The 144,179-nt window shown below is 44.8% G+C and overlaps 1 protein-coding gene across 1 annotated transcript; it reads left to right on the top strand.

Moving 5' to 3' along the window:
* Window positions 1-65,851: 65,851 nt before the first annotated feature.
* On the top strand, window positions 65,852-119,983 carry SDR16C5 (short chain dehydrogenase/reductase family 16C member 5). The gene is made up of 7 exons (XM_077270520.1): window positions 65,852-65,967; window positions 90,710-91,069; window positions 100,815-100,946; window positions 103,462-103,561; window positions 117,734-117,878; window positions 119,497-119,622; window positions 119,786-119,983. The coding sequence occupies exons 2-7, from the start codon at window positions 90,749-90,751 to the stop codon at window positions 119,877-119,879; spliced, it is 918 nt and encodes a 305-aa protein (XP_077126635.1). The 5' UTR covers window positions 65,852-65,967; window positions 90,710-90,748; the 3' UTR covers window positions 119,880-119,983.
* The last annotated feature ends 24,196 nt before the right edge of the window (window positions 119,984-144,179 follow it).

The following is a 144,179-nucleotide window of genomic DNA, read 5'->3' as shown; positions in this document are numbered from 1 at the left end:
CCCCTGGAACTTTTCAGTTTTTGAATTTCCACAAAAATTTAAAATAACCAAAAAAGTTTGTTCACCTTCACAATTGTGTTCCACTTGTTGATTCTTCACCAAAAATTTACATTTGGTATCTTTATGTTTGAAGCATGATATGTGGGAAAAGGTTGAAAAGTTCCAGGGGGCCGAATACTTTCGCAAGGCACTGTATGATCTCCCTCACTGCCTCACAACATATTTTGTTTAATCACTTTCCTGCAGCTTCCATCACACCTACTGGAACAGGACATCATCAGGGAGAAGCGCTGCGGTTACTTACTATAGTTTATTTAATTGCCACTCTTTGAAGTTTTCCTGAATCTATGTAATTGATAAAAGCTGTGTGAGAGGTAAGGGCCGCACCATCACTCAGCTTCTGTACCCACCACCGCAGCTTCTCACTGTGAAAGAAGACAACATCATGGGTCAGTGATAGACGCAGGGTGAGGAACAGCAGCGCCACCCACTGATGACAATTAATTTGAGTAAAAAGATAGGAAGATATACCGTATATACTTGAGTATAAGCCGACCCGAGTATAAGCTGAGGCACCTACTTTTGCCATGGAAAACTGGGTAAGCTTATTGACTCGAGTATAAGCCGGGTATGCATTGTCCCCTTATCCCTGTCTACATGCCTCCCCCTTCCCTGTCCTGGTATGAATGCCTCACCGTCCCTGCCCCTGTCTCCATGCCTCCCCAATTCCTTCCCTGTATGCATGCCTCCCCCATTCAGTCCCTGTATGCATGCCTCCCCCGTTCGTACACTGTATGCATGCCTCCCCCTTCACTGTCCTGGTATGAATGCCTCCCCCAGTTCCGTCCCTGTATGCATGCCTCCTTATTCCCTATCCCTGTATGCATGCCTCCCCTGTCCCTGTCATGGTATGCATGCCTCCCCATTACTGTATGCATGCCTACCCGTTTCCTGTCCTGGCATGAATGCCTCCCGGTCCCTGCCCCTGTATACATGCCTCCCCCGTTCCGTCCCTGTTTGAATGCCTCCCCCGTTCCGTCCCTGTCTGCATGCTTCCCCTGTTCCACCCCTGTATACATGCCTCCCCCGTTCAGTCCCTGTATGAATACCTCCCCCATTCGGTCCTTGTATGCATGCCTCCCCCTTCACTGTCCTGGTATGAATACCTCCCCCAGTTCCATCCCTGTATGCATGCCTCCTTATTCCCTATCCCTGTATACATGCCTCTCCTGTCCCTGTCATTGTATGCATGCCTCCCCATTACTGTATGCATGCCTACCCGTTCCCTGTCCTGGCATGAATGCCTCCCGGTCCCTGCCCCTGTATGCATGCCTCCCCGTTCTGTCCCTGTATGAATGCCTCCCCCGTTCCGTCCCTGTCTGCATGCTTCCCCTGTTCCATCCCTGTATGCATTCCACCCCTGTATGCATGCCTCCCAGTTCCGTCCCTGTATGTGCAGCGCCCCAGAGTCCTGGTCGTTGCAGTAATGTCGCTCTTCCACCAGGGGGAGTGATATTACGTCTGATAGCACTAAAGGAGTTCACCTTACCAGGTATCACAGTCACACACTACACTTCACACTCCAGTCCACCAGGGGGAGCAAAGGTTCTATTTACTAGGCCACTCCTCACACACGGGTAAAACTGGTGGGTTGGATAGGAAGTCAGTCAGAAGCTACCTGGGTTTGACCCAGAGAGGACCTGTCAGGCAGACAGGGGGAGAAGGAGGAACATCTGAGCTGCAGACAGAGGGTCCCTGTCGTCAGGGGTGGGATCCTGACAGAGACATAGCACGAGATAGAACGTTACGGAGCTGCGCCTGCACCCATTGCGGCAGCATCCTAAGAAAGGACACGAAGCGAATTGTATTGTGGAGAGTGAGAAACGAAGTCACAGCACAAGGAGATAATACCGGGAGGAGTTCTGCCCCAAGATCGGCAGCCTCCTTCTGAGGCGCTTAGCCGGTTGCTGGAACACCGAGAGAGTAATAGGCTCTACGCATTACTTCAGAGACGGGCAGGACAGTCAATTCCAAGTTGGTTGCCCGACCTTAATACCTATGAAGACACGGAGGCAAATTGTGGGAGAGGGGCGTCTCCAGGGTCCCTATAAATAAGCTCCAGGCCTACCCCGTCATACGAGTTGTCCTATCCACACCATCTGGGGGACAGAGAGAGAGAGAACATCAGAAACATCCACAAAAGTTGTGAGGACTATCCCGTGGTGCCCAGCAGGGAGGTACTACAACACACAGGCGCTAGTAGGAAGGCTACTGATTTCCACCTGCACAAGGGGACTCTGGAACTGCCTTCGAACCGGCCGGACTCTGCCAGCCGTGTGGTCTGTGCTCTGGACTGTGGACGCTGAAGTCTTCAGTAAAAGGTAAAGAGACTGCAATCTTGTGTCCTCATTATTCATTGCGCCTTACATCGTCCACCATCACCACCTACACATCTGGGAAGCCCTGGGGATACACTTCACCTGTGGGAAGGTATACCATCTAGCTGCCATTCCATCACCCCAGCGGACCCCTAGCAGCGTCGGTCGCCCTGACCGAATACCACAGGTAGCGTCACAAACACCGTACAAACTTCACCTTTAATTGGACGCCCCTCAGCAGGAAAAAACACCATTGGAGGAAAACCTCCACTAAACTCAAAAAAAACACCAGAACACAGGCATGCTTACCTGTTCAAGGCCTCCAACAATTGCACTACCCAGGGTGCACCAGGCCCAAGTAAAGATAGCAAACAACACAGGTGCAAATAATACCGATGCAGCCAACCTACAATCAGGAATTGGCTGCTTGGAGCACCCATGCAAAAAAATAGTCTGTATGTGGCATGTTCACACAGGACTGCAAAGTATATGGTGAAAAGCCTATTAATGACGCCATATGTATAGCGGGCTAACCATGATGCATCCTGTGTGAACAGAGGCCACAGTGTACAGAGCCATCTAGGGCCCAGGCGCACCCTGGAAAAATGTACAGTGCACCAAAAACATAACAATGTATGCAAGGTATTGGTTGATATTATGGCCACAATATTGAAGCTGCCAACCCACGTCAAGGGTCCTTGTATCTTGGCAGTCCTAATCTAAAAAAACACCATTGGAGGAAAACCTCCACTAAACTCAAAAAAAACACCAGAACACAGGCATGCTTACCTGTTCAAGGCCTCCAACAATTGCACTACCCAGGGTGCACCAGGCCCAAGTAAAGATAGCAAACAACACAGGTGCAAATAATACCGATGCAGCCAACCTACAATCAGGAATTGGCTGCTTGGAGCACCCATGCAAAAAAATAGTCTGTATGTGGCATGTTCACACAGGACTGCAAAGTATATGTTTTTTTTTGAGTTTAGTGGAGGTTTTCCTCCAATGGTGTTTTTTTAGATTAGGACTGCCAAGATACAAGGGCCTCTGTTCACACAGGATGCATCATGGTTAGCCCGCTATACATATGGCGTCATTAATAGGCTTTTCACCATATACTTTGCAGTCCTGTGTGAACATGCCACATACAGACTATTTTTTTGCATGGGTGCTCCAGGCAGCCAATTCCTGATTGTAGGTTGGCTGCATCGGTATTATTTGCACCTGTGTTGTTTGCTATCTTTACTTGGGCCTGGTGCACCCTGGGTAGTGCAATTGTTGGAGGCCTTGAACAGGTAAGCATGCCTGTGTTCTGGTGTTTTTTTTGAGTTTAGTGGAGGTTTTCCTCCAATGGTGTTTTTTTAGATTAGGACTGCCAAGATACAAGGACCCTTGACGTGGGTTGGCAGCTTCAATATTGTGGCCATAATATCAACCAATACCTTGCATACATTGTTATGTTTTTGGTGCACTGTACATTTTTCCAGGGTGCGCCTGGGCCCTAGATGGCTCTGTACACTGTGGCCTCTGTTCACACAGGATGCATCATGGTATGCCCCTCAGCAGGGCCACGGACCGGGTCGGGCCACCGTGACATCCCCAGAGCTGAGAGGGACCCGGTACTGAGTACCCCACTGCCCTTAACGTGGGGGCGCTACATATGCATGCCTCCCCCGTTCCATCCCTGTATGCATGCCTCCTTATCCCCTATCCCTGTGTGCATGTTTCCTATTGAAAAAAAAAACAATATCATACTCACCTACCTGCGCGCCCTGGGTGCTGGCACTGCATCTCGTTCACCGGTGCCTGCCTGCAGCTCTTCCTGTGCTCAGCGGTCACGTGGTACCGCTCATTAAAGAGATGAATATGCGCTCCACGCCTATGTCATAAAGTTACCGTATAGATAGTACTTTTTGTAAACAATCTAAAAAAACATAAAAATGAACTAGAAATGATACATGAAAAGTTTGAAAAGCCAGAGTTATACTTGCTATTCAAAGAACAAAAGCTTGACTTCTACACTTTTAAGGTCAGAATGAAAGCCTCCTGGAATAAAAGTGACGGCCCAAACACATTACCTTAATTACCTGGCCATTCAAATGATCGACTCCATGTAGTGTAGTTCAGCAGAGGTGAAAGTCACTAGATGCAACGGAAGGCATTTTCAATTGTCACTCAGGAGAGTTTTATTAGCTGTACAATGCGATATATCTCTGTGCTGGATGTACTTCAAACGTGGAGAACACACGGGTTCAGGGTATGATTAGGAGGAATATAATTGGAAAGAAAGCTGAAGTGTGCAGTCTGGAAATGAGAAATGGATAATAGCAGAAAAAAACAGGAATGAAAGCAAGAACAGGAGGATTTTTTCCTGTGTCAATCAGCACTTGTACACAGCAGTTGGACGCAATCAGCATACACTAACACTCAGTAATGAACTATGATAGCAGATACGAGTTTAACATAGAGAAAAAAGGATTTACCTAAAGTATTTACTTGTGGACAATGGCCAACCCAGAGCTTAGGAATAGAATAGCCCCCAGTGAGTTTAGAAGAGGCTTGTCAATGTTGAAATAAGGCTCTTTTTCTTAAAGGGAAGGTGCCACCAGTTTTCTTGTAGTTTGTTTTTTTGTGAAATTAAGCTTAAAATAGTAAATAAAATGTACTAATGCAATGTTTGCACTGTTTGCAAACATTTCTATATAAAAAATATTATATATTTTCTTACAAATATATATATTGACCACTAGGGGGAGCATTTTCCGTTTTAGACCTCAAGCAGCTATAGTGAGACTTACCAGCTTTACTGTTAGCTGGAAAATCTGGGCAGTACCTGCTGACATCAGCATTTCCCTCCCCTTTTGGGTGGTCTAATATCCCTAGGGCAGAATGAAGAGCAGCATCACAGGGCAGAGCCATTTTGTGTGACTGCCCTGTGATCTGCTATCACCAGCAGTTACTGCATCAGAAGCACAGTTAGTTTATGTGGTGTGTATGGAGCAGCATTGTCTGTGCAGAGCTGTCTGTGACTCATCCCTCAGTAATAAGAAGGAGCTCCAGGTCTGCAGTGAATGGCCAGGCATTGTGGAGGGAGGAGAGAGATACATTGTATGGCTGAGAGAGGTGTCAGGTGTCACCTCTCTCTGCAGGCTGGGAATGCAGCTTAATGGAGTGAATGGAGCTCCTGTGATAGAGAGTAAGTGGAGCTGGGCAGAGAGCACTGGGCTATAATAAAATGGCTGCTAGTCACACCTACAGCAGTGAGTTGTGCAGCCCACAGAGGCGTGCCCAGCTCACTGCTAACACCTCTCCAATGTTAAAGATAGGGTCAGCGCCGGTCTATTATCTCCTATGTCCATGGGGTGCTGTAAAATGACACTGTTAGTGTCGTGAACTGCTATGAAACCAAGATGTCAGCCCCCAGTTCCTTCTTTAAACAAATATAACACACGAAATCTGTTTCACATGCATTTAAAACTTGGTTATAGCAGCATGTTATGCTACATTACAGTGATTTATTAATGATCTACAAACGCGGTACCTTACCTTTAAAGTGATGCTCAAACTATATATATATATATATATATATATATATATATATATATATATATATATATATATATATATATTACACACACACACACACAGGACAGAAAGACCATAAAAAGAATTAGATCAGTCTCTTCTGGTCATGATGAACTTTAAGTACTCTCGTAATGCTACAGGAAAGAAAGAGAAGAAAAATTAGGCTGGAGCAATCACCTCAGGGAATAGTTTAAAGATTTATTGCTTTGTTCTTAGCTGCTTATAACACATAGCTAGGAATGGCACCTAGTAACAGATAACATCAGCAGTAACAGATAATATCAGATAGAAAAGACTTTCACTGTGCAACATGCCTGGGCTGGCTGGCAAATTTTAGCCTGGGGCAAGCACATAGCACTGGCCAATGAGTTGGGTCGGACCATCTTAAACCTGCTTACCTGAGGCTGTTGCATAAAACAGCAGAGGTATCAAGGCTTTAAAAAATGGTGGTTGGTGCTGTTTTCATTCATATTTGGGTCATACACTACCTGCCTGTTAGTACTTAGGCCCAAAATAGGAAAATATTCCTGGATACCCTCTTTAACCTGCTCCACAAACTTCTCATTCGCTCAGAGACAGTCCACAAAGCTTTCCACCAAAGTCGTAGCTGGGGTGGGGGACAAATGTTGGGTTGAACAATTAATAAAATGTTCAATTCTCTAGTTGCCTACTCCTGGCCTAATGGATATTGATCAGGTGCGCACCAAAAGAAGTACACCACACAGTTGGATGTCAACTCTCCTTGATCAATCTGTGGCTCAGCTCCAAGAAGGACTTTATTTGGCTTAAAACACAAGCTTATATAGTTCCTGTAAGGGGGCTCGGTTAGCTCTAAAATGGGAGTGATCGGATGTATTCCATTGGTTAGTGGGTTGGGCAATGAGCAAGTCCATGGGCGGATCCATGAGGTCATCAGGGTGGGTTGGTCCATGAGGTCATCAGGGTGGGCGTCACTGTGGGTGGATCCATGAGGTCATCAGGGTGGGCATCATCTTGGATACTAGCACATGGTCTGTTCTTGCAGGAAATGGCAGCCATCTTTAGGGTCTCACTTTGATCTGAGGAAACTTATGTAAGGTTAAACAATACACGTTATGGGTTGCTTCTCTCAATCTCTTATGTCTCATGTCTTGAGGTTAATTAAGTATTTGATCTTATGGCTCTCCTCAACACAAACATATGAGTAGGCCCCAAACCAGGTAACCCTGATTACAGCTGTAAATGACTATAGGGGAACCTCAGCAAATGATCGCTCCATTAATGAAAATACATTTCTATACAAAGGCAAACACTGGTATTACAGCCGTGGAGACCATATAGTGGTAGATACCAGTCCTGCAGAATGTATAAGTGATTACAGTACAGTTATAGATAGTGACTTACGACTGACATTCTTTATGATGGAGTCGTTCACCTTTCCTATCTTTTTCATCTTGCCAAGACCGACATGGCAACTTCTCCATCCACAACTCATTTGCAGACATTACAAGAGACACATATGACTTCACATATTTCCAGCAACCCCCCATCTATCCACAACCTGCACAAAGTCCTTATACTACTACTGTAAAACCCCAATACTGAACCACTGCTGCCATATACACCTGCTGTGTGGTACAATAGCAATACTGCCCCATATTATAATGCCCACCTGTGCCCTTTACATAGAAATAATGCCCTCTGCATGGTAAAATTGCCCTCTAGAAAATAGTATTGCCCCGTGGAAGTATCCTAGAAACCAGTGTCCACATTTTGCCCCTAGCATGTAATAATGCCTTATGTGCACGTTTGACAGTCATATGATGGGCCCACATCTCCCCTATTCAGAGTATAATACCCCCACAGTTCCCCTATATACAATATAATGCTCCTACCGCTTCCTTATACACAGTATAGTTCCCCCATAGCTTCAGTATATGCAGTATAATGCCTCCATAGCTTTACTATACACAGTATAATGCCCCCCATAGCTTCACTATATGCAGTATAATGCCCCCATAGCTCACCTATACACAGTATAATGAGCCCACAGCTCCCCTGTACACAGTATAATGAGCCCACAGCTCCCCTGTACACAGTATGATGGGCTCACAGCTCCCATGTACACAGTATGATGGGCTCACAGCTCCCATGTACACAGTATAATGAGCCCACAGCACCCTTGTACACAGTATGATGGGCTCACAGCTCCCATGTACACAGTATGATGGGCCCACAGCTTCCCTATACAAAGTATGATGGGCTCACAGCTCCTCTATACAAAGTATGATGTTTTTACTGCTCCCCTATGCACAGTAAGATGTCCTCACTGCTACCCCAAAACAGAGTATAATGCCCCAAAGTAGTCCTCGCACTGTATAATGGCCACCAACCTATATAATGGCCCTCATGCCGTATGGTGGCCCCCTATGTAGTCCCAATTTTTTATGGTCCTCACAGTAGTCCCCACTTTATGGGTCTCACATTAGCTCCCATACTGTATGAGGGCCCCCATACTAGTCCCCAAACTGTATATTGGCCCCCATACCGTATGACGGCTCCCACATTATATGATGGCCCCCCTAAATTAGTACCCAAACTGTATATTGGCTTCCTCATTTGCTCCCATACTGTATGAAGGCACCAATATTGGCTCCCATGCTGTATGATGGCCTCCATACTTTGAGGGGCCCCGACAATAGCCCCTAAAATGTACGAGAGCCCCCCTCTCAACTGTATGAGGGTCTGCCACACACTATGATGCCCCCACAGCCACACAAAAAGTTTTAAATAAAATAAAAACATCATATACTCACCTAATCCAGGATTCCAGTGCATTGATGTCCCTGCACGATGTCCCTGATACAATCTCCGTTCACTACCGCTCTCAGCCATGGCAGGATGATGCAATGGCCAAGATGTTCTGACCTTCCCGTGCAGGCGCTGGTCCCTCGACCATTGCATCATCCTGCTGTGGTTGAGAGTGGTAGTGAACGGAGATTGTATCTCCCTGCTCTGCCATAGAGCTATACTGTATTGGCACACTATGCAGACTGATACAGTTAAGGGTAGCATAGCTGTGAGTGGGCCCCTCAGAGCTCAGAGCCCGGGGCAACTGCCCCCTCTGTCCTCCTGGTAGCTACACTACTGCTCCCCACACACAGTATACACTGTAACACCCCTAGTCCATTAAAGTTCACAGCAGCTCAGGGTGTACAACAATGAAATTAATTGATCCCCCATGTGCCTCAAAGTATAACATCCACCAGACCAGAAGTATTCAGTGCCACACGCAGTACACAAGGTACTAACAATAAACAGTGCAACCCCCCATATGCACACACAGAGTATAAAGTGTAGCAGACCTCCAGCCCCTCATAACTAATTTGGTAGCAGACCACCAGTCTCACATAATATACATTGAAGCAGACCCCCAGCAACCCTCATAATACACATTGCCATGCCTCACAACTTTTGAAAATGGGAAAGAGGGACAAACTAGTCACACCCATATCCACATCCCAACCACACCCATTTAGCACTGCTGATCACACTGTTTCATATACAATAATTATAAACAAAAAAATATGGCCACACAGTGCTCCATACTGTATAATGGCCCCACATGATGCTCCATACTGTATAATGACCCCACATGATGCTCCATACTGTATAATGACTGCACATGATGCTCCATACTGTATAATGACCCCACATGATGCTCAATACTGTATAAGGCCTCTTTCACACGTCAGTGTCTCCGGTACGTGTACTGATAGTTTTCTCACGTACCGGAGACACTGACACACGTAGACCCATTCAAATGAATGGGTCTATGCACATGTCTCCGTGTTTTCACGGACCGTGTGTCGGTGTGCAAAACACGGAGACATGTCCGTTTTTCTCCGGCAGCACGTACAGCAATACGTCCTGCACACGTGCACACGGAGAACAGTGTGCACTCTCCTCCGTGCGCATATTCATCACAGTAATGAGCGGTCCCACGTGACCGCTCACACAGGACAGGCTGCTGGCGCTGAGAGGAGAGTTGAGACATCGCGGGAGCTGGGTGAGTATTTCTATGCAAGGGGCCGGGCGGCACACTGGGGATGGGAGGCGGGAGTTCACCTGCAAACTTTATTTTTCACAAAAAATAACAAAAACTTGATCTTTCATCTCTTCTCTCCTGCGGGGGAGAAGAGATGAATGCCGGCTTCAGCACCACACAGGGGGACTGCACTTACTGTAGCGCTGTCTCTCCTGCACGGTCCGTGTGGTTCTCAGGCGGCACACGGGCGGCACACGGATGCCGCACGTGTGTCACACTGATGTGCCACGTGAGCACACGGACACATGGAAACGGATAACTCCGGTACTGATTTCTCCGGTACCGGAATTATCTGGACATGTGAAAGAGGCCTAATGACTGCACATGATGCTCCATACTGTATAATGGCCCCACATGATGCTCCATACTGTATAATGACCACACATGATGCTCCATACTGTATAATGACCGCACATGATGCTCCATACTGTATAATGACTGCACATGATGCTCCATACTGTATATTGGCTGCACATGATGCTCCATACTGTATAATGACTGCACATGATGCTCCATACTGTATAATGACTGCACATGATGCTCCATACTGTATAATGACTGCACATGATGCTCCATACTGTAATGACAACACATGATGCTCCATACTGTATAATGACCACACATGATGCTCCATACTGTATAATGGCCACACATGATGCTCCATACTGTATAATGGCCACACATGATGCTCCATAGTGTATAATGACCACACATGATGCTCCATACTGCATAATGACTGCACATGATGCTCCATACTGTATAATGACTGCACATGATGCTCCATACTGTATATAGGCTGCACATGATGCTCCATACTGTATAATGGTCCCACATGATGCTCCATACTGTATAATGACCCCACATGATGCTCCATACTGTATAATGACCACACATGATGCTCCATACTGTATAATGATCCACATGATGCTCAATACTGTATAATGACTGCACATGATGCTCCATACTGTATAATGGCCCCACATGATGCTCCATTCTGTATAATGACCACACATGATGCTCCATACTGTATAATGACCGCACATGATGCTCCATACTGTATATTGGCCGCACATGATACTTCCACCGTATAATGGCCACACATAGCTACTCCTACACATGCGGCTGAGCTCCGTACACTTTGCACACATGGCTCCGCTCCGTACACCTCGTACACACGCGGCTCCGCTCCGTACACCTCGTACACACGTGGCTCCGCTCCGTACACCTCATACACATTTAGCTCCACTCTGCACACCTCATACACACACGGCTCCGCTCCATACACCTCATACACACACGGCTCTGCTCCATACACCTCGTACACATTCAGCTCCGCTCCATACACCTCGTACACATTCAGCTCCGCTCCATACACCTTGTACACATTTAGCTCCGCTCCATACACCTCGTACACATTTAGCTCTGCTCCGTACACCTCATACACACACGGCTCCGCTCCATACACCTCATACACACACGGCTCCACTCCTTACACCTCATACACAGACGGCTCCACTCCGTACACCTCATACACACACGGCTCTGCTCCGTACACCTCATACACACATGGCTCTGCTCCGTACACCTCGTACACATTTAGCTCCGCTCCATACACCTCATACACACACGGCTCCGTTCCATAGATCTCATACACACACACGGCTCTGCTCCGTACACCTCGTACACATTCAGGTTTGCTCTGTACACCTCATACACAATCAGCTCCGCTCCATAAACCTCGTACACATTTAGCTCCGCTCCATACACCTCATACACACATGGCTCCGCTCCATACACCTCATACACACACGGCTTCACTCCGTACACCTCATACACACACGGCTCCGCTCCATACACCTCATACACACACGGCTCCACTCCTTACACCTCATACACACACGGCTCTGCTCCGTACACCTCGTACACATTCAGCTCCGCTCCGTACACCTCGTACACATTTAGCTCCGCTCCATACACCTCATACACACATGGCTCCGCTCCATACACCTCATACACACACGGCTCCACTCCGTACACCTCATACACACACGGCTCCGCTCCATACACCTCATACACACACGGCTCCACTCCTTACACCTCATACACACACGGCTCTGCTCCGTACACCTCATACACACATGGCTCTGCTCCGTACACCTCGTACACATTTAGCTCCGCTCCATACACCTCATACACACATGGCTCCGCTCCATACACCTCATACACACACGGCTCCACTCCGTACACCTCATACACACACGGCTCCGCTCCATACACCTCATACACACACGGCTCCACTCCTTACACCTCATACACACACGGCTCTGCTCCGTACACCTCGTACACATTCAGCTCCGCTCCGTACACCTCGTACACATTTAGCTCCGCTCCATACACCTCATACACACATGGCTCCGCTCCATACACCTCATACACACACGGCTCCACTCCGTACACCTCATACACACACGGCTCCGCTCCATACACCTCATACACACACGGCTCCACTCCTTACACCTCATACACACACGGCTCTGCTCCGTACACCTCATACACACATGGCTCTGCTCCGTACACCTCGTACACATTTAGCTCCGCTCCATACACCTCATACACACATGGCTCCGTTCCATAGATCTCATACACACACACGGCTCTGCTCCGTACACCTCGTACACATTCAGGTTTGCTCTGTACACCTCATACACAATCAGCTCCGCTCCATAAACCTCGTACACATTTAGCTCCGCTCCATACACCTCATACACACACGGCTCCGTTCCATAGATCTCATACACACACACGGCTCTGCTCCGTACACCTCGTACACATTCAGGTTTGCTCTGTACACCTCATACACAATCAGCTCCGCTCCATAAACCTCGTACACATTTAGCTCCGCTCCATACACCTCATACACACATGGCTCCGCTCCATACACCTCATACACACACGGCTTCACTCCGTACACCTCATACACACACGGCTCCGCTCCATACACCTCATACACACACGGCTCCACTCCTTACACCTCATACACACACGGCTCTGCTCCGTACACCTCGTACACATTCAGCTCCGCTCCGTACACCTCGTACACATTTAGCTCCGCTCCATACACCTCATACACACATGGCTCCGCTCCATACACCTCATACACACACGGCTCCACTCCGTACACCTCATACACACACGGCTCCGCTCCATACACCTCATACACACACGGCTCCACTCCTTACACCTCATACACACACGGCTCTGCTCCGTACACCTCATACACACATGGCTCTGCTCCGTACACCTCGTACACATTTAGCTCCGCTCCATACACCTCATACACACATGGCTCCGCTCCATACACCTCATACACACACGGCTCCACTCCGTACACCTCATACACACACGGCTCCGCTCCATACACCTCATACACACACGGCTCCACTCCTTACACCTCATACACACACGGCTCTGCTCCGTACACCTCGTACACATTCAGCTCCGCTCCGTACACCTCGTACACATTTAGCTCCGCTCCATACACCTCATACACACATGGCTCCGCTCCATACACCTCATACACACACGGCTCCACTCCGTACACCTCATACACACACGGCTCCGCTCCATACACCTCATACACACACGGCTCCACTCCTTACACCTCATACACACACGGCTCTGCTCCGTACACCTCATACACACATGGCTCTGCTCCGTACACCTCGTACACATTTAGCTCCGCTCCATACACCTCATACACACATGGCTCCGTTCCATAGATCTCATACACACACACGGCTCTGCTCCGTACACCTCGTACACATTCAGGTTTGCTCTGTACACCTCATACACAATCAGCTCCGCTCCATAAACCTCGTACACATTTAGCTCCGCTCCATACACCTCATACACACACGGCTCCGCTCCATACACCTCATATACACACGGTTCTGCTCCGTACACCTCATACACACACGGCTCTGCTCCATACACCTCGTACACAATTAGCTCCGCTCGGTACACCTCGTACACATTCAGCTCCACTCCATACACCTCATACACACACGGCTCCGCTCCGTACATCTCATACACACACGGCTCTGCTCTGTACACCTCGTACACATTCAGCTCAGCTCCGTACACCTCGTACACATTCAGTGACACTCCATACACCTCATACACACACGGCTCCGCTCCATACACCTCATACACACACGGCTCCGCTCCGTACACCTCATACACACACGGCTTCACTCCATACACCTCATACACACACGGCTCCGCTCCATACACCTCGTACACACATGGCTCTGCTACATCCACACTATAAACACCTCCTGACCCCACACACAAGGCAGCTTACTTACCTTATCCAGCAGCACCATGGCAAGTTAGCAACCAGCACAGCCGAGTCCTGCAATCCACGGAAGTCCCGATCATGTGACCCCTGACTCCTCCCCTCCTGTGACCTCATCACAGGTCCTGTGCGCACAAAGCAGGCAGCCAATATGTGGTGTAAGGCTCTGTGGCTGATAGGTACTGCACTGTATACGGAAGGGTAAGGGGCATGGCTTAACACAAGGGGGCGTGTCGGTTGCTTCTCCTGCTGTCTGCGGGAAGCAGAGTGTCCCGTGCTGGACAGCGGGGCAAAGCATCAAAACCGGGACAGTGCCGCACAATGAGGGATGGTTGGGAGCTATGCATTGCTGCAGATCTCCCAAGCCCATCATGAGATACATTGCTACAGGCCCCCCACAATATACATTGTTGCCGCCCCCACAATAATATACATTTCTGCAGACCCTCATAATATTAGCCCTCCATCCAGCCCACCACAGTGCACAGTACATATCCTGACACAACACATCCATTTTACCATTAATTTGCTGTCCAGGAGCTCCTTTGCAGCAGGAGTGAAGCTCTGAAACATACAGTAGTTCCCTCTTGTTATATACAGCAACGTCCCTTACATATCGGATTCTCGTTATTTTTGTTATTTATACCTCCCTGTTCTTTATTACATATCGTCCTCTCTTGCTAGATATAAACTGAAATGAAGGCTAATGGAGCATGGGATAGTTTCTTTTGTGATTGATGCAGCTGACGGACTGGTCTTCTGGTCAGATGCTGCTCCATCAGCTGTCTTTTTATATTTAACAAGAGAGGACTATGTAATAAAGAGAAGGCACCTTGAATAACAAAAATAATGAGAATACTGGATCCATGTGAAGTGTCAGTGTGCTGCCTGATTCTTTTTCTTGGACAGCACACAGACCCATTGAGAATGTCTTATTCTGATCTTCAAAATCAGACCAAAAAAGGACATGCCCTGCGTTTCGAAGATCTCATGACATTGGTATAGTCGATCATAGAAGGGTGACTATGCTTTGCCCAACCTCCCCCTGGACCCGAAGGTCCCCTTTCTGGACCCAGAAGCGACACCAAAGCCAATGCTAGATAAATTTGGCCACAGCAGCCTTTATTTAAACAAACAATATTAAACATTACATAAATAACCATAAATAAAATCGGGAATGGGTCCTTGAAGCTTGAAATCTGGTGATTAAACAAACCGTAAAAGCAGTGAACGAACCAACTATAACTTACTCTCAGCCGTTACCCCCTGGCTCCGGAGCACCAAATCACCCCGAAGGGTGCCATCGTCCACTGAACCCCTGAGGATCAGGCCAACGCTGGGCAAAATCCCCCCACAATCACCAGACCAAATAACCACCACATAATACTAACTGAGGAATCCATATACCCACGGACCCCCAAGCGCAATTTAGCGCCAACTTCAAGGACCCCTCCCAACCGCTAGCCACTATGACCCGAAATAAACTAAAACCCCACACCAAGAAAACAAATACCAGGGCGGGCGGGCGGGCGGGACTACTCGCTGCACTCTGAGCGGGAAAGTGCCAGCTCCACCCCAACTAGCCCTATAAACCTCCCTCATCTAAATAGACCCACCCCTTAAATGTGACTCACCCCCCTTCTCCAAACCCCTGCCAGGGCGGCCTTCGCTTAGCGCCGCATGGGGGAGGGGCGCTTGCTACAGCCTGTGCTTTCTTGGATAAGTGATTTTCATGGATGTGTGAATGGATCTGTGAAACTTTAAATCTGTGTGCTGTGCAATAAAAAAATCTGACAGCACACAGACATTTCACACAAATGTGAGAATGTGGCCTAAGGGAGAATGTTTTACAAATAACAGAATTACTCCACGTTTCACAGTATAAAGAATAAATAATTACATCCAGTGACCGCTGACGTCTCGTCTGATCAGAGACATTTTCTGTTGTTTCTTCTCCATCTGGTCAGACCTTCATGTCGACATCTTCCAGCCACAACCCATCTTGTCACACTAATCACCGCAACCCTGAAAATAACAAGGTCTCATATATTGTATACATACATTTGTATCCCCCATACTGCGCACCTGAATACAGATATGTACTATACCATAAATTTACAGTATATTAGCCACGCACCAATCAAAATATAAAGTGATTAGCCAACCCTGTGCCCCCCATTTACTATAATCTCCGGTACCCAAAAAACATAAATTAATCAGTCACTCTTAGGCCGGCGTCACACTTAGCGTATGTAAATACGATCCGTTTATTACGGCCGTAATACGCAGAAATGTTCCCAAAATAGTGATCCGTATGTCATCCGTAGGCAGGGTATGGCAGCGTATTTTGCGCATGGCGTCCTCCGTGTGTAATCCGTATGGCATCCGTACTGCGATATTTTCTCACAGACTTGCAAAACCGACATCTAATGGATTTATGTGCTCAAATGTTCGGTAAAACATATATACAGAATGTATATATATATATATATATATATATATATATATATATATATATATGTCATTGAGACACACACACATATATATATATATATATATATATATATATATATATATATATATATATATATATATATATATACTGTATTTATATTTAATTCAGCGCGACATATGTGAAAAGCCGGTAATTCAATTGCCGGCTTTTCATTTCTCCTTCCCAAACCCGACAGGATATGAGACATGGTTTACATACAGTAAACCATCTCATATCCCTTTTTTTTTTTTTTGCATATTCCACACTACTAATGTTAGTAGCGTGTATGTGCAAAATTTGGGCGCTGTAGCTTGTAAATTAAAGGGTTAAATGGCGGAAAAAATTGGGGTGGGCACCCGCGCAATTTTCTCCGCCAGAGTGGTAAAGCCAGTGACTGAGGGCAGATATTAATAGCCTAGAGAGGGTCCATGGTTATTGGCCCCCCCTGGCTACAAACATCTGCCCCCAGCCACCCCAGAAAAGGCACATCTGGAAGATGCGCCCATTCTGGCACTTGGCCACTCTCTTCCCACTCCCGTGTAGCGGTGGGATATGGGGTAATGAAGGGTTAATGTCACCTTGCTATTGTAAGGTGACATTAAGCCAGATTAATAATGGGGAGGCGTCAATTATGACACCTATCCATTATTAATCCAATAGTACGAAGTGGTTAATAAAACACACACACACATTATTTAAAAGTATTTCAATGAAATAAAGACACAGGTTGTTGTAATATTTTATTATACTGGTAATCCACCTGAAGACCCTCGTTCTGTAACAAAGGAAAAATAAAAAAACAACAATATCTCATACCTTCCGTCGCTCAGGTCAATCCCACGAAGTAAATCCATCTGAAGGGGTTAAATCATTTTACAGCCAGGAGCTGTGCTAAAGCAGTGCTCGTGCCTGTAAAACCCCCGGGGAATGAATGGAAAGCGGGGTGACCTGTAGTTACCTTGAGTCACGGTGAGGCGCCCTCTGCTGGATGTCCTCATATGAACTCGAGCATGGGAACTTTTCCAAGGCTCCAGTTCATGAGGACATCAAGCAGAGGGCGCATCACCGCAACTCAAGGTAACTACAGGTCATTCCCCTGCAATCCATTCATTCCCGGGGGTTTTAGAGGCACGAGCACTGCCTTTTCTGGGGTGGCTGGGGGCAGATGTTTGTAGCCAGGGGGGGGCAATAACCATGGACCCTCTCTAGGCTATTAATATCTGCCCTCAGTTACTGGCTTTACCACTCTGGCAGAGAAAATTGCGCGGGAGCCCACGATAATTTTTTCCGCAATTTAACCCTTTATTTTACAAGCTACAGCGCCCAAATTTTGCACATACACACTACTAACATTAGTAGTGTGGAATATGCAAAAAAAAAAGGGATATGAGATGGTTTACTGTATGTATTTACTGTATTTACTGTCATACTGCAGGTCCGTGTGTAATCCGTTTTTTTCTCGCCCCCATAGACTTTCATTGGCGATTTTTTTGCGCAATACGGTGACAAACGCAGCATGCTGCGATTTTCTACGGCCGTAGAAGACCGTATAATACGGATCAGTAAAATACGGCAGATAGGAGCTGTGCCATAGAGAATCATTGGGCCGTGTGTTATGCGTATTTTACGGGTGTATTTTCTACGCTCATACGTCCGTAAAACTCGCCAGTGTGACGCCGGCCTTACTCTCCCCCCATTCATTTGAAGACTATGTGCAGATGCTGCGTTTTTGTTGCTTTTTCCCTCACAGATTTGTGGAAAATATGCAGCGTATTACAGTATAAACAAAGTGAATGAGATTTCTGAAGGCACATGTTGCTTATGGCTGGGGTCACACTGGCATATTGCATCCGATGCGAGATCATTGGATGCGATATGCTAATGACCCTCAGCTCCTGCTCTGCTGCGAATAGGAGCCGAGTGTCATGGGTCTGTGCTCCGATCGTCTCACACAGAGCGGATCGGAGCACAGCTGCGGAGGAGGCAGAGAAACTAATGTCTCTATCTCCTCCATTGCTGGGGTCCGCTTATAACACACAGCACTCGGATGATATTCGAGTGATGTGCGCTGTCTCGCACCCATAGGCTCATATGGGTGCAAGTGAGCTGAGAGTCGGCTGAGTGTTCGTGACAATCGCAGCATGCTGTGATTGTCTCGGACCGAGGAAAACGGCCGACAAAAAGTCGGCTGCTGGGAGCTGCCCCATAGTGTAACATTGGTCCGAGTGCAATGCGATTTTTAATCGCATTGCACTCGTCCGTTTAAGTCGTCAGTGTGACCCCAGCCTATTTTTCCTTGCAGATTTACAGCAGATTAAAATCTGCATAATAGAAGTTCCTGGCAGAGTATTTCACCCTTAGCAATGAGTGAGGAAAAATATGCAACAAAAACGCATTCAAAAAAATTGGTAAAAACACGTATTTTATGCAGCATTTTTCCTGTCAACGCATCAGGATTTACAGCAGAATTTTACTGCTACAAATCCTGAATATGTGCACATAGGCCTGAGTCACACTACAGCGAGATGCGGCCGAGTCTCGCAGGTTAAAACCAAGCTCTGGCACCGGCACTCCGGAGCGGAGCGTGGAGCTCCATGTATTTGCAGCGCCCCAGAGACCTGGTCGTTGCAGTAACGTCGCTCTGCCGCTAAGGGGAGTGATGGTACGTCTGATTGCACTAAAAGAGTTCACCTGACCAGGTATCACACATTACACTTCACACTCTGGCCACCAGGGGGAGCAAAAGGTTCTATGTATTAGGCCACTCCTCACACTCTGGTAAAACTGGGGGTTGGATAGGAAGTTAGGGAGAAGCTGACTGGGTTTTGCCCAGGTAACATCTAGTGAGAGGAGAGCGTTACTTGGGAAGATTCAAGGGGGTCCCTGTCAGGGGTGGGATCCTGACAGTGGCCTAGCACAGGACAGATCGTTACGGAGCCGTGCCTGCACTTCATTGCGGCGGCATCTTAAGAGAGGACACGAAGCGAAGTATATTGTGGAGAAGTGAGAAACGAGATCACAGCACAAAGGAGGTAGAACCAGAAGGAGTCGTGCCCCGAGATCGGCAACATCCTTCTGAGGCGCGTAGCCGGTGGCCGGAACGCCGAGGAAGTAATAGACTCTACGCATTACTTTGAACTACGGCAGGGCAGTTAACTCTAGGTTGGCTGTCTCACCTTTTCACCTAATGAAGACAACGGAGGCAATTGTGGGAGAGGGGCGTCTCTAGGGTCCCTATAAACTCCAGGCCTACCCCGTCATATGGGTGCGTCCTATTCATATCATCTGGGGGACGGAGAGAAAGAACAAAAACATACACGACAGTTGTGAGGACTATCCCTTGGTGCTCAGCAGGGAAGTACTACAACACCCAGGCGCTAGTAGGTAGGCTACTGATTTCCACCTGCAAAGGGAACTCTGGATGTGCTTTCGGACCGGCCGGTCTCAGCCAGCCCTGTTAGCAGTGCTCTGGATTGTGGATGCCGGAGCCTTCAGTAAAAAGGTAAAGAGACAGCAACCCTGTGTCCTCGTCATTTACTGTGACCTACACCGTCACCTACATCTTTAATTGGGCGCCCCTTAGCAGGGCCACGGACCGGGTCAGGCCACTGTGACATCCCCAGAACCGAGAGACCCGGTACTGAGTACCCCGCTTCCCTGCGCTTGGGGGCCTCTCCAAACTTGGCGTCACGAACAGGATCTACTTAAGCCTGAGAATCAGGTCATGTGTGCCTTGGAACTGTGACTGAATTGTGCTTGAATCGTGATTTATTGGAAAGACTGTGTATTGCTATTTGCCGCCAAAAATTCCCGCCAAAACCGCCGCCATTACAGCGCAGCGTGGAGCGCAGAGAAAGAAGAAGGGCGTGCCATGGGAGGAGACTATCAAAGTGGCGCCAAAAGTGGCGACCGCCCCCTCCGACTATTGCTGCAAGATGACGACCTGCCCCGAAGCAGAGGAGAACAGCCCCCTGATTTGCAACGGCAGGAACCAAGACCAGAAGGAGCTCCACCTTCGGAAAATGGCAGAACCATGTGTGTATGCAGCTGCAGACTGCGAAACAACGAGGGTGACCAGCGAGTACCGGAACGACGGCGAAGTGATCCCGGGGTCTCCCCACCAACCGGAGGCAGATCCGAACCCACCGCAGCTGGAGGGTCCGAACCTCTTGGAGCCGCAGGCGGAGGAGCCGAGTCAACCTATCCCGGGCACGGAGACAGCCGATGTGAAGCAATGGAAGTCGGAGCTGTCCCAGGGGGTCGCATCGGAAGAACCGCGGTCCGAGCCGCTGCCGACTTCAGTGTCCTTGTCAATGGGACGGACCGGCATCGGTGGAACCACCTCAGACGCAGGTACGGAAAGCGCCCCTGCTCTCCCGACCGATCCTGCTCCTGTGACCACTCCCCGTCCCGACAGTGACCGATTCCCCGCCGCTGAGCTGGTGGTGGTAACCCCCGGCACCATGGCGAAGCTGGTGCCTCCGTTACCGACAACTATGGGAGAACCACTAGATGTGAGCTCAGAGGGGGTGATCTTCCAATGGGATACCTCAAGGATTGGGCGAGACGGAGCCAGGCAGGAGGGCCTCAGCATCGCTGTGCTCACCTGGGAACAATATAAACAATGCTTAATTCTACACTGGAAAAACCGAAAAGAGACAGAACAAAGTGACCCACCGAAAGTACAGGAACTAAAGACTGAATGCGGTAAGAAGAACTTGGTAAAACAGGGGACTGTACTAGCCTTTCACCCGAAATGGGGTTGGGGCTCTATACAGGAACCGGGACTGCCGACTGAAGTCTTCTTTACCAGTTACAATGTGAAGACCCCGTTCCGCAACAGATGTGACAACCAACTTCTATGTAAAGGGGACCAGGTGTCCTACTTTCGCCATCGGAGTGCGCAAAGGTGGTGCGCTCGGAACGTCCAACGATGCGAGCCTGCAGTGGCGCCACCTGCTGCCCTGACTATGACTAACTCTGACTTGACAAATTCTACTACTATCACCACTGTGTGCATTATTGCTGCTACTGAACTTGCAACCAAAGCTGACATTCGAATCCAGACACCGGGTGACTTGACCACACCTGAGAGACGAACCACTGATATTGACACCGCATCAGATGAGGACAAGGAATCGAAGCTTTCCCGGTCAGGAAGCGTCCGCTACCGAATGATGCCTTGCAACTTACTATGAGAATGAACCTCGGAACCACAAGTATGTAAATAGTTAACTGTGTGTTTTCCTGCTGTTTTGCTGCTTTGAACCCGACCAGGGTTAGTTCTTAAAGGGATCCCTTTGTTGACCTGGGATCCCTATTGTTTTATGTTTGTTTTTGAACAAGTTCATCAGTGTTCTAAAAGATTGCCGATTCATGGACTGTGAATGATTCACAAACTGTCGCTGTATATAGTTTGCACCTTCTTAAAGGTGCCCCCCACTGGTTTTACAAAGAAAAGAGCTTTTTGAAGAGACTGTTCCTGGATACAGTGCAGAAGTTCTTGTTTACCGCAGACTTGCAAATTGATAGTTTGCACTACCTCAAAGAGACTTGAGATGTCCCTCTTAAAGGGAATGTTCATTGTTGCACTTAGCCAAAATATAACGTTGCCTTAAGAAAGTTAAATGGTAATAATGTTTACATAGGAATAGTATGTAGTTAGTTAGTAATAGGAAAATGTTTAATGACGTACTTTAGAGATTGAGGACAAAGGAAAGTTGAAAACTGAGTTTCAATAAAGTGAACCCGTAGGGGTTATTGAGTCCTCCGGAAAGCCATAAGAAGATGGTTGGTGAATCTGTACTTAGGAAGATAAAGAAAAGTTAATTTGTACTATAGTGTTTTATAGTATGCCTTTAGTGGGTACCTGCCCTTACACCCTTAAAGGAAGAGTTAAATTATTGTTCCGAATTTGCACTTAGTAGATAGTAGATAGTATGCCCGGCTGGGTAATGATAGTTATTTATGGTCAGTTATTTAATAAGTGTTATTTAAAATCTTAAGCACAATGTAAATATGTTTTGTTTGTAACGTTCAAGTGTCCTCACCTCCCATAAAGGGAAGCACTGTTAAAATTTACTTGTTTACAGAATTTCAAAATGTTGTATGTCTTTTGCTAACATGTATTGTTGTTCTTCTTTCCCAGTCTGGGAGTACTGGATTTAACGGGGGGGAGTGTAGCGCCCCAGAGTCCTGGTCGTTGCAGTAACATCGCTCTGCCGCTAAGGGGAGTGATGGTACGTCTGATTGCACTAAAAGAGTTCATCTGACCAGGTATCACAGTCACACATTACACTTCACACTCTGGCCACCAGGGGGAGCAAAAGGTTCTATGTATTAGGCCACTCCTCACACTCTGGTAAAACTGGGGGTTGGATAGGAAGTTAGAGAGAAGCTGGGTTTTGCCCAGGTAACATCTAGTGAGAGGAGAGCGTTACTTGGGAAGATTCAGGGGGGTCCCTGTCAGGGGTGGGATCCTGGCAGAGGCCTAGCAAAGGACAGATTGTTATGGAGCCATGCCTGCACCTCATTGCGGTGGCATCTTAAGAAAGGACACGAAACGAAGTATATTGTGGAGAAGTGAGAAACGAGATCACAGCACAAAGGCGATAGAACCAGAAGGAGTCGTGCCCCGAGATCGGCAACATCCTTCTGAGGTGTGTAGCCGGCGGCCGGAACGCTGAGGAAGTAATAGACTCTACGCATTACTTTGAACTACGGCAGGGCAGTTAACTCTAGGTTGGCTGTCTCACCTTTTCACCTAATGAAGACAACGGAGGCAATTGTGGGAGAGGGGCGTCTCTAGGGTCCTATAAAATAACTCCAGGCCTACCCCGTCATACGGGTGCGTCCTATCCATATCATCTGGGGGACAGAAAGAAAGAACAGAAACATACACGACAGTTGTGAGGACTATCCCGTGGTGCTCAGCAGGGAAGTACTACAACACCCAGGCGCTAGTAGGTAGGCTACTGATTTCCACCTGCAAAGGGAACTCTGGATGTGCCTTCGGACCGGCCGGTCTCAGCCAGCCCTGTTAGCAGTGCTCTGGTTTGTGGATGCCGAAGCCTTCAGTAAAGAGGTAAAGAGACTGCAACCCTGTGTCCTCGTCATTTACTGCGACCTACACCGTCACCTACATCTTTAATTGGGCGCCCCTTAGCAGGGCCACGGACCGGGTCAGGCCACCGTGACATCCCCAGAACCGAGAGACCCGGTACCGAGTACCCCGCTGCCCTGCGCTTGGGGGCCACTCCATATTGCTATGCGGCTGCACTCTCCGCTCTGGAGTGCCGGTGCCAGAGCTTGGTTTTAACCTGCGAGACTCGGCCGTATCTCGCTGTGTGTGATCCCGGCCATAGACTTAGTCCCTTTCCTGGGTCCTACCCCCCTTCCCCACACACAGATTCATTATAAGTCCCTGATAGCGACATACAGTGGGTACAGAAAGTATTCAGACCCCTTTACTTTTTCACTCTTTGTTTCATTGCAGCCATTTGATAAATTCAAAAAAGTTCATTTTTTTCTCATTAATGTACACTCTGCACCATATCTTGACTGAAAAAAAAAAGATATAGAAATTTGTGAAAATTTATTAAAAGAGAAAAACTGAAGTATCACATGTCATAAGTATTCAGACCCTTTGCTCAGACACTCATATTTAAGTCACATGCTGTCCATTTCCTTGTGATCTTCCATGAGATGGTTCTACTCCTTCATTGGCATCCAGCTGTGTTTAATTAAACTGATAAGACTTGATTTGGAAAGGCACACACCTGTCTATATAAGACCTCACAGCTCACAGTGCATGTCGGACCAAATGAGAATCATGAGGTCAAAGGAACTGGCCAAGGCCTCCCTCTTTGCTTCTGATCACTGGGCCCCATACACTAGTAGGGGCACTAATGCCCTGATGACAGCCCTGGCTGCTCCTGCGACTCTCCTCACTCTGATGCTGATGTCTATCTAAAATGCCAGAAGGAAGATGTGGTCACATGAGACAGATAAAGTCTTGTGCAAGCTTTTATCTATCTCAAGTGATCACGCCTTCCTTATAGCACTCCCTCTTTGTAAAGTGTTGGGAGAGGAGGCAGAGATGAGGTAGACAATAGCATCAAAGCAACGAGAATTGTGGGAGCAGCCAAGGACTAAAGATAAATATTGCTGTAACTCCTCATTCAAACGAACATGAGTCATACACGTGTTATAACTATGATTTTCACGGACAGATGACATACCTATTAAAATCTATGCAGGTGTTCAGTCGCCCGTGTTTTTTGCGTCCCATGTATGCACCAAAAATCATAGACACATGTCCGTTGTTGATCTTAGTCATGGAACAGAATAAGTAAATTCAGTCTAACTGTGGGTAATTTATCTTCAGTATAATTGTAGCTGTTATGTAATCACTTCAGAAGTTTGTCTGAGAACATTAGGAAACAAACAGCGTCTTGAAAACCAAGGACAGGTCAGGGATAAAGTTATGGAAAAGAGCAAAGGGGGGTTAAGTTATAAAAAAAATAGCCCAAGCTCTGAATATCTCATGGAGCAATGTTCAATTTATCATTGAAAAATGGAAGGAGTATGGCACAACTGCAAATCGACCAAAACATGGCCGTCCACCTAAACTGACATTCCAAACAAGGAGAGCACTCATTAGAGAAGCAGACAAGAGGCCCTTGGTCACTCTGGAGGCAGTGTAGAGATTCCCAGCTCAGGTGTGAGAATCTGTCCATAGGACAACTATTAGTTGTATATGCCACAAATCGGGCCTTTATGGAAGAGTGGCAAGAAGAAAAGTATAAGAAGTCCTGTTCGAAGTTTGCAAAAAGTCATTTAGGGGACACAGCTATCATGTGTAAAAAGGTGCTGTTGTCAGATGAGACCAAAATAAAACTTTTGAGGCTAAATGCTAAATGCTATATGTGATGGAAAACTAACACTGCACAGTGTCAGGATTCCACAACTCACAGTGTGCTAAGAACACAGAACACAGTGTGCTAAGAACACAGTGAGTGACAACTCAACCACCCTATAGGATCAGGGGCTTGCTGAGCTGTCAAGATTGTGAGTGACAGCTCAGCCAACCAATCTGAGGCAGAGGCATGCTCAGCTGTCAGTATGGGGAATGACAGTGCAGTTGTCCAATCTCACCGGGCCTATGGGGTTTCCTCCAGGTGTCATCCATTCTGGGTGATGACCTGGCTTTTAATTTGGCTGGCACTTATTTGAACATTGCCAGTTGTAGCTTTGCTCTGTGCTCTGAGTTCTTATATTCTAGTCTTTGTTGACCGACCTAGGATTTACTTTTGACCATCAGTTTGCCTAGCTCCTTTGTCTGAATCCACTACCTTTTTGGAATTCTGACCCCGGACTGCAAACTGACTATGCCTTTGTGTCACCCCTCTGCTTATGATGCACCCACCTGGCTTTTGACCTCGGACTACTTCACTTTCCCGACTCACTGCTTGTCCATGAGAAATGAAGCAGTGTCACATAAAACACCATCCACACTGTCAAACATGGTTGCAGCATCATGCTGTGGGGATGCTTTCCTTCAACAGGGACAGACAAGATGGTCAGAGTTAATGGGAAGATGGATTGAGCTAAATACAGGGCAATCCGGGAGGAAAACCTGTTATAGGCTGCAAAAGACACTAGACTGGGGCATAGGTTCACCTTCCAGCAGGACAACGACACTAAACATACTGCCAGAGCCACAATAGATCAAAGCATATTCATGTGTGTGACTGACCCAGTCACAGTCCAGGCCTAAATCCCATTGAGAATCTGTGGCAAGACTTGAAAATTGATGTTCAAAGATGTTCTCATCTAATCTCACTGAGCTAGAGCTAGCTTGCAAATAATAGGGCTACATCCCCACGGTCATTAATCGGCAGTGCTTTGGACGCAGCACATGTCAGCTCTGTCCAAAGCGCTGCCGGCTTTTGAACGCAGGTGATTCCGTATGTGTTCACTACGAAGAGTATGAGAAGAAGAGCGAGAGGAAGTCAACTCACCACAATGACAGGATACAGCCAGGAATCTCCCAGCGAGATGAAAACGTGGTATCATCCAAAAAGTTTTATTAGTTTGAAAACATTAAAATAACATAGTGGTAGAATAACCTGCAGCATACTGACCAACGCGTTTCAGCTTAAAAAGCCTTATTCATGGTTGCAGGTAACATACACAGTCAAGGTTATGTATGTTAAAATATACATCACGTGATCATGGGTGTCCAATGGACAAAAAAAACAAATGTATTATACACTTGAGACAAATTAAATTATTTAAAGAAACCACAGAATACGGAATGTAAAAGAAATCTAAGTAGAAATGAAAAACAGAGGGAGAAAAATTGTAAAGGTGGGAATAAAAATAAAAATGCGGTACAAGGAAAAACAAAACTATAAAACCTGTATTAATTATACTGTAGGATTTCTAGTATTGAGTGTAAAGATCCAAAAGGATTCTCTGTTGAGGATTTTCCTTCTGTGATCACCACCTCTATTTGGTTTATTAACTTTTTAGATGCCTCCGAATAAGAAGTTTGACAAATCACCTGCATGTACGGTACCTGCGAGAAGTGCTGTGAGACCACAGAAATGTTAAGGACTGTTGTACTCTGTACATCAGACATACTGTATGCCATCTGATGCGTTTCTTAAGAGGTCCGATAATGCATCCAACATATTGGACATGACAAGATGTGCAGTCAATAAGGTAAATAACTCCTGTAGTATTAGGCTATGTGCAGAAGAGGCAGAATTGCCGCAGAAATTTCAGCGGAAAATTCTGCAACTCCCTGCCGCGGGAAAAACGCATGCGGAATTGGCCTGCATATTCCCGCTAAACACTAGGGTTTTTCAAGCGTAATTAGCTTGCAGAACGCTAGCATTTTCCAAGCAATCTGTAGCATTGCTTCTAAAACTGATTGACAGGGTGGTCACACTTGTCAAACATAGTGTTGGACAAGTGTGACCAACTTTTTACTATTGATGCTGCCTATGCAGCATCAATAGTAAAAAGATATAATGTTAAAAATAATAAAAAAAAATAAAAATCGTGATATTCTCACCTTCCGACAGCCCTTGCAGCCTTCCCGCTCCTCGCGATGCTTCCGGCAGCTCCTGCTCCCAGTAATGCCTCACGGCAATTATCTCAGATGACGCAGCATCACGTGAGACCGCTACGTCATCACGGGTCATTGCCGCGAGGCATTACTAGGAACGGGAGCATCGCGAGGAGCGGGAAGGCTGCGGGGGCCGCCAGAAGGTGAGAATATCACTATTTTTTATTTTAATTCTTTTTTTTTTTTAACCGGTATATAGTTCCCAGTCCGTGGAGGAGAGTCTCCTCTCCTCCACCCTGGGTACCAACAGCACATGATCCGCTTACTTCCCGCATGGTGGGCATAGACCCTTGCGGGAAGTAAGCAGATCAATGCATTCCTATGTGTGCGAATCGCCACGATTCCGCACAAAGAATGAACATGATGCGATTCCGCAGCGGAAAAAAACGCAGTATGTGAACAAAAAATGAGGAATACATTAAAAATGATGGGATGCTTATGTAAGCGGGGTTTTTTTGTGTTTTTTCGGGAGCAAAAACGCTGAAAAAACGCTAAAAATCCTGAACGTGTGCACATAGCCTTACAGTTTATAAAATTGTACATTTTGAATGTTCGACCAGTGGAAAATGATGTGAAATTTTTAGTTTTTGTGCATGATCACAGGAAAGACATTTGTTGCTGCCACATGTTGCTGCCACATGTTGCTGCCACATTTAAAGAAACCTTGTAAGGTAAGTCATGTGTCTGTAGTTATATCAGGAAAGAGTTTAAAAACACTGGGGGACAATATGGATCCGAGAGTTGGAGCTTTTCTAGCAACAAATCAAACATTCGTGTCGTGATTCTCCTGTATGCAATTATGATTTCAAAGATCAGACCTGTTAACATTAGAAACATCTTTAGAGACTTTATGAAGAATATTTTGTTTATAACCGTGATTACTCAGTCTCTGTAACACTTTATTAGACTCATGAATAAAGTGGTCTGCTCTGGAACAATTCCTTTTAGTGTGTATAAGTCACCTTTGGGAATATTTCTAATGATGTGTGTGGGGTGGCATGACTCACCTTGCCAAATAGAATTGCAATCAGTAGGTTTCCTGTAAGGAGAAATTATGATTCTGTTGTTAAATGTATCTCCGCTTAGATTAACATCCATAAAATTAGTTTGTTTAACATCATTAACAGAGGTAAATTTTAAATTAAATGGATTAATATTGATGTATGACATGAAAGAAATGGCTCCCTCATGTGTGCCTGCTCAGATAAACAGCAGGTTGTCAATATAACGACAAAATACATTTTGCCCTTATATATGTTTTTTCACTGAAAATAAATTATTCCTCCCACACTGCCATATCAACGTTAGCAAGGGAGGCAGAGAATTTCCCTCCCATGCAACCTCTCTGTTTTTGTAAGAAAAAAGAATTGTAAAAGGAAGAAAAATATGTTTCAATAAAAAAGTAACTGCCATTACCAAAAAATCCTGAATGGGGATAGTATAGGTGCTATATTTTTTTAAGAAATAAGTCAATCAGTTGCTACAGTGTGTGGTATGGAGTGATAGAGACCCACAACGTCACATGAAAACCATTGAAAATGTATTTTGTGTCTCTAATGTATCCTGGGATATTGATAACAAGGGATTGCAAGTAATGATGCACTCATGCACCAAGATGTTCATTCATGGAGCCTATGCCAGATATCATCAGTCCAAGTGGAGGAAAAATGTTTTTATGTGCTTTTGGTAAAGCATGATGAATGTGATGGGAATAGTCACATAAAGATGTTCCATAAGTTTACTGTCAATGGCTCCTTTATGTAGACCTTCAGACAGCTGACACCCTGCAATATCGGACCCAACCGGTTTTGCTCGATCGGGGCCAATTATCCCCTTAAATACCACTGTCAATCACGACAGCGGTATTTAAGTTGTTACAAGGGGGTCACAAGACCCCTTTAGCAACCATCAGACCCCCACGATGTGAATTGCGGGTCCCGATGGTTACCATGGTACCCTGAGGTCATGTGATGACTCCAAGGTATGGTGGCCTGTGAGATCCAGCAATAAGCTGGGTCTCACAGGCTGAGTCAGTGAGTGTCAGTGAGACACTGACTGCTCTCATGCTGTGTGAAAACGCCAAACCGACCCGCAAAAAACAAGCACTAATATGGCTCATTCATCAAAAAAATAAAAAAGTTAAAGCTGTCAGAATAGGACGATGCAAAAACAAATTCATTTTGCTAAAATGTTGTTTTTAGTGTGTAAAAATAGAAATCATAAAAAAAACTATATAACTCAGGTATTGCTGTAATTGTACCGACCCAACGAACAAATCGGTCTTATCACTTTTACGGCCTGGTGAACAGCGTAAAAATAAATAAAATAAAAACAATAACTGAATTGATGGTGTTTGCTTATTCTGTGTCTGAAAATTTTTAATAAAAAGCGATCAAAAAATATTATGTACCCCAAACTGGTACCAAAAAAATCTGCAACTCGTTCCGCTCATACAGCTCTGTTCGCCAAAAAATAAAAATGTTACAGCTCTCAGAATATGGCAACCAAAAAAAAACACCACTTTTTATACAAAAGCATTTTTTTTGTACGATTGTAGCAAAACCTAAAAAAAAACTATAAATCTGGTATCGCTGTAATCGCACAATTCTACCTCTCAAAAATCGGAATAAGGTTATGTCATGGTCCAGTCCTGAGTTTGTCTTCAGCTGTCTTGTCTCTGGACTGGTCATGCGGGAGTTAATCCCCTCTGCCTCGCTATGGATCTGGCTGAGCTATTTCAGTCCTCTGCAGCCTGTGGGCCAGTGTCAGCTATAGTTCAAGCGTCCCGGCTGGAGCCCCTGACCTGTATTCCTATTAGTGATCCTTGTTCCTCTGACTGCCTGCACCCATGTATGACCCGATCTGATTTCTGGACTTCGCCCCTTGTTTTCCGTCTTTGATACCACGCTTCCCGACTGGTTTCGACTCTGGCTTGTATCCCGACTTCTTCTTACGTCTCACGTTTTGGTTACCACGTTTCCGGTAGGCTCTGACTTCTAGTTTGTCCCCGACTATTCCTCTGACTCCCCCTGTGTACTGTGCTGACCTCTCTGTGTATGACCTTGGCTTGTCTGACTTCTCTTTCATTACCTGTGGCACCTGTGTTGTTGTTCAGTGTTGCTGCTCTGTATGTACAACCTCTTTTCCCTCACCAGCACCCCCTCATGGAGTTTGCACTATACAGCAATGCAGCAGCACATTACAGGTTTGGCTCACATTTATCCTGCATTCTCTGCTGAGCGCTTACGCGAGGTTTCCATGCAAATTCCCCAAAACCGCTATTCAAACAAAATCCTGATGAAACTACTCACCATGATGCAGATGGAGTCACTTTGGACTGGTTTGTGTTCCAACAGTGTCCTATTGTTTTAGGCATCTTTTTAGCGCACAAGTGTGGGCACCCACGAGGTGGTGGATACCCTCAGTGCTCCCTCTCTCCTTCATGCTGGTCCCGTGCACTTTATTCAGTACCCGGATGGTGTACCTGGATGTTAACATGTTAATGTTTCGCTGTTGTTCAATAATGGTATGCACCACTTATGCCTTAATGTTATACACAGTCAAATGTGCTGTGTCTGCCATGTATGATTGTTGTGCTGTGTTTGTTATGCAGTTATGCACATGCTAGAGGCAGGGACAGAAGGGGTTAATTTAGGGGGCTGGACTTGCAGCCTCAAGGCAGCAGGAAGCTTCTGCTTCCTGGTCAGAGCCCAGGCATGGCCTGAGGCAGGGTGTGTTCCTGTCTGGGGCACAGGTGTGTCCCCGCTTGGGACAGAAGGAGCCCCCGTCTGGGGCATAACTGTGATCCTGTCTGGAACAGTGATATATGGATCCCTGTCTGGGACAGAAGGAATCCCCGACTGGGGACTTTAAGCTGCCAAGGACTGCCAGGCAGTGTAACAGGGCACAATTTTGGGGTACATTTTCTACTGTTACCCTTGTGAAAATAAAAGAATTTGGGCTAAAAGTACAAATTTTGTTGCTAGAATGAGATTTTTTTTATTTTCACAGGGCTACGTTATAAACTTCTGTGAAGTACCTGGGGCTTTCAGGTGCTCATGACACATCTAGATAAGTTGCCTAAGGGGTCTAGTTTACAAAATGGAGTCACTTGTGGGGGTTTCCAATGTTTAGGCACATCAGGGGCTCTCTAAATGCAACATGACGTTTGTTCTCAATTTCAGCCAATTTTGCGTTCAAAAATTGCTCCTTTCCTGACGTGCGCCCAAGCAGTGGATTTCCCCACATTTGGGGTATCGGCATGCTCAGAGGAAATTGCACAACAAATTTTAGAGATAATTTTCCCCTGTTGCCCTTGTGAAAATAACAAATTTGAAGCTAGAGCAAAAATTTGGTGAAAAAAGTAAAATGTTCTTTTTTTCCTTCCACAATGCTTTAGCTCCTGTTAAGCACTGGAAGCGTTAATAAACCTATTGAATGTGCTTTTGAGTACCTTGGGGGTGCAGTTTTTAGAATGGTATCATTTTAGGATATTTTCTTTCATATAGGCCCCCCTAAGTCACTTTAAGTGTGAGGTGGTCCCTAAAAAAATGGTTTTGTAAACTTTGTTGTAAAAACGAGAAATTGCTGGTCGACTTTTAACTTCCTAACAAAATAAAATTACGGTATGTTTCAAAATGTGTGCTGATGTAAAGTAGACATGTGGGAAATGTTATTTGTTAATTAGATTGTGTGACATAGCTCTGTGATTTAAGGGCATAAGGGCATAAGAGTTAAAAGTTTAAAAATGACACTGGTCACAATTTAAAAATTTGGCATAGTATTTAAGGTCAAAATTGGCTCGGTCACTAATGGATTAAAACGTTTCTTTAACCCCTTTACCCCCAAGGGTGGTTTGCACGTTAATTACCGGGCCAATTTTTACAATTCTGACCACTGTCCCTTTATGAGGTTATAACTCTGGAATGCTTCAACGGATCCCAGTGATTCTGCTATTGTTTTCTCGGGACATATTGTACTTCATGATAGTGGTAAAATTTATTTGATATTACCTGCGTTTATTTGTGAAAAAAACAGAAATTTGGCGAAAATATTGAAAATTTCGCAATTTTCCAACTTTGAATTTGTATGCCCTTAAATCACAGAGATATATCACACAAAATACTTAATAAATAAAATTTCTCACATGTCTAATTTACATCAGCACCATTTTTTTTTTTGTTAGGGAGTTATAAGGGTTAAAAGTTGACCAGCAATTTCTCATTTTTACAACACCATTTTTTTTAGGGACCACATCACATTTGAAGTCACTTTGAGGGGTCTGTATGATAGAAAATACCCAAGTGTGACATCATTCTAAAAACTGCACATCTCAAGGTGCTCAAACCACATTCAAGAAGTTTATTAACCCTTCAGGTGTTTCACAGGAATTTTTGGAATGTTTAACAAAAATTAACATTTAACTTTTCTTTACAAAAAATTTACTTCAGCTCCACTTTGTTTTATTTTCCCAAGGGGTAACAGGAGAAATTGGATGCCAAAAGTTGTTGTGCAATTTGTCCTGAGTATGCTCATACCCCATATGTGGGGGTAAACCACTGTTTGGGCACATGGCAGAGCTCGGAAGGGATGGAGCGCCATTTGACTTTTCAAAGCAAAATTGACTGGAATTGGAATAGGACGCTATGTCGCTTTTGGAGAGACCCTGATGTGCCTAAACATTGAAACCCTGCGCAAGTGACACAATTTTGGAAAGTAGACCCCCTAAGGAACTTACCTAGATGTGTGGTTAGCACTTTGACCCACCAAGTGCTTCACAGGTGTTTATAATGTAAAGCCGTAAAAATAGAAAATCATATTTTTTCACAAAAATTATCTTTTTGCCCCCAATTTTTTATTTTCCCAAGGGTAACAGAAGAATTTGAACACTAAATGTTGTTGTGCAATTTGTGCTGAGTACGCTGATACCCCATATGTGGGGGTAAACCACTATTTGGGTGCATGGCAGAGTTCTGAAGGGAAGGAGCGCCGTTTGACTTTTCAATGCAAAATTGGCTGGAATTGAGATCGGACGCCATGTCGCGTTTGGAGAGCCCCTGATGTTCCCAAACAGTTGAAACCCCCAATTCTAACTGAAACTCTAACCCAGACACACCCCTAACCCTAATCCCAACCCTAACTATAACTCTAACCACACCCCTAACCCGAACATGCCCCTAACCCTAATCCCAACCATACCCCTAACCCCAACACACCCCTAACCCTAATGCCAACCCTAACCACACCCCTAACTCCAACACAACCCTAACCCTAATCCCAACCATAACCCTAACCACACCCCTTACCCTAATCCCAATTCCAAACCCTATCCTTAACTTTAGCCCCATCCCTAACTTTAGCCCCATCCCTAACTTTAGCCCCAACCCTAACCCTAACTTTCGCCCCAACCCTAACCCTAACTTTAGCTCTAACCCTAACTGTAGCCCCAACTCTAACCCTAACTTTAGCCCCAACCCTAACCCTAACTTTAGCCCCAACCCTAACCTTAACCCTAACGGGAAAATGGAAATAAATAAAAAATATTTATTTTATTATTTTTCCCTAAGAGGGTGATGAAGGGGGGTTTGATTTACTATTTATAGCAGTTTTTTAGCGGATTTTTATGATTGGCAGCTGTCACACACTAAAAGACGCTTTTTATTGCAAAAAATTGTTTTTGCATCTCCACATTTTGAGAGCTATAATTTTTCCATATTTTGGCCCACAGAGTCATGTGAGGTCTTGTTTTTTGCGGGACGAGTTGACGTTTTTATTGGTACCATTTTCGGGCACGTGACTTTTTTTATCACTTTTTATTCTGATTTTTGTGAGGCAGAATGACCAAAAACCAGCTATTCATTAATTTCTTTTGGGTGAGACGTTTATACCGTTCCACGTTTGGTGAAATTGATAAGGCAGTTATATTCGTCGGGTCAGTACGATTACAGCGATACCTTCATTTATCATTTTTTTATGTTTTGGCGCTTTCAGGGTATGTGCACACATCGGAAAAGAGGTGCAGAATTTTCTGCACAAAATCCTCATCTCCTGGCAGAATCCGCAGCCGCGGATTTGCCGCAGTTTTATGCGGATTTTGTGCGGTTTTTATGTGGAATTGATGCGGATTTTGTGCGGATTTTCAGCGGTTTTTGGCCACTGCGAATTTTTAACATGGAGGGGTGCAGAAACGCTGCAGATCCGCACGTAAGAAGTGACATGCACTTCTTTGAAATCCGCAGTAATTCCGTACTGATTTTTCTGCACCATCTGCACAGCTTTTTTTTTGGCCATAGAATAACATTATACTGTACATCACAGTGCAGATCTGCAGCATTTCTGCGTGGTAAAATCCGCTGCGGATCCTCAGCAAATCCACGTCATGTGCACATAGCTTCATATGATTAAAACTACTTTATATAAAAAATAATTATTTTTGCATCGCTTTATTCTGAGGACTATAACTTTTTTATTTTTTCGCTGATGATGCTGTATGGCAGCTTGTTTTTTGTAGGTCAAGATGATGTTTTCAGCGATACCATGTTTTTTTATATCCCTCTTTTTGATCGCGTGTTATTCCACATTTTGTTTGGTGGTATGATAATAAAGCATTGTTTTTTGCCTCGTTTTTTTTTTTTTTTTACGGTGTTCACTGAAGAAGTTAACTAGTGGGACAGTTTTATAGGTCGGGTCGTTATGGACGCGGCGATACTAAATATGTGTACTTTTATTGTTTTTTTTTATTTAGATAAAGAAATGTATTTATTGGAACAATATTTTTTTTTCTTTATTTAGGATTTTTTTTTTTCACTTTATAACATTGCCCCAGGGGGGGACATGACTATGTAGTGTCAGATCGCTGATCTGACACTTTGCAGTGCACTGTGTCAGATCAGCGATCTGACAGGCACTGAAGGGAGGCTTGCTGGCACCTGCTCTGAGTAGGACCTTGAAAGCCATCTCCCTGCAGGACCCGGAAGGAGCCCCGCGGCCATTTTGGATCCGGGACCTGCAGGGAGGATCACATCGCGTTGCTCCGAGGGTCTCAGGGAAGCACGCAGGGAGGGGGCTCCCTATGCCGCCGAAATGCTGCGATCATGTTTGATTGCAGTGTTCCGGGGGTTAATATATATATATATTAGCTGTACTACCCAGCTTCGCCTGGGTTAATAACTGCTGTTAGCAAACTAGAATGTGTTAACAAAAATTTATTCTGCACACAAAAACTACAAAACAAATAGATAGAAATGTAATTATTAAAAGGCAAAAACTAAGCTAATAGAAGCATTTCACAACATATATTTCAACACCAGAGATATTCCACACAGATTTAACTAAATTGACCAAATAATGTGAATTAACCTTCTACTACTTATTCGAGAGCCTTTTGATAAACGACATTCTTAGTTTTTCCTTCAGGTGCAATGACGAACAGATTTTTGTCTGTTCCAACTCTTGAACAGGCCACATAAAGTTGACCATGAGAAAAGCATCTCCAGTGGCAAATCCTGACAAAATGGTTGCCTCAATTACATGTGGAAACAGGTTCTTAATCAAGAGTCTTGTTCCATTACACAGCTTTGGTGGATCCAAATTTCTCAATAGCAGAATAGGTGCTCCAGGTTTTAGAAAGAGGTTGTGAGGAGGAAGTCCTTGCGGCTCCAAGGAATTGAGGAACTCAGTTGGATATGGCTCTTGAGGAAGCAGCTGCTGTTCTCATGTGTGTCAGCCTTGTTTCTCGGTCTTCACATTTTTCATTGGCCCCTAATGCAGCTTTTCTTTTTGCATCAGCTGACATTCGTGCCATGGAATTCCTTTTCTTATGAGGCATAATTGTGGTAAAAATAGTCTGTAACTGGCAATTTCTATATCTTCTCACATAGAGGTAATGTGACTGACATCAGCCTTTCCACCAATACACCCTGACATGCTATTACCTCACACAAGCTTTGTTATACTGAGAATGTCCTTTGTTGCCTATATTAACCAATCAGAGCTCAGATTAATTAACTGTAGCAAAATAGAAGCTGAGCTGTTATTGGCTGCTATTGGCAGCCTGATAAATCCCCAGCCAACAGGAAGGCCTCCCCCTTGGCAGTATATATTAGTTCACACATACACATAATAGACAGGTCATGTGACAGCTGCCGTATTTCCTATATGGTACATTTGTTGCTCTTGTAGTTTGTCTGCTTATTAATCAGATTTTTATTTTTGAAGGATAATACCAGACTTGTGTGTGTTTTGGGGCGAGTTTCATGTGTCAAGTTGTGTGTGTTGAGTTGCGTGTGGCGACATGCATGTAGCGACTTTTGTGAGATGAGTTTTGTGTGGCGACATGCGTGTAGCAACTTTTTGTGTGTCGAGTTGCATGTGACAGGTTAGTGTAGCAAGTTGTGTGCAGCAAGTTTTGCGCATGGCGAGTTTTGCACATGATGAGTTTTATGTGTGGTGCGTTTTGAGTATGTGCAAGTTTTGTGTGAGGCAACTTTTGCATGTGTTGCAACTTTTCAGCATGTGGCAATTTTTCCGTGTGGGCAAGTTTTGCGTGTGGCGAGTTTCCCATGACGTGAGTTTTGCACGTGTGGCGAGTTTTGCGTGAGTCTAGTTTTGCATGAGGCGACTTTTGCATGTGGCGAGATTTGCGTGTGGCGAGTTTTGAGCGGTGAATTTTGTGTTTCGACTTTTATGTGGCGAGTTTGGTGTATGTGTGGTGAAATGTGTGCTGAGGGTGGTATATGTGTTCAAGCACGTGGTAGTTTGTGGCGCATTGTGTGTGTGTTCATATCCCTGTGTGTGGTGAGTATCCCATGTCGGGGCCCCACCTTAGCAACCAACTGTACGGTATATACTCTTTGGCACCATCACTCTCATTCTTTATGTCCCCCTTGTTCACATCTAAATATCTGTGGTTAGTTATAGCACCTCACTTCTCTTATTTTCCCATCACGCCTCTCATTTTCCCCCTCACATCTCTCATTTTCTCCCTTATACCTCTCATTTTCCCCCTCACTCCTTTTATTTTCACCCTCACTCCTCTCATTCCGCCCTCACTCCTCTCATTCCCCCCTAACACTTGTCATTTCGACCTCACATCTGTCATTTTCCAATCACTCCACTATTTTCCCTCACTCCTCTCATTTTGCACTCACACCTTTTCATTTTCACCTCACATCCCTCATTTTCACCTCACACCTCTCATTTTCCCTGTTGTGAATTCCATTCTGGAGCTCCCTCCTGTGGTTGCTAATGGTTTTTTTCTGCCCTTGGGCTCCCTCTGGTGGTTTCGAGTGGAACTGCTGCTCCTTTAGGTAGCTGTAGCAGCTGCCATCACTGATCGCCTTGCCTGGGTTTGTTATTTAAACCTGCTCTGGGCTTTAGTTCATGCCAGCTGTCAATGTGTTAGGTTGGATTTGGTTCTCTCCTTGGATTTCTCATATGGCCTGTCCTTGTCAGCAAAAGATAAGTTCTGCTAGTTCTTGTTTGTCCATTTGCTTTGGACATTATTGCTTTGCAAATATGTCTCTTTTTGTCCAGCTTGTCACTATGTCATATTCAGGCTAGCTGGAAGCTCTGGAAAGCAGATTTGCCCCTCCACACCGTGAGTCGGTGTGGAGTTCATTTTTGTAAACTCTGCGTGGATTTTTGTAGTTTTTAATACTGACCGCACAGTATCCTTTTCTCTCTGTCTATCAAGTTTAGTATTGGCCTCCTTTGCTGAAAACTGATTTCATTTCTGTGTATGTCATTTCCCTCTCCACTCACAGTCAATATTCGTGGGGGGCTATCTTTCCTTTTGGGGTTTTCTCTGAGGCAAGATAGCTTTCTATTTCCTTCTTTAGGGGTAGTTAATTCTTAGGCTGTGAAGAGGTGTCTAGGGAGAGTCAGGAACATCCCACGGCTATTACTAGTGTTGTTGTTAGGATTAGGGACTGCGGTCAGTAGAGATACCACCTCCTCAGAGCTCGTCCCATGTTGCGTTTTAGCCACCAGGTCATATCGGTGTGGCCTCTTAACCACCAGGTCATAACAGTACAGCTGGCCAACAATTTGTTAAATGCATCTCAAAAGAGGGAAAAGAAAGTTCTGAGTCATTTTTTTTTCCTTTGTAGCTTGTTTTGTCTTTTTTTTCCCCTTAATCTCTGGGTGGTTCAGGATTTTGGTGCTGATATGGAGGTTCAGGGTCTGTCCTTGCGCGTGGATCAACTCGCTGCAAGGGTACAGAGTATCCAAGATTATGGTGTCCAGACTCCGGTATTAGAGCCTAGAATTCCTATTCCTGATTTGTTTTCTGGGGATAGATCGAAATTTTTGAACTTTAAAAATAATTGCAGATTGTTTTTTGCTCTGAGACCCCGTTCCTCTGGTGACCCCATTCAGCAGGTGAAGATTGTTATTTCTTTGCTGCGTGGCGACCCGCAGGACTGGGCATTCTCCCTTGAGCCAGGAAATCCTGCATTGCTCAATATTGACGCATTTTTTCAAGCGCTCGGATTGCTGTATGACGAGCCTAATTCTGTGGATCAGGCAGAAAAAACTTTGCTGGCTCTGTGTCAGGGCCAGGAAGCAGCAGAAGTATACTGCCAGAAATTTAGAAAGTGGTCTGTGCTCACAAAATGGAATGAGTATGCCCTGGCAGCGATTTTCAGAAAGGGTCTTTCTGAAGCCCTTAAAGATGTTATGGTGGGGTTTCCCACGCCTGCTGGTCTGAATGAGTCAATGTCTTTGGCCATTCAGATTGATCGGCGCCTGCGCGAGCGCAAGGTGGTGCACCATATGGCAGTGTCCTCTGAGCAGAGTCCTGAGCCTATGCAATGTGATAGGATTTTGACTAGAGCAGAAAGGCAGAAATTCAGACGTCAGAATGGCCTGTGTTTTTACTGTGGTGATTCTGCTCATGCTATTTCTGATTGCCCTAAGCGTACTAAGAGGGTCCCTAGGTCTGTTGCCATTAGTACTGTACAGCCTAAATTTCTTTTGTCTGTTACCCTGATTCGCTCATTGTCGTCCTTTTCTGTTATGGCATTTGTGGATTCTGGCGCTGCCCTGAACTTAATGGACTTAGAATTTGCCAAGCGCTGTGGTTTTTCCTTGGAGCCTTTGCGGAGTCCTATTCCCTTAAGGGGGATTGATGCTACGCCATTGGCCAAGAATAAACCCCAGTACTGGACACAGTTGACCATGTACATGGCTCCAGCACATCAGGAAAATATTCGCTTTTTGGTGTTGCATAATTTGCATGATGTTGTTGTGCTGGGTTTTCCATGGTTACAGGTACATAATCCAGTGCTGGATTGGAGATCTATGTCTGTAACTGGTTGGGGTTGTCAGGGGATACATAGTGATATTCCTTTGATGTCCATTTCCTCGTCCCCTTCTTCTGATGTTCCTGAGTTTTTGTCGGATTTCCAGGATATATTTGATGAGCCCAAGTCCAGTTCCCTGCCTCCTCATAGGGACTGCGATTGTGCCATTAATTTGATTCCTGGCTGTAAGTTCCCTAAGGGCCGACTTTTCAATCTGTCTGTGCCAGAGCATGCCGCTATGCGGAGTTATGTTAAGGAGTCCTTGGAGAAGGGGCATATTCGCCCGTCTTCGTCACCATTGGGAGCGGGATTTTTTTTTGTTGCCAAGAAGGATGGTTCCTTGAGACCCTGTATAGATTATCGCCTTCTCAATAAGATCACGGTCAAATTCCAGTACCCTTTACCTTTGCTTTCTGATTTGTTTGCTTGGATTAAGGGTGCCAGTTGGTTTACTAAAATCAACCTTCGAGGGGCGTATAATCTCGTGCGTATTAAACAAGGTGATGAATGGAAAACAGCATTTAATACGCCCGAAGGCCATTTTGAATATCTTGTGATGCCATTCGGGCTCTCTAACGCTCCATCGGTATTTCAGTCCTTTATGCATGATATCTTCCGGAATTATCTGGATAAATTCATGATTGTGTATTTGGATGATATTTTGGTTTTTTTCTGATGATTGGGAGTCTCATGTGAAGCAGGTTAGGATGGTATTTCAGGTCCTTCGTGCTAATGCGTTGTTTGTGAAAGGGTCTAAGTGCCTCTTTGGAGTTCAGAAAGTTTCTTTTTTGGGCTTCATTTTTTCTCCCTCGGCTATTGAAATGGACCCTGTTAAAGTCCAGGCCATTCATGATTGGACTCAACCCACATCTGTAAAGAGCCTTCAAAAATGTTTGGGCTTTGCTAATTTTTATCGCCGCTTTATTGCTAATTTTTCTAGTGTGGTGAAGCCTCTGACCGATTTGACGAAGAAAGGCGCTGATGTGATGAATTGGTCCTCTGCAGCTGTTGAGGCCTTTCAGGAGCTTAAACGTCATTTTACTTCTGCCCCTGTGTTGCGTCAGCCAGATGTTTCTCTCCCTTTTCAGGTTGAGGTTGATGCTTCTGAGATTGGGGCAGGGGCCGTTTTGTCTCAGAGAAATTCTGATGGCTCTTTGATGAAACCATGTGCTTTCTTCTCCAGAAAGTTTTCGCCTGCTGAGCGTAATTATGATGTCGGCAATCAGGAGTTGTTGGCCATGAAGTGGGCATTTGAGGAGTGGCGACATTGGCTTGAGGGACCCAAGCATCGCGTGGTGATCTTGACTGATCATAAAAATTTGATTTACCTCGAGTCTGCTAAGCGGTTGAATCCTAGACAAGCTCGGTGGTCTCTGTTTTTCTCCCGTTTTGATTTTGTGGTCTCGTATATTCCGGGATCTAAGAATGTGAAGGCTGATGCCCTTTCTAGGAGTTTTTTGCCGGATTCTCCGGGAGTTCTTGAGCCGGCTGGGATTCTCAAGGAGGGGGTGATTCTTTCTGCCATCTCCCCTGATTTGCAGCGGGTACTTCAGGAGTTTCAGGCTGATAAACCTGACCGCTGTCCAGTGGGGAAACTGTTTGTTCCTGATAGATGGACTAGCAGGGTAATTTCTGAGGTTCATTGTTCGGTGTTGGCTGGTCACCCTGGGATTTTCGGTACCAGAGATTTGGTGGCTAGGTCCTTTTGGTGGCCTTCCTTGTCGCGGGATGTGCGTTCGTTTGTGCAGTCCTGTGGGACCTGTGGTCGGGCTAAGCCTTGCTGTTCCCGTGCCAGTGGGTTGCTTTTGCCTATTCCTGAGAGGCCCTGGACGCATATTTCCATGGATTTTATTTCTGATCTTCCTGTTTCTCAGAAGATGTCTGTCATCTGGGTGGTTTGTGACCGGTTTTCTAAGATGGTCCATTTGGTACCGTTGCCTAAGTTGCCTTCCTCCTCTGATTTGGTTCCATTATTTTTTCAGCATGTGGTTCGTTTGCATGGTATTCCGGAGAATATTGTGTCTGACAGAGGTTCCCAGTTCGTTTCTAGGTTTTGGCGGTCCTTTTGTGCTAGAATGGGCATTGATTTGTCTTTTTCTTCAGCATTCCATCCTCAGACAAATGGCCAAACAGAGCGAACCAATCAGACCTTGGAAACCTATTTGAGATGCTTCGTGTCTGCTGATCAGGATGATTGGGTGACCTTTTTGCCGTTGGCCGAGTTTGCCCTTAACCCCTTCCTGACATCCGACGTACTATCCCGTCGAGGTGGGGTGGGCCCGTATGACCGCCGACGGGATAGTACGTCCAGCGCGATCGGCGGTGCTCACGGGGGGAGCGCGGCCGATCGCGGCCGGGTGTCAGCTGCCTATCGCAGCTGACATCCGGCACTATGTGCCAGGAGCGGTCACGGACCGCTCCCGGCACATTAACCCCCGGCACACCGCGATCAAACATGATCGCGATGTGCCGGCGGTGTAGGGAAGCATCGCGCAGGGAGGGGGCTCCCTGCGGGCTTCCCTGAGCCCCCCGCAGCAACGCGATGTGATCGCGTTGCTGCGAGGGTCTTACCTCCCTCCCTGCCTGCTCCAGACCCGGATCCAAGATGGCCGCGGATCCGGGTCCTGCAGGGAGGGAGGTGGCTTCACAGAAGCCTGCTCAGAGCAGGCACTGTGAAGCAGCCTGCACTTCTCGCAGATCGGTGATCTGTCAGAGTGCTATGCAAACTGGCAGATCACCGATCTGTATTGTCCCCCCCTGGGGCAAAGTAAAAAAGTAAAAAAAAATTTTTCCAAATGTGTAAAAAAAAATAAAAAAAAAATAAATTCCAAAATAATGAAAAAAAAAAAAAAATATTCCCATAAATACATTTCTTTATCTAAATAAAAAAAAAAACAATAAAAGTACACATATTTAGTATTGCCGCGTCCGTAACGACCCGACCTATAAAACTGGCCCACTAGTTAACCCCTTCAGTAAACACCGTAAGAAAAAAAAAAACGAGGCAAAAAACAACGCTTTATTATCATACCGCCGAACAAAAAGTGGAATAACACGTGATCAATAAGACAGATATAAATAACCATGGTACCGCTGAAAGCGTCATCTTGTCCCGCAAATAACGAGCCGCCATACAGCATGATCAGCAAAAAAATAAAAAAGTTATAGTCCTGAGAATAAAGCGATGCAAAAATATTTTTTTTTTCCATAAAATAGTTTTTATCGTATAAAAGCGCCAAAACATAAAAAAATAATATAAATGAGGTATCGCTGTAATCGTACTGACCCGAAGAATAAAACTGCTTTATCAATTTTACCAAACGCGGAACAGTATAAACGCCTCTCCCAAAAGAAATTCATGAATAGCTGGTTTTTGGTCATTCTGCCTCACAAAAATCGGAATAAAAAGCGATCAAAAAATGTGACATGCCCAAAAAGTTACCAATAAAAACGTCAACTCGTCCCACAAAAAACAAGACCTCACATGACTCTGTGGACCAAAATATGGAAAATTTATAGCTCTCAAAATGTGGTAACGCAAAAAATATTTTTTGCAATAAAAAGCGTCTTTCAGTGTGTGACGGCTGCCAATCATAAAAATCCGCTAAAAAACTTGCTATAAAAGTAAATCAAACCCCCCTTCATCACCCCCTTAGTTAGGGAAAAATAAAAAAAATGTATTTATTTCCATTTTCCCATTAGGGTTAGGGTTAGGGCTAGGGTTGGGGCTAGGGTTAAGGCTACAGTTAGGGTTGGGGCTAAAGTTAGGGTTAGGGTTGGGGCTAAAGTTACGGTTAGGGTTTAGATTACATTTACGGTTGGGAATAGGGTTGGGATTAGGGTTAGGGGTGTGTCAGGGTTAGAGGTGTGGTTAGGGTTACTGTTGGGATTAGGGTTAGGGGTGTGTTTGGATTAGGGTTTCAGTTATAATTGGGGGGTTTCCACTGTTTCGGCACATCAGGGGCTCTCCAAACGCGACATGGCGTCCGATCTCAATTCCAGCCAATTCTGCGTTTAAAAAGTAAAACAGTGCTCCTTCCCTTCAGAGCTCTCCCGTGTGCCCAAACAGGGGTTTACCCCAACATATGGGGTATCAGCGTACTCAGGACAAATAGGACAACAACCTTTGGGGTCCAATTTCTCCTGTTACCCCTGGGAAAATACAAAACTGGGGGCTAAAAAATAATTTTTGTGGGAAAAAAAAGGATTTTTTATTTTCACGGCTCTGCGTTATAAACTGTAGTGAAACACTTGGGGGTTCAAAGTTCTTACAACACATCTAGATAAGTTCCTTGGGGGGTCTAGTTTCCAAAATGGGGTCACTTGTGCGGGGCTTCTACTGTTTAGGTACATTAGGGGCTCTGCAAACGCAATGTGACGCCTGCAGACCATTCCATCTAAGTCTGCATTCCAAATGGCGCTCCTTCCCTTCCGAGCCCTCCCATGCATCCAAACGGTGGTTCCCCCCACATATGGGGTATCAGCGCACTCAGGACAAATTGGACAACAACTTTTGGGGTCCAATTTCTCCTGTTACCCTCGGGAAAATACAAAACTGGGGGTTGAAAAATAATTTTTGTGGGAAAAAAGTTTTGTTTTATTTTTACGGCTCTGCATTATAAACTTCTGTGAAGCCCTTGGTGGGTCAAAGCACTCACCATACATCTAGATAAGTTCCTTAGGGGGTCTACTTTCCAACATGGTGTCACTTGTGGGGGGTTTCTACTGTTTAGGTACATTAGGGGCTCTGCAAACGCAATGTGACGCCTGCAGACCATTCCATCTAAGTCTGCATTCCAAATGGCGCTCCTTCACTTCCGAGCCCTTCCATGCGTCCAAACGGTGGTTCCCCCCCACATATGGGGTATCAGCGCACTCAGGACAAATTGGACAACAAAGTTTGGGGTCCAATTTCTCCTGTTACCCTCGGGAAAATACAAAACTGGGGGCTGAAAAATAATTTTTGTGGGAAAAAATGTTTGTTTTATTTTTACGGCTCTGCATTATTAACTTCTGTGAAGCCCTTGGTGGGTCAAAGCACTCACCACACATCTAGATAAGTTCCTTAGGGGGTCTACTTTCCAACATGGTGTCACTTGTGGGGGGTTTCTACTGTTTAGGTACATTAGGGGCTCTGCAAACGCAATGTGACGCCTGCAGACCATTCCATCTAAGTCTGCATTCCAAATGGCGCTCCTTCACTTCCGAGCCCTCCCATGCATCCAAACGGTAGTTCCCCCCACATATGGGGTATCAGCGCACTCAGGACAAATTGGACAACAAATTTTGGGGTCCAATTTCTCCTGTTACCCTCGGGAAAATACAAAACTGGGGGCTGAAAAATAATTTTTGTGGGAAAAAATTTTTGTTTTATTTTTACGGCTCTGCATTATTAACTTCTGTGAAGCACTTGGTGGGTCAAAGTGCTCACCACACCTCTAGATAAGTTCCTTAGGGGGTCTACTTTCCAAAATGGTGTCACTTGTGGGGGGTTTCAATGTTTACGCACATCAGGGGCTCTACAAACGCAACATGACGTCCCATCTCAATTCCTGTCAATTTTGCATTGAAAAGTCAAACGGCGCTCCTTCCCTTCCGAGCTCTCCCATGCGCCCAAACAGTGGTTTACCCCCACATATGGGGTATCAGCGTACTCAGGACAAATTGTACAACAACTTTTGCTGTCCAATTTCTTCTCTTACCCTTGGGAAAATATAAAATTGGGGGTGAAAAGATAATTTTTGTGAAAAAATATGATTTTTTATTTTTACGGTTCTGCATTATAAACTTCTGTGAAGCACTTGGTGGGTCAAAGTGCTCACCACACCTCGAGATAAGTTCCTTAGGGGGTCTACTTTCCAAAATGGTGTCACTTGTGGGGGGTTTCAATGTTTACGCACATCAGGGGCTCTACAAACGCAACATGACGTCCCATCTCAATTCCTGTCAATTTTGCATTGAAAAGTCAAACGGCGCTCCTTCCCTTCCGAGCTCTCCCATGCGCCCAAACAGTGGTTTACCCCCACATATGGGGTATCAGCGTACTCAGGACAAATTGTTCAACAACTTTTGGTGTCCATTTTCTCCTGTTACCCTTGGTAAAATAAAACAAATTGGAGCTGAAGTAAATTTTTTGTGAAAAAAAGTTAAATGTTCATTTTTATTTAAACATTCCAAAAATTCCTGTGAAGCACGAGAAGGGTTAATAAACTTCTTGAATGTGGTTTTGAGCACCTTGAGGGGTGCAGTTTTTAGAATGGTGTCACACTTGGGTATTTTCTATCATATAGACCCCTCAAAATGACTTCAAATGAGATGTGGTCCCTAAAAAAAAATGGTGTTGTAAAAATAAGAAATTGCTGGTCAACTTTTAACCCTTATAACTCCCTAACAAAAAAAAATGTTGGTTCCAAAATTGTGCTGATGTAAAGTAGACATGTGGGAAATGTTACTTATTAAGTATTTTGTGTGACATATCTCTGTGATTTAAGGGCATAAAAATTCAAAGTTGGAAAATTGCAAAATTTTCAAAATTTTCGCCAAATTTCCATTTTTTTTGCAAATAAACGCAGGTAATATCAAATAAATTTTACCACTATCATGAAGTACAATATGTCACGAGAAAACAATGTCAGAATCGCCAAGATCCGTTGAAGCGTTCCAGAGTTATAACCTCATAAAGGGACAGTGGTCAGAATTGTAAAAATTGGCCCGGTCATTAATGTGCAAACCACCCTTGGGGGTGAAGGGGTTAATAATCGGGCTAGTTCTGCTACCTTGGTTTCGCCTTTCTTTTGTAACTTTGGCTTTCATCCTCGTTTTTCTTCAGGGCAGCTTGAGCCTTCTGACTGTCCTGGTGTGGATTCTGTGGTGGACAGGTTGCAGCAAATTTGGACTCATGTGGTGGACAATTTGACGTTGTCTGTTATGACCCCAGTGGACAGGGTCTCAGAGGAACGTGTAAGTCTGCAAGATACAAAAATCCAGCTCATAGGGCTGTGGTAACTGGGTTGACCAAATAGCTACTCCTAACGCCAACACTAGAAGTAGCCGGGGATCATGCCTACGGTGATCGCTAGATGACTCGCGCCAGCCGGAGAATCTAACTACCCCTAGGAGAAGAAAACAAAGACCTCTCTTGCCTCCAGAGAAAGGGACCCCAAAGCAAGATACAAGCCCCCCACAAATAATAACGGTGAGGTAAGAGGAAATGACAAACACAGAAATGAACCAGGTTCAGCAAAGAGAGGCCAGCTTACTAATAGCAGAATATAGCAAGATAACTTATCTGGTCAACAAAAACCCTATAAAAATCCACGCTGGAGATTCAAGAACCCCCGAACCGTCTAACGGTCCGGGGGAAGAACACCAGCCCCCTAGAGCTTCCAGCAAAGGTCAGGATACAGATAGGAACAAGCTGGACAAAAATACCAAACAAAACAAAAGCAAAAAGCAAAGAAGCAGACTTAGCTTGAAAAACAGGAACCAGGATCAGAGGACAAGAGCACAACAGATTAGCTCTGAATTCAACGATGCCAGGCATTGAACTGAAGGTCCAGGGAGCTTATATAGCAACGCCCCTGAACTAACGGCCCAGGTGAGGATATAGGAAAAGACAGACGCTCCAGAGTCAAATCACTAATGACCACTAGAGGGAGCAAAAAGCAAAATCACAACAGTACCCCCCCCTTAGTGAGGGGTCACCGAACCCTCACCACGACCACCAGGGCGATCAGGATGAGCGGCATGAAAGGCACGAACTAAATCGGCCGCATGAACATCAGAGGCGACCACCCAGGTATTATCTTCCTGACCATAGCCCTTCCACTTGACCAGGTACTGAAGCCTCCGCCTGGAGAGACGAGAATCCAAGATCTTCTCCACCACGTACTCCAACTCGCCCTCAACCAACACCGGAGCAGGAGGCTCAGCAGAAGGAACCACAGGCACAACGTACCGCCGCAACAAGGACCTATGAAACACGTTGTGGATAGCAAACGACACAGGTAGATCCAGGCGAAAGGATACATGATTAAGAATTTCCAATATCTTGTAAGGACCAATAAAACGAGGTTTAAATTTGGGAGAGGAAACCTTCATAGGAACAAAGCGGGAAGAAAGCCACACCAAATCCCCAACACGTAGTCGGGGACCCACACCGCGGCGGCGGTTGGCAAAGCGCTGAGCCCTCTCCTGTGACAACTTCAAGTTGTCCACCACAAAATTCCAGATCCGCTGCAACCTATCCACCACAGAATCCACCCCAGGGCAGTCAGAAGGTTCCACATGACCCGAAGAAAAACGAGGGTGGAAACCAGAGTTGCAGAAAAACGGCGAAACCAAGGTGGCGGAACTAGCCCGATTATTAAGGGCAAACTCAGCTAACGGCAAGAAGGTCACCCAATCGTCCTGATCAGCAGAGACAAAACACCTCAAATAAGCCTCCAAAGTCTGATTAGTTCGCTCCGTCTGTCCATTAGTCTGAGGATGGAAAGCAGACGAAAACGACAAGTCAATGCCCATCCTACTACAAAAGGATCGCCAGAATCTGGAAACGAACTGGGATCCTCTGTCTGACACAATATTCTCAGGGATGCCGTGCAAACGAACCACGTTCTGGAAAAACACAGGAACCAGATCGGAAGAGGAAGGCAGTTTAGGCAAAGGAACCAAATGGACCATCTTGGAGAAGCGATCACATATCACCCAGATAACAGACATGCCCTGAGACACCGGAAGATCAGAAATGAAATCCATGGAGATATGTGTCCAAGGTCTCTTAGGGACAGGCAAGGGCAAGAGCAACCCGCTGGCACGAGAACAGCAAGGCTTAGCTCGAGCACAAGTCCCACAGGACTGTACAAATGACCGCACATCCCTAGACAAGGAAGGCCACCAAAAGGATCTGGCCACCAGATCTCTGGTGCCAAAAATTCCTGGGTGACCTGCCAACACCGAGGAATGAACCTCGGAAATGACTCTGCTGGTCCACTTATCAGGCACAAACAGTCTGTCAGGTGGACAAGAATCAGGCCTATCAGCCTGAAATCTCTGCAACACACGTCGCAGATCAGGAGAAATAGCTGACAAGATAATACCATCCTTAAGAATACCAACAGGTTCAGCGACTCCAGGAGCATCAGGCACAAAGCTCCTGGAAAGAGCATCGGCCTTCACATTCTTTGAACCTGGTAAATACGAGACAACAAAGTCAAAACGGGAGAAAAACAATGACCAGCGGGCCTGTCTAGGATTCAGGCGTTTAGCAGACTCGAGATACATCAGATTTTTGTGATCAGTCAAGACCACCACACGATGCTTAGCACCCTCGAGCCAATGACGCCACTCCTCAAATGCCCATTTCATGGCCAACAACTCCCGATTGCCCACATCATAATTTTGCTCCGCAGGCGAAAACTTCCTAGAGAAAAAGGCGCAAGGTCTCATAACAGAGCAACCAGGGCCTCTCTGCGACAAAACGGACCCTGCTCCAATCTCTGAAGCATCCACCTCAACTTGAAAGGGAAGCGAGACATCAGGCTGGCACAAAACAGGCGCCGAAGTAAACCGACGTTTCAACTCCTGGAAAGCCTCCACGGCAGCAGGAGCCCAATTAACCACATCGGAGCCCTTCTTGGTCATATCCGTCAAAGGTTTCACAATGCTAGAAAAGTTAGCGATAAAACGACGGTAGAAGTTAGCGAAACCCAAGAACTTCTGAAGACTCTTAACTGACGAGGGCTGAGTCCAATCAAGAATAGCTCGGACCTTGACTGGGTCCATCTCCACAGCAGAAGGGGAAAAAATGAACCCCAAAAAGGGAACCTTCTGTACACCAAAAAGACACTTTGAGCCCTTGACAAACAAAGAATTTTCACGCAAAATTTTAAAGACCATCCTGACCTGCTCCACATGCGAGTCCCAATTATCAGAAAAAAACAGAATATCATCCAGATAAACGATCAGAAATTTATCCAGATAGTTACGGAAAATGTCATGCATAAAGGACTGAAAAACTGAAGGGGCATTAGAGAGCCCAAAAGGCATCACCAAGTACTCACAATGACCTTCGGGCGTATTGAATGCGGTTTTCCATTCATCCCCTTGCTTAATGCGCACAAGGTTGTACGCACCACGAAGGTCTATCTTGGTAAACCACTTGGCACCTTTAATCCGGGCAAACAAGTCAGACAACAGCGGCAAAGGATACTGAAATTTGACAGTGATCTTATTTAAAAGCCGATAGTCAATACAAGGCCTCAAAGATCCGTCCTTTTTAGCCACAAAAAAGAATCCCGCACCAAGAGGGGAAGAAGACGGACGGATGTGTCCTTTCTCCAGAGACTCCTTGATATATGAACGCATAGCGGTATGTTCAGGTATCGACAGATTAAACAGTCTTCCCTTAGGAAATTTACTGCCTGGAATCAAATCTATTGCACAGTCACATTCCCTATGAGGAGGCAATGCACTGGACCTGGACTCGCTAAAGACATCCTGATACTCAGACAAGTACTCCGGAACTTCCGAAGGCGTAGAAGAAGCAATAGACACAGGCAGGGAATCCTCATGAATACCACGACAGCCCCAACTAGACACTGACATAGCCTTCCAGTCAAGGACTGGATTATGGGTCTGTAACCATGGCAGCCCCAAAACAACCAAATCATGCATTTTATGTAGAACGAGAAAACGTATCACCTCGCGGTGTTCAGGAGTCATGCACATGGTAACCTGTGTCCAATACTGCGGCTTATTTTCTGCCAATGGCGTAGCATCAATACCCCTAAGAGGGATAGGATTTTCTAATGGTTCAAGAATAAAACCACAGCGCTTAGCAAATGAGAGATCCATAAGACTCAGGGCAGCACCTGAATCTACAAACGCCATGACAGGATAAGATGACAGTGAGCAAATCAAAGTTACAGACAGAATAAACTTAGGATGCAAATTACCAACGGTGACAGGACTAACAACCTTAGATATACGTTTAGAGCATGCTGAGATAACATGTGTAGAATCACCACAGTAGTAGCACAAGCCATTCCGGCGTCTATGAATTTTCCTCTCATTTCTAGTCAGGATTCTATCACATTGCATCAAATCAGGTGTCCGTTCAGACAACACCATGAGGGAATTTGCGGTTTTTCTATCACATTGCATCACATCAGGTGTCTGTTCAGACAACAACATGAGGGAATTTGCGGTTTTGCGCTCCCGCAACCGCCGGTCAATTTGAATAGCCAGGGACATGGTATCATTCAGACCTGTGGGAATGGGAAAACCCACCATAACATTCTTAACCCTGCTGTTCTGTTAGGTCAAAAATGACCGTTTTTGAAATTCTATAATGTTATAAAAATTCAGCGTGTGATTCTGAGACTTGAGGCTCCCTGACTTTTCGTCATTAGGGGGGTACTCTCTGTGGGAATTTTTTTTTTTTTTAATTTTTGTTTACTTTATTTGGTACAATTTTTTTTACACTTGTACTGTTCGGTCAAAAATGACCGATAGGCCTTTATTCAGCTCTCCAGACAATTTTTGACAAAAATAAAGGTGCTATCACCTCATTTTGAACTATATATTGCATCTACTACTATTTATCAATGTATCTGACTACTTTTGGTCAGAACAGATTTACACATACCAACATTTTCAAGTTGCGATACAGCCGACGGATTCGCTTCCAGTATAGCTATGCGCAATTTATTTCACTGGTTTTTATTTACCCTGCTGTTCATATAGATCTAGTTCCATTCAGTTGTCAACATTTCATATTGTAAGTCATGATTTTCTGATTTTCCATGTGTTTGCTGGTTGTACAGTATTACACTGTACATAAATGTTAATTTATTTGATTCAAAAAATAAAAGTTTTTGATTTAATTTTTCATCTGATTATTGAAAACCATGTTCACATACAGTAAAACAATGCAACAGGTAATCAAATAACACTTGAATTAGGTACAAATCACAACTTTGTTAGGTCCGGTCAAAAATGACCGGGAACAGTACAAGTGTATAAAAAACAACGTTTTTTGCCATTTTATAGAGAAAAAAGCTTTTTTTTTTTTTTTTTTGCCTTTGAAAAAAGTATATCTACATAATGTTTGATATTATTACTTATAGTTAACATTTAGATCAAGATTTTTTTTTTTATCTGCAAAAATAATCAATTTTTACAAAAATCGAAAAAATACCATGTTCCCTTTTGGATATAAAAAAAATATAAAACAAGCTTGGCGAGTGTGTTGCAACTTTTGTGCATGTGGCAATTTGTCCGCGTGTGCGAGTTTTGCGTGAGCCTAGTTTTGCATGTGGCGAGTTTTGCGCGTGGCGAGTTTTGAGCGGCGACTTTTGTGTTTCGACTTTTATGTGGCGAGGTTGGTGTATGTGTGGTGAAATGTGTGCTGAGGGTGATATATCTGTTCAAGCACGTGGTAGTGTGTGGCGCATTTTGTGTGTGTGTTCATATCCCGTGTGTGGTGAGTATCCCATGTTGGGGCCCCACCTTAGCAACTGTACGGTATATACACTTTGGTGCCATCGCTCTCACTCTTTAAGTCCCCCTTGTTCACATCTGGCAGCTGTCAATTTGCCTCCAACACTTTTCCTTTCACTTTTTCCCCATTATGTAGATAGGGGCAAAATTGTTTTGTGAATTGGAACGCGCGGGGTTAAAATTTCGCCTCACAACATAGCCTATGACGCTCTCAGGGTCCAGACGTGTGAATGTGCAAAATTTTGTGGCTGTAGCTGCGACGGTGCAGATGCCAATCCCGGACATACACACACACATACACACACACATTCAGCTTTATATCTTATATATACAGTATATAACCATAACTGTGTATGTTACTTGCAACCATGAATAAGGCTTCTTAAGCTGAAACGTGTTGGTCAGTGTGCTGCAGGTTATTCTACCACTATGTTTTTTTTATGTTTTCTAATAAAACTAATCTTGCTGGAATCTCTCCTTCCTTCTTCCTACGAAGAGTATGTGTCACTAAAATGACACAATATGTGATCGTCTGTGCTGTATGACCTCTCAGTCTTGTTTGTTTCAGTTCCTTCCGGTAATGCTCCATGTTGTGATCAGGAAGACAATGGTTGCTGTCAGGGAGGGACTGAGACTGAAATTCAGCCCTGGCATTTGAAAGCCCATGCTGTCCCTGTGTCTGAGCCTCAGATGGAATTATCTGTTACTAACAGGGGTGGATTAAGGGTAGCCAGGGCCCCGGGCTGTTCAGACACTGTGGGCCCCCCCCGGTCATGTGATGGGGGTCATGTGACGGGGGTCATGTGACGGGGGTCATGTGACGGGGGTCATGTGATACCCGAACCAGATTATTCCGGAAAAATGGCCCTACTCTACTGTAACCTATTAAATATTTGTTGAAATCTGCAATACAATTTAGGTATATTTTGACCAATAATATCACATACAAGGAACAAATACCACCGCGCCATGACCAGACCACAAATTACAAACACAGTGATCGAATAATATCACATACAAGGAACAAATACCACTGCACCATGTCAAGACCACATATTACCACCACTTGGTAACCAAATAGCACATTCAAGGGACAAATACCACAACACCATTTCCAGACCACATATTACCACCACATAGTGACTGAATACTACAACACTGATTAGTAATTAAAAAAAAACAAAAAAACACAATACTATCACCATAAGTGCCAGTATTCACAGGAGATCTGTACTTAGTATGCAGTGTCTGTGTACAGGTAATACAGTGATCACTGGTGACATTGTACACAGGACCTCTGTATATAGTATACAGTGTATAGTGTCAGTGTATAGGTAACACTGACTCACCAGTGACGTCTCTGGGTGAAGTCCTCCATCTTTCATCCAGCACAGACCGCCATCATTTCTTCCAGCCAGGACTCATTTCTGCAGGAAATAACATAGTTATCTAGAGCTCTGCTCGCAGAACACATTACTTAATTTTTCACAACTTCTACATTACACCACATGGAGAAAAAAAGGCGACATAGTGTCACTCTGCACAGTAACAGGACCGCCCCCCCCCCCCATTTAAAACAGTATACTCAATAAATAAAATAAATACATCACTGCAGTAATAATATCCCTTAATTAGCCCCTATGGTAATAATATTCCCCACCCTGGCCCCGTGTGTCTCATTCCTGGCTCCAGCCATATGTTCTCCCATCCTGCCCTCATGAGTATCCATTCTACCCCATGTGATCTCCCCATCCTGCCCCATCTGTCTCCATCGTATCCATCCTGCCCCATGATCCAATCCTGCCCCATGTCTTTCATTCTGCCCCGTGTCTCCAATCATGCCGCGTGTCTACATTCTGCCCATGCCTCCAGTCCTGCCCCCAGTGTGTCCAGCAATCTGCCCCAGTGTGTCCAGCATATTACCCCCAGTGTGTCCAGCATATTACCCCCACTGTGTCCAGCAATCTGCCCCAGTGTGTCCAGCATATTACCACCAGTGTGTCCAGCAATCTGCCCCAGTGTGTCCAATTGTCCAGCATTGCCCACAGTGTGTCCAGCATTGCCCCAGTGTCTCCACACATTGCCCCAGTGTCTCCAGCATTGCCCCCAGACAGTGTGTTCAACAATATGCCCCAGTATGTCCAGCATATTGCCCCAGAGTATCCAGCATTGCCCCCAGTGTCTCCAGCAATCTGCCCCAGTGTCTCCAGCAATCTGCCCCAGTGTCTCCAGCAATCTGCCCCAGTGTCTCCAGGATTGCCCCAGTGTCTCCAGCAATCTGCCCCAGTGTCTCCAGCAATCTGCCCCAGTGTCTCCAGCATTGCCCCAGTGTCTCCAGCATTGCCCCAGTGTCTCCAGCAATCTGCCCCCAGTGTCTCCAGCAATGTGCCCCCAGTGTCTCCAGCAATCTGCCCCCAGTGTCTCCAGCAATCTGCCCCCAGTGTCTCCAGCATTGCCCCAGTGTCCAGCAATCTGCCCCAGTGTCTCCAGCATTGCCCCAGTGTCTCCAGCAATCTGCCCCCAGTGTCTCCAGCATTGCCCCAGTGTCTCCAGCAATCTGCCCGTGTCTCCAGGATTGCCCCAGTGTCCAGCAATCTGCCCCAGTGTCTCCAGCATTGCCCCAGTGTCTCCAGCAATCTGCCCCAGTGTCTCCAGCATTGCCCCCAGTGTCCAGCAATCTGCCCCAGTGTCTCCAGCATTGCCCCAGTGTCTCCAGCATTGCCCCCAGTGTCTCCAGCATTGCCCCCAGTGTCCAGCAATCTGCCCCAGTGTCTCCAGCATTGCCCCCAGTGTCTCCAGCATTGCCCCCAGTGCCTCAAGCAATCTGCCCCAGTGTCTCCAGCATTGCCCCCAGTGTCTCCAGCATTGCCCCCAGTGTCTCCAGCAATCTGCCCCAGTGTCTCCAGCATTACCCCCAGTGTCCAGCAATCTGCCCCAGTGTCTCCAGCATTACCCCCAGTGTCCAGCAATCTGCCCCAGTGTCTCCAGCATTGCCCCCAGTGTCCAGCAATCTGCCCCAGTGTCTCCAGCATTGACCCAGTGCCTCCAGCATTGCCCCCAGCATTGCCCCCAGTGTCTTCAGCATTGCCGTTCGCAAAAAAAAAAAAAAAAGTTCTCCTCACCTGATCAGCGCTCCAGCGGCGAGCAGCTCCCTCCAGCAGCGCACACTCGCCGGCGACTGACAATGACGTCAGACGCCGGCGACGTGTGCGCTGCGGCCGACTTCAGCTGCCAGCCTCCAATTGGCTGGCGGCTGTTGTTAACCGCCGCAGCGCCGGAAGGGGCCTGGTGAGCAGATGAGAAGGGGCCCGATGCCGGCCCCCTCTCTCTGCCCACCGGGTCTGGGGGCACATAAATGCAGGCGGCGGCGGGCATTCACAGTACTTGGGCGGTCAATCTGTGCGGTAGCCCAGGGCCCCCCCACACCACTGGGCCCTGGGCTACCGCCCATATTGACCCTCTTATAATCCGCCCCTGGTTACTAATATTACCCTGCCTGGAGGTAATCAAGACTTACTACAATATTTACTGCCAATATTTCTACTAATACCGCTATATAAGATTGAATAATAATAATACCGCAATAATAATGTAGCAATATAACAAATACCAACAAGTGATAACTAAATATTACCAGCATATACAATAGTGATAAAAAAACCGTTCCACCTCATCTTATATGGTATGATGGTCCACCTAACAGCCCCCTTTATACTGTGATGATCCCGAAAAACAGCCTCCTATATATTTTGATGGTCAATACCACAACCACCTATATAATATGATGGTCCACCCGAAGCTACCTTATTATAGTATAATGGTGCACCTCATATAGTATGATGGTCCACCTCAAAGCCCCTTGTATAGTATGATGGCCCACCTCAAAGCCCCTTATATAGTATGATGGTCCACATCAAAGCCCCTTATATAGTATGATGGTCCACCTCAAAGCCCCTTATACAGTATGATGGTCCACCTCAAAGCTCCTTATATAGTATGATGGTCCACCTCAAAGCCCCTTATATAGAATGATGGTCCACCTCAAAGCCCTTTATATAGTACTAGATGGTGGCCCGATTCTAACGCATCGAGTATTCTAGAATATGTATGTAGATTATTTACGAAGATTTCAGAATAATGCAATGAATACACAGGATTTGGCCGGGCGCGACCAATTAGCAAAGCGTGGTTCAAATCCCACGCCAATTCGCGGGCGGACTGCGTCTGTTGCTGATTGCTCGTGGCCGGCGGGGCGCAACCAATCAATGAAGCCAGGGCCAGCTGCAGGTTTTTGAGGGCCTCGGGCGAAAGAGTCTCACAGCCCATGTAGCACATAAAACAGCCCATGTAGTATATAGCACAGCCACGTAGTATATAGCACAGCCACGTGGTATATAACACAGCCACGTAGTACCTAGCACAGCCACGTAGTGTATTGCACAGCCACGTAGTATATTACACAGCCACGTAGTATATAGCACAGCCCACACAGTATATAAAACAGCCCACGCAGTATATAACACAGCCCACATAGAAAATAGCACAGCCCACGCAGTACATAACACAGCTCACGTAGTATATAACACAGCCCACGCAGTATAACACAGCCCACGTAGTATATTGCACAGCCAACATAGTATATAGCACAGCCACGTAGTATATAGCAGCCACATAGTATGTAGCAGCCACATAGTACATAGCAGCCACATAGTATATAGCACAGCCACGTGGTATTTAGCAGCCACGTAGTATATAGCAGCCACGTAGTATATTGCAGCCACGTAGTATATAACACAGCCCACGCAGTAAATAGTACAGCCACGTAGTATATAGCACAGCCACGTGGTATAACACAGCCACGTAGTACATAGCACAGCCACGTAGTATATTGCACAGCCACGTAGTATATTACACAGCCACGTAGTATATAGCACAGCCCATGCAGTATATAACACAGTCCACGTAGTATATAGCACAGCCCATGTAGTATATAACACAGCCCACGCAGTATATAACACAGCCCACGTAGTATATTGCACAGCCCACGTAGTATATAGCACAACCCACGCAGTATGTAACACAGCCCATGTAGTATATAACACTGCTACATAGTATATTGCACAGCCACGTAGTATATTGCACAGCCACGTAGTATATAGCACAGCCTACATAGTATATGGCACAGCTCACACAGTATATAACACAGCCCACACAGTATATAACACAGCCCACGTAGTATATAGCACAGCCCACGTAGTATATAGCACAGTCCACGCAGTATACTGTATAACACAGCCCACGTAGTATATAGCACAGCCACGTAGTATATTGCACAGCCACGTAGTATATTGCACAGCCACATAGTATATAGCACAGCCCACGTAGTGTATAGCACAGCCACGTAATATATAACACAGCCCACGTAGTATATAACACAGCCCACCCAGTATATAATACAGGCCACATAGTATATAACACAGCCCACGTAGTATATAGCAATGTGGGCACCATATCCCTGTTAAAAAAAAGAATTAAAATAAAAAATAGCTATATACTCATCTTCCGGCGGCCCCCGGATCCAGCCCAGGCCTTTAGCGATGCTCTTTGCGACGCTCCGTTCCCAGTAATGCCTTGCGGCACTAACCCATGATGATGTAGCGGTCTCGCGAGACCGCTACGTCATCCTGGGTCATTGCCGCAATGCATTCTTGGGACCGGAGCGTCGCGAGGAGCGGGAAAGGCTGCCGCGGACGCCGGAAGGTGAGAATATAATGATTTTTTTTATTATTACTATTTTTAACATTATATGTTTTTACTATTGATGCTGCATAGTAGTGATGAGCGAATATACTCATGCTCAGGGGTCCTCTGAGTATTTTTTAGTGCTCGGAGATTTAGTTTTTCTTGCCGCAGCTGAATGATTTACATCTGTTAGCCAGCATAAGTACATGTGGGGGTTGCCTGGTTGCTAGGGAATCCCCACATGTACTTATGTTGGCTAACAGATGTAAATCATTCAGCTGCGGCAAGAAAAACTAAATCGTCGAGCACTAAAAAATACTCGGAGGACCCCTGAGCATGCTCGAGAAATCTCGAGTAACGAGTATATTCGCTCATCACTACTGCATAGGCAGCATCAATAGTAAAAAGTTGGTCACTCTTACAGGGTTAATGGCAGCGTTAACGGACTGCGTTACACCGCGTTATGCCGCGGTGTAACGCAGTCCGTTTAATGGACTGCTAAAACGCTATGTGGGTGCTCACTGGAGGGGAGTATGGAGGGGGCACTGACTGGAGGGGAGTAGGGAGGGGCCAATTCACGGCCAGACTTTGCCTGTCGCTGATTGGTTGCGCCCGGCTGGCCGATCAGCGAAGCGTGGTTCAAATCTGGCGCCAATACGCATCCGGCCGCGACCAATCAGTGACGCGGGATTTCCGTGACAGACAGACAAACAGACGGAAGTGGACCTTAGACAATTATATATATATAGACTAGATGGTGGCCCGATTTTAACGCATCGGGTATTCTAGAATATGTATGTATGTATGTACGTCGCGCTGTGAGTGAGGGTTAAATTCCGCGCCAATATCGCTGATTGGTTGCGCCCGGCTGGTCGATCAGCGAAGCGTGGTTCAAATCTGGCGCCAATTCGCGGCCAGACTGCACCTGTAGCTGATTGGTCGCGGCCGGCCGGGTACGACCAATGACCGAAGCGTGATTTAAATCCCGCATCAATTCGCGGCTGGTCTGTGTCTTTTGCTGATTAGTCACAGGGTGTCGGGGGTTCGGGGCGCTGGATGTCGGGAGTTCGGGGTGCAGGATATAGTACAGCCACATAGTATATAACACAGCCACGTAGTATATAGCACAGCCACATAGTATGTAGTATATAGCACAGCCACGTAGTATATAGCACAGCCACGTAGTATATAGCAGCCACGTAGTATATAGCACAGCCCATAGTATATTGCACAGCCACGTAGTATATAGCAGCCACGTAGTATATAGCACAGCTACGTAGTATAACACAGCCCACGTACTATATAACACAGCCACGTAGTATATAGCAGAGCCACGTAGTATATAGCACAGCCACGTAGTATATAGCACAGCCACGTAGTATATAGCAGCTACATAGTATGTAGTAGCCACATAGTATATAGCAGCCACATAGTATATAGCACAGCCACGTGGTATTTAGCAGCCACGTAGTAAATAGCAGCCATGTAGTATATAGCAGCCACATAGTATATAACACAGCCAACGCAGTAAATAACACAGCCCACGCAGTATATAACACTGCCCACATAGTATATATCAGTCACGCGGTATATAACACTGCCCACGTAGTATACAGCAGTGTGGGCACCATATCTCTGTTAAAAAAAAGAATTAAAATAAAAAATAGTTATATACTCACCCTCCGGCGTCCACCGAAGTTGTCCCGATGCGTGCGAGGCTGCCGCCAGCTTCGAGGAACGGCGGAAGGTGAAAATAGCACCATTTTTTTTTTTAATTTTATTATTTTTAACATATTTTACTATTGACGCTGCTAAAACGCTATGTGGGCAGCGGGCGCTGACTGGGGGGGGGAGTATGGAGGGGGCACTGACTGCAGGGGAGTAGGGAGCGGCTATTTCGCGGCCGCACTGTGCCCGTCGCTGATTGGTCGCGGCCAGCCAGCGACTTGGGATTTCCGTGACAGACAAACAGACGGAAGTGCCCCTTAGACAATTATATATATATAGATGATGATCCACCTCAAAGCCCCTTATATGGTGTGATGGTCCACCTCAAAGCCCCTTATATAGTGTGATGGTCCACCTCAAAGCCCTTTATATAGTATGATGGTCCACTTCACAGTCCCCTATATAGTATGATTGTCCACCTCAAAGCCCTTCATATAGTATAATGGTCCACCTCAAGCCCTTTATACTGTATACTATGATGGTCCACCTCAAAGCCCCTTATATAGTATGATGGTCCACTTCAAAGCCCCTTATATAATATGATGCTCCACCTCAAAGCCCCTTATATAGTATGATGGTCCACCTCAAAGCCCCTTATATAGTATGATGGTCCACTTCAAAGCCCCTTATATAATATGATGCTCCACCTCAAAGCCCCTTATATAGTATGATGGTCCACCTCAAAGCCCCTTATATAGTGTGATGGTCCACCTCAAAGCCCCTTATATAGTATGATGGTCCACTTCAAAGCCCCTTATATAATATGATGCTCCACCTCAAAGCCCCTTATATAGTATGATGGTCCACCTCAAAGCCCCTTATATAGTATGATGGTCCACTTCAAAGCCCCTTATATAATATGATGCTCCACCTCAAAGCCCCTTATATAGTATGATGGTCCACCTCAAAGCCCCTTATATAGTGTGATGGTCCACTTCACAGTCCCCTATATAGTATGATTGTTGCCTCAACAATCCAATATATAGTTTGAATGTCCACCTGACAGCTCTCCATCTTAATATATACTTACCTTGTAATGTCTTCATATCCTGTTCCATCCAGATGTGCCCGGATCCCACAATTCCAAGCGGCGGACGTTCGCCGACCTCCATATTGGGACACTCAAGTGATGGATGTCTCAATATGGAAACTGCTGATGGTACCATCCTCTTGCGCGGTTCCACCAGCGGAACACCATTGCACCACATACACACACACTGTATACGCCGCCGTACGCACCACACACAAACACACACTGTATATGCCGTACGTACGACACACACACACACACTGTATACGCCATACGCACCACAAACACACTGTATACGCCTTATGCACCACACACACACACACACACACACACACTGTATATGCCGTACGCAGCCTCTTGCGCGGTACCACCAGCGGAATACAGTCACGAACACGCCACCGCCAGGATCAGCCGGTTGATTCACTGACCGCTGCTATCTTTGTACAGGAGAAGCGCTAGTGCAGTTTTAATGTGACCGCCGCTATCTGTCTACACAAGGATGGTCTGATTTTCTGTGCCTGAGCGAACTCCGCACAGGTGCAGTTAATCATTCGGCTGATCCCGGCGGCAGATGCGCAATGTATCTACAAGCAGAGGAAGCCGGTCACCTTAAAGGGGTTTTCCCATGAACGAAAGTTCATTTTAAACATTGACTGTGTCTGACCATGTACTGAACATACCACATCTCCTGGGCAGGAGAGGAAGCAAAAGACAATACTGACATTACAGCAGGGGATCACAGAGGATTTCTTTTGTCAGGCAAAGTATTTCACTGATATTTCACATCACGAAATGTATTCTCTGCGATCAAAGAGCACAGGGGTGAGACAGCTCAAACAGGACAGCACACGAGGGGAGAACACAACACAGGAAGGAGAGAGACAGCAGACAAGGGGGATAGCACATGGGGTACACAGGTCAAAGAAGAGAGCACAGACGGGAGACGTCAGCACATGGGGAAAAGCCTGCAAAGCCTGCCCCCCATCGTGACATTACTGCCCTCCCGATGTGATAGTATCGGGTCTCCATCAAGTATAGTATAATGGTGCAACCAACAGCCCCTTATATAGCACTAGATGGTAGCCCGATTCTAACGCATCGGGTATTCTAGAATATGTATGTAGTTTATTTATGAAGATTTTAGAATAATACATTGAATACACAGGATTCGGCCGGCCGTGACCAATTAGCGAAGCGTGGTTCAAATCCCGCGCTAATTCGCAGCCGGACTGCGCCTGTCGCTGATTGTTCGCGGCCGGCCATGTAGTATATAACAGCCCACGTAGTAAATAGCAAAGCCACGTAGTATATTGCACAGCCACGTAGTATATAGCACAGCCACGTAGTATATAGCACAGCCACGTAGTATATAGCACAGCCCACGGAGTATATAGCACAGTCACATAGTATATAACACAGCCCACGGAGTATATAGCACAGCCCTGGGAGTGTATAACAGCCCACATAGCATATAACACAGCCACGTAGTTTATAACAGCCCACGTAGCATGTAACACAGCTCACGTAGTATATAACAGCCCACGCACGCAGTATATAACACAGCCCACGTAGTGTATAACACAGCCCACGTAGTGTATAACACAGGCCACGTAGTGTATAACACAGGCCACGTAGTGTATAGCACAGCCCACACAGTATATTGCACAGCCAGCCCACGTAGTACATTGCACAGTCCACGAAGTACATTGCACAGCCTGCGTAGTATATTACACAGCCCACGTAGTATATTGCACAACCCACATAGTACACTGCACAGCCCACGTAGTATATTGCACAGCCCACGTAGTATATTGCACAGCCCACGTAGTATATTGCACAGCCCATGCAGTATATTGCACAGCCCACGTAGTACATTGCACAGCCCACGTAGTATATTGCACAGCCCACTTAGTATATTGCACAGCCCACATAGTATATTGCACAACCCACGTAGTATATAGCACAGCCCACGTAGTATATTGCACAGCCACATAGTATATTGCGCAGCCCACGTAGTATATTGCAGTCACGTAATATATTGCACAGCCCACGTAGTACACTGCACAGCCCACATAGTATATTGCACAGCCCACGTAGTATGTTGCACAGCCCACGTATATATTGCACAGCCCACGTATATATTGCACAGCCCACGTCGTACATTGCACAGCCCACGTAGTATATTGCACAGCCCACGTAGTATATTGCACAGCCCACGTAGTATATTGCACAGCCACGTAGTATATTGCACAGCCCACGTAGTATATTGCACAGCTATGTAATATATTGCCCAGCCCACGTAGAATATTGCACAGCCACGCAGTATATAGCACAGCCCACGCAGTATATAGCAATGTGGGCATCAAATCCCTGTTAAAAAAAAAGAATTAAAATAAAAAATAATTATATACTCACCTTCCGTTGGCCCCAGATGCAGGCGAAGCGGTTACTGACGCTCCTCGCGCGCTCTGATCCCAAGAGTGCATTGCGGTCTCAAGAGATGATGACGTAGCGGTCTCGCGAGACCGCTACGTCATCATCTCACGAGACCGCAATGCATGGAGTGGTCACCGGGGCGTCGCGAGGAGCGAGAAAGGCCGGTTTTGGATGCGGGGGCAGACGGACGGTGAGTATATAACTATTTTTAAAATTATTTTTAACATTAGATCTTTTACTATTGATGCCGCATAGGCAGCATCAATAGTAAAAAGTTGGTCACACAGGGTTAATAGCAGCGGTAACGGAGTGCGTTACCCGCGGCATAACGCGGTCTGTTACCGCTGCCATTAAACCTGTGTGAGCGCCGACTGGAGGGGAGTATGGAGCGGGCACTGACTGCGGGGAGGAAGGAGCGGCCATTTTGCCGCAGGACTGTGCCTGTCGCTGATTGGTCGTGGCCGTTTTGCCGCGACCAATCAGCGACTTGGATTTCCATGACAGATGCCGCGACCAATGAATATCCGTGACAGACAGAAGGACAGAAAACAGACGGAAGTGACCCTTAGACAATTATATAGTAGATGATGGAGCACCCAATAGCTCCCTATCTAAGATAATAGTCCCCCACAGCCCCATAAAATAAAAATCCCTTTACTCACCTAATACAAACTCCTTGTTCTCCATCTTGTCTTCTATCCGATTTCTCAGTGGAAGCTGATGGTGCTATGATGTCATTACGCGGTTGACGGCAGGTCACGGTCAGAAAGGAGCTTGCAGTCTGCTGGGGGAAGTGATGGAGCACAGAGCTGGTGGCTCTGTGCTCCATCTCAACTGTTAAAGGGAACCTGTCACCCCCCCAGGCGTTTTTAAGTAAAAGAGCCACCTTGTGCAGCACTAGCCCGGCGCGCAGAGGCCCTGAGTGACGGCTGTGGTGCGTCTGTGTTAGGGGGGAAAGACCTGTCCCCAGGTCTAATTCGAGGTATGAGGGGGCACATTATGAAAGCCATTATTGCAGCGTTGGCAGAGACTCGAACTAAACGAGCCACCTTGTCAGAATGCAGCATTAGTGCTGCACAAGGTGGCTCTTTTAGTTAAAAACGCCTGGGGGGGTGACAGGTTCCCTTTAACAGCATAGCAGAAAATGCAGCCCATGCGGAACCACCCCATCTGGCATTAGCCATAATTGCCAGTCCAGCCCTGGCTGCTTTATGTCCAAAGTAAAATAGTTCTTTCCAAGCAAGACCTCATCATTCTTCTGAAATCTGCAACAGAGGGCAGCACCAAGTATTTGTATGGAATTGTCGGAATGATTATTGCATATGTATCTGACTGCTCCAGCACAAAAAGCCAGCTCCCTTTTGTGATTCATGAGCCACCGCCCTAGTGAGAGTTGCTGGCAGTTTCTGAATGGTTCTCACAGGGGTAAATGATGATGTTCAGTGTATGATGCAACTAAAACCCTGCCCAGCCAGCATCGGCCTGCGGTGACTGAACCACAAAGTTGTGTCTGCCACAGTGTGATTTTAATATTAAATTAATGAAAAAATGGGCACATTTTCAAAACGTCTTGATTTATTCAGTATCAAGTATTAAGCACCACACGCAGAAATCCCCGTCCTTACAGCCTCGGCTGCTATCAATCAGGTTATTTAATGGTCGTCTGAATTATTTTCTGCCCCGCTGGAGGCACTTGGGCAAAACAAGATCCGCTGCTGGCAGCTCCCTCTGCTGCCGCCCACCAATGACATGCCAGATGTGCTCCATGGGAGACAAGTCCGGAGAGGATGCAGGCTATGGCAGCAGGTGTAGGAAACAGGCGCATACAGTAGCAGGAGCAACATATGGCCTGGGGTATTGAATAACGACTTTGGGGACAATGTGGAGAAATGGCCGTGTAGTTATATTTAGTCTTCAGACAATAAGTCCACCATCAGCCCTGCTCCAGTGTGGTCTCCTGTGTGTCCTGTTGTGTGTGCTCGCCCTCCATCATCTCCGGCTCTCGGTCACGTTCCCTTCTGTGTAAGCCCCGCCCACTTCTCTTCCAGTCTCGCACTTCCCGCACAGCTGGGATAAGGAAGTGGCGCCTCACGTGCGCCTGCGCAGTGTGGACAGTTTCCTGTATTATTGACATAAGAGAGTTTCCCTGTGCCTGGAGCTGTGTGCGTCTTCTAATCTGTGCGCTGCTTGGTAAGTCTGCTGCTCGGGGACATGACGGGTACACATTACTTTATCCAGGGCAGCGGCATTAATAAGAGTTTACTCTGTGCTGTCTGCATAGGCTGATAATGTACTGGATGTATGTGCATTCATCACACTGCTCACCTCATACACCCATGTGCATTCATCACACTGCTCACCTCATACACCCATGTGCATTCATCACACTGCTCACCTCATACACCCATGTGCATTCATCACACTGCTCACCTCATACACCCATGTGCATTCATCACACTGCTCACCTCATACACCCATGTGCATTCATCACACTGCTCACCTCATACACCCATGTGCATTCATCACACTGCTCACCTCATACACCCATGTGCATTCATCACACTGCTCCTCTTATAGATGTATTTGCGCTTGTCATGATATGTGGCTGCGTGCGCTTGTCGTGCTGCTGGTGATGCTTGGCTGCGTGCGCTTGTGCTGCTGGTGATGCGTGGCTGCGTGCGCTTGTTGTGATGCGTGGCTGTGTGCGCTTGTCGCGCTGCTGGTGATGCGTGGCTGCATGCGCTTGTGCTGCGTGCGCTTGTCGTGCTGCTGGTGATGCATGGCTGTGTGCGCTTGTCGCGCTGCTGGTGATGCGTGGCTGCGTGTGCTTGTGCTGCGTGCGCTTGTTGTGCTGCTGGTGATGCATGGCTGTGTGCGCTTGTCGCGCTGCTGGTGCTGCGTGCGCTTGTCGTGCTGCTGGTGATGCTTGGCTGCGTGCGCTTGTGCTGCTGGTGATGCGTGGCTGCGTGCGCTTGTTGTGATGCGTGGCTGTGTGCGCTTGTCGCGCTGCTGGTGATGCGTGGCTGCATGCGCTTGTGCTGCGTGCGCTTGTCGTGCTGCTGGTGATGCATGGCTGTGTGCGCTTGTCGCGCTGCTGGTGATGCGTGGCTGCGTGTGCTTGTGCTGCGTGCGCTTGTCGTGCTGCTGGTGATGCATGGCTGTGTGCGCTTGTCGCGCTGCTGGTGCTGCGTGCGCTTGTCGTGCTGCTGGTGATGCTTGGCTGCGTGCGCTTGTGCTGCTGGTGATGCGTGGCTGCGTGCGCTTGTTGTGATGCGTGGCTGTGTGCGCTTGTCGCGCTGCTGGTGATGCGTGGCTGCATGCGCTTGTGCTGCGTGCGCTTGTCGTGCTGCTGGTGATGCATGGCTGTGTGCGCTTGTCGCGCTGCTGGTGATGCGTGGCTGCGTGTGCTTGTGCTGCGTGCGCTTGTCGTGCTGCTGGTGATGCATGGCTGTGTGCGCTTGTCGCGCTGCTGGTGATGCGTGGCTGCGTGTGCTTGTGCTGCGTGCGCTTGTCGTGCTGCTGGTGATGCATGGCTGTGTGCGCTTGTCGCGCTGCTGGTGCTGCGTGCGCTTGTCATGCTGCTGGTGATGCGTGGCTGTGTGCGCTTCTCGCGTTGCTGGTGCTGCGTGCGCTTGTCATGCTGCTGGTGATGCGTGGCTGTGTGCGCTTGTCGCGCTGCTGGTGATGCGTGGCTGCGTGCACTTGTCATGCTGCTGGTGATGCTTGGCGGCGTGCTGGTGATACGTGGCTGTGTAGGCTTGCCACAATCACAAGATGACTTAGGAAATCAGCGTGGTGTTGTAGCTGTGTTATTACCCCGGCTTCACTAGACATCTTACCTTTAGCCTTTGACCTCGGCTACGTGCGAAGTGAAGATGACAATGTGATATGATCTGTAATGATTGTCAGTGTGGTCTTGTTAAAACCTGCGATACAGTGAAAAAACGCACGCCGGCTGGATTTTTGGTCGCAAATCACACAACTTTGACAGGTTATACTATTGTGTAAGTCTCCCGCGACTACATGATTCCACTATTCTTTTTTTTCTTTCTAATCACAGACATGCATCTAAATTCGCTTTGTATCTATATACCAGTTATTTGCCGCTCGTTTACCGGCCTCGTTAAACCGACTTGTTAATGCGATTGCTCTGTCCCGATACAGTACATGGTATTGGCAGTGTGTCCCATTGGCACAACCTGTGTGGCTGCACAGCCCCACGGAGTAAGAGGGCCACTTTCACCTGCAAAGGGCCCATATACACATGGCTGTTTGCCGGAAACCAGCCATCTCTGCCATCCCTCACATTCACAGGAGGTAGCTTTTTAGGCCTCTTTCACACTTGCGTCGCTCTGTGAACATCGCAATGCGTTGTTCTGTGGAAAAAAAAAACGCATCCTGCAAAGTTGCCCGCAGGATGCGTTTTTTTCACATAGACTTGTATTACCGACGCATCGCGACATATGGACACACGTTCCATACGTCGTGCACTGGATGCGTCGGCAATTGGCGGACCGTCGTCACAAAAAAACATTCAATGTAACTTTTTTTGTGCGACAGGTCCGCCATTTTCGACCGTGCATGCGTGGCCGAAACTCCGCCCCCTCCTCCCCGGACTGCAGAATGGGTAGCGGATGCGTCCATCCGCTGCCCACGTCGCGCAAAGAATTCACAACGTCCGTCGGTACGTTAGCCCGACGCATTGCGATGGCCCCGTACCGACGGAAGTGTGAAAGTGGCCTTACCTGCGTTCTCCATATGGGAGCCATCACCAGACATCTCTACCGGGAGAGCAGAGTGATTGTCAGTGTGAAGTCAGACATGCCCGATTGACCTGTTTCCCAGCGCTCCATTTGCTGGTGCCCGCGTACACACTAGTGTCGGCCAAATCTGACATTAGTCTGTGTATGATGCTTACAGGCTAGTCACGCCGTGCTTTGCAGATTTACATGACTTGCCTTGTCCATTTAACCTCATGGTCCTTTGCCTATTATCTCCTACACACTGTTGTAGTTATCATACTGTAGGTAATGTCGGGAGTTGTTCATCAGCCGGGCACGCCAGTCCTTGTTATTACATCCAGTATGATCTGCCGTATGTATAAGTGCGCTTGTTCTAAAGATATGTGTCAATGGAGTATTTTGTCTGTATTTCATCATGCACTTTCCTCAGTCTGTTACTTGGAGGATGTAGAAAGTTGTTACCCAATCAGACAGATTACAACATATTATATCTCCAGGATAAAACGTGGGGGAACATAGCTATTTACTTGACTACAGATATCAGCGAGCAGCAGCTGGGCCCACAGATAAGATGAACAAACCATAATCCGATATGATGAAGCAATTTAAATGTGCTGTCCAGTACTTGGTGAAGACCTATCCTAAAGGCCCCCATACCCCATCATCTGGCTGAGGGCTGTCCCTCCTGACTGACGTGTACTCAGGAGCGGTCAGCATGGCTCAGTGCTCCTGGGTCCTGTGTGATAAAGCCACTGCCGGACTCCTCTGGCAGCAGCTTATGTCAAGGGGGAACAAAAAGACCAGCCGCTGGAATTCAGGCAAGATCCTGATTTCTGTGATGTAATATGTCAGGCCCACCCCCATACACGTTAGCCTGTTGGCCAAGCTTTCCCACATCGACTGACTTTAGTGTAATTAGTATGGGGTCTCTTGGCACAGGTCATTGATATCAGATCAGCCAGGGTCTTCTGCCTCCAGAAAGTCCAGTGTAGAGCACCATACACGGTGCACTGGCAGTTCTTGGGCATTGTAGCTCCGGTCATGGGAGCTGATCTGCAACATGCAAGAAATACAGCTCCACCAATATACAACGCTGCGGTGTTCTGGCTCTGTACACTGGTTACCTCCCGGAAGCTCCAGGAGCAGCAATCAGTAAAAGCTGGGGGTGCCGAGTGTCTGACTCCGACTGACCTGATGCTAATCAATATTTAAGCACTCAACGACCCTTTTAAGATCTAGATTATAACATTTTTATGACAAATTTGTTTGTTTTTCCTTTTGCACTTTGACCAGTAACAGATATTTTGTGTGACAGCTTACCCTTTGGCCTACATGATGGCATGTATTTCATTGCTGTCAGTGATGTCACATAGCAACTATAGCACGACTAACATATGTCACTTTATAAAGATACATCAATGTTTTTTTTCACAGATGTAAAGTAGTCCTTCCCAAGCAAAGCACACAGATGTATGATCATTTTGTACAGTGCCGCTGTGTAGCCCTAACTTTAAGGCTACGTGCCCACGATCAGGAATAGTAGCGCTTTGGATGCAGCGTTGTAATTACCGCACTTGTTTGTCAGTACATGTGGATTTACCGCATGTAATGTCATAATCTGCAGGGGAGACTGGTGTCTCTGCTACTGAAATTAGGATGCTGCGGCTCGTAAACCCGCAGCGCAGGTGAGTTTACGCAGCGTTACATAGAAGTACAGTGGGCACAAGGTCTCTATAAATCCCATCCACTGAGCTTACAATGTAGAACGCAGCGGAAATGCTGCTATTCCTGATTGTGGGCACATAGACTAAAGGACTTGCCTGGCATTAAAAATGTTTTTATTTATTTTTTTCTTAGGCATGGGGCATTGTAAAATAACAAATAGAGATTTTCTCGCTTGCTGTCATCTCCCGTGAGTGGTTTCACACAGGATTGTTGGAACTTGAGATTGTCACAGCGTGATATCAGATCTTTTTTCTGATCACCAGACGGGCGTATGATGGATCCACGTGGGTGACCGCAGGCGACTGGCTCCGTGTGGGTTTTATTTTTTAGCCACTGGTTGCTATATAATAAGCATTACAACACTGGACAACTTGTATTCCGTATATTAGTGAATGGATTAACTAATCTCAATGTAAAGAAAAGCACCCTAAATTGAGCTCGCTACGGTTTAAAAAAAAAAAGAAAAAATGAGTTGGTGGGATGGCGCCAGCATAGCCTAACAAAGATGCCAGAAATATAAAGAGCACACTTTTAAGGTGAATATACACATTGCTGATCGGCGGACATTTTATATCCTGTTTACACAGGCAGACTGCACGTTATCTGCCATTGTCGTCAGCAGCACAGGTACTGTTTACAGCGGACAATGCACTGCCAGGTGATTATCTTTTGTGTAGCTCAAAAGATTATTTCATCTGATATTTTGTTCATTCATTGGGTGATCGACAGGATTATGTGAGGGAATCCTCATTCACTATAAACTTGCAATGTAAATGTACCTTAATGCAGCTGAATGTTCTATTCCCTATAGTTTTATAGGTCTCTCAGATCAAGATTTAAGCAGCACAATCCCACTTTGAATTTTCAGACAAAGGACCCGATTCCTCAAGATTGCCATTGTTCAGGCTCATTTTGATGCGGAGATGTCTGTACACCTCTGTGCACATCTCTACAAATCCTACTACAGTCCCTGCTGGAGTGGGAGTTGTGGTGTAGCAAACGCTGCCACTTGTCATGATGAATTTGACCCACTGGTCACCACACCCCGTCCTGCCCCAGCTTCGGCCACTTTATCATAGCCAACTGACAATGGCGTAAGAATGCCAAAAGTTGCATAATTTTAGCACCGCCTCTATTTGAGCCAAAATTATGCAACTTATAAAAAGCTCTTACAACAGAATACTGGCGTAATAGCTTTGAATCGGGCCCAAAATGTTTTAAAATTAGTTCCATTTTTTTATTTATCACCAGGCGATACTGATTTAGATGACTGTTTTTAGTGTCCAGCATTAAGGAGACTGCAGGATTTAAGATTCATTATTGAGGCTTAGGAGTAATACGATTTCAAGCTGCTTATTTCGTGGACTTTGAAATAGTAGAACTTTTATCTTGATAGCTTGGACCTAACACAGGGACAGTATTTTCTTGTAGTTCACATGGCTCAGAATATTTACCTAAAGTATAGATTGCACTAAGGTTTCTAAAGCTTTGTTCACATCTGCGCTGACCATTTACGTTTTTTTGCTCCATTTTAAGCCCTCTGTACACAATAGACAGCCATCAGGTAAACCATAATTAGGCTGACTGGTATCTATTATATACAGGGGGCTTAAGATGGGGCAGAACAACAGAAGATTGTCTTCCCACTACTCTACATTGTAGCACACAGCTCAGCTGGTAGATCCCATTGACTATTATAGACCACTGTCTAATATGTGTTTTTATGCTGTAGCAGCAGAAGTTAACTGGGATAAACTGAAAAGTCGCTGACTGCAGTAAATTACATAAAATTACATCCACTCTTTCTTGATTAACCCTGTTGCACATAGTGGATTCACACAGCCCTATGGAGCATGTGAAACACGGACACGTAGAATACAACTAAAAGTTTAAAGTCCTGAAAACCACAGAAAAGCAGGCAGGGTGGTGAAAATCGCAGGCAGGTGGGGGAACAGCCAAGAAACCACAGACAAGCAGGTGGAATGCTGGAAACCACTTGCAGGTTGAAGATATCCAGGAAACCACTGGCAGGCAATGAACATTCAGGAGACCACAGGAAAACAATTGACGAAGACCTCAGGCAGATAGGAGGAGAACAAGAAAGCCTAATGCTGTGGAAGGCCTCACACAGCCAGGAATACGTCCTGGAAACCGCAGGTAGATACGTGGATGATGTCCTAACAGACCCGGGACAGGTAGCGGACCGAACTCTGGAGAAACTAGAAAGTCTGAATACCTTGTAAGTCGCAGCCAGGAAGAGGTCTTGGAAACCGCAGGCATGTTGCAATACTGAAAACCGCAGTCAGGTAGGGGAGCAAGGTTACTGGAAACCACAGGCAAATAGATGAGGTCCTCTATTGACGGGTAGTAAGGTTACTGGAAACTGCAGACAAGCAACTTATGGATGGGGAACCACAGACAACCAGGAGATGTCCTGATGACTGGGGACTGGAATCTTGCACAAACAACGAAGAATTTTTGACAAGTCTTAGAGCAAAACCTAGTCTTGGGACACCGTAAATAGGACCAGGAAATGCAACACGTGGGAGCACACAGGCTACTTACCAAGCCCAACGGGGAACACAAGAAAATCTAACGGACCAGGGCATGTGCATAACAAACCTCATGTCACTCTGCTCCTTCAGGTATTCAGTAGGTAAATAGTGGTTGTTTTTTTGGCTTTCACTGCTTTTAGACAAGGGGATATTTGGGATTAACTAAAATCTTGATTACGGTACCTCTGTTTCGACAAACAGGACTCTGAATGGAAAGAGCACCATTTAAATTTGGGAACACAAATTTGGCTGCAATAGGTAATGACTCGAGCGCCATATCTCCTTTGCAGGGACTCTAATGTGCCTAAAAAGCAGAAGCTATTACCCACTTTTTCATAAGCGCAGCGATACACCACAATTGGTAAAAATAAAAAAATTCTGTTTGCATACACAGCAGGGCTCGGGAAGGGAAGAAGCAACATTTAGTATTTGCAATGTAAATTTGGCTGGCATAGATTGCTGACAGAATGTCTCATTTGTAGAGCCTCTAAATAAGGTACCAAACCAGCAGAAACCCCAACAAGTGACCCCATTTAGGATATGTGTTGAGCATATTGAACAAATAGGTACTTCATAGAACTTTTTAAAAATGTAGATGTGAAAACAAAAATTACAGGGTTTTTTTTCGCTAAAGTGCCGGTTTGCCACAAATTTGTCATTTTGACAATGGATAATAGGAGAAAACAGACCCCACAACTTTTTACGCAGTTTCTCCTGAACGCGATACTACACCATATGTGGTCAAATACTGCGGTTTGGGCACATGGCAGGGCTCAGAAAGGCAAGAGCACGACTTGATTTTTGTTGCATGTATTTGTCTGGAGTATATTGTGTGCCATGTTGCATGCCAAAACAGCGGAAATGCCCCAAAAATGATCCAGATGATTCATGAAACTTTGTAACATTTAGATGTGAAAGCGGAAAAATTTATACTCTGCCTCCCCCCCCCCCCCCCCCCTTGATTGATTGTAGCCCCCACCCCCCACACATTGTGCCCAGCCTATGCTTCTGGCAACTGCACATGCCCAGAAGTGTGTCTCACTTCTGGACATGGACAGTGCGCCTCTGAAGCCAGGAAGTGTACACCTAACTTCAGATGGGCAATAATGTGGGGCATGGAGGACCTGTCAGGTTACCTTTTTTAAATCCACCTCTGTCTCATTAATGGTCTGAATTCCCATCCCCCTCCCTGCAGCTCTGCCTCATTCAAAAGTCAGTACGCAGAAAGCCGATGGCTATAATCATTCTGGCCTTATAATGTACAGACTGATAAACTGCCAGGCGAATACAATAATCGAGTCATTTCTGCATATAAACTGGGGCAAGTCTGTCTTAAGCTGGTGTAAAGTTTTACTCCGCTGCGGTTTGAGGTAGGCACAGGAGGCGGTTTTCGTTCAAAATGTCCAATCATGTTTATTAGCTCCATAATCCTGCTTAAGCATAAGCAAACAAAAGATGACCTTCTCAGGCACAAAGTGAATACAAGCAGAAAATAAACAGTCCATATAGCACTGCGGGTCCGCCTGCTCAGGTCAGTCGAACAAAGACACTAGTCTCCATTTTATCTGCCAAACCACGCCCCTGAGGTGAGGATATGAAAGCAGTCATTCCCACCCATCTCTTTTGACTGCTCAGACGCTATTGAAGTCATAGGCACATATGACAGGAGAATCAAATCTTTAGAATCCTCAACAAACATTGGGGCATTCTTAGAGCTGACAACAATCTGGCGGACATTATTTCAAGAAACCCCAATGTCACATTCAGAAAGGGTCGCTCACTTTGAGATCGTTTAGTGCATAGCCACTACAATAGACCTAAACAAGAAGTTCCTGGCTAGATAGAAGGCTATGCGGTACCTTCAAGTGTGGAGGTTGTTCCTTCTGTAATTGGATTCTACCATGCAGGGATTTTGTGAGCAAATTGACTGGAAAAAGATTCTTCATTAAGGATTTTGCCAACTGCAAGACCTCTGGGATTGTTTATGTGGCCACCTGTACCTGTGCCTTTAACTATATAGGAAAGACGAGGAAGAGAGAACTTGAGAAAACATATTGATGAGCACCTGGAGGATATAAGACACAAAACGCACACCCCAATATCCCATGCTGGAGTTTTGTACTTTTGAGTCTTAAGGTACCGTCACATTAAGCGACGCTGCAGCGATATCGCTAACGATGCCGATCGCTGCAGCGTCGCTGTGTGGTCGCTGGAGAGCTGTCACACAGACAGCTCTCCAGCGACCAACGATGCCGAAGTCCCCGGGTAAACATCGGGTTACTAAGCGCAGGGCCGCGCTTACTAACCCGATGTTTACCCTGGTTACCATTGTAAATGTAAAAAAAAAACAGTACATACTCACCTTCTGATGTCCGTCAGGTCCCTGGCCGTCTGCTTCCCGCACTGACTGTGAGCTCCGGCCGGCCGTAAAGTAAAAGCAGAGCACAGCGGTGACGTCACCGCTATGCTGTGCTTTACGGCCAGCCGCCGCTCACAGTCAGTGCGGGAAGCAGACGGCCAGGGACCTGACGGACATCAGAAGGTGAGTATGTACTGTTTTTTTTTTTTTTACATTTACACTGGTAACCAGGGTAAACATCGGGTTACTAAGCGCGGCCCTGCGCTTAGCAACCCGATGTTTACCCTGGTTACCCGGGGACTTCGGCATCATTGGTCGCTGGAGAGCTGTCTGTGTGACAGCTCTCCAGCGACCACACAGCGACGTTGCAGCGATCGGCATCGTTGTCGATATCACTGCAGCGTCGCTTAATGTGACGGTAACTTTAGGACAGGCTGAGCCTGCAGACAGAGACAGTTTATCTTTTAGAATGGAGTCTATCTGCACATGTTGCGGATTTGCTTTGTAAAAATCTGCGCAGATTCTTTCTCTTGGCAGAAAACGCAGTTGAAAATCTGCACGTTTTTGAGGCAGATTTTCATGCGTTTTTTTCTTACTTTGTGTAAAATGCAATATGTTTATATATTTTTTCCCGTCTCCCATGACAGCACACCTGAGAGAGGGATCCGCCCAGTCAGGACAGGAAACCTACTGAAATAAAAGGGCGGTACCTCTCCCTCGCTTCAGTTGGGTTTCCTGTCCTGATGGGAACCCCTTGTGCTGAAGAACGGCGGTTCGATTTTATTGACAGAAGATCTTCTTACCCGCTCCTGTCCCGGCACTGGAAGCACAGGCAGGGCGCCTGTATGTCGGCCTTCAGGAGCGGTAGCGCCGTTCGCAGATCCCATAGGGCTCTTGCGCACGTGCGGGCGTCGGTCCGGCACAGTCCGGACTCCTGGGGCCGGTCTCTGTCCGCCACGCCGCTCTCTCCCCCTTAGCTGGGCCACTTCCGGGTGCGCGGCTGACGTTGCGCGCAAGGTACGCTGGGAGTGGGCGTGCCCGCGTGACGTCAGACCGGCGCGCCGGATCCAAAATGGCGGCGCCCATGCAGAGAACGCCGGTAACGCCACAGGCTACCCGGCGGTATCCAGGGGGAAGGAAAAAGAGCGCAACGGTCACCGGAAGAGGTGGAGAGCACGAGTACCCTTTATTAAGGGAGAAATAACGCTGGAACAACGCTCATTTCCATACAGCTATTCCAGACATGGAGGATCGTATGGAACTCCAGCAGCAGCAGCAGCCTTTACAGCAGCAGCAGCAGCGTGAGCCCCTGTCAAGTGATACGCCTGCTCACCAGCGTACCAAAAAAGATAGCCGCTCGAGCGCAAGGAGTGGCAAACGCCCTGGTCGGTCGTCTCAGGATTCTACCCCCAGAAGAATCGTTCCACGTGCTCCTAGTCCGCCTCAGATTCCGGTACCGTTTGTGGTCAGCGGGTGGTGAGTGATCTACGTGAATGTCACCCTGGTGGTAATAGGCTACATTTTCTGTTTACTTGGCAGGCGCCGAGGAAGGCTAGCTCCAAGACCAGGAATAAGGAATGTGCCCTCTGTAGAGCTCCGTTGGCAGTCCAGTGGCAGAAAAGTCTTTGCTTAGATTGTATTCAAAAAACCATCCAGGAAGAAACCCCTGACTTTGCCTCTACTCTAAGGGCAATAATTAGAGCAGAAGTAGAAGGCTCTGTTAAAGCGGCCCTTAAGAAAAAGGGTAGTAGAGACCCAGAACCAGTTTCCGCGTCGGAGGTTTCTCATTCTGAAGAGGAATATCAGGAGGATCCATTGTCTCCCTGCTCCTCCGCCTCTAAGTCCCCTGGCTCCTCTTCAGATAGTGATATTGGGGGGCGTCCATGCTTTCTTACCGAAAACATGGACAAACTGGTTAAAGCCGTTAGAGCTTCTATGGGCCTAAAAGATGAGAAGACAGCCAAATCCCTGGAGGACATTATGTTCGGGGGGTTGGAGGAAAAAAGAAAACGTACGTTTCCCGTTAACTCCAAAATAAAAGCCCTTATTGAAAAAGAATGGAAAAATCGGGTAATCTGCCCTCGGCTTCTAAAAGACGTTACCCCTTTGAGGAAAAAGATTCAGAGACTTGGGATAGAGTGCCTAAGATTGATGGCGCAGTAGCAAAATCTTCTAAAAAGCTATCCCTTCCCTTAGAGGACTCTGGGGTATTAAGGGACCCCTTAGATAAAAAGGCGGACGGTTTCTTAAGACACACCTGGGAAGCAACCGCAGGCGCTCTGAAACCTGCAATTGCAGGAACCTGTGTGTCTCGTTCCCTTATTGTTTGGCTACAGCAAATAGAGGAGCAGTTGACATCTAAAGCTCCAAGGGACGAAATTTTATCTAATGTGACTATGGCTAAAGGGGCAGCCGCCTTTATAGCAGACTCATCAGCAGATTCCGTAAGGTTGGCGGCCAGAGCTGCAGGTTTATCCAATGCAGCTAGGCGTGCTCTCTGGTTAAAGGGGTGCCCGGGAGACCTGCCCTCAAAAAACAGACTCTGTTCTATACCTTGTGATGGCCATTTCCTCTTCGGTAAAAAGTTGGAGGACATTCTGGAAAAAGCCGGTGACAGGAAAAAGGGTTTTCCTCGCTTTCCAGTGGACTTTAGAAGGCCTTATTTTCGGAGGGGCAAATTTAGTAGAGGCCGCCCCCCGGGAGACAGAAGGGGCTGGGACTCCAGAGACAAAAGGGGATCTGGATATATGTTTAAAGGTCCCTCAACTTCAACTAAAAAGCCCTCCCAATGACGCCAGGCCAGTAGGGGGGAGCCTTTCATCTTTTTTCCCAGCCTGGGTAAACATCTCCCCCTCTCATTGGGCTCTGATGGTGGTCAAAGACGGCCTAAAAATAGATTTTGTTTATCCACCGCGACGGACTTTTATTTCAACACCCCAAAGAAAAACCCCGGAAGAGCAGCTAGCCTTGGAAACAGAGGTACTAGAGCTGGTTTCAAAACGTGTTTTGATAGAAGTCCCGTGCAAGGAACAGGGAAAAGGTTTTTATTCCCCTCTTTTTTTGATAAAAAAACCAGACGGGTCACTAAGAACTATCGTCAATCTAAAACGCCTCAATCAATCGGTAGTAAACTGTTCCTTCAAAATGGAGTCTGTAAATACAGCGATAAAACTCTTGTTCCCACAGTGCTTCATGGCAGCTATCGATTTAAAAGACGCCTATTATCACGTCCCAATTCATCAAGATTTTCAAAAATTCCTAAGGGTAGCGGTTTATGTCCAAGGTTGTCTCAGGCACTATCAGTACACTGCCCTCCCGTTCGGCCTGTCAATAGCGCCAAGAATTTTTACCAAGCTGATGTCAGAGGTCATGTCCTTCCTCCGCTCACGGGACGTGGTAATTGTTCCATATCTGGACGACTTCCTGATAATAGGGAACTCAGCGGCGCACTGCCTGTCACAAATAGAAGAGGTTATGACGACACTAGAATTGCTGGGGTGGAAAATAAATCTTGCCAAATCAAGGTTGACGCCGGAGCCGGTTCAGTCCTTTCTAGGCCTGGTTCTGGACTCCGGGCGTCAGCTTTGTCTTCTACCAGAAAACAAGCTGGTCAAAATCCAAAATCTTGTGGAAACAGCAATTCAACACCCTGTAATGACTTTGAGAAAAGCAATGTCCTTGCTGGGCTCTCTGACGTCCTGTATACCCGCAGTAAGATGGGCTCAATTCCACCTAAGATTATTACAGTGGGAGGTCCTGTCGGCGCAAAAACTGTTAAAAGGGCGTTTAGAGGGCAAGCTGTGTCTTTCATTGGGGGTAACGGATTCGCTAAAATGGTGGACCATAAGAAATCATTTAACATCTGGGGTCCAGTGGGTAACTCCGATAGAACAGGTCATCACCACAGACGCAAGCGGTACAGGATGGGGAGCTCATTTAGGGACTCTCTCTGTTCAGGGATCGTGGTCCCATCTAGAGTCACAACAAGCGTCAAATTTAAGGGAATTATGGGCCGTAGAAAGAGCTGTGAAACACTTCCTTCCCATCATTCAGGGCCACCATACCAGGGTCATGTCGGACAATCGCGCAGTGGTGGCATATATCAACCACCAAGGGGGGACGAGATCCCCTTCCCTAATGAAGTCAGCGTCTGTCCTCCTACAAATAGCAGAACACCACCTGCTATCCCTCTCTGCTCTTCACATAAGGGGAATCGAGAATTCGAGAGCAGACTACCTAAGTCGCAAGGCACTGAGGCAGGGGGAGTGGTCTTTAAATCCCCGGGTCTTTCAAGAAATAGTGCAGGCCTGGGGCTTACCTGTGATAGATTTGTTTGCCACTCTAAACAACAGGAAGGTAGACAGGTTCTGTTCACTAGACCCGAGGGAGAATCCCTTCGCAGTAGATGCCCTGCAGATTCAATGGGATTTCAGTCTCGCGTATGTGTTTCCACCAATAGCAATGATGCCAGCAGTAGTGAGGAAAATCAGAATGGAGCAAGCGAGAGTAATATTGATTGCTCCATTTTGGCCGAAAAGACCTTGGTTCTCCCTCCTGAGACAAATGTCTATAACCGATCCGTGGATCCTACCAGAGATTCCGGACCTACTAACCCAGGGCCCAATATGCCACTCTCAGGTGAAGGGCTTCCATCTTGCAGCCTGGAATTTGAGAGGGCATTACTAAGTAGGCGGGGGTTTTCGCCGGGGTTAGTTTCCACCTTATTAAAAAGTAGAAAACCAGTAACATCTAGAATTTATGGTAGAACGTGGAAAAAGTTTCTGGATTTTTCGGGGCAACCTTTGGGGGACAAGGCTCCTGTGGGTACCATCTTAGAATTTTCACAAGCGGGTTTACAACTGGGGTTGGCAACCAATACACTCAAGGTCCAGGTGTCGGCATTAGGTGCCTTATATAATTGCAATCTTGCCTCCAATAGATGGGTGTCCCGCTTTATTAAATCCTGTAGTAGGTCTAGACCGATAAAAATTCAGAGACTTCCCCCGTGGGATTTAAATCTGGTATTAAATGCTCTAACCAATAGTCCATTTGAACCCCTGCAGGAATCATCATTAAAGATACTCACTCTTAAAACGGTACTCCTGGTTGCGTTAACATCAGCCCGTAGGGTGAGTGATTTACAGGCCCTGTCCGTCTCCCCTCCTTACACGCAAATTTTTGATGACAGGGTAGTACTCAGACCAGATCCGGCATACCTTCCAAAGGTTGTACTTAAATTTCATAGAAGTCAAGAGATTGTGTTGCCCTCCTTTTGTAATAATCCTAGGAACCCAGGGGAGGAAAAATTTCATACACTGGATGTGAGGAGGGCTATTGTGCAGTACATATCCTTGACTAATCAGTGGAGAAAAGATCAATCCCTTTTCGTAGCCTTCCAGGGTAGTAGGAAAGGATATGGGGTATCCAAGTGTACTATTGCCAGGTGGATTAGGGAGGCTATTTCCTTATCCTATGCTTCCTGTGGCGCCCCGATCCCTGATGGCATCAAGGCTCACTCCACCAGGGCCGTGTCTACTTCCTGGGCTGAAAAAGCAGAGGTATCGATAGATCAAATTTGTAAAGCCGCTACCTGGTCCTCTCCGTCTACCTTCTTTAGACACTACCGGCTAGATCTATCCTCCTCGTCTGACCTTACCTTTGGTAGAAGGGTGCTACAAGCGGTGGTCCCTCCCTAAGGTGTTCTTTCTCCAAAAATCTCTCAGGTGTGCTGTCATGGGAGACGGGAAAACACCAAGGTTACTTACCGGTAGCCGGTTTTTCCGGAGCCCATGACAGCACCTGTATATTCCCTCCCTTCTTTTTTCACCCTTTGGTGTGCACTTTTTAGCTGGGTGTATTTTGTTATATTTATAATGTGGTGATGGATTACCATGTACTAACCAAAAGGGCCTCTCATGCTCTGGAAAACCAACTGAAGCGAGGGAGAGGTACCGCCCTTTTATTTCAGTAGGTTTCCTGTCCTGACTGGGCGGATCCCTCTCTCAGGTGTGCTGTCATGGGCTCCGGAAAAACCGGCTACCGGTAAGTAACCTTGGTGTTTTTTTTAAAGAAATTGTGCGGGCTCCCTCTTAATTTACATAAACAGCAGAGGGAAAGCTGAGGGCTGATGTTAATATTCTGTAAAGGAGTCAATAGCCATAAAGGTTCCCAGGCTATTAATATCAGCTCACAGATGTTTGCTTAGCCTTTACGGGCTAGTTTACAGGGGAACCCCAGAAAAAAATTGACATGGGGTCCCTCTATAAAATCTAACCAGCAAAGTCTACGCAGACAGCTGCGGGCTGATATTAATAGCCTGGGAAGGGGCCATGTATATTGGCACCCCCCAGGCTAAAAACATCAGCTCTCAGCTGCCTCAGAAATGGTGCATCTTATAGATACGCCAATTCTGGCACTTAGCCTCGCTCTTCCCACTTGCCTTGTAGCGGTGGCAAGTGGGGTAATATTTGTGGGGTTGATGTCATCTGTGTATTGTCCGGTGGCATCGAGCCCATGGCTTGGTAATGGAGAGGTGTCAATAAGACACCTATCCATTACTAATCCTATAGTTATATGGTAAATAAAGACATGGCCAGAATAAAGTCCTTTAGTAATCTTAATTAACCATACTTACTGCATCACCTAATTCCCAAATCCCTCGATTTCCTGCAACAAAAATAAAATAATAAACCAACACAAATACTACCTGTCCGATGTAGTCCATTTATCGACTATCCCACGACTGTAGAATAGTCACAGCGGGAGATGTGACTGCTCATGAGAAAATTCTCACACAGCGGTAGTGCTGTAAGTGACAGCACGAACTCCGTTGACCTCTGATGGCGTCGCAGTGATACACTGCGGGAGGATACATCCTGTCACTGTGTCACCGGGAGTCAGGTAGAGCGGTCACATTTCCATTTTTATTCTACTCGTGAGATCGTCGTGGGACACTTGATATTAAATGGACTATGGCGGAAATGTAAATATATGGTGGTTTATTATTTTTTTATTGCAGGAGATCGAGGGCATCAGGGAATTAGGTGTTTCGTCAGCATGAATGTGTTTTTTAATTGAACACAGTCGCCGGATGATGGGACTACTACTGCCCCATCATCGGCTCATGTTGTCACTGTTATATGTGACACCAGACATAGCCGGATAGGAGTAGAAGTCCCATCAGACAATGTCTGGCTACACACACGCACATACATGCACACACACGCAGACCCGCACATATTCTCTGCTCACACACACATTCTCCTCCCACACACTCTCCCTCCTTCCTTTCTGCAGCGTTTTTGGCACGCTAATCCGCAGACCTTTTTACACCTTCGGTTTAGCTGTGGATTTGACTGACTCAATGTAAGTCAATGAGTGCAGAAACATTGCAGATCCGCAAAAAGAATTGACATGCTGCAGAAAATAAAACACTGCGAATCAGTGTGGAATTTCCCGCAACATGTGCACACCAATTCTGGATTCCCATTGGTTAACATTGCCCGAGCACTCTTTGCGTATTGGGTACGAATCTGCACCGAAAAAAATGCAGAACCGCAACGTGGGCACATAGCCTAGAGGTCTAAATGAGATACTCACTCTTGGTGCTTTCATCTGTTTTTTTTCATTTTGGTAATTATTCCCTTTGTTATATTAGGATATCTTAAAAAAAAAAAAAAAAAAAGAAACCTGTTTGCTTTACAGCCCTATGAGATCTACTGTTTGTAGAAATAGTCTATCATTTGTATTTTTCTCATCATAGGGGCAATTATCTGCTTTAAGCATCAGTTGTACACTACTTTGGTTTTAAGAGTTGGTATTGTTTATCTATAAAACCCTATTCACAAGAAATATAGCCAAAATCAGTAAATAATTATAAAACTTTATTACAAAATGCAAGAAGATGTAAAAAGATTTTTTTACACAATAAGGCGACAAGACGCAGTAGGAGATGACTGTGTAAACAGTAGTATATCAGGTAAGTACAAGGGCATGTGTATATAAGGGGATAAATATCCATATAATTAACGGTAAAATAGTCATCAACAATCCCATGCACAGGAGCGCTCCTGAGAAAGCTGCCGACTGACGCCTTGGCCTGTGGCTTATCTCTGAGAACAGTACAATATAGTCCATTGGACATGTGTGATCGACATCTCTCGTGACCATCAGCCAGTAGTTGTTCCCATACACGTTTAGACTGTCGGCCAAATCCATCAGTATCGGTGGGTTCAGCCATCTTTAGTCTAATCTGTATGGGGGGCCTTTGATAAGGAGGGGTCTGCAGATTTAATTGTGCAGAATTACTTCTGCTCATAAAGTGTTACACATTTGCAATTTTTCTAAAATACAGTTGCAATTATGACCCAAATCAACTAAACGGTTCCTTTTACTATAATGTATAAACTGATTACAGGAATGGGTGGAGTGAGGGATGGACGGACGGCAGGCTTGGTTTCCTCATTTCTATTTTTTTTTTTTTTTTTTATCTAAAGCAAGAATGTTTGGCACTATTCTCCACTAATCCGGAAAAACCATAGTTGTATGCCAGGAGACTACGATACTGGCTAGGAGATGGATATAATTGCCCTTTAGTTTTGTTTTTCTAGTTCTTTCATTTTGACTCTATTCTATCTTCTACTAAATGTGAAACCCAGAAGTGGAAGTAAATGTAAAAAAAAAATGGAGAAGCTGTACTGACTAATCTAAACTTACACCGAAAAGGTTCAACCTCCGCTGCAAATACTGGATCCCTTATATAATTTGCATTTGTCGGATAATAAACTGTCCTCACAATTAAGAGGGACTGGAAAAAAATTAGATTTTCATCTTTAGTGTTTCGGCTGACTTTCTTTCTTTTGCTTACAACAACCATAAACTAAGGTATTACTACGTAGGTTTGGTATCTACCACCACTAGCTGATCCTATACACTGATCTTCCTCTTATCACCGTATGTATTGTAAATTGAAGTGCTTAATACATTTATAGGTTTCACAATGTACAGAACTATGAAAGATAATGGTGCGTCTAACTATTACTGGTACAGTACTGGGGTCTGAACTGAGCTCCGCCATAACGTTGTTGAAGATGTACCAGTGTGAGGCCTCCTTCATGTATACATGTAGCATCCGGGTTTTTTTTTTTTTCACCAATGCCAAACGTGTATAGCATAACATTATAGCATAACATTATAGCCTATGTCTCTGTCTGTGCACATGGCTGTATTTTTACACAAACCGTGTGTCTGTGTAAACCACTGGGAGACTGTTTGGTTTTTTTTTTTGTTTGGTTTTTTTTTCAACATTATGGATGACAAGGGTCAATACAAGTCTATAGTGCCGTGTAAACACATACCGATGTGCTGTATATGTTATAACATTGAAGGAGGCCTAAGGCAGTGTTTAGTTTTGTGGTATTACCATGGATTTCTAGTGTATGGCCGGTAACCCTTTGTAGTACAGTACATGTGGATTTGGTTTCCACTCATAGGCGAAGGGAAACCAGCCATTCCATTTCTTTGGCCCAAATGGCAAACTTTCACAGCGGATTTCATGGCCTCATAGAACCCATTCATACAATAAAAACACAAAACGCTTTAATTGTGGATAAAAATGGCCGTGTAGTTTATTTAGGGTTACATAAATTAATTAATCACCAATAAATAAACTCCATAAATTATAAAACCAAAGTACCAAACTTTTCCAATAAACCAATCCACCCAGACATGGGTGATTTTCCCACAATTAAACTACACGACAGTAAAATTACAAGAATTCAGGGGAGGGAGGGTGGGGTCTTCTTTATCTTCTTCCGCTGACAGAATGACCAGATACCACAAAACAGGTGTTTATATATTCAAAAAAAAAAAGCGGCAAAGCTGCTAACAGCCAATAGAAAACCGTTACAATAGCTGCCAAACATACCAGAAAAAACTGGATAAAACCAGTGTCACACTTTCAGAGATGACTGACCTGACCTTTATTTGACCTTTCTTCTGACAGAAAGTCATATTAAATGACAGGGTCCATGAGGCCATGAGACCCCCGCTATATTTCTTTCAGGTTTATGCGGGGGGGCTAACATGGCCTCATAGAACCCATTCATACAATAAAAACACAAAACGCTTTAATTGTGGATAAAAATGGCCGTGTAGTTTATTTAGGGTTACATAAATTAATTAATCACCAATAAATAAACTCCATAAATTATAAAACCAAAGTACCAAACTTTTCCAATAAACCAATCCACCCAGACATGGGTGATTTTCCCACAAGGCCATGACTCAGCGAGACATGGCCCCCCCAAACCACACAGCCATTTTTCAATGATAGTTTGTAGGTCCAAATTAAAAATATCAAGGCCAATATCAGATAAATGAACCAAATCAGGCCTATAAAGGCCCGGTAAAAAACCCTCCAAATCCAAATGCCGGAATGAAAACCCTGAAATTAAAAGAAAATTTTTTTCCATGGATTTATTGACCCTTCTCCGGATTTTATCTAAAAAAGAAAATTGATTGTCGTGCCACAAAAGTCTGGGAATAATCTTGAAAAAACAAAGTTTGAATCAGGCAGAATTTGCTTAAGATAAATAATATCGGATCGAATGGCCGATAATAAGTCAAGAGTCCTGATTTTTCCGAGATCATTCCCAGCTACATGAAATATAATTAAATCAGGGGAAGGAAATTTAATTAGCCATTTCTTCACTTCAGCAACCAGGCAATGCCATTTCAAGCCGCGAACTCCATGCCACCAAACCTGAATATCAGAAGGATTAAAGGATAAATTTTCAGCATAAGATCGTTGGCTGGCCCTCTTCCTGGCCCAGAAGATAAAAGAATGTCCGACTATCCAAATGACTAGCGGACCTGAAAGAAAACCAATAATTAATAGTCATACAGATCATGTCGTACATATAATTTGAACCTTTTGGAGTTCCATCTTCCCAATTCCTTTATCCCTGAATCGGAAAGCCCGGCCCTAGAGGCCTCCGTAGCTGCTCCGATTCTAAACGAATGAGATGTGATTTTAAGGTGTTTTTTACCCAAAAAGTAAACATTTCTTTAGGACAAAATTAAATTGAAAGACAGTAACAGGAGAAAAATCTCTATGAATGAATAATGGGCCCTGTCCCATAGGTCTGACCTTAATCCAATTTGCCGTGTTATCAACAGGGCAAATGATAGAGACATGGATCGCGTTAATTTTCAACCTAGATCCCCTGCCTAATTGATCTGTCTTTAATTTTCTTATAAATAAAATTAAAAAAAAAAAAAAAAAAAAAAAATACTCATGAATCTGGACATCCGAAATCATGAGTCCCGAATGCTCCGATTTCTTTACAGAAACCACCTCACCAACGCGAAGTGCTCCAAAAAAGGACAGAGAAAAAAATAGAGCTAAATAATAAGGCTTCCTTAAAATTTACACAAACGTGGATGAGACAGGAGCACAATTCTTTCAATAAAGACAGGGAAATAGGTCGTCTCGAGTCAGGTATAAAATTGGTTTTCCTAAAGCCTTTTAAAAACTGGTTTACTGGAAAAAGATTAGTTAAAGCAATACTGCCAGAAAGTTTAAGGAAAAATGAAACTCCTGCTAGGCATTTCGCTATTGCATAGTAAGACAAACCGTTTTGTACTATAGATTCAGCAAACTTTAGTGCTGCTACCGGATTAGAAACTGTTGGGTCAAAATAATGTAGGTTGCAAAAATTGTTCCAATTCAGCCATGCAGCCGAATAGTCAGCCCATGACCTATTAGATAACGATTTTTTTTTTTTTTTTTTATAAAATACTGTATCAGAGTGCAATCATGTCCCAAATTGAAAGGGGTAAGAGGGTCCTTCTGAATCCACGTTGGGAACCTGCAGGAAAAAATTCGACCACTGACTATTTTGTAAAGAGTCAGTTATGAAAAGAAATTTGCTCTTTCCCAACTTTGCTTTCAGGCATTGTAAAACCAATTGTCTCAAAATTCTGGCAGCAAAAGTATTTTTAGAAGATAACGTGTTGATAGAAAAAAAATAAATAAATAAAAATAAATAAAAACAACTACTGCCTGGTTAGTGGAAAGGAGTAAAATCCTGGAATTCTGCATTAGTGATCTCCAAATTAATATTCCTGCAAAAATAGAAAAAAGTTCCAACACCATTACGTTTGAAGTTACTTTCTTAGACACCCAACTTATTGGCCACAGGATGGACATCCAATGGGAGTCAAATAAAATACTGAAGCCACGCTGGCTATCCGCTGTGAAAAGAAAGGGAAAAGAATCGCCAGAGACAAAAAATGACTGCCACAAAGATCTGCCGTTATGCTCTGACAAAAAGGAGAGCCAAATTCTAGCGTCTTCCTTTAGGTCAGAACGGATACTAACATGCGAATGAGGTGAAGATACACCTTAAGTGGCATCCTATAAACTTCTGCAAAAAGCCCGACCTATAGGAATGACGCAAACCGCAAAATGCAATAGACCTAACAATGAATGAATTTCCTTAAGAGTGACCTTGTTTTTGGCTAAAAAATTTGATAACGCAATGCGCAGTTTAAAAATTTTCTCATCAGGAAGTCAGATTCCATTTTTTGATAATCAAGAGTGATTCCCAGAAATTCGATAGATCTAGATGGACCAACTGTTTTTCTGTGAGCAATAGGAACACCGAAGTGCTCACACATTTGGATAAAAAAAAAAAAAAAAAAACAGTCACCAAAATAAAAACCTAAAGAATTAAAACCGCACGGGTGAACAGGAAGGAGTCTAAAAGCAGACTTAATATCTGACTTGGACATTAAAGCATTAAAACCAAATTTCTTGAGGATTTCTAATGCAGAATCAAAAGATGAATAGGACACGGAGCATAAAGCCTTGTCCACTTCATCGTTCATGGATGAACCCAGCGGATATGATAAGTGGTGAATTAGCCGGAAAGAGCCCTCATCATTTTTTTTTTTTTTTTTTTTGGTACAATACCCAATGGTGATATATGGAAATTAACAAACTGCGGGGTTAAAAAAGGGCCTGAAACTCTGCCTAGCTGAATTTCATTAATAATTTTATCCCTAGCTGCCTCAGGGTGAGCCTTTAAAAAGGGTAAATTAGGAACAACAGAACAGCCCGCCCCTTTAAATTGTGGGATAAAAAAAATCATTCTGAAAAACCATTAAAAAGCAGCTCACTGGTCCCCTGGTCGGGATATTTGCTTAGGCATACTGACATGTTTGCCAGAATCACTGGCGTCTGTGCTTTTTGAATTAGGCTCCTTACCTGAGGACTGATGACCTGCTTGTTACTTAAAACATTTAGACATAGGGTGTGAGTTACCACAGAACGAGCACTCATGGCGGAATCTACAGTTGTTGTTCCACTTACAAAAGGAATCGTTGAAAGCGAAACAAACACCGCGTTTACTTGAACTAGAAGGGGGCTGAAATAACTTGTTGCAGAGATGGGGAGATTTTTCACCCAAAACTGCAGCAAAAATAGAAAAAGCTTGCACCCAGTTGTTGAAAGATTTAAAGTTGGTGCGTTTAAATTCATCTGAATCAGCTTTCTCATCATTCTTTTCGGATTTTGAAAGCTGGTCCTTTCTAGGCAGTAAAGAAAAAATATCAACATAATGATTATTCCAAATAAGCTCTTTAACAGAAGGGCTTAAATGGAATCCTAAGGGAGACAGCTCGCATGTCAGAGCTTCTTTAAAAGAGTTAACAGGGGCGGTGTTAGCTGATGAAATGTCAGAAATTGCAGCACTGTGTACAGCTGATGTGACAGCTGATGTGACAGCTGATGTGACAGCAATGGGGGGGGAATAGCTTCTCTTAAAGTTTCAGCTAACACTTTTCTTTATGATGTCTTTTAAATGTGAGTGTGGGACAGACAAAGGAACATTGAAAGTCTCACCCCTCGATGAATGCTGGTCGTTTCTCTGCTCCCTACAGCAGCTGGAGCTCGAGCCCTCCATGTTGGGCAAGCTCATATGGGAAGCTGCTGTAAGCGGCGTTTCTTCATCCTCTTCTGAGTGTGACGACAGGGGGTCCTCCCGAACCGGTGGTCTGGACCGCAGCTGCAGAAGCCACCGCTGTTGTAGAATCCAATGACACCGCAGCGCTTTTACGGCTGCGGTGTGTTGAAGACATCCCGGCCACTTGAGATGAGGCGGTCGGCGCTCTGTCATGACGCTGGCGGTGGAAGTCTCGCGCTGGGCTGCGAGACTTCTGAGGAGGGCGGCGCCGTGACTTCCTTCTTGGACACTGCGGCTGGAAGCAGGCGGCGACAGCGACTTCGGAGAGTATGGGGTCCTTTGCCTCCTGCGCCTCCCTGAAGCGGTGGGTGTTGCAGGACCGGAGAGGCTTGACACGGCGACCGAAGGGTATCTTCTGGAGGATGAGGGACAGCATCGGCAGGCGCTAAGATAGGTTTCATAGCCAGGCACTGCCTCAGCCAGTCCGCTCCATCCTCGCCGTCGGCTCTAGTCAGGAGCTGTTGCAGGAGATTCTCCATCCTGGGGTACGTGTCTTCTTTATCTTCTTCCGCTGACGGAATGACCAGATACCACAAAACAGGTGTTTATATATTCAAAAAAAGAGCGGCAAAGCTGCTAACAGCCAATAGAAAACCGTTACAATAGCTGCCAAACATACCAGAAAAAACTGGATAAAACCAGTGTCACACTTTCAGAGATGACTGACCTGACCTTTATTTGACCTTTCTTCTGACAAAGTCATATTAAATGACAGGGTCCATGAGGCCATGAGACCCCCGCTATATTTCTTTCAGGTTTATGCGGGGGGGCTAACATTCTACTGCAGATTTATGATGAAAAAATATCTACAAAGGCTCTGTTCACATCACTGTTGATAATCATTGAGGTATGCACCAGGAGTGTTTGACTTATGACTTGCTCCCCACAAGATCACTGTATGCCAAGTGTGTCCTGTTCTAGTAGGAAGTAGAATCACTGCACTCGTACAATTGGGAATACTTGTAGTGGAGCGATAGTATTCCAAATTGTACAAGTGCAGTGATTCTACTTCCTACTATTGATGGGACCATTGGCTCCATTCACTAGCACCGTCACGTTCACACCAGTCGAGTGCTAGCCTTCTGTTCTCTAAATGTGTCCTCTTGGCGTGCCCCAAGGTTGTATGCATTGACATAATTTTTTCTACTGGATAGAAAAGATTGGTCTTCCACATTGGGGCATCAAATATCATTGTATTATGTTTTTAATGGCAGTTAATGGACAACAGATGCCATACAATGAAATATGTAACTGGCATATATTGTGGAATACCCAGAGAACACCCCCAACCTTCCTGAAGAATGAGAACAAAGCCTAACCATGGTGGACTTTATGTTCTTCTAACCGTTAGTCTGGCTTCGCACACCCTCGTGCTTATGAGGCTCTTCACAGATCAGGAGAGCCGGCCATCAGGCTGGGTATTGTGACCCATGCATAGTCCAAGCTTCAGACATTTGGAGTCTTCCTAAACTTGTACTAATGTTTGTTTTGTCCTCTGTGTTAATTGTCACTTTTCTTCTGCAGATTTTCCCATCATAAAACGCCTACAAACCACCTTCCATCATGAACTTTTTCTTAGAGACTCTGAAAGTTTTGCTTCTTACAATTTATTTGCTGTTCGAGTCTATCATCTTATGGTTCATCCCATCTAGAAGAAAGAATGTTGCTGGTGAACTGGTTCTTATTACTGGAGCTGGAAGTGGCATAGGACGTCTTATGGCGCTGCAGTTTGCTCGTCTTGGTGCTACCCTTGTGTTGTGGGATATCAATGAGGAGGGCAATAGGGAAACAAGCAGATTGGCTAAGAAAAATGGCTCTGTGCGGGTGCATACATATACATGTGACTGCAGCAAGAGGGAAGACGTTTACAGAGCTGCCGATCAGGTACATTATATTTTTATTTTTTTTATTAAATTAACAAACTCTTATTCCAAAAAAGCATTTAAAACATGTATTCTCTTCTGTCAAGCTGGTTTATGTTTATCAGATATATTTCTGGGTAAAGCCGTACAGTTCGCACTGTTACCAGTTGGCGGGTGCTGGACGCAGCTCTCATCATTGTCGCCTGGTTTCCTTGAGATCAGTGCTACTAGGTGACAATCATGGGAGTTGCATTCAGCATCCACTGTTTACATTGTGTATTAACCCCCTTAACAGCGGCAATTAAGGGTACCGTCACATCCAAACATTAATCAGGTCTGAACAGGTGCTTACCTAGATCTGATTTATGTTTGGATGTGACGGTCAGGTTTTATTATATTTGTAGGTGTTTCTAATTGCAGCATGATTCTACCCCTCCACAGAGATATAGACTTTAGTCCAAGAGAGGATTCACATTAGGTTCCCAGACAAAATTAGACTGTCGAAGAGAGGATTGGCATTAGGTCCTCGCAACGAGAATTGCCTTAACATGGCTGCCAGGTACACATGAATTGGCCAATTTATGCACCAAGTATTCTCAATTTTTTATATTTCTAGTGCAGTAATGCAATTCAATGTTCATATTTTACGTTTGCATGCTGTAGCACTGCAGAGCCTTATGTTTCATTGTATATGAGTTGGCAACTCTAGGTAAGCACCTGTTTAGACCTGATTTATGTTTGGATGTGACGGTCAGTTTTTTGATACATATAACAGTGACCGCATGAGCCGATGATGGGTGAGTAGTCCCATCATCCGGCGACTGTGTTCAATTGTAAAAAAAAAATAAAAAAAATAAAAAATTGACATAATTATATACACAATACATACTCGCCAAACACCTAGTCCCCGACGCCCTTGTCTCCTGCAAAAAAATAAAATAATAATCCAACATATACTCCCTGTTCACCGTAGTCCATTTAAAGGGAATCTGTCACCCCCAAAATCGAAATGAGCTGCGGCCACCGGCATCAAGGGCTTATCTACAGCAATCTGTAATGCTGTAGATAAGCCCCCGATGTAACCTGAAAGATGAGAAATAAAGGTTATATTAGGGTACCGTCACACAGTGCCATTTTCATCGCTACGACGGCACGATTCGTGACGTTCTAGCGATATCGTTACGATATCGTTGTGTCTGACACGCTACTGCGATCCGGATCCCCGCTGAGAATCGTACGTCGTAGCAGATCGTTTGAAACTTTCTTTCGTCGTCTAGTGTCCCGCTGTGGCGGCATGATTGCATCGTGTGACACAGGTTGTATACAATGTGCGCACAGTAACCAACGGCTTCTACATCGCAAATACGTCATGAAATTATCGCTCCAGCGCCGTGTATTGCAACGTGTGACCGCAGTATACGACGCTGGAGCGATAATCATACGACGCTGCAACGTCACGAATCGTGCCGTCGTAGCGATGAAAATGGCACTGTGTGACGGTACCCTAATACTCACCCAGGGGCGGTCCGGGTCCGATGGGCATCATGGTCCGGTCCAGCACCTCCTATCTTCATACGATGACGTCCTCTTCTTGTCTTCATGCTCCGGCGCAGGCGTACTTTGTCTGCCCTGTTGAGGGCAGAGCAAAGTACTGCAGTGCTCAGGTACCGGGCCTCTCTGACCTTTTCCCGGCGCCTGCGCACTGCAGTACTTTACTCTGCCCTCAACAGGAAAGACAAAGTACGCCTGCGCAGGAGCCGCGGCAAGAAGACAAGAAGAGGATGTTATCGTATGAAGATGGGAGGCCCCGGACCGCGACACCCATCGGACCCGGACCTCAGCGGGACCACCCCTGGGTGAGTATAATATAACCTTTATTTCTCATCTTTCAGGTTACATCGGGGGCTTATCTACAGCTACAGCATTACAGAATGCTGTAGATAAGCCCCTGATGCCAGTTGCCGCATCAATTTTGGGGGTGACAGACTCCCTTTAATACAGAGTTCTCTCACGCGAGCGCAGTATGCTTTGCTCAACTGTGGGCAAAGCCAGAAAGAAGTAGTGTGCATGCGCCCTACTTATTTCCAGCTATGCCCGCAGTTGGGCAAAGTATACTGCACACGCGCGAGAGAACATTGCAATTCGCACGCGTGAAATATGGACGAACTACGAAATTTATGAGAAATAATGCGTACAGCAGCCAAGGAGGGGTGGAGTGAAGGACCAAAGACAACGCCCATCGGACCGGACCTAACTCATTAACATACAACGCTGGTGAAATAAAAAAGGTATTTATGGGTGATACATAGGGAGTCAGGGAGTTTCAAAAGTAGTTGGGAAATGCAAACCTGACACTCAATCCAATAATATTTTTAGCTGATGATAAGCCTAAAATGTGGTGACAGATTCCCTTTAATGATTGAAAAGAGAGGGGGATGAACGTGATCCCAAGCGCCCCTTTTACTGATCTATTGTCTGGGGCTCGCATTCTCGGTTAGATAAAATGATACTCTTTATTGATACATGAATAATTCACAAGATCTTTATTTCAAACTATATAACATTTACCTTTCGGTCGCCTTACATTATCGGGTCTTTTCATTTTTTTAGAAGTTTTAAAAATTGGACATCTACTCAATTTAGAAATGACTTGGGGGGACTGGTATCTAGCAAAAAAAAAACAACGAAAGTGATAACCTTTATTTAAAGGGAACCTGTCACCCCCCCCCAGTTGTTTCAAACTAAAAGAGCCACCTTGTGCAGCAGTAATGCTGCATTCTGACAAGGTGGCTCTTTTAGTTCTGGGTGCTGTAACTTGAGAAATAATCAGTTTTATGATTTGTCCGAAATACCTGGTCCTCAGTCAAGTAGGCCGGCGTTTCCCCCCTGCTTCAGACAGCACACAGCCGTCACTCACATCTTCTTGGCGCCGGGCGCCGCCTCCTCCTCACCGCTGTTTTCAAAATAGCCGGCGCTCTTTTCCCCTGCCTGGTGCAGGCGCAGTGAGCGCTGCCCGTCTTTCCTCATATGCAGCCCAGCTGACTGCGCCTGCGCGGCCGCCCTGCTTGTGATTCCCAGCCCCGCAATGTGAATAAATCATAAGTCACTGCGGGGCTGGGAATCACAAGCAGGGCGGCCACACAGGCGCAGTCAGCTGGGCTGCATATATCCCAAACTGGTTTCTTGTGTTTGTGGCTGCGGTCAGCAGTTCAAGGATTTTTCTTTTTCCCATCTCGGAGCAGCAACTTTGGCTTCACTGCCCCTAAACCCTCATACTACAATATAGAGGGGTTTTCCACTTTCAAAAAAGACCAGAGCTCCAATTATTTGCATACTTGTAAAATAAGAAATACAGAGTTCTCGCCCTCCCCAGGTCCAGTGCTGGCTCTCTACCACTGCTCAGGTGTCTATGTATTGGCTGCAGCAGTGAAGTCACAACTACAGCATTCAGCGTGGTTGCCGTCAATCAGAGATCGGCAGCTAATGTCGCCCACATCAGCACAGCACCGCTGCAGCCAATACAAGAGGGAATAGATAGACGGCCCTTCACCGCGGTAGGGTGAGTTTGTTGTTTGCAATCATTGGGGCATACGTTTTTGTTTTGTTTTTTAAAGATGGGAAATACTTTAATATATTGGCAAAAAATATAACAAGAAAAAAAAACCCATAATATATTGTTGGCAGCTCCCATCAAATCAGCAGTAGCCAAAAGAACTTGCATTTCACCACTTGGTCGCCCTTTTATTATAGGCATCAATAAAACTAAAAAAAAAGATTAAGAACAAAAAAATGTTAAGGTTATGTTCATATGCAGCGTTTTTGAGAGATTCTATGAGATTTCAGAAAGCTCATGCAAACGCTTGTTTCCTTGTGTTTTTTTTGGGGGGGGGCAGTTGTTTGTTTGTGACTGAATTTTTGTAATTTGCAGCACATCCATTCTTTCAGCTTTGTTTTACCCATAAAAATCAATGAGAACACAGTGGGTTTTTCTCTGCATTATTAGTGAATAATATTATCTTTATGCATATTTAATAGACAAGTCACATATGTACCCATAAAAGCTAAAAAAAACAGATGTTTTTATTTCAAAGAGAACAGGTTTTGGTTGCAGGAAAAAAAAATGCTGCAAAAACGTGTGTGAACTTAGCCTTAGGCCCCTTTCACACATCAGTTTTTTGCCATCAGTTGCAATCCGTTGAATTTAAAAAAAAAAAAAAAAAAAAACAGATCCGGTGACTGATGCCGGCAGACCCGTTTTTTTTTTCTCATAGACTTGTATTAGCGACGGATTGCGACAGATGGCCTCACGTTTCATCCGTAGCTTGCCGGATCTGTCAAGAATTGTTTGTCCGGCGGCCGGAGACAACGGACAAAGTAACGATTTTTGTGTACGTCGAAAAACGGACAGCGCCGGATCCGTCGTTTGCTAGAATGGAAGCCTATGGGTGCCGGATCCGTCAAATGATGGAATCCAATCTAATTGGACTGCAAAAAACTGATGTGTGAAAGGGGCCTTATACAATACGTGTGAATTTGGCCTAACATTAATAACACAGATGGAATAGAATAACATAGGCAGTGGCAGATATCTGCAGGTTTGGGCTATGTCCCTTTTTTGTTCTGCCTGTAACTGCAGTTGGGACAAACAGCCGCACTCAGAAAATGTATTCAGATTGCATCAAAAGTGTGAAGAATTTATTGAATAACACCACAGTGGTCAATGGGGTTCTGAGGTAACGTTTTGACCCTTAGGGTCTTTATCAAACCTCACTGTAAAAAAACATAAGATATACTATATTAGAGATGATGCGGCTGACAAAATACAGCAAACCACAGTAAAATACAGCACAAACACAGCAGCTTGCAATAAATGCAAGCATGATAGAGTAATCATGGTCAAGCCAATAGGGTGCTCAAAATGAGATATATACAAATGAATAAATAGAGAATCAAATATAAAAAGCCGGTCACCAGCACGGCGCTCTGTGCGCAGGCGTCATTAAATTCCACTCTTCACTTCAGTGCGCATGCGCCCGCCTGTGGCTGCTTCCAACATCGGCCTCCTACTATGTACAGACGCCGCCTGCCTTCCGCGCGCACACACAAAGCTACGCTCCATTTTCTGTTGCGTTCCACGCAGCGCGTGCTCCTAGCCTCCCTCTCACATTCTGCGCGCGCGCTCACCCACACCGCTGCACTTCCTGTCTGTCGGCTATTTTAACCCGCTGGCCACCAATGATGCCTCACACCACCGCCTTTTTTTTCCCTCCTGCTGGAGCCACAGGTATTTAGCTTTCTGATCAGTTCCCTGCACTTTCACTATTAACCCCTTTCTGACCTCGGACGGGATAGTACGTCTGAGGTCAGATCCCCTGCTTTGATGCAGGGCTCCGCGGTGAGCCCGCATCAAAGCCGGGACATGTCAGCTGTTTTGAACAGCTGACATGTGCCTGCAATAGTGGCGGGTGAAATCGCGATTCACCCACCGCTATTAACTAGTTAAATGCCGCTGTCAAACGCAGACAGCGGCATTTTACCGGCGCTTCCGGCCGGGCGGCCGGAAATGAGCGCATCGCCGACCCCCGTCACATGATCGGAGGTTGGCGATGCTTCTGAATAGTAACCATAGAGGTCCTTGAGACCTCTATGGTTACTGATCCCCGGTAGCTGTGAGCGCCACCCTGTGGTCGGCGCTCATAGAACACCTGCATTTCTGCTACATAGCAGCGAACATCAGATCGCTGCTATGTAGCAGAGCCGATTGTGCTGTGCCAGCTTCTAGCCTCCCATGGAGGCTATTGAAGCATGGCAAAAGTAAAAAAAAAAAAAAAAAAAAAAAGTAGAAAAAAATAAAAAAAAAATATGAAAGTTTAAATCACCCCCCTTTCGCCCCATTCAAAATAAATCAATAAAAAAATAATCAAACCTACACATATTTGGTATCGCCGCGTTCAGAATCGCCCGATCGATCAATAAAAAAAAAAGCATTAACCTGTTCGCTAAACGGCGTAATGAGAAAAAAATTAAACGCCAGAGTTACGTTTTTTTTGGTCGCCGCGACATTGCATTAAAATGCAATAACGGGCGATCAAAAGAACGCATCTGCACCGATATGGTATCATTAAAAACGCCAGCTCGGCACGCAAAAAATAAGCCCTCAACCGACCCCAGATCATGAATTTTTTTTTTTTTTTCTTTTTAGCAAAGTTTGGAATTTTTTTTTCACCACTTAGATAAAAAATAACCTAGTCATGTTAGGTGTCTATGAACTCGTACTGACCTGGAGAATCCTCATGGCAGGTCAGTTTTAGCATTTAGTGAACCTAGCAAAAAAAGCCAAACAAAAAACAAGTGTGGGACTGCACTTTTTTTGCAATTTCACCGCACTTGGAATTTTTTTCCCGTTCTCTAGTACACGACATCGTAAGACCAATGATGTCGTTCAATAGTACAACTCGTCCTGCAAAAAATAAGCCCTCACATGGCCAAATTGACAGAAAAATAAAAAAGTTATGGCTCTGGGAAGGAGGGGAGCGAAAAACGAACATGGAAAAATGGAAAATCCCAAGGTCATGAAGGGGTTAAGCACTCTTACTCTTTGCCTTTTGTCCATAGTGCCTCTAGGGACCCTGCTCCCTGTCCGTTCCATACCGGACCCCAGCACCTTCCAGCTATCTCTGTGGTATGTGTGTGTTTTTTACTCTGCTTTTTACTCTCTTTGCTGGCTTGCTCCGCAGCATCAGTTCTTCTGTCTCACTCTCCTTAACCCTTTGCAGGAGCCTCTGCCTCCGTTCGCTGGACAAGCATCTTCCTCTCTCCCCTATCATTCTCTACTTATTAAGGTCAGTTTTGCTCTACACCTCCCACATATCCTTTTCGTATTTGCTCTGATCATTTTCTATGAGGTCTGCCGTTGCCGTTTTTGCTTGCCTGGACGCTGCAGGATCACCTCCATTAATTACGTACTCATTTGGGCTTTTTTGTATATTATGTATATTGTGTACATATGTGGATTATTGGCTACTTCCTTTTGTTTTTGTCTTTGTCGTTATATTTTGCTTTTTATATTTGATTCTCTATTTATTCATTTGTATATATCACATTTTGAGCACCCTATTGGCTCGACCATGATTACTCTATCATGCTTGTATTTATTGCACGCTGCTGTGTTTTGTCAGCCGCATCGTCTCTAATATAGTATATGTTATGTTTTTTACAGTGAGGTTTGATAAAGACCCGAAGGGCCGAAACGTTACCTCAGAACCCCATTGACCACTGTGGTGTTATTCAATAAATTCTTCACACTTTTGATGCAATCTGAATACATTTTCTGAGTGCGGCTGTTTGTCCGAATCTATGAGTCTACTGGATCTATTCCAGGTTCAGCCTGCACCAGCTCCACTCTTACAGAGTGCACGCCTTTCCCTCTAAATTATGTAACTGCACTTAACACTGTTCTTGGCTTGATACTTGGATTTAATTGGAATTTTCCAAAAGTGTCTTACATAACTATGGTTTTGTTTAAAAGCGTAATTTTCAGACACAAACTCAATATAGATCTCTGGCAGAGATATCCAGGCTGCGGCTCCACAGAGAATTGGGGAACCCGACAGATTTGGTCTTTTTTTTCCTGTTTCTTCTCTGAGGTCATTGATTGCACAATTTACAGATTCCTAGAATGACCGATCTGCGTCAGACTCTGTTATTATAACTATGACATCAGAAAATATCATCATTCCATTAACGCCATCAGATAATTGCTTCGTGCATATTTATATAGTGCTATATGGGGGGTTTGTCCAGATATTCTGGGATGATCAGTCTAACACACACTTTTTTTTTTTATTTTGAATTGTTCTCTCTTTTTGCCTGTGTCAAGGAAAAGCTCATCAAACCGCACGTATATAGTAATCGTGGCAGAAACCTGCCAGCTTGTATGGTCCCTATCTACCTAGTCAGCCCCCTCCGGAGTGATCAGTATTATTCTACCAATCAATGCTTGACACTTCTTACAATCATAATTATTTTTCTTTTTACTAGATATTGCTGTTCTGTTCCCATATGATTAGGAATCATTCTTTAGAGTTTTGCCATATGGTCACATATTGTGTCCTCCTGTTCCTCATCAAACCCCAATGTGCTCCAAAAAAGCTGCGCAAATGGATGTTAATGGCCTAACGCCACCTATGTGGGATTATATTCCCTTCTTCCTCTGCATTAGTGGGCAATGAATTCTGTGACTTTCCCTTCATTCTTTAAGAATATAACAGAGATGTCGACTTTTTCTTTCTTCTTAACCCCTTTCTGACCTCGGACGGGATAGTACGTCCGAGGTCAGAAGCCCCTCTTTGATGTGGGCTCCGGCGGTGAGCCCGCATCAAAGCCGGGACATGTCAGCTGTTTTGAACAGCTGACATGTGCCCGCAATAGGCGCGGGCAGAATCGCGATCTGCCCACGCCTATTAACTAGTTACATGCCGCTGTCAAACGCAGACAGCGGCATTTAACTACCGCCTCCTGCCAGGCGGCCGGAAATGACGGCATCGCCGACCCCGTCACATGATCTGGGGTCGGTGATGCTTCAGTATTGTAACCATAGAGGTCCTTGAGACCTCTATGGTTACAGATCCCGGCAGCTGTGAGCGCCACCCTGTGGTCGGCGCTCACAGCACACCTGATTTTCTGCTGCATAGCAGCGAACATCAGATCACTGCTATGTAGCAGAGGTGATTGTGCTGTGCCTGCTTCTAGCCTCCTATGGAGGCAATTGAAGCATGGCAAAAGTAAAAAAAAATGTGAAAAAAATAAAAAATATATAAAAGTTTAAATCACCCCCCTTTCGCCCCAATCAAAAAAAATAAAAAAAAAAATAAAACCTACACATATTTGGTATCGCCGCGTTCAGAATCTCCCGATCTATCAATAAAAAAAAAAGCATTAACCTGATCGCTAAACATCGTAGCGAGAAAAAAATTCAAAACGCCAGAATTATGTTTTTTTGGTTGCCGCGACATTGCATTAAAATGCAATAACGGGCGATCAAAAGAACGTATCTGCACCGAATTGGAATCATTAAAAATGCCAGCTCAGCACGCAAAAAATAAGCCCTCAACCGACCTCAGATCATGAAAAATGGAGACGCTACGGGTATCGGAAAATGGCGCAATTTTTTTTTTTATTATTTTTTTTTTAGCAGAGTTTGGAATTTTTTTCCACCACTTAGGTAAAAAAATAACCTAGTCATGTTAGGTGTCTATGAACTCGTAATGACCTGGAGAATCATAATGGCAGGTCAAAAAAGCCAAACAAAAAAAAAGTGTGGGACTGCACTTTTTTTTGCAATTTTACTGCACTTGGAATTTTTTTCCCCGTTTTCTAGTACACGACATGCTAAAACCAATGATGTGGTTCAAAAGTACAACTCGTCCCGCAAAAAATAAGCCCTCACATGGCCAAATTGACAGAAAAATAAAAAAGTTATGGCTCTGGGAAGGAGGGGAGTGAAAAACGAACACTGAAAAACGGAAAATCCCAAGGTCATGAAGGGGTTAAAGGATTTTTTTCTTCTATGCGCGAAGAAAAAGAAAAGTAATGGCCAACCCCTTTGTACTGACTGTTTGAAGGGAGACAGTTCCACTACCTGCATTGATTTATGTAGATATAATAGGGATGCATGGATGTCACTTGTGCCTTCAGAGGTGATACTTGCTTTACACTCGCTAATTCATAGTGTGATCTAATCACTGTTTCTTTTCTCACTCCATCAGGTGAAAAAGGAGGTTGGAGATATCACTATCTTAATTAATAACGCAGGCATTGTGACCGGAAAGAAGTTTATCGATTCTCCTGATGCCCTCGTGGAGAAAACCATGCAAGTGAACACAATGGCACATTTCTGGGTAACTTTTATTTTTAGCATCCAAGTGTTTTGTAAAGATGTGTATATGCCATAGCTGCAACTTATATTTATATGTATTTTTAGTCCCATATTTTCAAGGATACTGCCCCCTCGGTCAATCATTAGATTCAGTTATCAGTACGATCTCTATACTGATGACATCCAATTATACACATTGTCTCCAGATATCACCCCTCCATTACTACAAAATACTAGTGATGGTCTATCCGCCATCTCTAACATCACGTCCTTTCTGTATCTACGAATACGCTCACACTGGCATTGATTCTCTCGTTCGAGCGAATCGGGCCGTTTATGCTAATCGTATTCTGATCTAGTTCTGTCCGTTTGATCCAACTGTGATCCGATTATCGAGCATGAGGGAATCGCAGCACTCGTATGGAGAATGTGATTTATCCATTGTCTCTGAGCGCACATCGGACTGCACTCGGATGGCATCTGAGTGAAGTTTGATGTTTCTCTTGCACCCATAGACTCGTTTGGGTGCATGTGATCTGAATATCCAAGCCACTCACATCATGCTGCTATGGTTTTCTCATGCCGAATCGGCATGACAAAATCGCAGATCTGCACTGCCCCATAATATAAAATTGCTATCCGATAAAATCTGATGCAACTCTGCCATGTTATACGGTAGCGTGAGCATACCCTAAAACTGAATCTGTCAAAAACTGAAGTCCCTGTGTTTCCTTCCTTTACTAGTTTACCTAAACCCAATATTGCCATTTGTGTGTGGTTCTAGCATTACTCCCAGCAGAATACCCGCTGTCTTGGGGTCATATTTGATTTAGATCTTTCCTTCACTGGCTCACTCATGTCACCTACACCTCAAAAACATCTCTAGAATTCGACCTTTTCTTATATTTGACAAAAACGTACGGTAGAATTTATTCATTCTCGTCTGGACTAATGCAACTCTCTACTAATCGGTCTCCCGCTCACTTAGCTCTCTACTCTCTAATCAGCTCTGAATGCAGCAGCCAGGATCATATTCCTTTCCAACCATTACACCGATGCCTCTACTCTGTGCCAGTCATTGCACTGGTTGCCCATCTCCTACAGAGAACAATATATACTTATCACTCTCACCCACAAAGTGCTCCACAGTTCAGCTTCACCCTACGTCTCCTCCCTCATCTGTCTATCACCCTACCTGTGTCCTCCATTCTGCTAATTACGTAAGACTAACGTCCTCAATAATCCGAGCCTCCCACTCCCGCCTCCAAGACTTCTCAAGAACTGCGCCACTTCTCTGGAATGTACTACCCAGAACAATTCCAGAAAAAGTTTTTTTTAATAAAATGGTGGTGCTTTTTATAATCCATGCATCTTATTGCTTACCGGGGGTGGTGGCTGCGGTGAAGCGGGGTCCCACGGTCACCGCTGGAGGAGGCAAGAGTGGAGGCTGCAGGCTGGGATGAGGGGTGTTCGGATGGAGATCTCGGCACTGAGATTTCATCTCCTGAGATCTTGGCACCGAGATCTTCATCTGCGCATGTGCCGCCTCCGGCCAGCAGCCATTTTCCCGGAGTTCAGTCCACCGCATAGTAAACCATGTCACTGCTGTGGCTCTGGGCTTTCACAAGATGTAAGCAGAGCCTCCGCAGGACCGGACTCCTGCAACGGTGTGCCGAACCGCACATCCGAACACCCCCTCATTCCAGCCTGCGGCCGGTAAGGTATATCCGCATTATAAGAGGCACACCCGTTTTCCCCCAAAATTTTGGTGAGAAATAGTGCGTCTTATAATCCAAAAAATACGGCATATACTTTCAGTATGCCCCAAATAGTATTACTTGATAGTATTACTCTAGCTGCTCCTGGTGTTGGTTCAGACAGACCAAACAAGAAAGGGTTGTTCGTGCGCCCCCCAAAACCACTCCTATAGTTAATAAGGTCGCAATGTTAAAGTATTTTCTCCTTCTAATGTGTAGGATATTTGTGATAAACTGAAAAACCCAACTTTTTTTTTTCCCTGCGGACTATACAGTGTTAGAAATGTTCCACCGAGGCCACATTTCTGGCTCACATCAACAAAAAAACAGATTTTGGGTCAAATTTTCTTTTAAAAGTTCTTATTCTGTCTTTTCACAAGAACATCTTGTATTCAAGATCCATTGTCTGACTTTTATGTTTTTCATTTCTTTTAATAAAACCGCCCAGATTTACAGGATTTTCTAAATTACATTTTGTGTTGTGTTCCATGGAAACAGCCATTGGGAATGATCAAGTGAACACATTTTCTTAGTCAGAATCGTTACACAGACATTACTTTTTATCCTGCTCCTTATACTGTATTCTTATATTTTTATTTTTCTGAGATTTTTTTTTTCCCCTCTGGCAATATAGACACTCAAAAGCCTAGACCACCATAATAATTTCTTGCTCTACCTAATGCTAGATGTGCAATTTTTGTGTCTATATAAAGCTTCTGATTTCAGGTATAATCTTTTAATATGTTAGCGTGAAAAATATATCTGTTTCTTTACTTATAGACTTATAAAGCTTTCCTTCCTGCAATGATGGCCTCCAATCATGGGCATCTTGTGAGCATTGCAAGTTCTGCTGGGCTGATTGGAGTCAATGGACTAGCAGGTGAGAAGTGTCTGAAAGGGTTGGACACCTTAATGGGGTTACATCACTCGGGGCTCAATAAGTTTAAGAAATTAAAATAAAGGAGGCTAGGAGAGTAAATGGTTGGAGTGGTCACATGATGCCGATCAGTGGCCACTGATCTGCCGCAGCTGTCACTTTTCCTTCAAACAAAAAGAGAAATGTTTCTTCCTGATCGGACAGAATGTGAAGACTGCCGATCGGTAATTCCTTCAACCGATGACAATCCCCCCACAAGATGTTGGTGCCACAAAACTGGTAGGGTATATTGCACCACCCTGGGCCCATTAAGTTTAGCTTTTAAGTATGGACAACCCCTATAACACTTTTGCTATTCAGACATGGTCCCTAAGCATTTTTGTAACTAGTAAGGGATTTTCTCATAGACGTCCTACTGTGACTTTTTGCTGAGGAAGCTGTAATGGTGGCAATACTGTGATCACTAAGGACACAGTCAGATGGCCATATAAATCGGACGGAGATCAGAATACTCTGCTCAACTGGCCAGCGGCTGTCCTGACCCGAGTGTGATGGCTGCATAGAAATATTGTTCATGAAGCTGTTAGGGTAAGTTCACACAGGGCGTTTTTGCTGCTTTTTTTATGCTAATTTTCAGCTGCTTTTTACAGTTCCAGCAAAGCCTATGAGATTTCAGAAATCTCATGCACTCACATTGTTTTTTTTGTGTGCTCAGTATTTTGTGCTTTGCTGCTTTTTTTTTTTTTACATAGAGCATGTCACTTCTTTCAGCGTTTTTCCAGCGTTTTCCACCCATTGACTTGAATGGATGGTGAGAAAACGCTGCAAATATGGAGGTTGACTTTTCTAGCAGCGTATTTGCTGCCAAAAATTCAAGGACAGCTGGATGTGACCTCACACTCGGCTCTGCTACATCTAGATGGCAGGCTGCATGATGAGTCCATGCAGCCTGTCATCCAGTAGAGCGGACCCGAACCCCATTCACTTGAATGGGGGGTCCGACAATACAGTGTTTGACACGCTGTGATGTGCATGACAGCGCAGCAAACACCGCTTCTGATTGGTGGGGAAACCCTCCCCGCCGGTCAGAGAGCTGCAGCTCCCCGCTGTTAGAGGACAACGGGAGTGCTCAGCTGTGATCGGAGGTGTAAACTTCACCTCCGATCACTGGTGTCAGCTGATGGGACTACTGCTCCCATCATCTGACACCTACAGCCGCTAATTACAGTTAGAGCAGGAGTAGCGGATGGGAGTACAGCCGCTAATTACAGTTAGAGCAGGAGTAGCGGATGGGAGTTTTCATCTGCCACTCCTGCGCTATAAATAATTAAAAAAAACACGGCGTGGGTTCCCCCTTATTTTTGATAACCAGCCAGACAAGACTCACAGCTGGGGCTGCAACCCCCAGCTGGCAGCTTCAGCAAGGCTAGTTATCAAGAATAGAAGGGTCCTCACGCTTTATTTTTTATATTTAAATAATTTTAAAAAATGCCCATTTTTTTGACAACCAGCCTTGCTAAAGCTCACAGCTGGGGGCTGGTATTCTCAGGCTGGTAAGGGGCCATTGATATAGGCCCCCCCAGTCTAAAAATAGCAGCCCGCAGCTGCCCAGAAAATGCTCATCTATTAGATGCTCCAATTCTGGCGGTTTGCCCGACTCTTCCCACTTGCACTGTAGCGGTGGCAAGCGGGGTAATGAGTTAATGTCACCTTGCTATTGAAAGCTGACATTAAGCCAGCTTAGTAATGGAGAGGCGTCAATAAGACACCTATCCATTACTAATCCTATAGTAATTAAAGGGTTAAATAAACACACACACACACACACACACACACACACACACACACACACACACACACACACACACACACACACACACACACGTACACGTCTTTTACTGAAATAAAACACCACACAGTTTTACCATTTTATTATTCTGCCATTCCAAGCAAAGCCACTGATCTTCTGAAATAAAATTAAAAAACAAAAGTATACTTCCTGATCCGTCGTAGTCCGTTGAGTGTCCCACACAGTATCTGGGGGAGATAAAACTTACAACCGGCTGTAAGCGACTGGGGAATGAATGAGACGCAGCGGGCGCAGGCTCAGTAACTAGCGGTGATGACACTGAGCCTGCGCTCCCTCATTGCCTGACGTGAGGTAACCTCTACACCGTGGGAAAATGCCGGGGAAGAGGATACCGCAGGTAACGGATCTATTCATTCTATCTATTCTATCAATCTATCTATTCATTCTATCCATCTACAGGAAGTTGTTGTTTTTTTCTCTGTGTGCACTCAACTTTATTGGCATGCACAGAGAGAAAAAAAAAGCGGCAAAAAATGCACCTAAACCTGCGTTTTTGGCGCAGCTTCTTTCCTGCCAAGATGATCAGGTAAAATTCCCTGTGTGAACTTACTCTAACTCAGTTCAGGAGAGCCGCTGGTAAATCCGTACACTGCATTCCGATCTCTGTCCGATTTATATGGTCATCTGACTAATGTGTCTATATACCACAGGACTGGCGTATAGCAAATGTGGTGCCAATAGTCAAAAAGGGGACAAAAACTGAACTCGGTAATTATAGGCCAGTAAGCTTAACCTCTACTGTGGGTAAAATCCTGGAGGGCATTCTAAGGCTACGTTCACATTTGCGGCCAGCGCCGCAGCGTCGGGCGCCGCAGCGGCGCCGCATGCGTCATGCGCCCCTATATTTAACATGGGGGCGCATGGACATGCGGCGCACTTGCGTTTTGCGCCGCATGCGTCGCTGCGGCGCCCGCGTCGGGGCGCAGAGGACGCAGCAAGTTGCATTTTTGCTGCGTCCAAATTCAATGAAAAAAACGACGCATGCGGCGCAAAACGCAGCGTTGTGCATGCGTTTTGCTGCGTTTTTGTTTGCGTTGTGCGCTGCGGCGCCGACGCTGCGGCGCACAACGCAAATGTGAACGTAGCCTAAGGGATGCTATACTGGAGTATCTGGAGAGGAATAACCTCATGACCCAGTATCGGCACGGGTTTACTAGGGACCGTTCATGTCAGACTAATTTGATCAGCTTCTATGAAGAGGTAAGTTCCGGACTGGACCAAGGGAGCCCAGTGGATGTAGTGTATATGGACTTTTCAAAAGCTTTTGATACGGTGCCACACAAAAGGTTGTTACAAAAAATGAGAATAATGGGGATAGGGGAAATTATGTGTAAGTGGATTGAGAGCTGGCTCAGGGATAGGAAACAAAGGGTGGTTATTAATGGAGCACACTCGGACTGGGTCGCGGTTAGCAGTGGGGTACCACAGGGGTCAGTACTGGGCCCTCTTCTTTTTAACATATTTATTAATGACCTTGTAGGGGGCATTCAGAGTAGAATTTCAATATTTGCAGATGACACTAAACTCTGCAGGGTAATCAATACAGAGGAGGACAATTTTATATTACAGGATGATTTATGTAAACTAGAAGCTTGGGCTGATAAATGGCAAATGAGCTTTAATGGGGATAAATGTAAGGTCATGCACTTGGGTAGAAGTAATAAGATGTACAACTATGTGCTTAATTCTAAAACTCTGGGCAAAACCGTCAATGAAAAAGACCTGGGTATATGGGTGGATGACAAACTCATATTCAGTGGCCAGTGTCAGGCAGCTGCTACAAAGGCAAATAAAATAATGGGATGCATTAAAAGAGGCATAGATGCTCATGAGGAGAACATAATTTTACCTCTATACAAGTCACTAGTTCGACCACACTTAGAATACTGTGCACAGTTCTGGTCTCCGGAGTATAAGAAAGACATAGCTGAACTGGAGCGGGTGCAGAGAAGAGCGACCAAGGTTATTAGAGGACTGGGGGTCTGCAATACCAAGATAGGTTATTACACTTGGGGCTATTTAGTTTGGAAAAAATGGTGATCTTATGTTAATGTATAAATATATGAGGGGACAGTACAAAGACCTTTCAGATGATCTTTTTTAATCATAGACCAGAGACAGGGACAAAGGGGGCATCCTCTACGTCTGGAGGAAAGAAGGTTTAAGCATAATAACAGACGCGGATTCTTTACTGTAAGAGCAGTGAGACTATGGAACTCTCTGCCGTATGATGTTGTAATGAGTGATTCATTACTTAAAGGGAAGGTACCGCGTTTGTAGATCATTAATAAATCACTTTAATGTAGCATAACATGCTGCTATAACCAAGTTTTAAATGCATGTGAAACAGATTTCCTGTGTTATGAGTTTAAAGAAGGCACTGGGGGCTGACATCTTGGTTTCACAGCAGTTCACGAAACTATCAGTGTCATTTTACAGCACCCCATGGACATAGGGTCAGCGCCGGTCTATTATCTCCTATCTATAACATTGCAGCAACATTAGCAGTGAGCTGAGCACGCCTCGGTGGGCTGCACAATTCACTGCTGTAGGTGTGACTGGCCTCCATTTTATTATAGCCCAGTGCTATCTGCCAAGCTCCACTTACTCCATCACAGGAGAGAAGCACGTCCTGAGCAGACATCCCCTGCTCTCACACGCTGCCCTCCCTGGGTGCTTCTCCTGCTCTGTCTCCGCCTCCTCACACACAGTCCCGGAGATCTCTGGTAAGCTGCATTCACAGCCTGCAGAGAGGGAGCTGACACCTGGAGAGAGCAGGAGAGCTGACAGGACAGGGATTAAGGTGGGGGAAGGGGGGATGGCAAGAGTGTTAGTCACAAAACAGGAGAGACATAGCATGCACACAATATAGCATAGCATGCTCAATATGTGTCTCACTCATCATTCTACATGTCTCTCTCCCATCAGTCCTTCTCAGCCATACCAATGTATCTCTCCCCTCCCTCCACATTGCCTGGCCATTCACTGCAGACCTGGATCTCCTTCTTATCTTACTGAGGGATGAGTCACAGACAGCTCTGCTCAGATAATGCTGCTCCATACATAAACACCACATGTCTTCACTCTTCCTCCAGTCCACCATGCTGCTGAGCCCACTGAGTTCTGCTCTTCTGTAAACTCTAGCTGTGTTTCTGATGCAGTAACTGCTGGTGATAGCAGATCACAGGGCAGTCACACACAAAATGGCTCTGCCCTGTGATGCTGCTCTTCATTCTGCCCTAGGGATATTAGACCACCCAAAAAAGGAGGGAAATGGTGATGTCAGCAGTTACTGCCCCAATTTTCCAGCTAACAGTAAAGCTGGCAAGTCTCACTATAGCTGCTTGAGGTCTAAAACGGAAAATGCTCCCCCTAGTGGTCAATATATATATTTGTAAGAAAATATATAATATTTTTCATATAGAAATGTTTGCAAACTGTGCAAACATTGCATTAATACATTATTTACTATTTAAAGCTTAATTTCACAAAAAACAAACTACAAAAAAACTGGTGGCACCTTCCCTTTAACCCCTTCACCCCGAAGCCTGTTTTCACCTAAGTGACAGGGCCAATTTTTACAATTCTGACCACTGTCACTTTATGAGGTCATAACTCTGAAACGCTTCAACGGATCCTGGTGATTCTGATATTTTTTTTCTCGTGACATATTGTACTTCATGATAGTGGTAAAACTTCTTCGATATGACTTGCATTTATTTGTGAAAAAAACAAAAATTTGTCAAATTATGAAAATTTAGCAATTTTCAAACTTTTAGTTTTTATGCCCTTTAAATTAGAGTTATATCACATAATATAGTTAATAAACAACATTTCCCACATGTCTGCTTTACATCAGCACCATTTTAGAAACATAATTTTTTTTTTGTTAGGGAGTTAAGGGTTAAAAGTTGACCAGCGATGTCTCATTTTTGCAACAAAATTTGCAAAACCATTTTTTTTTTTTTACGGACCACCTCACACTTGAAGTGACTTTGAGGGGTCTATATGACAGAAAATGCCCAAAAGTGACACCATTCTAAAAACTGCACCCCTCAAGGTACTCCAAACCACATTCAAAAAGTTTATTAACCCCTCAGGTGCTTCACAGGAATTTTTGGAATGTTTGAAAAAAATTGAACATTTAACTTTTTTTTCACACAATTTTTACTTCAGATCCAATTTGTTTTATTTTACCAAGGGTAACAGGAGAAATTGGACGACAAAAGTCGTTGTACAATTTGTCCTGCGTACGCCGATACCCCACATGTTGGGGTAAACCATTGATTGGGCACATGGCAGAGCTCGGAAGGGAAGGAGCGCCATTTGACTTTTCAATGCAAGATTTGCTGGAATTGAGATCGGAACCCATGGCTCGATTGGAGAGCCCCTGACGTGCCTAAACAGTGGAAACCCCCACAAATGACACCCTTTTGGAAAGTAGACCCTCTAAGGAACTAATCTAGATGTGTGGTGAGCACTTTGAACCTCCAAGTGCTTCACAGAAGTTTATAATGTAGAGCCGTAAAAAAAATTTCATATTAATTTTCACAAAAAATGATCTTTTTGCCCCAAATGTTTTATTTTCCCAAGGGTGACAGGATAAATTGGACACCAAAAGTTGTTGTGCAATTTGTCCTGAGTACGCTGATACTTCATATATGGGGATAAACCACTGTTTGGGCGCATGGCAGAGCTCGGAAGGGAAGGAGCGCCATTTGACTTTTCAGTGCAAAATTGGCTGGAATTGAGATTGGAACCCATGTCGCGTTTGGAGAGCCCCTGACATGCCTAAACAGTGGAAACCCCCCACAATGGACCCCATTTTGGAAAGAAGATCCCCCTAAGGAACTTATCTAGATGTGTGGTGAGCACTTTTAACCCCCAATTGTTTCACTAAAGTTTAGAATGTAGCGCTATGAAAATTAAAAAAATCATTTTTTCTTTCTACAAAATGATGTTTCAGCCCGCAATTTTTTTTTCCCAAGGGTAACAGGAGAAATTGGACCACAAAAGTTATTGTCCAATTTGTCCTGAGTACGCTGGTATCCCATACATGGGGGGGGAACCACTGTTTGGGCGCACGGCAGAGCTCGGAAGGGAAGGAGTGCCGTTTGAAATGCAGACTTAGATGGATTGGTCTGCAGGTGTCATGTTGCATTTGCAGAGCCCCTGATGTACCCAAACAGTGGAAACCCCCCACAAATGACCCCATATTGGAAACTAGACCCCCCAAGGAACTTATCTAGATGTGTTGTGAGAACTTTGAACCAACAAGTGTTTCACTACAGTTTATAACGCAGAGCCGTGAAAATAAAAAATATTTTTTTTTCCACGAAAATGATATTTTAGCCCCCACGTTTTTATTTTCCCAAGGGTAACAGGACAAATCGGACCCCAAAAGTTGTTGTCCAACTTGTCCTGAGGACGCTGATACCCCATATGTTGGGGGGGACCACTGTTTGGGCGCACAGGAGAACTCGGAAGGGAAGGAGCACTGTTTTAGTTTTTCAAAGCAGAATTGGCTGGAATTGAGATTGGATGCCATGTCGCGTTTGGAGAGCCCCTGATGTGCATCACACACTAAAAGACGCTTTTTATTACAAAAAATAGTTTTTGCATCACCACATTTTGAGAGCTATAATTTATCCATATTTTGGCCCACAGAGTCATATGAGATCTTGTTTTTTGCGGGACGAGTTGGCGTTTTTATTGGTACCATTTTTGGGCACATGACATTTTTTGCTCGCTTTTTATTCCGATTTTTGGGAGGCGGAATGAACAAAAACCAGCAATTCCTGAAATTCTTTTAGGGGGGGCGTTTATACCGTTCCACCTGTGGTAAAATTGATAAAGCAGTTTTATTCTTCAGGTCAGTACGATTACAGCGATACCTCATTTATGTAATTTTTTTTATGTTTTGGCGCTTTTACACAATAAAAACTATTTTATATAAAAAAATAATTTTTTGCATCTCTTTATTCTGAGAGCTATAACTTTTTTATTTTTCTGTTGATGATGCTGTATGGCGGCTTTTTTTTTTTGCGGGACAAGATGACGTTTTCAACGGTACCATGGTTATTTATATCCGTCTTTTTTATCGCGTGTTATTCCACTTTTTGTTCGCCTGTATGATAATAAAGCGTTGTTTTTTGCCTTGTTTTTTATTTATTTTTTTTTTTTGCGGTGTTCACTGAAGGGGTTAACTAGTGGGATAGTTTTATAGAGCCGGTCGTTATGGACGCGGCGATACCAAATATGTGTACTTTTATTGTTTTTTTTATTTACAAAAATAAATGGATTTACTGGGAAATGTTTTTTTTTTTTTCTTTTTTTTTTCTTTATTTGGGGATTTTTTATTTTTATTTTTTATACATTGTATTTTTTTTTTTTTTTTTACTTTTTACCATTGTCCCAGGGTGGGACATCACTGTTTTAGATCAGATCGTTTATCTGACAGTGTGCATAGCACTCTGTCAGATCAACGATCTGACAGGCTACTTACGGAGGCTTGCCGGCGCCTATTAGGAACTCTCAGCAGGCGCCGGCAAGCCAGGTCAGTAAATGACCCGGAAGGAGTCCCGCGGCCATCTTGGATCCAGGGACTCCTTCCGGATCACCGGAGCAGCGCGATCTCATCGCGTTGCTCCGGTGGGAGAGCGCAGGGAGCCCCCGTCCCTGCGCGATCCACCTCTATGCCGCTGTCACTACTGACAGCGGCATCAGAGGGGTTAAATGCCCGCGATCTGCGCTAGCGCCGATCGTGGGCATTGCTGCAGGGTGTCAGCTGTCATACAGCTGACACCCGCACCCGATCACCGCGGCACTTAGCGCGAGACCGCGGTGATCGATCTGCCGTACTAGTACTGCGGCTGGCACAAATGCAGTGCCGGCAGCGCCGTACTAGTACAGCGAATGGCGCGAAGGGGTTAAATTTAAGAGGGGACTGGATACCTTTCTGGAAAAGTATAATGTTACAGGTTATATACACTAGATTCCTTGATAGGGTGTTGATCCAGGGAACTAGTCTGACTGCCGTATGTGGAGTCGGGAAGGAATTTTTTTCCCCATGGTGGAGTTACTCTTTGCCACATGGGTTTTTTTTTGCCTTCCTCTGGATCAACATGTTAGGGCATGTTAGGTTAGGCTATGGGTTGAACTAGATGGACTTAAAGTCTTCCTTCAACCTTAATAACTATGTAACTATATGTATATATTACAGAGGTGAGATTGAAGCCTGTTGTGACTAGTGAGGGTGAGCCGGTGTAACCTATTAAAGTGAAGGGCTCACTCAGTGACAGCTTTAATATGACTACTAGGGGGGCGGTTTATGAAGCCAGATAAATTTTTGGATACAGTGCTACTGTAGGCCTTGGAATTGTCCATGCTGTTAACATAAATTGTCAGCAACCGCTCCATATTACCTTTTTATAATTGCTTTAAAGGGGCTGTCCGGTCACAAGATATTGATGACCTGTCCTGGGGATTAATAGTAGTGGCTGGATGCAAACATTGATCAGAGCTGCACTACACAGCACCATTCACTCGCCACCACTAGTTTCACTGTGAGCACATTCGCCATCTGATGAGAGACTAAGGCTATGTGCACAAGATGCCAATCCACTGCGGATCTGCAGCAGTTTTCCATGCGTTTACAGTACCATGTAAACCTATGGAAAACAAAATCCGCAGTGCACATTCTGCGGAAAAAAATGCGCGGAAACGCTGCATGGTTTATTACACAGCATGTCAATGCTTTGTGCGGATTCCGCTGCGGTTTACACCTGCTCCATAATAGGAATCCGCAGGTGGAATCCGCAGAAAGCAGGAAATCCGCAGTGCTTTTTACCTGCGGATTTATCAAAACAGCTGCGGAAAAATCTGCAGACCTAAAAAATACATGTGCACATACCCTTAGTCTTCCATCAGCAGCATCTGCTGTCACTGTTATCTGATGGGAGCAGTAGTCTCATCACCCCACGCCTGCTGACCTGCGGTAAGCGTTATACCATGGGTTACCACTGCAGGTCACTCTGACAGCATGACCCCATAGCGCTCTGAACGACTGTCTTACTGGCGGTAGCGTTTCCGCCAATGACCTCCGTGCCGGTGTTTCCCAATTCCCATGCTGTCACACAGATTAGTGTGGGGAAACTCAATAGGAAGTACATGAAAACGCAAACAATAACTCAGCAAATCCCCAAACATTTTTATACCTGCGTTTTTGTTACGGATTTGACTGACTCAGTTGAGGTCAATGGGTGAAAAACGCTGCGGAAACGCACAAAGAATTGACCTGAAGAAAGAAATGCACTGCAAATACTTAAGGGAACCTGTCACCCCGTTTCTTAAAGATGAGATAAAAATAGCGTTAAATAGGGGCAGAGCTGTGCTTTACATTAGTGTCTTTTTTGTGCCTTTATTCCCCAGCTATGCTACCGAAATACCTTTGTAAAGTCGCCGTTTTGGGCTGTCACTCACGCTGGTCTGGTCAAATGGGCGTGGTGACATCACTGTTTCTTCCCCCAGATCTTGCTTATCTGTCCGTTGGTGGCGTAGTGGTTTGCGCATGTCCAGCTGCCGAATCCACTGCGCAAGTGAAGGAAAAGAGCGCGATCTGCGCTATTCCCCTGGTGATCGGTGGGGGCGGCCATCTTCCTGAGGCCGCGCGTGCGCAGATGGAGTGCTCTGCTTCCCAGGGCTTCAGGAAAATGGCCGCGGGATGCCGCGCGTTCGCAGATGGAGATCGCGGCGGCCATTTTCCTGAAGCCGAGATGCGAACTCCAAAAAATGGGGTGACAGGTTCCCTTTAAGGAAATTTTACTGATCTTGTGCACAGCACTTCAGGATTGTCATTGAATTAGCTTGCATAAGGATTCCATCGTGTCTTTGGCCCATTTTCACGCGGAGAAAATGCATCAAAAACGCACTGTGTGCACAACCTAATGCAGGTATTGATTACCCGTCTGCTCCTTCGTGCAGTCGTAGCCTGGATCAACATTCTTTGGTTAAAACTCTGCCTTCCTAGAGATTCAAGAGAATCTCTGTATTTTCATGGAAGATCTTATCAGTACATTTGTGATACCTGCAGACTGGTATTAGTTAAAAATGGTGACCTTTGAGATCATTGCAACTAATATCTTATCATGCAAAGTTATGTCAAGGCTAAAGTACATAAGCCACAAATGCAGGGCAAAGTGTATGATGACTTGTCCTGTAAAACCTGTGATGTGACACTGGTTGCACACGTCAGGATTTCTTGCAGAAAATTCCTGAGAAAAACCTGAAATTTTCTGCAAGAAATCTGCATGCGTTTTTGCTGCGGTTTTGGTGCGTTTTTTTCCAGATATTTCCCAATGCATTTTATAGTGGGAAAACCGCAAAAAAAAACCCGCAAAATTAATGAACATGCTGCATTTTTTACCGTGATGCGTTTTTTTCGTGGAAAAAAACCGCATCATGTGCACAAAACATGCGGAATTCATTCTAAATGATGGGATGCATATTGTATGCTGTTTTTATGCGGTTTTATGGCGTTTTTATCGCGAAAAAACCACAAAAAATCAGCAACGTGTGCACACAACCTTATTACGTAGACTTAAATGGAATGTGATCAGATGTGACAATGCATACTGTATACAATATTAAAGCCTTATATCTGAGGCTCTTGTAATTATTTTGAAAATCCACATCTGAGTGGCAGCATAGTCCTTTCTGAAAGTTTCCCTGCCTAACATTAAACTGAGCATTTTAGTCTTGTTCTAGCTAGAAACACAAGGATGAATGACCTCGGGGAGATCAAAACATCCAACACCACGGAGACACCATCACGTGTTTCTCAACGCAGTGATCCAGAACATTGCCCCCCATTCCTAATGGGAAATATGCAAATGCATGTAGAAAAGCCGTGGAGACACCATCACGTGTTTCTCAACGCAAGCAATGAATAGCCAGGTCTTTCACCGGGAAGGAACAACCACAGGAAGGGCAGCATTCAACACTGCGTTGAGAAACACGTGATGGTGTCTCCGTGGTGTTGGATGTTTTGATCTCCCCGAGGTCATTCACCCTTATGTTTATAGCCTTTTCACTAGGCACTGCTCCTAATAGCCAGTTTCCTACTCCACACTGATGAGGGGCAAATACCCCGAAACAGCTGTCTGTGGATGGATACCATGTTTTGGCATAGGTGGTTTTCCTTTGTTGGATGCTGCCCTTCCCGTGGTTGTTCCTTCCCGGTTAAAGACCTGGCTATTCATTGCTTGCGTTGAGAAACACGTGATGGTGTCTCCGCGGCTTTTCTACATGCATTTGTTCTAGCTAGAGACACAGAATACTCATTTTAAATTTGATTCATACAGCTATTCTGATATGTAAGTACAACAGCCTCATCAAAAGAGATGTATAGATCAGTCACTTGCTTAACATGGTTGTCCACTACTATGATACTGGTTACATATACGCAAAATAGGTCATCAAAGAAGCACTCCCATGAAACGGTTTTGTGCCATAAACCTGTGTAAATGTGTATGTAAGTATAGTGTTAAGTGCAATAATATACTTACTGATGCTATCTTCCCCAGTTTCCAGCTCCGCTCTGATCCTTTTCTGGGTCAAGTGGCTATAATTCTGACTTGCCGGATTACAATGGGATATGTGTGTGACCCGGAAGTCACTTTTACAATTTTCTGACACTTCATTGGCTTACACTGTAAAAGTGACATCAGGCTCACACATAGTTAGAATATAAGTCACGTGACTGAGGAGAGGAGCAGAACGTCACTGGAAACCGAGGAAGACTGCGATCAGTAAGAACTGTATATTAACACATTATACTTCACTACATGAACCTTTACACAGGTTTAAGGCAGACTTTTCATGGGAGTGCTTCTCGAACATCAGCATTCTGCTGCTATAAGCTGGGAGGTAAACCGTATAGGGAGTAGAACACCACCGCTCCGTCGCTGTTCAGTAGGTAGTACAGACCAGCTTATATTTAATTCTCATTAATGGGTGAACAAGAGCTGCTCTGCAGTACCCGGGAGCGCCAACTACAGTGTGACCAAGCTGTGCTATCCGCTCCATACACAGTTTACGTCTGACTGTTGCCAGAGTTGGTAACAGCTGAGGTGATGGACAGAGTAGGTAACTATAGAAGTATTCCTATAAAAAAAATGTCTATCCCTACTGTCACCCCCAACTGCACCATTTAAAGAAAGGTAAGCAAAGAGCGAACAGTTCGGCCTCCTATTGTGTCTCTGATGACTGCTCCAGTAGGCAAACAAAGTAGAATCCTGACAGCATGCATATTGCACATATTTAGGATTCAGTAAGCTGAAGGCAGACAGCAGTACAATGATGCCTGGGTTTAAAAACCCCTTTAACCCACTACTGCATTGGCCAATTTTCATTTTTGCTCTACCAAAATACTAAATAGGTTGTATGTGTGGTGTATTTTATTTTCACAAAAGTACCAACATGGAAGTTGTGGGGGGAGCCTTCAGTAGGCTCCTGCCTGTCGTGACAACTTATCATGGCCACCCGAAACTGCATAATTCTATGATTGCACTCCTTAGGTTGACAGTACCATTTAAAGGGTTAACCGCTATCGGAGCTAGCTTTAGTCGCTGCTGTCGGAGCTAAATGCTGGCTATGCAACACAGCAGGCATGCTCAGTGTGGACTGGTGTCAATACCTGTGCCCCGCTCCATACACAATTACCCAATATGCGACGGACACATATGCCATGAAGAGGTTAAGTGAGACTCCTGAGTTTTCGTGTTGCCAAACTAAATAGATTAGGCTCAATTGCATATATATTTATTATTATTTCTTTCTATTTTGTATTGGAGTCTCAAATGTTGATTTCTTTTTAAATATTTTTGTAGTGGTTGTTCCTCCCTTTTTTTATTTTTTTTCTGTAAATCCTAGCTTATTCTTCCAGGGAACCTAAGAGCTTGCTGTATACTGATTATAATACATGAAGATAATCCATGTGATGAGCCGTGGAGTAAAAAGGGCAAATTTCTCAACAGCACCAAGACATCCACCATATAGCATGAGTCAACACATGTTATTAAACTGGTCACAACCGTGGACGCCGTTTTCCAACACAATAGTAAATGTAACTGCCATATGCGGTGTGTGGTCAGACTAAGATTTCAAGCTGCAGAAACTTGTGCAGCACCAAAGTTTTTTGTTTTGGTTCTCTTCTGTGTCCATTTCTCCTAACTTTCCTATCTTTAGATCTCGCCCTTCACTTCTGTTTGCCTTGTATTAAAATGTGTAAATGTGTTCTCTTGCAGATTATTGTGCTAGTAAGTTTGCCGCCATTGGTTTTGCAGAATCTGTTGGGCTCGAAATGTTGGCTCTGGGAAAGACTGGCGTGAAGACCACAATTGTTTGCCCGTATTTTATTAACACTGGAATGTTTGACGGATGTACTTCTAAGTATGTACTCTAAATAAGTGAATGTACAACACCAGATAATATACCTATGCACAGTGTCTTATTCAGAAAGCAATTGCTGACAGTTGTCAGTAACTACAAGACCACAAGGCAGTGGTTGAGATTAATCAATAAGGTGAGGCGGATTAGAGGTACAAAAGAGCAGATTACAAAGAGACAAATATTGCTAGTAAATCTAATGAAATATTATCCGCCTCATGATGGCAGAGCATACCAACTCCCTATCAGAAAGCACACCACCCAATTATGGCCCACAGAGTCTTGAATTAAAACCTGTTTAGTGTGACATTAGAAGGCTCAAGTCAATTTAGATCATGGACTTCTGACTGTTGTGTTCTGCGAATGGCGATGGCCTGACATCCAAAAACACAGGTACAAAAAATTATACATATCTGTAGCACACTGTATTAAAGGGAACCTGTCACCATGTTTGACATGAGATATAGCCATTACCTTACAGGGCTGATGTACAGCATTCTATGATGGTGTATATCTGTCTCCAACACGACCTGAAAGGCAAGGAAAAACACATTTTCTTATACTCGTGGGGGGGCGGTCCGGTCCTAATGGTATCTCTGGTCTTGGTCCAGCACCATCTTCCCTCTTGCTTTGTGTGGATGACCCGTCCCTACATTTTCATCACTGTCTCCTCGGCATCGCGCTCCTGTGCAGGCGTATGTCTCTGTCCTGTTGAGAACTGGACTCCAGTACTTTTCTCTGCCCTCAACAGGACAGAGAAGTACACCTGTGCAGGAGCATGATGGATCGGATGGCAACTGGTGGGGCATCCTTGGGGAATGAGATGTGCAAAACAGATTTCACATTGAATATTATTGGTGCATATAAGACCACATTGTGAATTGGGGAATAATGATTTTGAGTGCCTGTTAGTGGCAAGCATCCTATAGATGTACGAAGATGGTCAACAAGAGGGCCATGCTCTTGGATGTCTCCGTTGCTGTTGACTACATACCACAGTTTTCGTAGATTATCTAGCACATGGCCTCAGCTGAGCTCCGGAATCCATAACATTGCACAGCCCTACATTTCTGATGTATTTCTTGAAAAACCTCCCAATAGTTAAACGTCTACTGCAGGTGTCATGAAAGGATTAATGATGACTATTGCAGACATGTATTCACACTTCGGTATACATAATTAGTCCATAAATATAGCATAACACATTCAAAATTACTAAATAACACAAGACCTCTCTAAGAAACTCATATAGATAGGCCACAAGAATGTATAGTTAAAAAAATACAAACTTACTTTTTCTCTTTTGTTTAAAATAAAGTTTGTATTTTTTTAACTATACATTCTTGTGGCCTATCTATGAGTTTCTTAGAGAGGTCTTGTGTTATTTATGTATTCACACTTCATAGTCAGTATTTGGGGATTCCGTTTTTTTTACAGTAGGTTTGAATATGAAAGGAGTGACCAGATTGTTTGACATGGGCAACCCCTCCAATTCTCACCTGCACTATTGTATCCATTAATAAAATCATCTTTACAGAATTTCTCTGTAGTGAATAAAGTTGCAGAAAGTAACTTGCTGTATGGAGCATTTTCATTCGAGTTTTCGTTGTCTGCCCTCCAGATGGCCTAGATTTATGCCAATATTAGAGCCAGAATATGCTACCAAGAAGATTGTTGATGCCATCCTAAAAGAGCAAGTGTACTTGGTGATGCCTCGAAGTCTGTACCTCATATTTGCATTGAAAAAGTGAGTCATGAATTTACATAATGCAGAAAATTATGAGCAGAATTAAAAATATATTTTACATTTTATATATGGTCACTTTTACCAATCCTAGTAATGTCCAACATGTTTTTTTTCCTTTATTTTCCGTATAATAATCCCCTTCTTTCTTTTGTTGCCTTTTTAGTATCATATCTGCAAAACTGGGATTTGTGCTTGGCGACTACTTTGGAGCGTTTCATTTCATGGATCATTTTAAGGGCCGTGCCAAGAAGGACTGAGCTGTGGCTACACAGCTACCAGCATGAGGATGATCTGTTCAGGGAAACCCAAAAGGACTCTAAAGTTTTACTTTGTTTAGACAAAATACACAAAAATGTAATTACACTTTATCATTCCTTTTTTATTTTGAGTTGCAATTCTATGCACACATACAGCAAAGTTTTGAGAATCTCCAGAAACTTAACATTGTTTACATGTAACACTTTATACTTTACAGGGGAAAGATATTTGATATTCTTGTGATTCTGTCTTTTTCTGTCCCTTTTTAGTTATTTTACATAACTTTTTATATTGATCTCAGCTGGAGCTACACAGATTTTTTGTTTTTTCTTATTCAGACCAAGCTCTGTAACCTGCATCATTATTAAGGGCATTATATTCCAGCTTTGCAAATTTGAGCTGTAGAAAATGGGGAAAAACCCTGCAACACAGTTATCTACGGTAATTCAGGTGCTCATTAAGCATTCCAGTAGCACATTGTAGTGTGTGGGGTTTTTTGTTTGTTTTGTTTCCAACTATATTGATTTTATCTTAGATTTCTCATTGTATAATATGCCTTATGATCCTCACTGCTTTGCTTTATATATCAAACTAATGGGAACAGGTCAACAAAAATATACAGGTCTGTAGTAGCTTTTAGTTCTGCACATATGACTTTTAATTACCGTATATTTTTTTTTACTATAAATCTCACTTTCTTCCTCAAAATGTGGAGGAAAATGGGGTGTATGTCTAAGGCCGGAGACACACTGGTGCGAGATACGGCTGGTTAAAAGCAAGCTGAGGCACCTGCACTCCGGAGCGGAGCAAGCAGCTGCATAGCAATAAATGGAGCTGCACGCTCCGCTCCGGAGTGCAGGTGCCACAGCTTGCTTTTAACCAGCGAGACTCGGCCGTATCTCGCACCAGTGTGTCTCCGGCCTTATAGTCCGGATGTACCGGCTCTGGCTGTAGTGGGGGAGTGGAAGCAGCGGGTCACAGAGGTATGAGCTGGCTGCTGTGGCTAACTCCTGTGCCTGCTGCTAAACAGAAATGAATATTCACTGCATTCCACGCCCATGGGTTTGGAGGGCAATGAATATTCAATTCTCTTTAATAGCATCCTGGTATGATTGGCCCCCCACACCAATCCTGGTATGCATGGGCCCCATCATGACTGCTGGCAGCTGCAAGAAGGTTCCAGCTGACACTGTGCTCCCTATTAAAGAGGAATGAATACTCACTGTTCTCCACGCACACAGTCCCTGTGTGCAGAGCAGTGAGTATTCCAGCAGCTGCCCTTCGGCTTGCAAGCAGCGCACGACGTGCCTGCCATGTGCTGCTTACATGCATAAAGCAGCTGCTGGCATCTGAACAAGATGCTGCAAGGTAGTGCCGGGAAGGTAAGTGTAATGGTTTGGTTTATTTTAATGTTTTCTGATGGATGGGGGGCCATGCATACCAGGATAGGGATCATATATACCAGGATAAGGAATATTAAGTACAGAATTGACAACGCTTTTTTTTTGTTTGTTTGTTTTTTTGCTTTATTTTCTTTGTTCTTCTAATTTCCTCCTTTATAACCTAGGTGCGTCTTATAGTCTGAAAAATACGGCAACTTTTTATATATTATTAGTCAGATCATCCGTCATTTCAGATTATTTTAGGGTCTGACAGTTTGTGTTCTTGTACATTAATAAAGAAAACACTTTACTTGGTTTTAGGAATTTCTGCAGCCCTAATACACTGCATATAAAGATATATATGTTGTATTTCTGGAAATCTCTGCAATATATGGTAGATCAGCTTCCTGAATACCAACTCCAGAGGATGACCTATCTTTGCGAACTACAAATAACAGCACAAACATTTTAGATGTGAGCAACAACAGGCTGTAGGGATAGGTCCACCTAATCTGGAGAATTCTGTGCAAAGTTTTTCCAACGCACAGCAACTAGTCCGTGCTCATCACATGGAGTATAGTCAGTCTCAAGCCCTGGTAGTAAAAGCAGAGTTCCCATTCCTAGTTGTAAAAACTGGATCTTTCACATCTCGCTCTCTTCAGCAAGATCCCCTATGTGCCTTATTCTTTCTGACCCTATATGTAGAGTTCTGCATTTGACCTCATGAATGTAGGTTGGTGAAGGAGCACTTGCCACTTTTAGGGTGCAGCCACACAGTTTTTGCAGCATACATTTGTTACTTGTGCAAGAAAGCCCCTATTTACCTCAACAGGCTAAAATGTGTCTTTTATGGCTTCTGTCGGGCTGATATATGGCAGCAAGCGCTTTCTTTTTTTTTTCTCCTTTCTGCTGCACAGACTATTGCAGTCTTAAGCACCATAGTCTCCCTGCAAATAAATATATCGTTCAGCAAACATGGTGGGAGCCTTATGGAAGACAGATGCCACTGTAGGCCTATACCATTCCATCTGAGACATCAGAAATGCAGTATGAATAGACCCTTATGATGCTCTCTATGTGCAGTAGTGGTCAGTGATTGCTGCAGATGTGTATATTGTCTCCAAATATTCCTACCATCCATTGTTCTGGGACCACACAAACTATAGACCTGATCATTGAACCAGTAAAAATATATTTAGGGCTTTTTTGTCTGATCCATATCGATAGGTTATTTGCTTCTGAATATAGAACATGGCATTGTACTAATTTCAGCATCACCTCTTCTAATAACCTGACTGTTTAACTACAGCTTCTTGAGCAGAAAAACAAAATTCATGTGGAAAATGAATCTTACAAAACCCATGCAAACTGAAGGAGACCTAACCATAATAGGGTCTCTCTGTTTTATTATACATGGAACGAGACGTACAGCATGGAGAATTTTTTTTTCTTCCGTTCATAAAACCGTAACCAAGCGGACCCCCATTGTGGTCAGTGGGGCCTTCTTCAGTTTATATCTGTTTAGCAACTGATCCGGTTTCTACATGAATTCTGTCCTAAAAATGGAATTGAAAATGCAGCGGTGATCAGAGCCTTATACTGCAGCAAATTATAGATGGTGTCGCTGGGCACAAAGATAACATGGGCTGCATTCTGTTTTAATTGCGAAGTCTCTTGATTTTTCCATATTTCTGCTGTATCTTGCAAAAGTTTTATTAATAAAGTTTTATTAAAAATATTTTATTAGCATGTCCAGTGTGTTAGTTTTTTTTTTTTTTTATATAAAGCTAGTAGTGATGAGTGAGTATGCTCGTTGCTCGGGTTTTCCCGAGCATGCTCTGGTGGTCTCCCGAGTATTTGTGACTGCTCAGAGATTTAGTTTTTGTTGATGGAGCTGCATGATTTACGGCTGCTAGCCAGCCTGAGTACATGTGGGGGGTTGCCTGGTTGCTAGGGAATCCCCACATGTATTCAAGCTATCTAGCAGCTGTAAATCATGCAGCTGCGTCAACAAAAACTAAATCTCCGAGCAGTCACAAATACTCGGAGACCACCCGAGCGTGCTCGGGAAAACCTGAGCAACGAGTATATTCGCTCATCACTAAAAGCTAGTAATTTTGAGAGTTTTATACACCGTATCAGAAAAGTGTCCACAATTTGTACTATGGCCAAATAATATCACAACATTGTATGCATACCCCCTATTACACCTGATTAGGACATACAATATATTTTATATCATCTGACACTTCAGAATGAGCTCAATCCCTGGAATCTCCAGCCACAATACTATTTTATTACCTGTCCGTTTGATATGTATATAATTACTGGGAGACAATTCCCACACATTGCCATACTTATACCTTACATCAACTGTGCTCATGCAATTGCCAGCCGTAGAGCGGTTGAGTTTGGCCACCAATCCAGTCTAAAATGCTTGGAGGTTTTCAGGTCTGAATATAGACTGTAATGTTTGGACTGGAAGTGGGTCTCCTGGCCCAAACTCAACAGCCTGGTATATGCCTAGGAGGCAAAATTTGGGCCAGGAGACTCTCTGACGTTAAAGCTAGGACTGTAAATGTCGGACATGTTGGCCTAATAGCTTAGATAAGAGAGAATTTCTGTGCTCTCCATTTAACTCTATCGCAATCACAGTTGCACTCAAAATTATCCTACCATCTGTGCATATCAGATTTATTAGCAAAATCTTTCTGATGTTTGCACTAAACAGAACAAGAACAATTTAAAAAGCTCAACACAACTAATGGCTGCTTCAAATTTAACACCAAATGCCACCTACTGAAAGTTCAAAAATATGCAACCCCTTCATGACAAGTGTTTTGTATTTTCTTAGTACTTAATAAAGCACATTTTGGCTGCTGCACATGTGAGGTATAGCATGACACCAGATTCTGCCACCGTTCCTGAGGATTCATAGCCCAATTGTCACGGACAGTGGCCCACAAGTCACTAATATTCTTGGGTTTGTGTGCTACATCTGCCTTCTTCAATGCTCAACAAAGATCTTCTATGGGGTTGATGTAGGAGATGAGACACTGACTGTCACTCAAGAATCTACTAGTACTTCAGGAACCAAGTCTTGATGGACTTTGAGGTATGCTTAGGATAAATGTCCTGTTGGAAGGTCGAACTCCATCTTTCTCACAGAAGACAAGATATTTTCTCCAAGGATTTATTGATACTTTATTGACTCCATCTTGATGTCCACGTGTTGCAGGCTCCAGTGCCAGAGGAAACAAAGCAACCCCAGAGCATCACTGAGCTCAACAATAAAATCCTACAACTTCTGTGGCTTATTTATATGGTTTTGAGTTTATTGGAACTCAATTTTCTTGTGCTGAGGGTCAGTAAAAGTGAACATCTTGGAGTCCAGGCATGGAGATCAGCAGCATTTACTGTGTGCCTAATTTTGCCCACACATCTTAGTGCCTGCTGCCACAAAATCTTGCTGCAGGTATTTTGCAGTCACTCAAGGGTTTTTGACCACCTTTCTTCATAAGAATCTGTTGGCAACCAGGGACAGCATCCTATTTCTGAATTATGTGTAGGCCATTGCCCATAAGGAATTGACTAATATTCCTCATGAAGAGTTTTTGATGCTGTGAATTTTGGTTGTGCCAAAACGCAGCTTTTCCAGTGCTAGCAGATTGGATGGGATTTATATAAATCTCATGTCCACTGTTCTTTATTATGGAGTGTAAACTGACCTGTGGCGCAGGTTTTAAGTCTGTAACCTGCCCATTTTTCTTGCGAGTATGTAGGCATGTGAACGGTCTTACCCTGAAGACAACAGCCGCTCTATGTGAATACTGTTGTGCAGCTTTATATGTGAAAGTAACAGTCATGAGGCCTTTATCGTATGGAAAATATGGCCTCAACATCTATGCTTCCCAAGATCATACCTAAGTTCAGTACAAATCCATGTAATTTGCTCAAAAGATACGTTGTCACGTACATGTGAGTTGAGTGATTCTACAAAAGTTCTGAGTACCGTATCTGGTCTACATCTATGCCCAAATTTTGGGAAGACTTCCAAGACTATTGGTTTCCCCTTCAATGGGTTTGTGCCTTTAAGTATTTTTGGTAGACTATAAAACGTAGCCATGATTAGGAACTGAGGGATCAGGAAACCTCGTTCGTTTTTGTCAATAACTCCTTCATAAAATCCTTCATCTACCAATGTTTTTAAATCATACTGAAATTCTTTCAAGGGGTTATTGGGCAGATTCCTCTATCCCATGTCTTCCTTCAAAAGGGTTTGGCACATGGACCAATAGTCTCGGGTGTCCATAACCACTACATTTCTGCCTTTGATGGTAATTTCCGTGTCCCTCTCTGCATACAAAGGCATTGCATTTCTTTTTTTTAGTGAAGTTATATCTCTATCTGGTTTTGTCAATGTGATTGTTGCATGCTGTGTGTTGTCTTCCAGGTCCCAAAATGGTCGTGGATGACTGTTTAACTCCTTCACCACCTTGGACTGGAAGCGGGTCACTAATCTCATCCATCGGTGCCCGTGTCACATGACCGCGAGTTACCAATGGGGTTGGTATGACAACCTGGGGTTTGCAGCAGACCCCTGTGGTTGTCATTGCCGGATTGCTATGAATGCCACCCACCGGTCAGCGCTCATAGCAAGTGAGCATTTTAGCTACATAGAGGAGGGCTGATCAGATGATCGCAGCTTCTAGTCTCTAGAGTTGTACGAATATGTTCAGAATCGGTTGCCGAATCTGAATTTGCCATATTGGTGCTATATTGGCACCCTATTCATGCCGAATTTGTTTGATGATCAGTTCTGAACATATTAGTTCATTTCTACTCCAATTGACTCCAATGATGACGTTTGGCTGTGTTCAGCGAATATTGCAAAAACAATTGCCGATCACAATCGGAAACGACCTTTGAAAAATTTGTTCAACTCTACTAGTCTCTCATGAAGACTATTGTAGCATGCGAAAAGTAAAAAAGAAAAAGTTTTTAAAAATATAGAAAACGTTCAAATCGCCCCCCATTTGCCCCATTCAAAATAAGACAAATAAAAAAATAAACATATTTGGTATTGCTGCATTCAGAATTGGCCAATCTATCAATACATAAACAATTCATCTGGTCCGTAAACAGTGTAACGAGAAAAAAAATTAAGACTTCAGAATTATGGTTTTTTGGTCGCTGCAACATTGCATTAAAATGCAATAATGGGCAATCAAAAGATCACATCTACACCAAAAACATCAGCAAAAAATAAGCCCTCACCCAGCTCCAGATCATGAATAATGGAGATGCTACAGCTGACTTTTTTTTTTTTTTTTTAGAAACTTTGGATTTTTTTCTACCACTTAAATAAAAAAGAACCTATACATGTTTGGTATCAACAAACTCGTAATGAACTGGAGAATCATAATGGCAGGTCAGTTTTAGTATTTAGTGAACATGGTAGAAAAGCAAAACAAAAAAAAATTGTGGAATTTCACTTATTTTGCAATTTCACCGCACTTTTAATTGTTTTCCCGTTTTCCAGTACATTATATGGCAAAACCAATGGTGTTGTTCAAAAGTACAACTCATCTTGCAAAAAACAAGCCCTCACATGGCCATATTGACAGAAAAATAAAAAGGTTATGACTCGGGGAAGAAGAGGAGGAAAAAAACAAACTCAAAAACAAAAGCCCAAGGTCGAGAAGGTGCTAAAGAGAGGAGGAATGTAGGAATGTGGACTGTTGTACTCTGTTCCTACCCCTGAAGACAACAGATGTGCTATGTTAACCCCTTCATGACCCAGCCTATTTTGGCCTTAATGACCTTGCCGTTTTTTGCAATTCTGACCAGTGTCCCTTTATGAGGTAATAACTCAGGAACGCTTCAACGGATCCTAGCGATTCTGAGACTGTTTTTTCGTGACATATTGGGCTTCATGTTAGTGGTAAATTTAGGTCGATAATTTCTGAGTTTATTTGTGAAAAAAACGGAAATTTGGCGAAAATTTTGAAAATTTCGCAATTTTCACATTTTGAATTTTTATTCTGTTAAACCAGAGAGTTATGTGACACAAAATAGTTAATAAATAACGTTTCCCACATGTCTACTTTACATCAGCACAATTTTGGAAACAATTTTTTTTTTTGCTAGGAAGTTATAAGGGTTTAAATTTGACCAGTGTTTTCTCATTTTTACAACAAAATTTACAAAACCATTTTTTTTAGGGACCACCTCACATTTGAAGTCATTTTGAGGGTTCTATATGGCTGAAAATACTCAAAAGTGACACCATTCTAAAAACTGCACCCCTCAAGGTGCTCAAAACCACATTCAAGAAGTTTATTAACCCTTCAGGTGTTTCACAGCAGCAGAAGCAACATGGAAGTAAAAAATTAACATTTAACTTTTTAGTCACAAAAATGATCTTTTAGCAACAATTTTTTTATTTTCCCAACGGTAAAAGGAGAAACTGGACCACGGACGTTGTTGTCCAATTTGTCCTGAGTATGCTGATACCTCATATGTGGGGGTAAACCACTGTTTGGGCGCACGGCAGGGCTCGGAAGGGAAGGAGCGCCATTTGACTTTTGAATGAAAAATTGGCTCCAATCTTTAGCGGACACCATGTCGCGTTTGGAGAGCCCCCGTGTGCCTAAACATTGGAGCTCCCCCACAAGTGACCCCATTTTGGAAACTAGACCCCCCAAGGAACTTATCTAGAAGCATAGTGAGCACTTTAAACCCCCATGTGCTTCACAAATTGATCCGTAAAAATGAAAAAGTACTTTTTTTTCACAAAAAAATTATTTTAGCCTCAATTTTTTCATTTTCACATGGGCAACAGGATAAAATGGATCCTAAATTTTGTTGGGCAATTTCTCCTGAGTACACCAATACCTCACATGTGGGGGTAAACCACTGTTTGGGCACATGGTAAGGCTCGGAAGGGAAGGCGCGCCATTTGACTTTTTGAATGAAAAATTATCTCCATCGTTAGCGGACACCATGTCGCGTTTGGAGAGCCCCTGTGTGCCTAAACATTGGAGCTCCCCTACAAGTGACTCCATTTTGGAAAGTAGACCCCCCAAGGAACTTATCTAGATGCATAGTGAGCACTTATAACCCCCAGGTGCTTCACAGAAGTTTATAACGCAGAGCCGTGAAAATAAAAAAATAATTTTTCTTTCCTCAAAAATGATTTTTAGCCCAGAATTTTTTATTTTCCCAAGGGTAATAGGAGAAATTGGACCCCAAATGTTGTTGTCCAGTTTGTCCTGAGTACGATGATACCCCATATGTGGGGGTAAACCACTGTTTGGGCGCACGGCAGGGCTCGGAAGGGAAGGCACGCCATTTGGCTTTTTGAATGGAAAATTAGCTCCAATCATTAGCGGACACCATGTCGCGTTTGGAGAGCCCCTGTGTGCCTAAACATTGGAGCTCCCGCACAAGTGACCCCATTTTGGAAACTAGACCTCCCAAGGGAACTTATCTAGATGTGTAGTGAGCACTTTGAACCCCCAAGTGCTTCACAGAAGTTTATAACGCAGAGCCGTGAAAATAAAAAATGTGTTTCCTTTCCTCAAAAATATTTTTTTAGCCCAGAATTTTTTATTTTTGCAAGAGTAACAGGAGAAATTGGACCCCAAAAGTTGTTGTCCAGTTTCTCCTGAGTACGCTGATACCCCATATGTGGGGGTAAACCACTGTTTTGGCACACGTCGGGGTTCGGAAGGGAAGTAGTGACGTTTTGAAATGCAGACTTTGATGGAATGCTCTGCGGGCATCAGGTTGCGTTTGCAGAGCCCCTGATGTGCCTAAACAGTAGGAACTCCCCACAAGTGACTCCATTTTGGAAACTAGACCCCCAAGGGAACTTATCTAGATGTGTGGTGAGCACTTTGAACCCCCAAGTGCTTCACAGAAGTTTATAACGCAGAGCCGTGAAAATAATAAATGTGTTTCCTTTCCTCAAAAATATTTTTTTAGCCCAGAATTTTTTATTTTTGCAAGAGTAACAGGAGAAATTGGACCCCAACAGTTGTTGTCCAGTTTCTCCTGAGTACGCTGATACCCCATATGTGGGGGTAAACCACTGTTTGGGCACATGCCTGGGCTCGGAAGGGAAGTAGTGACATTTGAAATGCAGACTTTGATGGAATGGTCTGCGGGCGTCACATTGCATTTGCAGAGCCCCTGATGTGCCTAAACAGTAGAAACACCCCACAAGTGACCCCATTTTGGAAACTAGACCCCCAAGGGAACTTATCTAGATGTGTGGTGAGCACTTTGAACCCCCAAGTGCTTCACAGAAGTTTATAACGCAGAGCCGTGAAAATAAAAAATGTGTTTCCTTTCCTCAAAAATATTTTTTTAGCCCAGAATGTTTTATTTTTGCAAGAGTAACAGGAGAAATTGGACCCCAACAGTTGTTGCCCAGTTTGTCCTGAGTACGCTGGTACCCCAAATGTGGGGGTAAACCACTGTTTGGGCGCACGTCGGGGCTTGGAAGGGCGGGAGCACCATTTGACTTTTTGAACGCAAGATTGGCTGGAATCAATGGTGGCGCAATGTTGCGTTTGGAGACCCCTGATGTGCCTAAACAGTGGAAACCCCTCAATTCTATCTTCAACACTAACCCCAACACACCCCTAATCCTAATCCCAACTGTAGCCATAACCCTAATCACAACCCTAACCCCAACACACCCCTAACCACAACCCTAACCGCAACACACCCGTAACCCTAATTCCAACCCTAACCCTAATCCTAACCCTAATCCCAACCGTAACCCTAATCCCAACCCTAACCACAACTGTAACCCCAACACACCCCTAACCCTATCCGTAACCCTAACCACAAGCCTAATCTTAACCCTATTTCAAACCCTAGCCCTAATTCCAACCCTAACTCTAATTCCAACCCTAACCCTAAGGCTATGTGCCCACGTTGCGGATTCGTGTGAGATTTTTCCGCACGATTTTTGAAAAATCTGCAGGTAAAAGGCACTGCGTTTTACCTGCGGATTTACAGCAGATGTCCAGTGTTTTTTTTGTGCGGATTTCACCTGCGGATTCCTATTGAGGAACAGGTGTAAAACGCTGCGGAATCCGCACAAAGAATTGACATGCTGCGGAAAATACAACGCAGCGTTTCTGCACGGAATTTTCCGCACCATGGGCACAGCGGATTTGGTTTTCCATAGGTGTACATGGTACTGTAAACCTGATGGAAAACTGCTTCGAATTCGCAGCGGCCAATCCGCTGCGGATCCGCGGCCAATCCGCTGCGGATCCGCTGCCAATCCGCTGCGGATCCGCGCACAATCCGCTGCGGATCCGCGGCCGATCCGCAGCCAAATCCGCACTGTGTGCACATGCCATAACCCTACCCGTAACCCTAACCCTACCCCTAACCCTACCCCTAGTTCTAACCCTAGTTCTAACCCTAACCCTAGTGGAAACAGAAAAAAAAATATTTTCTTTATTTTATTATTGTCCCTACCTATGGGGGTGATAAAGGGGGGGGTTTATTTATTATTTTTTTTATTTTGATCGCTGCGATAGAACCTACCACAGCGATCAAAATGTACTTGTAATGAATCTGCCGGCTGGCAGATTCGGCGGGCGCACTGCGCATGCGCCCGCCATTTTCCAAGATGGCGGCGCCCATGGAGAAGACGGCCGGACACCAGGAGGGACATCGAAGCTAGGTAAGTATGGGGGGGTGGGATCGGAACACGGGGGGGTGGGGATCGGAGGACCGGGGGAGCGGACAAGAGGACCGGGGGAGCGGACAGGAGGGAGGAGGGGAGCGGACAGGAGATCGGGGCAGAAAGGACGACTGGTGGGGCGATCGGTGGGGGGGGGGGCAGATCGGGGTCTCCAGCCATGGCAGATGCTATTGCAGCATCGGCCATGGCTGGATTGTAATATTTCACCATTTTCATAGGTGAAATATTACAAATCGCTCTGATTGGCTGTTTCACTTTCAACAGCCAATCAGAGCGATCGTAGCCACGGGGGGGTGAAGCCACCCCCCCCCTGGGCTGAAGTACCACTCCCCCTGTCTCTGCAGATCGGGTGAAAATGGAGTTAACCCTTTCACCCGATCTGCAGGGATGCGATCTTTCCATGACGCCACATAGGCGTCATGGGTCGGATTGGCACGGGTTTTCATGAAGCCTACGTGGCGTCAAAGGTCGGGAAGGGGTTAATACCGTCCTGCGGTCTTATATGTAAAAGTAATTTGTGTCTAATGTATCATAGTGATGTATAGTATTATAGCATAAGGATTAGCTTAGGATAGCATTGGATATAGAATAAGGATAATAGTTTTAGCATGTAAGGTAGGAAATGGTTAAGAAATGGATTAGCCCAGTGAATGGGCACTGGTGCTGATGAAAAGGGGGGCAGTTCTTGGTTAGATGGAGTTCTGTGTCGGCTAGAGAAGTGTACAGTGGAGTTAAGATGGGGTAGGTTGCTAGACACAGCATAGACCAACCGTTCAGGGCAGGTTAGACCAAATGGAATTCCCTCATTGACATTCCAACAGTGTCTGTAGCTTAGGGCTTGTGCCAGGTACCAAGGAGCAGGCCTGGTCTTCTGACATCATGAAGTCGCTGGTCATGGAAATACGTTGAGGGCAGGTGGTCAGTCTTGGGTGCACTGCCGGAGTGGACAACGTATCCCTGAGGCTGATGGAGTCAGCGGATTTAGGGGTAGTCCAGAATGAATGGGCAAGATAGAAGAGGAGTTTTGCTAAGGAGGAAGGAAGTTCGAATTGCTTTACCCTATCCCACTCTTGAAGACTGAAGCCTGGAGACCTACAAGTGAGTGTGATGTACCCATACCCTACAACACACTGGGACTGGGACGCCCTTTGTAAAGTGCCAGAGTGAAATCGGACAGTAGTTTGATTGCGACTAAAGCTTTCGGCCACTTTAAAAGTATGCAGAGTTTAATGTGCAGATTTTTCCCATGGAAATGCCTTTTATGCGGTATGGGGTTTTTGTGTGTTTCTGCAGTGGAAATGCACTAAAACGCACGTAATCTACACAAGACTGTATCAATAAAAAAAAATTTTAATACCAGTGAGGCTGGTTTCACACTTGCGTTTTTGTAAGCTGCGTTTTAGCGCTAAAAAACGCATGCGTTTTTTTTCTATACTTAACATTAAAAACGCATGCGTTTTTTCGCATGCGTTTTGACGCGTTTTCGGCAACGCATGCGTTTTTTGACGCGTGCGTTCATTTGCAGAAATGCAACCCGTAGTAATTTCTAGCGGCGTTTTTTTGCCGCAAAAAAACGCATGCATTTTTTCGCGGCAAAAAAATGCATTGCTGTCTATGTAAACGCATGCGTTTTTAAAGAAAAACACAAGAAAACACAAAAAAAAAAGAAAACCCTAACCATAGGGATCCAAACCCTAACCCTAAGGTTAGGATCCCTAGTAACCCTAGGGATCCTAACCCTAACCCTAGGGATCCTAGCCCTAACCCTTAGAGTTAGGGTTAGGATCCTAACCCTTAGGGTTAGGGTTAGGATCCCTAGGGTAACGGTTAGGATCCCTAGTAACCCTAGGAATACTAACCCTAACCCTAGCCCTAGGGATCCTAACCCTTAGGGTTAGGATCCTAACCCTTAGGGTTAGGATCCCTAGGGTTATGGTTAGGGGTAGGGTTAGGATCCCAAGGGTTAGGGGTAGGGTTAGGGTTAGGATCCCAAGGATTAGGGGTAGGGTTAGGATCCCAAGGGTTATGGTTAGGGGTAGGGTTAGGGTTAGGATCCCAAGGGTTATGGTTAGGGGTAGGGCTAGGATCCCAAGGGTTAGGGTTAGGATCCCAAGGGTTATGGTTAGGGTTATTGGTAGGGTTACGGTTTGGATTCATTAATCACCTTGATGGTGGGGGGTGGCTTATCAGTGACCTGGTGACCAAGACATTTTAATAAAAAGCTAACCCTAACCCTAGGGATCCTAACCCTAGCTAATTCTATTGATAGTGTGTTTTCTAGTTGATTTTGATGATTGGCAGCTGTCACACACTTCTCAGCATGCGTTTCAAAAACGCAAACGCGGGAAAAAATGCATGTAAACGCGGGAAAACACCGCGTTTTGCCGCGTTTTTTTTTTTGCCGCAAAAACGCATGCGGCTAAAAAACGCAGCGTTTTGCCGCGTTTACATGCTTTTTTTTACCACATGCGTTTTTTTAAAAAAAGCTGCAGATCAAAACGCAAGTGTGAAACCAGCCTAAGTATCAAGAACAAAAGAGCTATATACACTGCTCAAAAAAATAAAGGGAACACTAAAATATTGCATCCTAGATAACACTGAATGAAATATTTCAGTTGCAAATCTTAATTCGTTACATAGTGGAATGTGTTGAGAACAATAAAACATAAAAATTATCAATGTAAATCAAAATGAATATCCCATGGAGGTCTGGATTTGAAATGATACTCAAAATCAAAGTGGAAAATCAAATTTCAGGCTGATCCAACTTCAGTGGAAATGCCTCAAGACAAAGAAATGATGTTTAGTTGTGTGTGTGCTGCCTCCACGTGCCTGTATGACCTCCCTACAATGCCTGGCATGCTACTGATGAGGCAGCGGATGGTTGCCTGAGGGATCTCCTCCCAGACCTGCACTAAAGCAATCCGCCAACTTCAGGACAGTCTGTGGTGAAAACGTGACATTGGTGGATGGTGCGAGACATGATGTCCCAGATGTGTTCAATCGGATTCAGGTCGGGGGAACAGGCGGGCCAATCCATAGCTTCAATGCCTTCATCTTGCAGGAATTGCTGACATACTCCAGCCACATGAGGTCTGGCATTGTCCTGCATTAGGAGGAACCCAGGGCCAACTGCAGCAGCATATGGTCTCATAAGGGATCTGAGGATCTCATCTCGGTACCTAATGGCAGTCAGGCTACCTCTGGAGAGCACATGGAGGGCTGTGTGGCCCTCCAAAGAAATTCCACCCCACACCTTTACTGACCCACTGCCAAACTGGTCATGCTGAAGGATGCTGCAGGCAGCGGATTGCTCTCCACAGCGTCTCCAGGCTCTGTCACGTCTGTCACGTGCTCCGTGTGAACCTTGCTTTCATCTGTGAAGAGCAAAGGGCGCCAGTGGCGAATTTGCCAATCCTGGTGTTCTGTAGCAAATGCCAATCGTACTGCACGTGTTGGGCTGTGAGCACAACCCCCATCTGTGGACATCGGGCACTCAGACCATCTTCTTGGAGTTGGTTTCTAACCGTTTGCACATGCACATGCACATTTGTGGCCTGCTGGACGTAATTTTGCAGGGCTCTGGCAATGCTCCTGTTCCTCCTTGCACAAAGGCTGAGTGTTGTGAATTTGGTTTCTGGACTCCCCCGGTGGTTTCTGGTGGTACTGCACTTGTGTGCTTCATCTCCTCTGTTCACCTGTTTTCCATCAGTATGTGGGAGTTTTCTATTTAGCCTTGCTCCTCAGTCATTTCTATGCCGGCCAACAATGTTACCAGAAGCCTTTCTGTTGCATGTTCCTGCTCCTAGACTACTATCAGCTAAGTTGGACTTGTTGTCCTAAGTTTGTTTTGCATTTTTGTTCCAGTTCTCTGTGATTGAATATTTCTGAGGCTGGAAGCTCTTGTGAGCTGAAATTGCCACTCTGGTGTCATGAGTTGATATTAGAGTCTTAAAGTAATTTCAGGATGGTATTTTGAAGGGGTTTTCAGCTGACCGTGAAGTTCCCTTTTCTGTCTTCCTACTATCTAGTAAGCGGACCTCAATTTGCTAAACCTATCTTCATACTTCGTATGTCATTTTCCTCTAAAATCACCGCCAATATATGTGGGGGCTACTGTCTGCCTTTTGGGGAAAATTTCTCTAGAGGTAAGCCAGGTCTGTATTTTCCTCTGCTAGGGTCAGTCAGTTCTCCGGCTGGCGCTGGGCGTCTAGGGATAAAACGTAGGCACGCTACCCGGCCACTGTTAGTTGTGCGGTAGGTTTAGCTCATGGTCAGCTCGAGTTCCCATCTTCCAAGAGCTAGTCCTTTTGTATGCTTAATTACGTTCTCTTGCCATTGAGAACCATGACAGTTTGGCCGGAAAAGGGTTAAAATAATTGGCAGAAGAAAGGAGAGAAAAGAAGTCTGCAGAGAATTTTTTTTTTTTTTTTTTTCTCCTGAGTTTGCTCATTAGTTGATTCACTAGCATCTCTGCTTACTGCAGCCTTCGTCTCTCTCTCCTTCTAATCCTTGAATGGTTCTGATTTCACCTGATTAAATATGGATCCTCAGAGTTTAGCTACAGGTTTGAATAATCTCGCTATGAAGGTTCAAAGCTTACAGGATTTCGTTATTCATGCTCCTACATCTGAACCTAGAATTCCTTTACCTGAATTTTTCTCTGGGGATAGATCTCGCTTCCAGAATTTCAAACATAATTGTAAATTATTTTTGTCTCTGAGATCTCGCTCCGCTGGAGATCCTGCACAGCAGGTCAGGATTGTAATTTCCTTGCTCCGGGGTGACCCTCAGGATTGGGCATTTGCTTTGGCACCAGGGGATCCTGCGTTTCTCAATGTGGATGCGTTTTTCCTGGCTTTGGGGTTGCTTTATGAGGAACCTCATTTAGAGATTCAGGCTGAAAAAGCCTTAATGGCCCTGTCTCAAGGGCAAGATGAGGCTGAAATATACTGCCAAAAATTTCGTAAGTGGTCTGTGCTTACTCAGTGGAATGAGTGCGCCCTGGCGGCGAAATTCAGAGAGGGTCTCTCTGATGCCATTAAAGATGTTATGGTGGGGTTCCCTGTGCCTACAGGTCTGAATGAGTCCATGACAATGGCTATTCAGATTGATCGGCGTTTGCGGGAGCGCAAACCTGTGCACCATTTGGCGGTGTCTACTGAGAAGGCGCCAGAGATTATGCAATGTGATAGAATTCTGTCCAGAAGCGAACGACAGAATTTTAGGCGAAAAAATGGGTTATGCTTCTATTGTGGTGATTCAACTCATGTTATATCAGCATGCTCTAAACGTACTAAGAAGGTTGATAAGTCTGTTTCAATTGGCACTTTACAGTCTAAGTTTATTCTATCTGTGACCCTGATTTGCTCTTTATCGTCTATTACCGCGGACGCCTATGTCGACTCTGGCGCCGCTTTGAGTCTTATGGATTGGTCCTTTGCCAAACGCTGTGGGTTTGATTTAGAGCCTCTGGAAGTTCCTATACCTCTGAAGGGTATTGACTCCACGCCATTGGCTAGTAACAAACCACAATACTGGACACAAGTAACTATGCGTATTAATCCGGATCACCAGGAGATTATTCGCTTCCTTGTGTTGTATAATCTACATGATGTGTTGGTGCTTGGATTGCCATGGCTGCAATCTCATAACCCAGTCCTCGACTGGAAAGCAATGTCTGTGTTAAGCTGGGGATGTCAGGGGACTCATGGGGACGTACCTTTGGTTTCCATTTCGTCATCTATTCCCTCTGAGATTCCGGAATTTTTATCTGATTATCGTGACGTTTTTGAGGAGCCTAAACTTGGTTCACTACCTCCGCACAGAGATTGCGATTGTACTATAGATCTGATTCCGGGCAGTAAGTTTCCAAAGGGTCGTTTATTTAATCTATCTGTGCCTGAACATGCTGCTATGCGGGAATATATTAAGGAGTCCTTGGAAAAGGGACATATTCGTCCTTCGTCATCTCCCTTAGGAGCCGGTTTTTTCTTTGTATCTAAAAAAGATGGCTCTTTGAGGCCGTGTATTGATTATCGGCTTTTGAATAAAATCACGTTTAAATATCAGTATCCTTTGCCACTGCTTACTGATTTGTTTGCTCGAATAAAGGGGGCCAAGTGGTTCTCTAAGATTGATCTTCGTGGGGCGTATAATTTGGTGCGAATTAAGCAGGGGGATGAGTGGAAAACCGCATTTAATACGCCTGAGGGCCATTTTGAGTATTTAGTAATGCCTTTTGGTCTTTCAAATGCCCCTTCAGTCTTTCAGTCCTTTATGCATGACATTTTCCGTGATTATTTGGATAAATTTTTGATTGTGTATCTTGATGATATTTTGATTTTTTCGGATGACTGGGACTCTCATGTCCAACAGGTCAGGAGGGTTTTTCAGGTTTTGCGCGCTAATTCCTTGTGTGTAAAGGGTTCTAAGTGCGTTTTTGGGGTTCAAAAGATTTCGTTTTTGGGGTACATTTTTTCCCCCTCTTCCATTGAGATGGACCCTGTCAAGGTTCAGGCTATTTGTGATTGGACGCAACCCTCTTCTCTTAAGAGCCTTCAGAAGTTTTTGGGCTTTGCTAATTTTTATCGTCGATTTATAACTGGTTTTTCTGAGGTTGCTAAACCGTTGACTGATTTGACTAAGAAGGGTGCTGATGTTGCTGATTGGTCCCCTGCTGCTGTGGAGGCCTTTCGGGAGCTTAAGCGCCGCTTTTCTTCCGCCCCTGTATTGCGTCAGCCTGATGTTACTCTTCCTTTTCAGGTTGAGGTTGACGCTTCAGAAATCGGAGCTGGGGCGGTTTTGTCGCAGAAAAGTTCCGACTGCTCCGTGATGAGACCTTGCGCGTTCTTTTCTCGTAAATTTTCGCCCGCTGAGCGAAATTATGATATTGGTAATCGGGAGCTCTTGGCTATGAAGTGGGCTTTTGAGGAGTGGCGTCATTGGCTTGAGGGGGCTAGACATCAGGTGGTGGTATTGACCGACCACAAGAATTTGATTTATCTTGAGTCTGCCAGGCGCCTGAATCCTAGACAGGCGCGCTGGTCGTTATTTTTCTCTCGGTTTAATTTTGTGGTTTCTTACCTACCAGGTTCTAAAAATGTGAAGGCGGATGCCCTTTCTAGGAGTTTTGAGCCTGATTCCCCTGGTAATTCTGAACCTACAGGTATCCTTAAGGATGGAGTGATATTATCTGCTGTTTCCCCAGACTTGCGACGGGTCTTGCAGGAGTTTCAGGCAAATAGACCTGATCGTTGCCCGCCTGGTAGAATGTTTGTTCCTGATGATTGGACCAGTAGAGTCATCTCGGAGGTCCATTCTTCTGCGTTAGCAGGTCATCCTGGAATCTTTGGTACCAGGGATTTGGTGGCTAGGTCCTTCTGGTGGCCTTCCCTGTCGCGAGATGTGCGAGGTTTTGTGCAGTCTTGTGATGTTTGTGCTCGGGCCAAGCCTTGTTGTTCTCGGGCTAGTGGATTGTTGTTGTCTTTGCCTATTCCGAAGAGGCCTTGGACTCACATCTCCATGGATTTTATTTCTGATCTCCCTGTTTCTCAGAAGATGTCTGTCATCTGGGTGGTGTGTGACCGTTTCTCTAAGATGGTTCATTTGGTTCCCTTGCCCAAATTGCCTTCCTCATCCGAGCTGGTTCCTCTGTTTTTTCAAAATGTGGTGCGCTTGCATGGTATTCCGGAGAATATCGTTTCTGACAGGGGAACCCAATTCGTGTCTAGATTTTGGCGAGCGTTCTGTGCTAGGATGGGCATTGATTTGTCTTTTTCGTCTGCGTTCCATCCTCAGACTAATGGCCAGACCGAGCGAACTAATCAGACCTTGGAGACTTATTTGAGGTGTTTTGTGTCTGCGGATCAGGATGATTGGGTTGCCTTTTTGCCCTTGGCGGAGTTTGCCCTCAATAATCGGGCTAGTTCTGCCACCTTGGTTTCTCCTTTCTTCTGTAATTCGGGGTTTCATCCTCGTTTCTCTTCCGGTCAGGTGGAGTCTTCGGATTGTCCTGGAGTGGATGCTGTGGTGGAGAGGTTGCATCAGATTTGGGGGCATGTGGTGGACAATTTGAAGTTGTCCCAGGAGAAGACTCAGCATTTTGCCAACCGCCGTCGTCGTGTTGGTCCTCGTCTTTGTGTTGGGGACTTGGTGTGGTTATCTTCTCGTTTTGTCCCTATGAAGGTTTCTTCTCCTAAGTTTAAGCCTCGGTTCATCGGCCCGTACAAGATATTGGAGATTCTTAACCCTGTGTCCTTTCGTTTGGACCTCCCTGCATCTTTTTCTATTCATAATGTCTTCCATCGGTCATTGTTACGCAGGTATGAGGTACTGGTTGTGCCTTCCGTTGAGCCTCCTGCTCCGGTGTTGGTTGAGGGTGAGTTGGAGTACGTTGTCGAGAAGATCTTGGACTCCCGTGTTTCCAGACGGAGACTTCAGTATCTGGTCAAGTGGAAGGGCTACGGTCAGGAGGATAACTCTTGGGTGACAGCCTCTGATGTTCATGCCTCCGATTTGGTCCGTGCCTTTCATAGGGCTCATCCTGATCGCCCTGGTGGTTCTGGTGAGGGTTCAGTGCCCCCTCCTTGAGGGGGGGGTACTGTTGTGAATTTGGTTTCTGGACTCCCCCGGTGGTTTCTGGTGGTACTGCACTTGTGTGCTTCATCTCCTCTGTTCACCTGTTTTCCATCAGTATGTGGGAGTTTTCTATTTAGCCTTGCTCCTCAGTCATTTCTATGCCGGCCAACAATGTTACCAGAAGCCTTTCTGTTGCATGTTCCTGCTCCTAGACTACTATCAGCTAAGTTGGACTTGTTGTCCTAAGTTTGTTTTGCATTTTTGTTCCAGTTCTCTGTGATTGAATATTTCTGAGGCTGGAAGCTCTTGTGAGCTGAAATTGCCACTCTGGTGTCATGAGTTGATATTAGAGTCTTAAAGTAATTTCAGGATGGTATTTTGAAGGGGTTTTCAGCTCACCGTGAAGTTCCCTTTTCTGTCTTCCTACTATCTAGTAAGCGGACCTCAATTTGCTAAACCTATCTTCATACTTCGTATGTCATTTTCCTCTAAAATCACCGCCAATATATGTGGGGGCTACTGTCTGCCTTTTGGGGAAAATTTCTCTAGAGGTAAGCCAGGTCTGTATTTTCCTCTGCTAGGGTCAGTCAGTTCTCCGGCTGGCGCTGGGCGTCTAGGGATAAAACGTAGGCACGCTACCCGGCCACTGTTAGTTGTGCGGTAGGTTTAGCTCATGGTCAGCTCGAGTTCCCATCTTCCAAGAGCTAGTCCTTTTGTATGCTTAATTACGTTCTCTTGCCATTGAGAACCATGACAGCTGAGGTAGTTGTCCTGCTGCTGGGTTGTTGCCCTCCTACGCCCCCCTCCATGTCTCCTGGTGTACTGGCCTGTCTCCTGGTAGCGCCTGCAGCCTTTGGACACTACGCTGACAGACACAGCAAACCTTCTTGCAACAGCTCGCATTGATGTGCCACCCTGGATGAGCTGCACTACCTGAGCCACTTGTGTGGGTTGTAGAGTCCGTCTTATGCTACCATGAGTGTGAAAGCACACCCAACATTCAAAAGTGACCAAAACATCAGCCAGAAAGCATTGGTGCTGAGATGTGGTCTGTGGTTCCCACCTGCAGAACCACTCCTTTATTGCGTGTGTCTTGATAATTGCCAATAATTTCCATCTGTTGTCTATTCCATTTGCACAACAGCATGTGGAATTGATTTTCAAACAGTGTTGCTTCCTAAGTGGACAGTTTTATTTCACAGAAGTTTGATTTACTTGGAGTTATATTCTGTTGTTTAAGTGTTCCCTTTATTTTTTTGAACAGTGTATATATATATTTATAAAACATGGTATGATGCATCCGTTCATCCAGGAGACACTGAGCTGAGCGTCAGAACGCAGCTTCAGTGATCTGCGGTGACATCATTGAGGTTACCGTGGGTCACTGAGGCTGTGGTTCCCACAGGCAGCTCACTGTGAGCAGCCTAATGAACTGCAGTGACCTCAATGAGATCACCACTAGCACTGTGGGAAATTTCTCATCTGTGTCATCAGTGTGCTTGTCTGCGACACGCATTTAGTCTATAGTGCTGGTTAAAAATGGACATTTCTGCGGATTTTCACACGGACCTTGTGAAAAACTTGATATGTGCACACCATCATTGAATACAATGGTTGTGCATGTGTCCGTATTTGCAGTCTTTAAAAAGACGCTTACGGACTTGAAAAACGGATTTGTGAAGGGGGCCTAAAAGTGGTTGCAGAGCAGAATAAAAAAAAATGTAATTTCAACTCTCCATTGTGGTGATATTAGTAGAAAAGTATTTGGCAGTTAATGATTCAACTTTTTTTAAGCTATGTGGGTGTTATGCAGTTTTCACTAAGGGCTTGTACTTCTGAACCCTGTATTATGCTGAACAATATACAGGTGTTTCTCACTAAATTAAAATATCATCAAAAAGTTCATTTATTTCAGTTCTTCAAAACATAAAGTAAAACTCATATATAAAGTCATTACAAACAGAGAGATCTATTTTTTGTTTATTTATGTTAATGTTGATGATTATGGCTTACAGCCAATGAAAATCCAAAAGTCTTTAGGTACCTTCACACTAAACAACTTCCCAACGAGAACGACAACGATCCGTGACGTTGCAGCGTCCTGGATAGCGATCTCGTTGAGTTTTGACACGCAGCAGCGATCTGGATCCCGCTGTGATATCGCTGGTCGGAGCTAGAAGTCCAGAACTTAATTTGGTCGTCAGATCGGTGTGTATCGTCGTGTTTGACAGCAAAAGCAACGATGCCTGCAATGTTTTTACATGGAGCGTGAACGATAAGTGAGTCGCCGTTACGTCACTGGATCGCTCCTGCATCGTTCTGGAGCTGCTGTGTTTGACGTCTCTACAGCGACCTAACAGCGACGCTCCAGCGATCTAGTTTAGGTCGGATCGTTGTCTATATCGCTGGAGCGTCGCTTAGTGTAACGGTACCTTTAATCTCAGTAAATTAGAATAATTAACAAAAGACACCTGAAAAGACTTCCTAAACATTTTAAAAGGTTAGTCTGTTTCTCCATGATTGTGGAATCATGGAGAAAACTGCTGACTTGACAGATGTCCAGAAGGCAGTCATTTATATGTGTATAACCTCTGGCACTCAAAAAAACGTACAACTTTTAACTTTGAATTAATGGATTTATTCACTACCGGTCATATTAAACAGACAATCTCCAACGTTTCGGCTTTTTTTAAAGCCTTTTTCAAGGAAGTCTAAGATAAACAATAAACAATGAACAATCATTTATCAAACAATATAACATACAGAACAATTTATCTCATTATCTGTATATATTAAATATCATATCGTACTGCATGGTAGTGAGGAATCCTAAAGAAAAAACCACCAAAAATGAGTGAATAAATATCTGCAATTCTAACAGAAGGCAGTCATTGACACACTCCACAAGGAGGGTAGGCCACAAAAGGTCATTGCTAAAGAAGCTGGCTGTTCACAGAGTGCTGTATCCAAGCATATTAACGGAAAGTTGAATGGAGGGAAAAAGTGTGGTAGAAAAAGGTGCACAAGCAACTGGGATAATCACAGCCTTGAAAGGATTGTTAAGAAATGGCCATTAAAAATTTGGGGGCGATTCACAAGGAGTGGACTGCTGCTGGAGCCATTGCTTCAAGAGCCTCCACACAAAGACGTATCCTGGACATGGGCTACAAGTGTCGCATTCCTTGTGTCAAGCCACTCATGACCAATAGACAACGCCAGAAGCATCTTAGGCTAGGTTCACATTGCGTTAACAGCAGCCCGTTCAACACATGCGTTAACGGGCTGCTGTTAATGCAAGTGCCAACTTGTCATACCACTAGCGCAGATAGAGCATCTGCTAGCTCTATCTGCGCTAGCGGTGACGGACCTGGAAACGCTGCAGCCCGCGTCCCAGGGTCCGTCACTCAATGACGGCACATTGCTAGCGCACGCCCATTATGGGCGTGCGCTAGCGATGCATCCGCCATAGGGCTTTATGCCGCGGTGTAACGTAGTCCATCTAATGGCCCGCTAAAACGCAGTGTGAACCTGGCCTTACCTGGGCCAAGAAGAAAAAGAACTGGACTGTTGCTCAGTGGTCCAAGGTGTTGTTTTCCAATGAAAGTAAATTTTGCACTTCATTTGGACATCAACGTCCCAGAGTCTGGAGGAAGAAAGGAGAGGCACACAATCCAAGCTGCTTGAGGTCTAGTGTGAAGTTTCCACAATCAGTGATGGTTTGGGGAGCCATGTCATCTGCTGGTGTAGGTCCACTGTGTTTTATCAAGACCAAAGTCAGCGCAGCCATCTACCAGGAAATTTTAGAGCATTTCATGCTTCCCTCTGCCAACAAGCTATTTGGAGATGGAAATGTCATTCTCCGGCAGGACTTGGCACCTGTCCACACTGCCAAAAGTACAAATACCTGGTTTAAAAGCAACAGTATCACTGATCTTGATTGGCTGACAAACTCGCCTGACCTTAACCCCATAGAGATTCTATGGGGTATTGTCAAGAGGAAGATGAGAGACCTCAGACCCAACAATGCAGACGAGCTGAAAGCTGCTATTAAGGCAACCTGGACTTCCATAACACCTCAGCAGTGCCACAGGCTGATCGCCTCCATGCCATGCCGCATTGATGCAGTAGTTGATGCAAAATGAGCCCAGACCAAGTATTGAGTCCATTTACTGCACATACATTTCAGTAGGACAACATTTCTGATTTTAAAATCATTTTTCAAGCTGGTGTTATAAAGTATTCTAATTTACTGAGATAATGTATTTTCGGTTTTCATTGGCTGTAAGACATAATCACATAATCATCAACATGAACAGAAATAAACACGCAATAGATCACTCTGTTTGTAATGACTCTATATAACATGAGCTTCACTTTTTGTATCGAAGAACTGAAATAAATTAACTTTGATATTCAAATTTTGTGAGAAGAATGTGTGTGTGTGTGTGTGTGTGTGTGTGTGTGTATATATATATAATTTTATTATTATTTTGTGATTTAAAAAAAAATATTTTTACAATATTTTTTTTTCCACTTTTTATACTTTGTCCCACTATGGGACTTTCACTTTTTGCCAGCTGATTACTTTTAAAAGCATAGGAATG

This window comes from Ranitomeya variabilis, chromosome 6 (assembly GCF_051348905.1).
Source record: "Ranitomeya variabilis isolate aRanVar5 chromosome 6, aRanVar5.hap1, whole genome shotgun sequence".
NCBI classification, from domain to species: domain Eukaryota; kingdom Metazoa; phylum Chordata; class Amphibia; order Anura; family Dendrobatidae; genus Ranitomeya; species Ranitomeya variabilis.
Note: the sequence above shows the minus strand (reverse complement) of the source record. Positions and strands in the feature narration are given on the sequence as shown.

Coding starts and splice junctions, on each gene's coding strand:
- SDR16C5 (XM_077270520.1), top strand. CDS start 90,749: ATGAACTTTTTCTTAGAGACTCTGAAAGTTTTGCTTCTTACAATTTAT. Junction 91,070..100,814: donor TTTACAGAGCTGCCGATCAG/GTACATTATATT, acceptor TCACTCCATCAG/GTGAAAAAGGAGGTTGGAGA. Junction 100,947..103,461: donor ACACAATGGCACATTTCTGG/GTAACTTTTATT, acceptor CTTTACTTATAG/ACTTATAAAGCTTTCCTTCC.